The sequence below is a fragment of the Hyperoodon ampullatus genome (genome assembly GCF_949752795.1).
Source record: "Hyperoodon ampullatus genome assembly, chromosome: 1".
NCBI classification, from domain to species: Eukaryota; Metazoa; Chordata; class Mammalia; order Artiodactyla; family Ziphiidae; genus Hyperoodon; species Hyperoodon ampullatus.
The window spans coordinates 105,512,125-105,630,780 of NC_136914.1; the positions used below are offsets into that span (position 1 = coordinate 105,512,125).

Here is a 118,656-nt window from a genome sequence, read left to right on the forward strand (position 1 = left end):
CATATGAAACCACAAAAGTCCCCAAGTACCTAAAACAATCTGGAAAAAGATGATCAAATCTGGAGGCATCATACTTCCTGATTTTAAACTGTCTTACAAAGATGTACTAATCAAAACAGTATGGTATTGGCATAAAATAGACACATAATCCAATACAACAGAATAGAGAGCCATGCATATACACTAAACTAATCTTTAACAAGGACCCCAAAAATGCATAATGGGAAAAAAAGTAGTCTGCTCAATAAAGGGTGTTGGGAAAGCTGGATATCCATATGCAGAAGAATGAAGTTGGAACCTTATCTTACACCATACACAAACATTAACTCAAAATGAATTAAAGACTTAAGTGTAAGACCTGAAACTCTAAACTTTTAGAAGAAACATAGGGGAAAAGCTCCTTGACATTGGTTTTAGTAATGATTTTTTTGGATTTGACAGCAAAAGCACAGGCAAAAAAGCAAAAATAATTAAGTGTGATTACACCAACCTAAAAAGCTTCTGCACCATAGAAAAAAACTTCAACAAAATAAAAAGGTAACCTATGGAAAGGGAAAAAATAAGTCTTATACTTGAAAAGAGATTTATGTCCAAAATATATAAAGCACTCATACAATTCAATAGCAAAACAAAAAAGAAGAAAAGAAAATTTAAATTAAAAAATAACCCAATTAAGAAATGGGCAAAGCACCACAATGGACATCTTTCCAAGGAAGACATACAAATGGCCAACAGATATATGAAAATGTTTTCAACATCACTAATCATCTGGGAAATGCAAATCAAAACCACAATGAGTTATTACCTCACATCTGTTAGGAGAGCTATTATCAAAATGATAAAAGGTAACAAGTGTTTGCAAGGGTGTGGAGAAAAGGCAATCCTTGTGCACTGTTGGTGGAAATGTGAAGAGGTATGGCCTTTATGGAAAACAGAATGGAGCGTTCAAAAAATTAAAAATAGAATTACCATATGATCCAGCAATCCCTCTTCTGAGTATATATCCAGAGGAAATGAAATCAGGATCTCAAAGTGAAATCTGCACTCTGATGGTCATTGCAGCATATTTCCTAATAACCAAGATAAGAACCTAAGGATCCTTGCTGGATTAATGGACAAAAAAATTATAAATTGAGAAATAAATATATATATGTGTGTATGTATATATATGTGTGTGTGTGTGTATATATATATAATATATATATATATATATATATATATATAGGAATATTATTCAGCCATAACAAAGAAGAAAATCCTGCTATCTGTAACAACATGAATGAACCTGGTGGACATTATGCTAAGAGAAATAAACCAGACACAGAAAGACAAATACTGTATGATCTCAGTTACATGTTGAATCTTTAAATAAAAAAAAAAGTTAAATGCATAGAACTATAGAATGGTGGTTGCCAGGAGCTGGGGGTGGGGTAAAGAGGGAGATGATGGTCAAAGTGTTACAAACTGTCAGTAATAAGATGAGTAAATTCTGGGGATCTAATGTATAGCATGGTGATTATAGCTAATAATATGGTATTGTATACTTGAAATTTGCTAAGAGAGTAGATCTTCAGTGTTCTCACCACATACATGCAAAATATTAACTGTGTGAGGTAATGGGTATGTTAATTAACTTAATTGTGGTAATCATTTCACAATGTATGCTTACATTAAATTAGCATGTTGTATACCTTAAAAAATAAAATAGTTTGCTTGACAGTGGAAGCATGATCTATAAAGAAAAAAATCCATAAAACAGACTTTATCAAGATTTAAAACTGTGCTCTTCAAAAGACCCTGTTAGATGATGAAAAAGCATGCCACAGACTAGGAGAAAATATTTGCAAACTATATATCCAAAAATGATTCATATCCAAAATATATTTTTTATTCTTTTCCAGTTTTATTGATATAATTGACATATAACATTGTATTAGTTATAGGTGGATATATTTTTTAAATAATCAAAATTCAACATTTAAAAAAATCCAAATAGAAAATGGTCAAAAGACAGGAAGAGACATTTCACTGAAAAGGATACATGGGTGGCAAATAAGCATATGAAAAGATTTTCAACATCACTAGTGAAATGCAAATAAAGATTATGATGAGATATCCCTACTTATCTATTAGAACAGCTGAAAAAAACCTAACAATAGCAAATGCTGGTAAGGATGCCAAGAAATGGATATTTCATATGTCGATTGTGGGAATGTAAAACAGTACAACCAATCTAGAAAACAGCTTAGCAGATTGACGTGGTAGAAATACCTATGTATTTCTGTGCATTTACCCCAGAGAAATGAAAACCTACACTTACAGAACAACCTATACACAATGTTCATATTATCTTTATTTGTGGTACATCCATACCAAGGAATACTACTAAGCAATAAAAAGAAATAAGCTAATGATATACACAACTTGAATGGATTTCAAGGGCATTATGCTGAGTAAGAAAAAGCCAAAGGTCATATACTATATGATTCCATTGATATAACGGTCTCTAAGTGACAAAATTGTAGAGATGGAGAATAAAGTAGTGTTTGCAGGAGGTTAAGACTAGGGGAGTGAAGGGAAGGGGAATCTATGTGATTATAAAGAGGCAGCATGCAGGAAAGCTTTGTGGTGATAGTTCTATACCTTGACTGCAGTGGTGTTTACACAAATTTACACATGATAAAATGACATGCAACCACACACATACACATTATACCCAGGCAAATTTCCTATTTTGGGCATTGTACTATAGTTTCATAATATGTAACCATTAAGGGAAACTGGATGAAAGGTACATCCATTCATCATGTAAATGGATAAAACTTGGAATACTATTTGACAATTAAAATGAACTATTACAAGCATCATGAAACTTTTGTGGGTGATTGCCATGATGGATGTCTATTGAATTTGCTCTCCCTCACCAACTATAAACTAGCAAAATATAAAAAGTAACTATGTGTGGGCCTTGGAGAACAGTGCAGGGCTGTGATTCTTGAAAGGCATAAGTTCAGCTCCAAAGTCACCTAGTTTTATGTGCTTTTCAAAACTGGATACAGGATAGAGTTCAAACAGAGCAGAAGTCTCACTGGGCAGAAGAAACATTATAATTTGGGGCTGTTGAGACAGCTGGAATTGTGGAGCAGGATATCAGAGAAGAGAAAACTGTATTGAAAACAGAGCTCCAGAAATATGCATGGGGTACCCAAGAGCAATGCTGTGCAATAGAACTTTCTGCAATGATGGAAATATATATATCTGTGCTGTCCACTATGGTAGCCACCAGCACTGTGTGGCTATTGAGCCATTGTAATGTGGCAAGTGCAACTAAGGAACTAAATATTTTATTTTGTTTAAATTTAAATGTCTACAGCATGTGGTTTCTGGCTATTGTATTAGCCATCACAGACCCAGAGTTTGGATGAGTAACTGGCTGCAAATGTGCAGAGCAAAATTCTGTGAGGCCTTTCTGTGCCTGGCTTATTTTACTTAGAATAATATAGTCCAGGTTCACCTATATTATCACAAATGGCAGGATCTTCTTTTTAAAGACTGAGTAATATTCTATGGTATATACTGTATAGGACATTTCTTTGTCAGAAGAGATCTGATTAATATGTCCATTCATTAAAAAATCTTTTCTAAATATTAGAGTCACTAATCAAAATAATTCAACAGAGAACTATGGTAAAAGGTACATCTATATTACTTTCCTTGGTCTATGGTAACAAAATAGTACAAACTAAGTGGCTTAAAACAAGAAAAATTTATTGTCTCACAATTCTGGAGGCTAACAGTCTGCAGTCAAAGTGTAGGCAGGGCCATGCCCTCTCTGAAGCCTGTAGGTTTCACAGTAACGCTTCTGCTTAGAACCCATCATTCTTAAAAGGAGAGTCAGTGTGATATATCATTAGAGAATAACTAAGGCTTTCTTCTTAATGTTACCAGGTGTACTAAAAATATGTAGAAAACTAAAGAGTTTTAGGGGAGAAAATAGTTAAATGTCAGAAATGAACTGCTAGCAGCTATTCCTGAAGTTATTTAAAATATCCTCATATGAACCAGAAAATCTTCATTCCATTTGTCAGAATTATAATTCAACAGTGTGCTTTAAATTTTGCTCTTATTTTAAAAATCAGTGCAAATGTATTACTTTTCATGTGAAACTTGCTAGGCCATTTTCCACTATATTCCTCAATGTCTCCAAAAGAAGTTATAGAGTTTGGTATATGAATAATTTTTTTAATCATTAGAGAAACTGGTATACTTACTTTCCCAAGTTAAGAGTTATATGACTGGATGTATTTCCATCTTAGACTGGCCAGAATTTTGCTCAGTCATCTGCAATGGCTTAATTTTTTTTAAGTGAAGCATTTATTTTATTGATATAATTTACAGTCAAATGCATAAGTACAGTTCAATGAGTTTTTGACAAGTACATCTTACACCTAAGTAACCCACAAAATTTTTGTCACTTCTATTCTGTTCAAGTCTTTTCCTGTCAACCCCACTTCCACCCCTTGGGCCACTATTCTATTTATCGCTGTAGATAGGTTTTATTTGTTCTAGAACTTTATACATATGGACTCATAAAATCTTTCACTCAGCACAATGGCTAATATTCATGCACCATGGTATGTCTATCAGTTGTTCATTCATGTTTTATTGCTGAGTGGTATTCCATATGAACATATCACTTTATTTTCCTCTGGATGGACATTTGGGTTGTTTTCTGTTTTGAGCTATTATGAATAGCTGCTATGAATATTCTTGTCAGGGTTATAAATGGACATATGCTTTTGTTTCTCTTGGGTTGATACCTATGACGGAATTGCTAGGTTAAAGTATATGGTTAATGTTATGATAAACTGCCACTTTTCCAAAGTCATTTTTATCATTTTACACTCCCAAATTCTGTGCAAATTATGTGAATTGCATTTGCTTCACACCCTTGTTGACATTTGGTGTTATCAGTCTTTAATTTTAGCTATTCCAAGTAGGTTTGAAATATCTGTTTATGAAGATAAGCTTTATTTTATATTATGTTTAGCTCTTATGTTTTATGTTATATGATCCATCTTGAATTAGTTTCTTTTGTATAGTGTCAGGTTGGGGTCAAGATCAATTTTTATCCTATATGGACATCCAGTTGTCTTTATTAAAAAGACTCTGTGAGTCTTCTAATTTTGTTCAAGATTTTCAAGACTGTTTTGTTAATTGTATTGTAGGTTCTTTGAATTTGCATATAAATTTTAGAATTAGCTTCTCAATATCTACTATATAAATAGACTGCTGGGATGTTGATTGGGATTGCATTGATCTTTAGGTCAATTTGGGAAGAATTCTCATCTAAACCAGCATTATGTACACTTCAGTGAACATGATATCTCTTCATTTATTTAGGTCTTATATTTCTCTTGGTCTTATTTTATAATTTCAAAATAGAGATGTTGTTCATCTTTTGTTAAATTTATTGGTAAGCACTGCATGTTTTTTGATGCTATGGTAAATTATATTATTTCTCTAATTTCATTTTTCAAGGTTTTTTTTTGCTGATATCTAGAAGTACAAGTGATTTTTATGTATTTAACTTTTATTCTATGACCTTGCTAAATTCACTAGTTATCACTTTTTTAATATTGCTTAAGATTTTCTATGAATGTATTCTATATATACCATCACACCTGTGAATATAGACATTTTGACTTTTTCTTTCAATCTTTATGCTTTATATTTCTTTTTCTTGACTTATTGTACTGGCTAGGACATCCAGCAAAGTATTGAATAGAAACAGTGAGACTAGCCATCCTGCTTTGTGGCCAACGTTAATGGCATTCATTTCACCTTAAAGTACAATGTTGGCTGTAAGCTTTAAAAAAATTCCTTTATTAGACTGAGGAAGTTCTTTGCATTTCTAGTTTGCTGAGTTCTCTTTTTAAAATCAAGAATCTATTTACCTGTGTCTATTAAAATGATCATATGGTTTTCTCATTTATAATTCACCACTTGGTGAAGTACATTTTTTTCAAATTTTGATCTCCCTTGCATTTCTGGAATAAAGCCCACTTTGTCATGATGTACTATTCTATTTATATATTGCTGTATTCAATCTCTTGATATTTTAAGGATTTTTTGTGTATCTAGGTCCCTGAGGGAATATTTATCTGTGGGTTTCTTTTTTTATTACAACATTGTCAAGTGGTGGTATCACGGTATACAGGCCTTATAAAATGAGTTAGAAACTATCCATTCTTCTGGTAATCTCTGGAAGAGTTTATAAAAGATTGATAGTACTTCCTTCTCAAATGGTAGAAAGACATACCAGTAACATCATCCAGGCCTGGAGTTTGTTTTATGGGAAGATTTTTAATTATGGTTTTAACTTCTTTAATAAGTATCACAGTATTCAGATTTCTTATCTCTTTAGTTTTGATAAATTTAGTTTTGAATTTACCTATATCTAAATGTTCAACTTGATTTGCATAAAGTTTATAATATTTTCTCCAACAATTTTCTTGAGATTTGACATAAAACATGCTTAAGTTAATACAAAAATAGTTAGTACAGTATCTGGAGTGCAAATTATGCTATACAATTATTTTTATTTTTTTCTTGTTCATTCTTGCTAAGCTTTTATCAGTTTTGTTGTTCTTTCAAAATGATTAACTTTTGGCTTCACTTATTTTTCTCTATTGTCTTTTTGTTTCTAATATTTCACTGATTTTTGATCTGGTCTTTATAATTTACTGTGTTCTGCATACTTTGGTGTTATTTGCTCTTCTTTATCTAGCTTCTTAAGCTGGATGCTTAGATTATTGTAAAATTTCTTCCTTTCTAATTCAACCATTTAAAGCTGCACCTTAATAAGCCATTTTTGTTTTTGCTTAATTTAAGCCATTTTCTAATGCCTTAAATTAAATAACCCATTGGTTATTTTGAAGTGTCTCATAAACTCCAACTATTTGAGAGTTCCCCAAATTTGTTTCTCTGTGTTGATGACTAATTCAGAGATTTGCTAAGTTTTTCCACAATTTTAGTCCTTGACAGCCATGTGGTTTCTATTGCAACTTCTCAGTTCTGCTGTTGAAACATGAAAGCAGCCATAGACAATAGGTAAATGAATAAGTGTGGTTATGTTTCAGTAAAACTTTATATACAAAATGCAGTGAGCTGGATTCAGCCTGTAGGTGTTATTTGTCATCCCCTGATGTGGACACTTTGTACACTTCAATACTTTAACATTTATCTAGATTGTTTGATAATCCACAGTATGATCTTGGAGAATGTTCCATGTGTATTAGAAACAAATATGTTGTCTGTTGTTGGGTAGAATATTCTGTATCTATTAGAAAGAGTTGGTTGACTGTATTGTTTTAGTCTTCTATATTCTTACTGATGTTCTGTGTTTTTCTTTCCATTATTGATAGAAATATTGATAACTCATTCTGTTGAATATCTACTTCTTTTTTAAATCTGCCAATTTTGACTTCACATATTTTGAGACTGTATTGTTAGGTTCATATTAATTTATTGTTGTTTATTTTATTGCTGTATTGACCCTTTTATCATTATGAAATATCACTTTGTAATATTTTCATATTAATGTCTATTTCTCTGATATTACTATAGCCACTTAAGCTGTCTTTTTTTTTTTTTAGTCATTTTTTTTTTTTTTGCGGTACGCGGGCCTCTCACTGTTGTGGCCTCTCCCATTGCAGAGCACAGGCTCCGGACATGCAGGTTCAGCAGCCATGGCTCACGGGCTTAGACACTCCACAGCATGTGGGATCTTCCCGGACCGGGGCACGAACCTGTGTCCCCTACATCGGCAGGCGGACTCTTAACAACTGCGCCACCAGGGAAGCCCTTAAGCTGTCTTTTATTTACTGTTTGTCTGGTACAGGCATACCTCAGAGATATGGTAAGTTCAGTTCCAGACCACCACAATGAAGCAAATTTACAATAAAGCAAAAATGTAAGTCACATGAAATTTTTGGTTTCCCAGTGCATATAAAAGTCATGTTTTCACCATACTATAGTATATTAAGTGTGTAATAGCATTATGTTTTTTAAAAATGTACATACCTTAGTTTAAAAACAACCCTGTTGGGAAAATAATGCTGATAGACTTACTCAACAAAAGGTTGTCATGAACCTTCAATTTGTAAAAAAATGTAACATGCAAAGCACAGTAAAGTGAAGTGCAATGAAACGTGGTACACCAGATCGTTTTCTGTCATGTTACATCCAACCTACTGTGTCTTTGAATTAAAAATGGCTCTTATATGAACTTGGATCTTGAATTTTAAAAATCCAGTCTAACAATCATTGCCTTTTGATTGTTTAATCCATTCATATTTAATGTAAATATTGGTAAGATTGGATTCCTATCTCCCATTTTCCTTTTTCTTTTCTATATGTCTCATGGGGTTTTGTTGTTATTCCTTTATTCTTCCCTGCCTTATTTTGGGTTACACAATCTTTTTAGTGTACCATTTTAAGTATTCTGAATTTGTATCTTTTTTTTTTCCTGTTACATCATTTTTTTAATTTTAAGAAATATTATAAAAAACATTAATAATAGGTTTATTCCAAGGTTTCTTAATATCTTCTGTGACATCCCACTCAGAAGGCAGAAAACCACAAAGTTCTTCACTAAGAAACGGTGCAAATGGAGTGTAATATTGTATTACTGCACTGTCTAGAATACAAACTGAAGACAAGGAAACTCAATTCTTTCATTCCTTCCCAGATCACTTTTGCTGAAGAACTGCTCACTTAACATCCTAGGTGTTCTTTTGTTGAGATCTGCTCCTATTATCTTGGAGCAATGAACCTTCTCAGGGAGCATAATGAACGTGCCATGCCTAGACCTGTCCTGTGGGAGAGCTGAAAGGACAAGCCCTCAGCATCACACATCAGTCCACTAGAGAAATCATGCACAAAACTATTTTTCTGCAAGATTCTCCAACTTAACAATTTTAAAAACAGCTACAATATAATTGAGATCACATGGGCACCACACCTAGTAGAGCTATACACAAACATTCCCTGTTCACACACATTCAGCTTCAGAGCAACAACACCCTGGACAGTCAAAGGCACAATCACATTTTTAAAAATTAAGAATGAGAAGTAAGCACAACAGGCATATGCACAATGGCAGAGAATCCTGTTCTTGGTAGGATATTTGAAGGAACCATAGCTATCCCAACAATCTAACATTTTACATTAGTAGTTTCCCATACAACAGTTAAAAAAAAAAAAAAAACCCTACCAAAAAACAATCCAAACATTATTTCTTTTTTCTTTAATTAACCATAGTACTCTAAGTTTGGTTGGTGATATCATGAGACTTTGTAGCTTATGTTCTTGAGAAATTTTTCTAGTTGCAAGATGCCTCACTATGGAGTCATTAATTAGTAAGCTCAAAGCAAACCCTGAAATGGATATCAAAATTTGTGAAACAATCACATAGTTCCCAAAATTTGAAAAACAGGAGATTTAAGGCAGATGGTAACACCAAAAAGAGCCAGTCAAGTATTAAAAGGCACTCTGGAAATGGTTCATAGCAAAACCTAATTTTCTATTGGTTTTCATCATATGGGTGAAACTATTCAGTCAGTAGGCAACAGATGGGGTGCAGCATGATTAGGCCTCACCAAGGCAATTCCTCTGTGATGTGGCCACAGAAGGAAAATGACTTCTGGTGCCATGTGGCTTGTACTCATCCACAGCAAGACAGACTAGTCCCTCAAACCACTTGTGTACCTGGGAAAAGATAGTAACAGTACTTCCATAGAAGGTAAAGACTAACAGGAATCTATAAGCTCACTCTGGAAAGATGGGAAAATGTAATGGAAAAGGAGCACCATATGCTGATTTTTACTAGAGGAATTTATTGGTCATGTACACACCATAGGAAAATTACACTATCCCAAAGGTAATGCAAAAAATTAAATTCATAAGTATACATTCGAAGTAGGCAAAAATATGGCACGTTTTAAAAACAGAAAATACAAAAATAATTTCACTATGAAATATGCTTTGATTTGCATGTGACTTGGTACTTATGTCATATTTACCAGGTCCAACTGCTCTAATAAATCTCTATTATACATATTTTAGAATACTTATTTTTTAAAAATATCTTTTTAAGCCAAAACATAAAATCTACATTTGTGCATCCATGTTATCCTCCTTAGTATCTTCATAGATCCAAGATGCTAAAAGATTAATAACATTTTTTTTTAAAATTTCAAGCCACAGATTAACAAATATACTTCAAGTTTTCTGGATTACACTACTAAAAGCAACTTGTATTAATGTACACTGGATTTTCAGATATAAATACCAGTCAATGGTTGGTTGGTCATTACACGACAAGTATAATTATTCTTAGAACTGGGTCATAATATACAGAATGCCTTAACTTTTCTTAGTTCAAACCCTGTAATTTGACCCTAAAATTCATAAAAATAACCCTTTCTGTGCTTTAAGCTGACACACTGACTTTGTAGTCTACACTTTGTAAGACAGCAGCTAACTCTAGCACAGAAGAAACTATATAATGTGGCATGGGGGATGACTTCAATGGCTCCATTCCATTTTTATCTTTCCAGACTGTTGCCTTCAGCCCTGCATTGAGGCCTTTTGAATATCGGTTTCTAGTGTGTCACCAAACATGACACAGTCCCCAGGCTGTACTCCGAGGAGATCACAGGAGTAATAAAATTTTGAAGGTGCTGGTTTCTCCACTTTCTGCTCTCCATCTACAACAACAGCATCAAAATAAGCCAGACAGGCACAAGCCTTGATCTGCCTCTGGGTCTGTCTTTCTCCATTTGTTAATAAAAGTAGGTAGACATCCTTTTGAAGTTCAGTAAACATGGCTTTGACATCTGCCAGTGTCAAATGCTGTAAATATGTAGATTTCCACAGAAAATAACATCCTTCAGTCAGTTTCCTATTGGCTGCACCACCTTTGGTTTCCTGGATTGCTTCTTCCCAGTGTAAAGTTCTGAGGTCAGTAATGCATGTATTAGAAGGATGAAAACATTCCTTGCTGAGTTTAATTTGAACTTTGTCACAGATGACTTCGGCCTCTTCTTTGAAATGGTATTTTGATTGTAAGAGCTTTATCACCTCCAACATGCCCTTCCGACTCAACCTGGGCACGTTGAAGAGTATGCTGTCCAGGTCGAAGAAGACAGCTTACACCTGGCTCAGCCCCATGCCACCATTGCCTGCATGGCGCACCAACTCCTGAATTTGTATCTTTTGAGTTATTACTTTAATGGCTGCTGTAGATATTTCTATATTCATGTTAAATTTATCCTAGTCTCTGTCAGGTCACCGCTAACTTCATTTTGGTAAAAATATAGCAACTTTGCATCTATGTAGCTTCTTTTCCCCTTTTAATCTGTGCTATCATTGTTGTGTAGATTATAATATGCATATATTTGATTGTGTATTTATATATCCCAACAAGTTGGTGTTACAATTATTGCTTTGAATTATCTTCTTTTCAATTAAGAGAAAACATATAACCAATCTTTTATATTTAATACCTTTGGTACTCGTCATTCCGCCCTGTGTATCTAACTTATCATCGGGTGTGTTTCTTTTAAGCCTTAAGAACTTCAGTATTTCTTACAGGTTAGGTCTATTAGCAACAAATTTTCTCAATTTTTTTTATACCTGAGAATATTTTCCTTTTGACTTCATTTCTGAATGAATGTTCCACTTGATATACAATTCTGGGTGTTTTCTTTTGTTCCAGCACTTTGTGTCATTCCATTATCTTCTATCCTCCATCATTTCTGATAAGAAGTCCATTGTTAAACATATTATTGTTCCATTCTATGTGATGAGTCATTTTCTCTGGCTCCTTTGAGGAGTTGTCTTTTATCATTTTGACTATGTTGTTTCTAGTTATGGTGCTCTTTTTACTTACCCTACTGTTGATTTGGTGAGCTATTTGCATCTAAATGTTAATGTTTTTAATCAACTTTCGAAAGTTTGGAGCTATTCAAAAATTTTGTCTCCTCTTCTCTTTCTCTCCTCTCCTTCGCCAACTCCCTTTATACATGTTGGAATGCTTGTCATTGTATCACAGGTCTTTAGGGTTCTTCTGTTCATTTTTTCAATCTTTTAAAATTCTTTGTATACTTTCTATTGATATATCTTCAAATAAATGATCTCTGCTACCTCAAATTTGCTGTTGAGTCCATCTAATAATTTTTTTTAATTCAGTCATGCTTTTTAACTCTAGAATTCAAATTTGGTTATTTTTTATAGTTTATATTTCTCTATAGATTATATATATAATTTATATATATTTTTTCTGTTGACTCATTTCTAACATTTTAACCTTTAATTCTTTGAGCTTGTCTATTAATTCCTGAAGTCTTTGCTAATCTAACATCTAGGCCCATACAGACTCAGTTTCCATTAGCTGCTGATTTTTTCCCTTAGTACGTTTCACACTTTTCTATTTCTTTGCATGTCTAATAATTTTTGGCTGAAAACTAGACATTTTAGGTAATTTATTATAGCAAATCTAGACTGTGTTTTACATCTAAGGAGTGTTTTTTATTTTATCATCTTGCCTGTACTCAAACTGTGGAATCTATTGGCCTGTGATGTGGAGCTATTGGCTGTCTCTGCTCATTTTTTCAAATTCTTTATTTCAATTTTCATCCTGGCTCCCCAGGGGTAGCCTCTGTCTCTGAATAGCTTAACAGTCAGCTAATGATTTGGACAGAAGTTAACATCACACACTTGAGTCTATAAGCCTTCTACCCTCTGCTAACTGTTCTCTGTGTGAGATGGGAGATATATTCAACATTGCAGCCAGTTCTCAAGTCCCCCTTGGCTTTCATTTTTTGCCATGCTCTCTCAAGTCCACCCTGTGCATGCATCATTTCTGAGTTAGACTGGGATGCTTGGTGTACAGCATGTTTTGATATACTTAGTGAAATGATTACTACAAACTAATTAGCATACCCATCTCCTCACAGTTTTCCGTGTGTGTATGTTGTATGTGGTGCGACCACTTGAAATCTACTCTTAGCGAATTTCCAGTATACAATAGAGTATTAACTATAGTCATCATGTTGTACATTAGGACTCTAGAACTTACTCATTCTACATAACTACATCTTTCTACCCTCTGAGCAACCATCTGTCCATTTTCTCCACCCCACCCCCCTCGCCCCTGGTAACCACTGCTCTGTTCTCTGCTTCTATGAGTGTGATTTTAGACTTCATATATAACTGAGATCATTTTCCAAAAAAGACATACAAAGGGCCAGCAGGTAATGAAAAGATGCTCATCATCACTAATCATCAGGGAAATGCAAATCAAAACCACAATGGCTTATCACCTCAAATCTGTTAGAAAGGCTAGTATCAAAAGGGTAAAAGATAACAAGTGCTAGTGAAGATGTGAAGAAATGGAAACTCTTTTACACTGTTGGTGGAAATATAAAGTGGTACAGCCTTAATAGAAAACAGTATGGAAGTTCCTCAAAAAATTAAAAATAGAACTACCATACAATTCAGTAATCCCTCTTTTGCATATATATCCAAAGGAAATGAAATCAGTACCTAGAAGAGATATCTGCACTCCTATGTTCATTACAGCATAACTCACAAGAGTCGAGATAAGAAAAATTCTTGAAGGAAATTAAAAGTGCTACTCTAGTGAATATATGAATGATAAGAAAGTGAAAGAGCCTTATTGACATGGAAAAAGTTTTAGTGTTCTGGACGGAAGATCAAACCAGCCACAGCATCCTCTTAAGACAAAGCCTAGACCAGAGCAAGGCTCTAACACTCTTCAATTCTATGAAGGCTGAGAGAGGTAAGGAAGCTGCAGAAGTCTGAAGCCAGCAGAGGTTGGTTCATGAAGTTTAAGGAAAGAAACTGCCTCCATAATATAAAAGTGCAAGGTGAAGCAAGTACTGATGTAGAAGCTGCAGCAAGTTATCCAGAAGATCTAGCTAAGATAATTCATGAAGGTGGCTACAATAAGCCAACAGATTTTCAGGGTAGGCAAAAGAGACTTATATTGGGAAAAATGACATCTAAGACTCACAGCTAGAGAGGAGAAGTCAATGCCTAGTTTTAGTTTCAGAGGACAGGCTGTCTCTCTTTAGGGGGAAAGACAGCTGGTGACTTTAAGTTGAAGCCAATGCTCATTTACCATTTCAAAAATCCTAGGGCCCTTAAGAATTATGCTAAATTTACTCTGCTTGTACTCTATAAATAAATGGAACAAAGCCTGGATGACAGCACATCTCTTTACAACATGGTTTTCTGAGTATTTTAAGCCCACTGTTGAGGACTACTGCTCAGAAAAAAATGATTCCTTTCAAAATATCACAGCTCACTGACAACGCACCTGGTCACCCAAGAGCTCTACTGGACATGCACAATGAGATTAATGTTGTTTTCATGCCTCCTAACACAACATCCATTCTGAAACCCATGGATCAAGGAGTAATTTTGACTTTCAAGTCTATTAGTTAAGAAATATAGTTCAGGAGGCTATAGCTGCCATAGATATGATTCCTCTGATGGATCTGAGGAAAGTAATTCAAAAACCTGCTGGGAAGGATTCAACATTCTAGATGCCATTAAGAACATTCATGATTCGTGGGAAGAGGTCAAAATACGACATGAATACAGGAGTCTGGAAGAAGTTGATTACAACCCTAATGGATGACTTTGAGTGGTTCAAGACTACAGTGGAAGAAGGAACATAAGATGTGGTGTAAATAATGAGAACTAGAATCAGAAGTGGAGTCTGAAGATGTGACAATTGCTACAATACCCTAATAAAACTTTTAACAGATCAGGCGTTGCTTCTTAAGGATGAACAAAGAAAGCTGTTTCTTGAAATGGAATTTATCCCTGGTGAAGATGTTGGAATGACTGTAGAAATGACAAGACTGTTGAAACGATGACAAAGGATTTAGAATTTTATAGCTGATAAAGCAGCAGCAGGGTTTGAGAGGGCTGACTCCAATTTTGAAAGAAGTTCTACTGTACTTAAAATGCTATCAAACAGCACTGCATGCTACAGAGAAATCATTTGTGAAAGGAAGTCAATAGATGCAGCAATTGATCTTTTTTTTTTTAATGGTGGCAGTATGGTTTATTAAGCTGTACCTTAGTATAGGTGCTGGGGCTTGCCCATGGTGCTCTTAATGTACAAAAACTGTACGTTCTGCCAATTTTTCTTGAGCAATGACACCAAGAAGATAACAGCTAAGTGGATGTTGTACACAAGCTCATCATCTGTCATCTTCACGTGGGCAACAGCCTCTGTCAGATACAGCACCTCCTTCATCTGGAACTTGATCATGGACTTCACCTCATCAACTTTGGCCACCATGTTCTCATTGGGGGTCAGCAAGGGAACTTGCCAGCATTATTCAGGCCTGGGCCCAGGATTCATGGGATCTGCTTGATCACAGACTCTGGAGCCAAAAAGGCATCATACTTCTTGGCCATCTTCTTGACAAGTTTCTTATTCTTGTTGAGTTTCTTCAACACCTCAATGCCCATGTGGGAGATTATCCACAGCCTTGGCCTCATCACAATGCTGCTGGTCCCCCAAAACACATATGGAGAACTTGGGGCAGAGAGTGGACTTAAGCCTGACAGTGCCGAGAAGGGTTTGTCCTTCTGAGGTCATAGTTCCTCAGGCTGATCTTTAGCTCCACCATCTCCAAAACCTTCTGGCGCTTGCACTGGTTCCCGTGTAGGACTTTCCGCACTGCCTTGTACAGGGTGTCACGGGAGACTCTGCTGCTCATGGTGCCTCACGCCACAATAACCGAAAAAAGCTATTGTCTTATTTTTTTAAATTGCCATAGCCACCCCAACCTTCAGCAACCTCCACCCTGATCAGTCAGCAGCCATCAACCTCAAGGCAAGACCCTCCACCAGTAAAAAGATTATGACTCACTGAAGGTATCAATGATGGTTAGCATTTTTAGCAATAAAGTATTTCTTAAATGAAGCTATATGCATTAATTTTTAGACATAAAGCTACTGCACACCTAACAGATGACAGTATAGTGTAAATGTAACTTTTATACGCACTGGGAAATCAAAAAAATTGTGACTCACTTTATTGCAATATTCACTTTATTGTGGTGGTCTGGAATCAAGCCCACAACCTTTCCAAGGTATGCCTGTATATCACTGGGAGCAGTGATTTTGGTGTTCCTTTCATGTTATTAAAATACTATGAACATGGTTATCACTACAGGCTATGTGTATATTCGTGGAAAAATTAGAAGATACATATGGAAGTTTGTAATGTTTATTGAAACAAGTACACAACACTGAATATTTTAAAACATTACGAATAATTACAACATCTCAACTACACAATGTGTTTTATATGTATGTATGTAAATATATATATACACACATATTTAAACTTTGCTTCATCTTTCAACTTTTTATCTGTGTAAAAAGAAGAACACTTTCCTCATTCAGGAGATTTTTGATGTTGTAATAATTACCTAGAAATAAAGTGATAAGAAAATTAAAAATTATTTCCATAGGAATCATTCCCTTTTGATTAAATGTTTAGTCATCACTAAGACCTATTACAGTATATAGTGTCAAATTAAAAAAAATCATCTAACATCAAATAACTCTAATTCCATGAACTGAAAAATCCAAGGACCATCTGTGATCCAGATAAAGCTTAAAACGATGTAAATTTCACATCATTTTGATAATGAATGCAAAAAGAGATTAGACAAGGGTGCAGATAGGAAAAAAAATCTCCCTCTGAATCCAATCATGTTTTGGGGTGTTTTTTTTGTTTTTTTAAATTGAAGTATAGGTGCTTTACAATGTTATATTAGTTTCAGGTATACAACAGTGATTCAATTATTTTTATAGTTTATACTCAATTTAAAGTTATTATAAAATATTTTCTATATTCCCTGTGCTATACATTACATCCTTGTATCTTATTTATTGTATACTTTGTAGTTTGTACCTCTATTCCTCTTCCCCTATCTTGCCCCTTCACTCTACCCCTCTCCCCACTGGTAACCACTAGTTTGCTCTCTGTATCTATGAGTCTGATTCTGTTTTGTTATATTCATTTGTTTGTGTTCACAACAGTGTTGGCACATACAAAGGACTACATAAATATAGCTATTATTATTGTTTCCTTTCATTAGAATGTAAGCTCCATGAGGGCAGGGATTTTTTTTATGTATCCCACACTCTTAGAGCAATACTTGGTAGACTCTCAATCACATTTGTTGAATGAATGAACAAATTAAAATTCCTATCTCCAAAGACTTGTGCTCCAATAGCTTATGAAGCACACTATTCTGTATGTTTAAAATAACCAACTAAAAATTGTTTGACTACATAATGTCTTTGAGATAACATAGGGGAAAAATTTTCTTTCTACTCTGGATACAACATATCTTCTATTTTTATATTCAGCAATTAGCAACTCATTCAGTTTTCATGTACCAAAACACTGATATACTTATCTAATAAAAAAAAATTAAAAGAAAATATGCACCAAACTTCTTTGGCATCAGTCACATCATGCTTCATTTTGACCACTGTGGCTTCCATTTTCATGGTGCTCATGAGCAACTACATAAGTATTCAACTATGCAAAAGAAAAGGTTTTTAATTATTCTTACCTGAAGGAACATAGAATGAATCCCCAGTTGTTATTACATAAGGTGTTTCGTGTAAGGTACATAAAAGGTCACCAAAGTTAACATAAAAAATCTGTAAAATTAAAAATTAAAATCTCATTTCAAATTTAACACCACAACAACTACACTCCAAAGAAACTTAAAAGTAAATGTGGTAGGCAGAATAAGGGCCCTCCAAAGATATCCATGCTCTAATCTCCAGAATTTGTTAGTCACATGGCAAAGGAGACCTCGAGATGGTGAGATTATCCTGGATTATCTAAATGGGCCCAATCTAATTACATAAACCTTACTTGAAAGTGGACAATTTTCCTACTGGAAGCAGACGAGAGATGAAGCAGAGGAGAAGTCAGAGAAATTTGAAGCATGAAAAGGGCTTTCACTGTTGCTGGCACTGAAGATAAGAGAGCCATAAGCCAAGGAGTATAGACTATTTCTAGACACCCCAGCCAACAGCCAGTGAGGAAACAGGAACCTCAGCCCTACAACCACGTGAAACTGAATTCTGCCAACAACCTGAATGAATTTGAAACAGATTCATTCTAAAAGCCTTCAGAGAGGAATACAGATCTCACAACACCTTGATTCCAGCCTAGTGATACTCTAAACAGAGTACTCAGCCAAGCCCACCTGATTTCTAACCTACATATCTGTGAGATAATAAATGAGAGTTGTTTAAATTTGTGGTAATTTGTTAAAGCAGTAATAGAAAACTAGTATAGGAAAACATTTCTTTTGTTCTTCCTTATTATTTACCAGTTTATGAAAATTCAGAACCATTGTAAAGAATATCACTTAGCTATATTAGAAAAATAGCTAGGTTTTATGTACACCTCTTTAAAGGTTACATGCTTGGTATATGTAACTTAATCTGACCAATGAATCAAAGAGAACAAAAAGCAAAAAAAAAAAAAAAAGTACATTTAAACAAGCATCAACATTAAGAAAGTAAAAGAGGATAAATATAGTGCTCAGTCATACAGGCTTCCATATTCAAACACAGCAAATTTTACATTTTATATATAGATAGCACCTGTCAATGACCTTTTTTTTTGACAACTAAATACAAAATGTAGGGCCTTCAAACTCTGAGATTCAAATTCTGAGATTCAGCCATCAGGAATATTTTGCCTCAGAGAATTATGCCTTCTTCTCCTTTTTTTCTTACCACTTTTGTAAAATGAGCCTAAAATACCAGAAAAATGAGAGCAGCTAGCACTTATCCAGCACTTACCCCATGCCAGCCACTGTTCTAAGCACTTCATTTTTACTCATTTAATGTATAAATCTATCAATGAGACAGTACTATTTTAATAGCTTTTCACAGATGAAGCAAATGAGGCACAGAGAAGTGTAACTTTCCAAGGTCACAATGTAAATGGAACAGCTGGAATTTGAACTCAGGTACTTTGATTCCAGAATCCATGTTCTTAACCACTACAATATACTCTCTCAATGGAAAAAAAGTTCTTAAAGTGGTTCTAAAGGTATTTTTTATAATTTAATAAAAGAAATATATTTATTACATCCAAAGTTATTTGCCTAAAAAAAGGAACACACACACTACCCAGAAAGTCAAGCATGTATTTATAGATGTTTTTTCCTTATCTATTCAGATTGGCTCTCTATGCACACCTCTCCCCACTTCTGCAAACATTTTACTAAGAATGCTTTTGAAATACACAAAAATAGAATGATGAACTCCCACAAATAAATATTGAACCCTGATACCCTGCTCTTTTCAAAGTCTGATTCCCCCATTCCATATTATTTTGAAATAAATGCCCAGCATCATAAACCATCTGTAAATATTTCAATGTGTACTGAAAGACCAAAGTCCTTTTTTAAAACATGACAACACTGTTGTCACACATAAAAATAAATGAATATTTAGTGTTAAACACCCAGTCAATATTCAAATTTCCAGTTGGCTCTTCAATGTCTTACTTTTAAGGGTTTGTTTGAATTGGGATCCAAGTAAGAGTCACATATGGTCAGTGCTTGATCTATCTTTTAAAGCAATCTATTGAGTGGTTATCAATTTGGGGGTGATTCTGTCCCTCAGGGGACAATTGGCAATGTCTGGGAACATTTTTAATTCTCACAACTAGAGGGGTACTACTGGAATCTAGTGCGTAGAGGCCAGGGTTGCTTCTAAACCTCTTACAATGCATAGGATAGCCTCCCTACAACAAAGAATTATTGAGTCCAAAATGTCAATAGTGCCACGGTTGAGGACCCTGATCTCTATACATTCCACGTGGTTTTCTTTTTTATTCCTTGCACCTTATTTATTAAAGAAATCAAGCAGCAAAATTTGTTTTAAAAATCTTCACATAACTGGATTTTGCTTATTACAATGCGAGGTTGTCATCTGAAAAGTCTGCCATTCTTTATTTCCTGTAAATTGGTGGTTAGATCTAAGGACTTAACTTCAGGTGGTTGTGTGTGGGTTTTGTTTTGTTTTTTTTTAAAGAAGGTGGGGAAGGCAAGACTACTTCATAGACAGTGTTGTATTCTTCCATCAGGAGACACATAATGTCTGGTTGTGTTCTTTTTAGATGTTAGTAGACAATGATGCTAGAACCAATGGTTTATTGGGTGTTGTAAAATGGTAATAGTCCATTCTGACATTCATTCTTCATTTATTAATTGGACTATTTCTAAAAAGGATAAACTTCCCCTCACCTATATTTGATTACCTAGTAGTACAGTTTATATGAGAACAGCAGAATAAATGTTTAATTATTTTCCTTTACTTACCATATTTGTCAAAGTGAGTTGGCTTCCTAGAATTCTCCGACAGTGCTGAATTAAGTTTTTCTTTTTGTAGTAGCCTTACAAATTCATGGGTTTAGATATAATTGATGCGTATCAATCCAATGAAGTTATTCTTATTGATACTCAAGTTTTCATATCTTTGTCCAGAGAGAGCATCTTCCAGTTGGATCCTGAGACCTTATGACCCAATCCTAACTGTATTTGATAGTCTGCTATCAGGTATGATAAATATTCCAAGCTCAGCCCCAGGCCTGGAATCAGACATTTCTCTAAGGAACTCTGGTTCCTTTAAGTGTATTGTTATCACTTTTTTGATTTTTTACCTCTGGAACAATTATTGTCTAGTTTTTCATATATTTCTACCTTTTGATCTGTTTGGGTTTTTTCTCTCTTCTGGTTTTTGACTGGTCTTCCACATCACTTAACTTTAATATTTTCCATTTCTTTTTTTTTTAAACATTAATTAATTAATTAATTAATTTGGCTGCATTGGGTCTTAGTTACAGCATGTGGGATCCTTCACTGCAGTGCGCAGGCTCTTCGTTGCAATGTGCGGGCTTCTCTCTAGCTGTGGCGCACGGGCTTAGTTGCCGCGCCGCATGTGGGATCTTAGTTCCCCAACCAGGGATCGAACATGCATCTGCTGCATTGGAATGCAGATTCTTAACCACTGGACCACCAGGGAAGTCCCAATATTTCCCATTTCTTAATACCCTTTTGTTTTCTAGGAGAGCTCCACAACAAACTCCCATAGTTAATTTGTTCATTCTTCTGTGGTTTGAATTTAACAGATCTAACACTGCTACTTTCCCTCTTACTCATTATCTAGACCTGAGTTTGAAAGAAAGAGTTAATGGCTTATGCTGGTTCTCCATCTTGCCCTTTTGCTTCTCAAAAGCATATATTTAAAAGTGTGCTTCATTTTTTTAAAATGTAAAAATACTCCCCTTGTTATTAAAAAAAAAACCTTTAAGTCTAGTTTTCATTATAAAAACTTAAAGGCAATATTTAGAAAAAACAAAAATAAACTATAATCACCTACTGACATGTTATTTTCTATAGTTCCTTCAAGGTTCTGTCATTTTCATTTTTTTTTTTTTTTTTTTTTTTTTGAGGTATGTGGGCCTCTCACTGTTGTGGCCTCTCCCATTGCGGAGCACAGGCTCCGGACGCGCAGGCTCAACGGCCATGGCTCACGGGCCCAGCCGCTCCGCGGCATGTGGGATCTTCCCGGACCGGAGCACGAACCCGTGTCCCCTGCATCGGCAGGCGGACTCTCAACCACTGCGCCACCAGGGAAGCCCTGTCATTTTCATTTTTAATTTTTACTCAGAAAAAAAATAAAAAGAATTTTCTACTTTGCAGTTTCCTTAAATATTTATCCTAAAGGTGTTCCTATATGGCTATTCTGCAAAATAATATACTTAAATTAATATTAAAATGTTTAGTATAGCACCTGGAACATGTAAGTGCTATATAGCTGATTATCATATATAATGGTTTATCTCATTACTAAGTCAAAATATAAATATAACCATTTTTTCCTGCAGCACACATTTCAGTGGTTTCCAATTTTTGCAATTACTGTCTATGTTAAAATAAAGAGCTACATATGTTCAAACACTTCCAAACATTTACTATTCAATATTCCTTTTTTAAAGGAATAAAGGCATTATAGCTTAATGGGTAACTACAGTTAGTTCAATGATGACATTTCATAATGCTTATTTTCATTATTAATTGATCCTTAAAATGATTACACAGGGATTATCTATTACTTTAGTTAGTTTAATATGTTATATTTACTCTTTTAATACCACCTGGAGATCTACAACATTTTAAGATTGGATTAAAGAATATTTTTAAATACTTTAGATCTGGATTCTACATACTATACTGATGTAGCAATAAATTATTCTTTTACTCTTCTGTGTATCTTCTCCTTTCCCTGCCTTGATTTGCCCTTCTTAGTTAATATAAACTGAAGGGTCCTGATGCTCTTTCTGTTTCTCCTTTGTGGGCTTACTTTCATTTTATCAGTAAAAAGAACTGTTGTGAACCATGATTTCATAGGTTCCTGAAATGTTACTTACTGAAAGATGTACCTCAGATGTAACATGTTTTAAATGCTGGTATAATATTAAATATTCTTTAAATCTGGTGATTTTCAAAATCTTTCATTTTCAAATTCAAAATGCAAAAATTATCTGATATAAATACAATGTTATGGGGTGTGTGTCTCCAATGAGAAAGAGACAGAGAGACAGACTCAGAGAAGAGAGACTCACCTTGAGTCTCATTATAACTTCAGCCAATAATACTGCTATATACAGTAATATATTCTTTAGTACTTACTGAAGCAACTAGCTTCCAGTCCTCAATCTGCTGTTACACTTAATCTCAATAATCTCCTCCAGCTCTAAAATTCTAATGATTTGTTTGCAAACCTAATTTCAAGGATTCTTTTAAGTAAAGACCATTCCCTAAACTTCTGAATCTCAAGCCTACACTGCTATGCACAGAACAAGTACTTTTAAAGAGACACTGGTTGACTGACTTTAAACAGATGAAAAAAACTAAAAAATTATCTGTGCACTATAGTAATCATATATCATTTCTGAGGAAATAGTATTTTTAACACTTCATCAAGTCCAACAAATCAGAGTTGTGCCAAGAGCAAAACATAAATATATGGAAAAATACACTCACCAATGTGTCTAGGCCTACATGCTGCTTTCCCTTTTCTTGATGTGGTCCTAATACCAATTTTCCAGTAGAAAAAAATGGTGTGTCCAATGTTTTATATACTTTCAACTCACCATGTTCAACACAAAATTGGTATGTATCTCGTGGCCTTACAAGATCTAAGGGAAAAAATTTAATATAAGTACAAAGTAATAGCAATTACATTTCTCTAATACAGCATATACACACATAAACCTGCCTTAGAAAGATAGATGTGATTAATATCACTGACTCTGGAGCTAGAATGCCACAGGTCAGATCCTATCTCTGTCTTACAAGCTGTGTGAACTTAGCCAAGTTGCTTATCCTCTCTATTTGTGCCTACATTTTCTTTTCTATAAAATGGGATAATAATACTTCATCTATGTTAGAGTTGTGAATATCAAATGACTTAAAGTGTGTAAAGTATTTAAAATACTGGCACAAAGTAAGCATTAGGTAAGTCTTGGCTATTAATAATAACAATGGTAGTATTACTATTTTTCCCATAATAGCTCAGACAGAAAACAAAATCAGCTAAGAGACAAGAAAGGATCCTATCTTTAAAAAGTTTAACATAGCCACAATACAAATGTATCAGCACCATGTCAGTAAATTCCTTTGTGCTTGCTTGACTGATTATTAAATAACAAGATTTTTATTTATTTATCAGGTAAAGCCTCTAAGTAACCGGAGTTCTAAATGTAGCTCACAAATTACTATATCACTTTTTTTTTTTTTTTTTGCGGTACGCGGGCCTCTCACTCTTGTGGCCTCTCCCGTTGCGGAGCACAGGCTCTGGACGCGCAGGCTCAGCAGCCATGGCTCACGGGCCCAGCCGCTCCGCGGCATGTGGGATCTTCTCTGACCGGGGCACAAACCCGTGTCCCCTGCATCGGCAGGCGGACTCTCAACCACTGCACCACCAGGGAAGCCCTACTATATCACTTTTTAATTTCCCTTTTACTTACAACCTTTTCCAGACCTATAATTAATACATTTTTCTATCATCAGCTTCTGACTGTACTCCCACAGACTACAGGATAAAGAAAATACATAGGCTCAAGAAACAAAAAGTGATGAATTCTTGACAACACACAACTTTTTTAACCTGATACAGTATAGCAATGTTTTTAGTTAAGACACTTCACTAAACAAAATTCTCTGTGCTTCTACCTCTGTTGCCAAATAAACAATCTGGAATATAGAAATAACTTTGCTACTTAAGATATCAAATGGAACCTATGCCACAGCCAAAATTTTAAGTGTAAATACTGCCTCTCTGGTTTGAGATATCTGTCCTCTGACTTGGGATAAATAGTCCCAAGCACTCACTGGTACAGTCATAACAGTTGTTAAAATATTTAAATATTTCCTGTATGTATATATTCCCTGGTTGGTAAACAGCTGAGTGTCCCCTACTTAACCCCACCACTCTATAGCCCATCCCTTGGGACCTCCCATGTTGTCCTAGACACTAAATGTTTAATGCCTATTAAGTATAGGAGGAGGCTTCTAGGACCCTGTACCAGCCTTAAGGTTCAGCATGGCATTTGTTTGGCTGACAGATGCCCTTGCTAGTCTTCTCCAGAAAGGTTTTATGCCCCAGATACCAATATTGGCATCTCACAGCACCAAAGGCTGTCTAAATCCTGCCACAATCTCCATCTGGTCTCACAGTAAGAGTGTATCCGGGAGTCTACCAGTTAACTTGCTACAGTTCCCTATGAACAGCCCCTGTCCACTTGTGTCCTCCTGGTCAAAGAAGGCCTGGACCCTACTGGCGGAGGCAACACTCCTGATGGTAGCACTTGTATCACAGAGGACAATTGCATGGTGCTATGTGTACCCTGGAGGTTGTCTGCCATCAATTCCCCTAGTGTAGTCCTCATACAGGCTGCTTATTTGAATTAGACTCTCTACTAGACTTTGGCTCTGAAAGATCTGGGGAGAGAAAGGGAAAGCAGACAAGCCAGACTTCAGTTTGTCCTTACTAGTTGTTAAATTAAGTATTCTCAATATCAACCCTGATCTTACCCATAAGAATAATCTCTCGTGTTTCTGGGTCCTTTACCCTCGTTGGCTGCAAAGGATCTCCCAGAGGTATATTCATATTTACCACGAATTTATTCTCTGCAAAAGAAATATCACTGAAATACTAACTACTTACTTAAAATTCTTTTCCATTAAAAAAAATCTAGTATGAAAATAGAGTTATGGACAAGTTTTAAAGGAAAATTGCCAGAGGCATATCTTTTTCCTGTTTATCAATGACCACTTTGATAAACAAAAATTCAAAAATCAGTGATTTACCACAGAAGCAAACATCCTAAACTTCTTATTTTCTTACAACTTTTGAACTCTTGCATCATCAAGAAGTTAAATGGTGTTTTGCATATTCTCTAAGAGAGCTGAAGTACACAAAACACTTTAAAAAGAATTCTTTAAAATGTTTATTTTAACCATAATTCGAGCATGGAAAAGATAAGCTTCATTTGACAGGGCAATTTACTCAGGTGGAAATGTTTTACACTCTGCTATTAATGATTTTTTTAAAAGAATAAAATTAGTTTACTTTCAAAATCTGAAAGAAATGTGGACATTAAAAAGATAATTTACCCTGAAGTAGTAGTATATCTGAAGCTTTTAGAGATTATTTCAAAATTTGCAAAGAGCTACTTCTCAAAGCACTGTTATTTAAAATAAGGAATAAGTTCATACTTCTTTCATCATTATCAAGACAGATCCTTTTCCTATTAACTATTGTATTGACTCTTCCCAAGTTTCCTTTTGCTTTCCTTTTAGATGATACTTTGTCTGGGGAGAGTATTCCACCAATCACAAATCCTCCTGAAATTTAACCAAAAAAAAAAAAAAAAGGTAAATTATCATACCTGGCAAAGTGAAAATCTTGAAACAAAACTCATTAAATTAATACAGCACATTTCCTTTCAAAGTACCAAAGAATACATTAGTTTTACCACACTCTACAGTTAAAAATTCAAACAACACAAATAGCAACCAATTTCACTTGTCTCTCACTATCCTAAATCTAGAAGCACTGATGAAACATGACTGAATGATCTCTGTTGCTTGAAATCAAGTCATCAGTGGAAGTGTAAAAAAACAAAGATCAGCAATGAACTATTTATAGTAATTCACATGTCAGTTTAGTCCTTTGACTCAGAAATATACATCAAAAGAAAGGAAATAACTTTAAGATAACACTCACTATACTTTCTTTCCCACCCTCTACAATTTTTGTAGAAAAATATAAGAAAATAGAATGAGAATAATAATGGGGAATACTTAATCTTTGACAGTTATAATTTTCTCATGTTCTGATCTAATGCTTCATTTTATGCAATTAAAAACCTTCCTAGGTAGTATAAAAATAAAAACACTCTATCAAGCCACATGCTCACCTCAAACTGCTACCAAAAAGAAAACAAATCAGCATCTCTATAGTAATCAGAGAAATCTGGACTTGAATCTATTCTTGTCACATTTTTGGAGGATGATGATTAAATAAGGTAATGTATATAAATACATAAGACAGTACTTGGCACGTAATGTACCTAAATAAATTGTAGCAATTATCATTATTATTATTTTGGGACACTAAAGCATAAATTTTACCAGATGGCCTTCCTTGATACTCTATTCGCTCCCCTCGCCAGTATTCCAAAGGTTTTGATCGTGTTCTCATGGTCCTGCGAACATTTGGTGTGTTGGAGGGCAATACTGTAAAAAGACATCAGACAAAAAATGCACATATATGTTTAGTTGGATGATACTCTGCAGTGAAAAGATTGATATTACTTTCTAGAACACAAATGCTTCTAGACAGAACACTAGAAAAATAAATTTTAAGACATATTTGTGCTATTAAAGAAATGCCAAGCTACTAGATCGGAAAAGATTTAAAAACATGGTAACGAACATTCACGGTTAATGATGTTAAAGGTACACCGGAATTCTCATATATTGTAGGTGGAAATGTAAACTGATTGATGACAATTTGACAATACCTATAATTGTAATACTGTTTGATGTAGAAATTTCATTTTTAGAAAATGAGTTTGCAAAATATTCACAAAAATGGGCAAAGATATAGGTGTTAAGAACATTCATGGTAGTACTGTTCATAATAGAAACAGAAAAGAAAAGGCAAAAAGCAAACTGAAAACCACCTAAATGCTCCACAATAGGAATTTATAAATCAGGGGTAGTTATGTATACATGTGTTTGTGTGTATACACACATATTTACTTGTTTTATCTGAATAATGCAAAGTTCTATATACTAAGTTTGTTGGCTACATAATCAACTTCCTATGTTCTTACTTACTTCTGGTTTGCTGGAGTTGTCCAATTCTGAAAGTGGTTTAACAGAATCTCCCAGTCTAACTGTATTGTTTAAATTAAAATCTCCTTGCTTTTTCTTAGCTTTTTTCCTTTACACATTTTAGTTGCTAGGTTGTTTGGTACATAGTAGTTTATGATTTTTCTATCTTCTTCATAAAGTGCTAATTTTATTATTACAAGTCCTTCATCCTGTTCAGCACTTTTAACCTTAAATTTCAATTCACCTAATATTAAAAATACACTACTTTCTTTCTGTTTGTATTAGCCTACTTAATTCTTTGATAATCTTCTATTTTAAAACCTGTTTTAAGTGTTTCTTATAAACACATAGGTAAGTTTGTTTAACCAAATCTGATAGTCTCTATCTTACTAGAGGAATTCAATCCATTCACACTTATTTAGTACAACAAGTAATATACATCTATTTATTTCTTCCATTTTACTTTATATTTACAGGTTATTTTACATCAGTGATTCTTTTTTCCCCTCATTCTCACTGGTTTGGTCAGAATACCATTTCTTCCCCCATACCCCAAACCTTGGTCATTTCAAAGTTTACTGTGCTTTTTCACTCTAATATTGGTTACCTTCCCATTCCTGACACTCAACAGTCATACTCATTTCTCCATCATTATATTAACAACTATATCCCCTACCAAGATGTTATCTTCTCCTTTTTCTCATTTAGTAAAATGAAACTTTTAGACTACTTTTATTACCCCTCTTCCACTCCTACTCTCCTCCCCACCACACCAAGTTTTGTTAAGATAGTGTGGATTTCAAGCTACCACTGCAAAAATCCTTACTTAGTACTTATAAATCCCCAATCATATTAGCATTAAGTAGTAGACACATCCTAAGGTGTGAGCAATGAGACACACCTTTATATAATCCCCTTCCCTAGGATACATGTGGAACCTATGACACACTCAACAGAATATGGCAAAAGCAATGGGAAGTCACTTCTGTGATTACATCATGATCATACATATAAGACACTAGCAGAAGGAGAGAAAAATTCTTCCTTGCTCACTTTGGAGAAGCAAGCTGCCATACTGTGAAGGGTCTATGAAAAGGGTCATGCGACAAGGAACTGCAGGTGACCCCTAGATCGAGAGTAGTGGCCCATGGCTCACAGCCACCAAGGAAACATGTACCTCAGTCCTACAATTCCAAGAAACTGAATTCTGCTAACAACTACATGAGCTTGTGGTGGTTAACAGGACCTCGAGCCTCAGATAAGACCATGTCCCAGGCTGAGACGTTGGACTGCAGCCTGTGAAACCCTTGAACAGAGGACCCAGCTAATTTGTGCCTGAGCTCCTGACCCATGGAAACCAAGGGATAATAATATGTGTTGTCTAAACAACTAAATCTGTAGTAATTTGGTACACAGCAACAGAAAACAAATATACATTGCTTAAATTTAACCACATATATTGAGAATCATTCCTCAGCACTGTTTCCTCTCCTTGAACTCATTTTTGACTTATATGATACTTGGTTAGATTACCTTACATGGATATTTTACATAGAGGAAGCTAAACTTAATCTTGCGTTATCTGCAAAATAAATTCAGTTATCAGAAAGAAAGATATCTTGGCTAGTTGTAACAAAGGATTGTAATATATTTCTTTTTTTTACCATCTTTATTGGAATATAATTGCTTTACAATGTTGTGTTAGTACCTACTGTATAACAAGGTGAATAAGCTATATGTATACATATATCCCGATATCCCCTCCCTCTTGCACCTCCCTCCCACCATCCCTATCCCACCCATTGAGGTGGTCACAAAGCACTTAGCTGATCTCCCTGTGCTATGCAGGTGCTTCCCACTAGCTATCTATTTTACATTTCGTAGTGTAGTATGTATGTCAATGTTACTCTCTCACTTCGTCCCAGCTTACCCTTCTCCCTCCCCGTGACCTCAAGTCCATTCTCTAAGTCTGCGTCATTATTCCTGTCCTGCCCCTAGGTTCGTCAGACTCATTTTTTTTTTTTAGATTCCATATATGTGTGTTAGCATACAGTATTTGTTTTTCTCTTTCTGACTTACTTCACTCTGTATGACACACTCTAAGTCCATCCACCTCATACAAGTAACTCAATTTCATTTCTTTTTATGTCTGAGTAATATTCCATTGTATATATGTGCCACATCTTCTTTATCCATTCATCTGCTGATGGACACAGGTTGCTTCCATGTCCTGGCTATTGTAAATAGTGCAGCAAAGAACACTGTGGTACATGATCTTTTTGAATTGTGGTTTTCTCAGGGTATATGCCCAGAAGTGGGATTGCTGGGTTATATGGTAGTTCTATTTGTAGTTTTTTCAGGAACCTCCATACTGTTCCTCCATAGTGGCTGTGTCAATTTACATTCCCACCAACAGTGCAAGAGGGTTCTCTTTTCTCCACACCCTCTCCAGCATTTATTGTTTGTAGATTTTGTGATGACCATTCTGACTGGTGTGAAGTGATACCTCACTGTAGTTTTGATTTGCATTTCTCTAATGATTAGTGATGTTGGGCATATTTCCATGTGTTTGTTGGCAATCTGTATATCTTATTTGGAGAAATATCCATTTAGGTTTTCTGCTCATTTTTGGATTGGGTTTTTTGTTGACATTGAGCTGCATGAGCTGCTTGTATATTTTGGAGATTAATCCTTTGTCAGTTGCTTCGTTTGCACATATTTTCTCCCATTCTTAGGATTGTTTTTTCATCTGGTTTATGGTTTCCTTTGCTGTGCAAAAAGCTTTTAAGTTTCATTAGGTCCAGTGGTTTATTTTTGTTTTCATTCCCTTTACTCTAGGAGGTGGGTCAAAAAGGATCTTACTGTGATTTATCTCATGGAGTGTTCTGCCTATGTTTTCCTCTAAGAGTTTTATAGTGTCTGGCCTTACATTTAGGCCTTTAATCCATTTTATTTTTGGGTATGGTGTTAGGAAGTGTTCTAATGTCATTCTTTTAGATGTAGCTGTCCAGTTTTCCCAGCACCACTTATTGAAGAGGCTCTCTTTTCTCCATTGTATATTCTTGCCTCCTTTATCAAGGATAAGGTGACCATATGTGCATGGCTTTATCTCTGGGCTTTCTATCCTGTTCCATTGATCCATATTTCTGTTTTTTTTTTGCCAATACCATACTGCCTTGATTACTGTAGCTTTGTAGTACAGTCTGAAATCCGGGAGCCTGATTCCTCCAGCTCTGTTTTTCTTTCTCAAGATTGCTTTGGTTATTCGGGGTCTTTTGTGTTTCCATACAAATTGTGAAATATTTTGTTCTGGTTCTGTGAAAAATGCCATTGGTAGTTTCACACGGATTGGACTGAATCTGTAGATTGCTTTGGGTAGTATAGTCATTTTCACAATGTTGATTCTTCCAACCCAAGAACATGATATATCTCTCCATCTGTTTGTATCATCTTTAATTTCTTTCATTAGCGTCTAATATTTTTCGGCATACAGGTCTTTTGTATCCTTAGGTAGGTTTATTCCTAGGTATTTTATTCTTCTTGTTGCAATGGTAAATTGGAGTGTTTCCTTAACTTCTCTTTCAGATTTTTCATCATTAGTGTTTAGGAATACAGGAGATTTCTGTGCATTAATTTTGTATCTTGCTACTCTATCAAATTCACTGATTAGCTCTAGTAGTTTTCTGGTAGCATCTTTAGGATTCTCTATATATAGTATCATGTCATCTGCAAACACTGACAGTTTTACTACTTCTTTTCTGCTTTGGATCCCTTTTCTTTTTCTTGTCTGATGGCTGTGGCTAAGGCTTCCAAAACCATGTTGAATAATAGTGGTGAGAGTGCGCAACCTTGTCTTGTTCCTGATCTTAGAGGACATGTTTTCAGTTTTTCACCATTGAGAACGATGTTGACTGTGGATTTATCATATATATATTTTATTATGTTGAGGTAGGTTCCCTCTATGCCTACTTTCTAGAGAGTTTTTTCATAAATGGGTGTTGAATTTTGTCAAAAGCTTTTTCTGCATTTATTGAGATTATCATATGGTTTTTAATCCCTCAATTTGTTAATATGGTGTATCATATTAATTGATTTGCGTATACTGAAGAATCCTTGCATTCCTGGGGCAAACCCCACTTGATCATGGAGTATGATCCTTTTAATGTGCTGTTGGATTCTGTTTGCTAGTATTTTTTTGAGGATTTTTGCATCTATGTTCATCAGAGATACTGGCCTGTAGTTTTCTTTTTTTGTGACATCTTTGTCTGGTTTTGGCATCAGGGTGATGGTAGCTTTGTAGAATGAGTTTGGGAGTATTCCTCCTTCTGCTATATTTTGGAAGAGTTTGAGAAGGATGGGTGTTAGCTCTTATCTAAATGTTTGATAGAATTTACCAGTGAATCCATCTGGTCCTGGGCTGTTTATTGGAAGATTGCTAATCACAGTTTCAATTTCAGTGCTTGTGACTGGTCTGTTTATATTTTCTATTTTTCCTGGTTCAGTCTCAGAAGGTTGTACTTTTCTAAGAATGTGTCCATTTCTTCCAGGTTGTCCATTTTATTGGCATAGAGTTGCTTTTAGTAATCTCCCATGATCCTTTGTATTTCTGCACTGTCAGTTGTTACTTCTCCGTTTTCATTCCTAATTCTGTTGATTTGAGTCTTCTCCCTTTTTTCTTCATAAGTCTGGCTAATGGTTTATCAATTTTGTTTATCTTCTCAAAGAACCAGCTTTTAGTTTTACTGATCTTTGCTATTGTTTCCTTGATTTCTTTTCTACTTATTTCTGATCTGATCTTTATGAATTCTTTCCTTCTGGTAACTTTGGGTTTTCTTGTCCTTCTTTCTCTAATTGCTTTAGGTGTAAGGTTAGGTTGTTTATTTGCAATTTTTCTTGTTTCTTGAGGTAGGATTGTATTGCTATAAACTTCCCTCGTAGAACTGCTTTTACTGCATCCCACAGGTTTTCGGTCGTCATGTTTCCATTGTCATTTGTTTCTAGGTATTTTTTGATTTCCTCTTTGATTTCTTCAGTGACCTCTTGGTTATTAAGTAGTGTATTGTTTAGCCTCTATGTGGTTGTATATTTTACAGTTTTTTTCCTGTAAATGATATCTAGTCTCATAGCGTTGTGATCAGAAAAGATACTTCATACAATTTCAATTTTCTTAAAATTTACCAAGGCTTGATTTGTGACCCAGCATATGGTCTCTCCTGCAGAATGTTGCATGAGCACTTGAGAAGAAAGTGTATTCTGTTGTTTTTGGATGGAATGTTCTATAAATATCAATTAAGTCCATCTTGTTTAATGTGTCATTTAAAGCTTGTGTTTCCTTATTTATTTTCATTTTGGATGATCTGTTTATTGGTGAAAGTGGGGTGTTAAAAGTCCCATACTATGATTGTGTTACTGTCAGTTTCCCCTTTTATGGCTGTTAGCATTTGCCTTATGTATTGAGGTGCTCCTATGTTGGGTGCATATATTGTTACAATTGTATATTCTTCTTGGATTGATCCCTTGATCATTCTGTAGTGTCCTTCTTTCTCTCCTGTAATAGTCTTTATTTTGAAGTCTATTTTGTCTGATATGAGAATTGCTACTCCAGCTTTCATTTGATTTCCATTTGCATGGAATTTCTTTTTCCATCCACTCACTTTCAGTCTGTATGTATCCCTAGGTCTGAAGTGGGTCCCTTGTAGACAGCATATATACGGGTCTTGTTTTTATATCCATTCAGCCAGTCTGTGTCTTTTGGTGGGAGCATTTAATCCATTTACATTTAAGATAATTATCAATATGCATGTTCCTATGACCATTTTCTTAATTGTTGTGGGTTTTTGTAGTTCTTTCCTTCTCTTGTCTTTCCTGCCTAGAGAAGTTCCTTTAGCATTTGTTGTAAAGCTGGTTTGGTGGTGCTGAATTCTCGTAACTTTTGCTTATCTGTAAAGGTTTTAGTTTCTCCATCGAATCTGAATTAGATCCTTGCTGGGTAGAGTAATCTTGGTTGTAGGTTTTTCCCTTTCATCACTTTAAGTATGTCCTGCCACTCCCTTCTGGCTTGCAGTTTCTGCTGAAAGATCAGCTGTTAACTTTATGGGGATTCCCTTGTATGTTATTTGTCGCTTTTCCCTTGCTGCTTTTAATACTTTTTCTTTGTATTTAATTTTTGATAGTTTGATTAATATGTGTCTTGGTGTGTTTCTCTTTGGCTTTATCCTGTATGGTACTCTCTGTGCTTCCTGGACTTGATTGATGATTTCCTTTCCATGTTAGGGAAGTTTTCGACTATAATCTCTTCAAATATTTTCTCAGACCCTTTTTCTTTCTCTCCTTCTTCTGGAACCCCTATAATTTGAATGTTGGTGCGTTTAATGTCGTCCCAGAGGTCTCTGACTGTCCTCAAGTCTTTTCATTCTTTTTTCTTTGTTATGCTCCCTGACAGTTATTTCCACCATTTTATTTTCTAGCTCACTTGTCTGTTCTTCTGCCTCAGTTATTCTGCTATTGATTCCTTCTACAGTATTTTTAATTTCAGTAATTGTGTTATTCATCACTGTTTGTTTGCTCTTTAGTTCCTCTAGATCCTTGTTAAATGTTTCTTGTATTTTCTCCATTCTGTTTCCAAGATTTTGGATCATCTTTACTATCATTACTCTGAATTCTTCTTCAGGTAGACTGCCTATTTCCTCTTCATTTGCTTGGTTTGGTGGGTTTTTACCTTGCTCCTTCATCTGTAACATACTTTTTTGTCCTTTTTTTTTCTTTGATGGGTGGTGCTATATTCCTGTCTTACTGGTTGTTTGGCCTGAGACGTCCAGCACTGGAGTTTGCAGACAGTTGGATAGAGCTGGGTCTTGGTGCTGAGATGAGGACCTCCAGGAGGTCTTACTCCGATTGATATTCCATAGGGGCTGAGTTTCTCTGTTAGTCCAGCGATTTGGACTTGCAGCTCCCACCACAGGAGCTTGGGCACAACCTCTGGCCTGATGACCAAGATCCCACAAGATTCGTGGCTCATAAAAAAATAAAAAAGAAAGAAAGAAAAAAGGAGTACAATATCTAAGAATAAAAAACAAAATAGGGCTTCCCTGGTGGCGTAGTGGTTGAGAGTCCGCCTGCCGATGCAGGGGACACGGGTTCATGCCCCGGTCCGGGAAGATCCCACATGCCACGGAGCGGCTGGGCCCGTGAGCCATGGCCACTGGGCCTGTGCATCTGGAGCCTGTGCTCCGCAACGGGAGAGGCCACAAGAGTGAGAGGCCCACGTACCGCAACAAAAAAAAAAATCAAAATAAAATTAGAAAGATAAAAAATATATCAGGAAAAATAAAAGTATAATCAAAACAACCAGTCACTGGGGGTTCATCTTGTCCCCTTAGGTGTCCGTGGTCCCCCACTGGTGCCTGGTAGGTGCCCTAGTTGTGAGGAGACATGAATTCCACATGCTCCTAGTATGCCATCTTGACCACGCCTGCCTCTGTAATACATTTCTGAAAGTAGGCTATATATATTATTTTATTCTTCCAGAGTTGCATACATGAGTTATGGTAGTCAGGTTTTGTTGGGGAGTTTTTTTCTCCTTCACATGTAACTTTTCTGTCTGGAAGCTTTCTTCTATCCTTGAAATTCAGGAATTTTATTCACTTATGTCTAGAGGTGTATCTTTTTCATTAATTCTCTCTGGCAGTTGGTAAACTTCCTCAAATTGCAGATCAAGACTATCTTTACTCCAGGGAAGTTTTAACTAGTACTTTCTTTAACTGTTTTAACTGTTTCTTTAACTGTTTTCATTCCTCCATCTGTTTCTTTTTTCTGGAAATCCTGTTATTTGCATGTTTTATCTGCTGTCTCCATGTTATTTCCACTGCATATGTTTTTCTTCATCATTTCCATCTTTTTTTACATTTCTGTTCTGATGAATTTCTTCAGTGTCAATACCAGCTACTATTTCAGCTCTCAACAGAAAATATCTTTACTTTCAGTTCACATACTGACTTTTTAAACTGAAAAATTATGTTTTAGCAACCAGAAAGCCTTCTATGATATAACTAGATCTCTGACAGTACTCATATTTCCTTCCTTGTTAAAATTGTTATCCATCTACTACAATGGTTCTAGCACACCAGAAGCTGCCTACTGTTGCTAGGCATAATTCTTGATTTTCCTCTCTTGGGTTGCTGGAGCCCCTGTTCAGGGACACTTTTATTTCTCTTTGACTACTCTGACTCTAGGCATATTCCACTCCAAGACAAGCATTAAGCACAGAGAAGTATAGCAGCCTCTCTTCACATGGGCCTACAAAATACTAACTGACAAGATGTGAGGTTCTGGTTGAAGCAATTAGGAAAAGGTTCATTCCTATAGGTTCTCTTCAGGTACAAGTGTAGAAGCCTCAAGTATAGGGAGAGAAATAAAAAGCCACTCCAGTTCCACAAAGGTGAGAGGTCCCATGAATCCTGACCAGCAAATATCTCTTTGAAAACCATAGTTTTAATCCTCATGTGAGCCTCTCCATGGATTCCTTAGCTCCCAGCTTACTTATCCTAGTTAACTGCTTTGTTTAGGTGTGAACTGGAAAAAACGGGAGAATTTGTCAGGGATGCCATCTACCTAGCAGTTACATTTTATAGAATTCTCCACCCTAGCTTCTTAGTTTATCAGCTCCCTACTATAGAACAATGAGTGAGAGGATTACAGGCTTCATAAATGGCCAATAAAGAAACTCAGTGGCCTGTGATGATTTACCATGAAATTCATGAAAACTAAATACAAGTTTTACTTTCTCTGACAATTAATCCAAATAATATTTTCCCCCTGCCTGAGAAAAAATTAAGTTATATTTAGAAATAAAGGTTTTATAATATGAAAATATTAAGAGAAAAGTAATCTTACCTAATTTGTGATGCACCTTGTTCTCTGGTGTTGAGTTAGACCTTTTTACTCTTGAATCATCTGCAAATTGCAGAAGCAATATCATGAGCAATGGACACTAATTTCATGTTGAGTTAAAGTGGGTTATTCGGTCAACTTCAGTATATTTTAAAATAAAATTCAACCTGAAAATACATTTTTTTTCTTAGAAAATAACAGTTCTTTACTTGGATGCATACTCTTTTTTTAATAACATCTTTATCGGAGTATAATTTCTTTACAATGTTGTGTTAGTTTCTGGTATATAACGAAGTGAATCAGCGATATGCATACATATATCCCCATAACCCCTCCCACCCTCCTTATCCCACCCCTCTAAGTGGTCAAAAAGCACTGAGCTGATCTCCCTGTGCTACGCAGCTGCTTCCCACTAGCTATCTATTTTACATTTTGTAGTGTATATATGTCAGTGTTACTCTCTCACTTCATCCCAGCTTACCCTTCTCCCTCCCCGTGTTCTCAAGTCCATTCTCTATGTCTGTGTCTTTATTCCTGTCCTGCCCCTAGGTTTATCAGAACCTTTTTTTTTTTTTTTTTAGATTCCATGTATATGTGTTAGCATACAGTATTTATTTCTCTCTTTCTGACTTACTTCACTCTGTATGACAGACTCTAGGTCCATCCACCTCACTACAAATAACTCAATTTCGTTTCTTTTTATGGCTGAGTAATATTCCATTGTATACATGTGCCACATCTTCTTTATCCATTCATCTGTCAACCTGACAATACATTTTATTACTCCCTTTGCTTTTCACTGCTGAGAAATGAAGGCTAGTGAAAAACAGTATAATATGTCTCTAGATTTTGCTACAGTGAATATATCTTAAGACGATAACAGTTACAAGTAACAAAAAACAAACAGGTTTTCTATTGCTTGTGGACTTTAAGTGAAATAAGCCACTGGGTGGATAAAAATGCAAGGTGTGATAATGAATAATTACTGTGTTAATAAAGTAATCTATGATTGTTAAAGTTGTAAATAGTGCAACCGTACTGAATTTACTTAGCAGTGTGACAATTAGGTCAAGAGGTCTCAACTTTAGTGTAATAAATAGCATCTAAACATAACAACCATCAACTCTTTCCCTTCCTATGCACAAACGCTGTTCTTTATCAAGAGGCAAAGTTTAATTGCCTTCTCCTTGAATCATCACTGGCCTTAGTGAGTTGCCTGACTAATGGAATGCACAGAAATGACATTCTGGGACTTTGAAAGCTAATTCCTCAGAAGACATGCAGGTGCCACCTGGATCTCTTGGAACTTCAGTCTGAGGAAAGACAGCCATCATTATGAAGACTGATTACCCCAAGACTGCCATGCTGTGAGGAAACCCAAGATAACCAAGTGGAAAGGATGCTTGGCCAGCCCCCAATTATTTCAGCCACCCTGGCAGGGTACCAAATATATAAGTAAATAAGTCACCGTGGATTTCCAGTCCAGCTGATATTTCAAATGACTCCAGCCCCAGCAGCTTGCATCTAACTACAAATGCATGAGAGAGCCAAAATGAGAATTGCCCAGCTAATAAGCTAAGTCAACCCACAGAACCATAAGAGATAAATCGACTGCTGTATTAAGCCACTAAGTTTGGGATGGTAAGTTATGCAGCAATATGAAACTAGAATACTTAATATCCATGAACCATCTTAGATTTCTGATACAATATTGTGTGTAATATACATTTCCTGAAAAGCAGGTCTAAGTTTTAAGTACGTTCTCAGCTAAAGAGTAGAAGGTTTCTTTTTTGGGATCATGAAAGTGTTCTAAAATTTACTGTGGTGATAATTATAAACTACTGAATTATATACTATAAATGGGTTAATTGTATGGTATGTGAAGTACATCCCAATAAAGTTATTCCAAAAAATAAATAAATAAATACAATTTCCCTTGTACTTCCCAGTATAACAAGTAGAGGGCTAGTCATTCTTGGAAATTTTCCTATAGCAGTGGGCTCTGGAGGCAACTGTTGGAGCCAAGAGAAGGAACAAAGCAAATGAATAAATATACTGAGGATAATGGGAGCCAGACTTCTCACTCTCCTTGAGAAAGGGCTTATTAAAATGGAAAAGGGAAAGTCAAACATGTTGGAATGGAGTTGGAGGTACCGATGTGAACTCATGGTTTCTAAATACAGAAACACCTCAGAGATATTGAGAGTTTGGTTCCAGACCACTGCAATAAAACAAATTTGGCAATAAAGCAAGTCACATGAATATTTTTGTTTCCCAATACATATAAAAGTTGTTTACACTATAATGTAGTCTATTAAGTGTGCAAAAGCATTATGCCTAAAAATCAATGTATCTTAAATACTTTATTGCTAAAAAATGCTACATATCATCTGTGCCTTCTGCAAGTCGTAATTTTTTTTTACAATAGTAACAAAGATCACTGATCACAGATTACCATAATATAATAATGAAATATTGTGTTAATTACCAAAATGTGACACCGAGATACTAAGTGAGCAAATGACATTGGAAAATGGTGCCAATTGATTTGTTTGATCAGGGCTGCCTGCCACAAAACTTCAATTTGTAAAAAATGCAAAATCTGTGACATACATTAAAGCAAAGAGCAATAAAGCAAGGGATGCCTGAATAAGTACAGAAAGAAGATACAGATGCTTGTGTATGTACAGTGCACATATATATGTATGTGTGTGTTTATCTATTTCCTATCTCAGTCCACTGAGAGAACCTAAAAGCAGTGATATCCCAGTAACAATGAGTACACCAAGCACCCGGATCTAAGTTTCTAAATGTCATCCCTCCACTAGGTTCCTTTGGAGAAATAACTGATTCCAGACTAGAGGCAGGGGAAGAAGCCTGGAACATCTTCTGCCAAAAAATAAGACAGTATTCAAAAAATGACAGAAACATGACAAAAGGTCTCAGGAACCAGTTGAAAGGATGTCTCCTCCTGGCCAAATTTGGCACAATTTGAGTACCAGAATAAATGATAAAGATTATAACCCACTGAATAAAACAGGAACCCAGTAGTAGTCCATAATAATATAAATAAATGAATAATGAATAAATAAATGGGGAAGGAGTAAGTAAAACTATTTCTTATAGAATGCCAACTAATTAATAGAGAAGAAATTAGGGAAATAGAAAATAGTAATTTGGTACCACCATTAGTGGATTCAGGTGGGAATATTCAAAAGATGCTAACATTGGTGCAGAGGTTTGAAAAGGGACAAGTTACTAAAATAGGATATCATTCCACAAAATACTTATCAATTACCAAAGAGAAAAACCCTGAGTGGAGAAACCTGGCAGACAATAACTTGAACAGGTGATGAAGATTAAAATCACTAGTAGAGGGGCTTCCCTGGTGACATAGTGGTTAAGAATCCACCTGCCAATGCAGGGGACACCAGTTCGAGCCCTGGTCTGGGAAGATCCCATATGCCACGGGGCAACTAAGCCCGTGTGCCACAACTACTAAAGCCTGCACACCTAGAGCCTGTGCTCTGCAACAAGAGAAGTCACTGCAATGAGAAGCCTGCACACCACAATGAAGAGTAGCTTCCACTTGCTGCAACTAGAGAAAGCTAGCACGCAGCAACGAAGACCCAACACAGCCAAAAATAAATAAATAAAATAAATAAATTTATTTTAAAATTAAATAAATAAATAAAATCACTAGTAGAAGATGAGTCAGCACTGTGTGCCTCCTAATGTGATGCACAAAGAACACAGCATCATTTCTGTAGTATTTCTGTCAAATATGCATGGCTCACATCTGATCATGAGGAAATATTAGAGACACCCAGGTTGAAGGTCATTCTAAAGAATGAAAAGCTTGTACTCTTTGAAAAAGTGTCAAGGTCAGGAAAGTTAGAAGAAGACTAAAGAACTATTCCTTATTGAAGGAAACTGAAGGGACATGAGACCCAAACACAGTCCATGACCCTAGATTGGATCCTGAACCCGAGAGAAAAAGGAACAGTTGGAACTGCTGGTGAAATCTGCATGGAGTCAGTGAAGGAAGACTAGTGTTATACTAATGCTGATTTCCTGACGTGGATGGATGAAGAGTGAATTATGTTCTTGTCTTGCATCATGTCTGCACATACTCACACGTAATAATATGTATGCGACTTGCACTCGAACAGTCAGTCCCAAAAGAAGACTAATAAACATGTATAAACATTTATGTAGAGACGGCAGGGAGGTAAATGAAACAAATATTGTAAAATGTTGGCAATTATGGAAACTGGATGAAGGGGGTATGGTATTTGAGTAAATTAAAAATTATTTCCCAGAAGAGTATAAAACAAAACAAAGCAAAACACAGAGACAACTCCAGAATTTCAAAGACTAACAAAGCCTAATAAGCATGATGTAAGACACAGGTTATTTACAAAGGAAAAAAGAAGTAAGGCTGTCTTACAATATCTACTCATAAGCATTAGCTATCATGAGATAAAAGAGCAATAGCCAAATAGTTTAAAGGACAAAAAGATTGTGACTCAAAAGACTTTTACTATTTGACTAGTTGTTCATTGTGATACAAAAGAAAGTTCCTGAGTCCTTGCTAGCATATGTGAGACTTATCTACCAACTTTACAAAGAAGTAACAAAGCATATCTGTTAAACATTTATTAAAGGAAAAAAATACTGACAGAGCAAGTCAAAAATAAAAATTCAATCATGCTGTTTGAAGCCACTCTGCTTTAGTTTGGTAAAAAAAAGGTTAAGTAAAAGGAAGAAAAGAAATATAAGAAACAAAAACAAACCAAAAGAAAGCAGGGAGTCACAATGTTAATATTAGACAAAAAAAGACTACAAAGTAAAAGCATTGTAACATGATCAAGAAGGTAAATTTGACCAAAACAGGTACATTCCATATGCAAACTTACGTGCTCAGTAAGAGCGCTGAAATGTACATAGTAAAGACTGCAGCAAATAGGAGAGACAGACCACTGCAAAGCAAACATTTTACTTCAACTCTGGCAGTCCTTAACAGACCTCACAAATGGTAAGGATACAAAGGATAAGAATAATATGAAACACAGAATGTCCAAATCTAAGATCCTGTTCTTTTTCCCCAAATCTGCCCTTCTTTAGTAGTCTCCAAATCAAGAAATGACAATGCCATTCTTCCAGGTGCTCATGCCAAAAACTTTAAAGTCCATTATCTTTGACACTTCACTTTCTTTTACACCTTACATCCCATCCATCAGGAAATAATGTTGACTCTACCATCAAAAACACCTAAAATCCTACTACTGCTCTCCACCTTCTGCTGCTAACCCCCTAGTCCAAGCTACCACCGCACAAAGGGATTACTAATGTCTTGCCAACTAGTCTCCCTGCTTCCAACCTTACACTTGCCCCCTTCAAACTTATCAGTCCACCCCTAATGTGTATTCTACAGCAGCCGCAATGATTCTGTTTATAGGTTAGTCATGTCTCTCCTTGCTCAAAATCCTCCAATGGCTTCCCATCTCTCTCAGTAAAGCCCGAAATCCTTATAGTAGCCTTTAACATCCTATATGATCTTTCATTCTTGTTAGCTCTGTGACATCATCTCCTACTACCCTCTCCCTCTCTTCCTCAACTCCAGCCTTCCCAGCCTCCTTGGTGTTTCTTGATCAAAACCTTTGCCCTTATCTTCCCTCTGCATGAGGCACTATTTCTCCATACAGCTGCATGATTTGATTTCTCACCTTTCTCATATCTTTGCTCAAATTATCACTTCTTCAGTAAGACCTTTTCTGCCCATCTACCTAAAAATGTAACTCGCATTTCCCACCCTAAAAATACCTGCTTTATCTTTCTACTCTCAACATCCAACAAATCACAAGTTTTGATATCTTTTTCCCTTAGAAGAATGCATAGTAAGTATTCCATAATATTCCATAAATATTTAAGAATTTCATAAATATTCAAAGTATATTAAAGATATATACCCACTTACATTAACAAAATTTTTAATACATATCTGTACACAAAAAGTAATATTCTCTTTTTCAAGCATCCATGGAAGAATTATAAAATTCTTCCATGAATTTTATGTGTTCTAAGCATACTCTAGAACACAAAGAAAATTCAAAGAATTAATAATACAGGGCAAAGTTATCAAGAACAATGAAATGAAACTATAATTTATTAACAAAAGAACAAAACAAAACACAGCTTCTTAGGATTACAGCCAACACTGCATAATGAACATATACCAGGTATTAAAACTAAGCAAAGAATGTGTACTCATCTTTGCATCAATCTATGCAATTAGAATTGATATCGCCAGTTTACAAATAAGGAAGTTGAAGCTAAGAACACTGAAATTTCTTACTCAAGATAACATAGCTAATAAGTGGTAAAGCTAGATTCAATCCCAGGTTCCTGACTCTGGAGACCAAACTCTTGACTAATGTACTCTTTTAAATAACACCTGGGTCAAAGAAAAATCACCACTATAATTCAGAGTGTACAACAATAAGAACACTCTATTGAAAAAAGAAAACCTTTAATTTTAAACTAAAACTATACTCCAGAAAATTTAGCTTATTCTTTACCAAATAAAAAGCAGAAAAATAAATATAAAAAGCATTCCACTTAGAGAAAAATAATAAAGTAAATCTAAACAAAAGGGGAAGAAACAATTTAAATGGAAAAATAATTAGTGAATTAGGAAAGAAAAAACAGTATAAGAGATTATATTTCAAGCACATTCTTCAGGGACATAAAAAATTATAAAACTCTCTATTAAGAGGCATTTTAAAAACTTCAACACTTAACTTCAGTAATCATCAATATCTATCTAATCTTCCTTCATTTATACCCTTATCAGCTTTAAAATACTGCAGTATATGTCTTAAGTGCCAATTATATTATTATGTCCTACTTCAAAGAAAGGACTGTCATTCATCTCTCTCATTATTTCTCCCTCTCTCTCTTCTCCCTCCCTCCCTCTCTCACCCAGGTATAAGGTCTTAGAAATCTCTAACCATAAAGTAAGGCTCTTAAGGGTAGGTACTCAATACACATTTGTCACAAAAATGTCACTGGTGATAATTTAAATAAAACATAGCACACCTTACTCCACATGCATAACACTATAAAAATCAAGACAGTAGAAAATAAATCATAACTTACTCGAACTTTCCTGAACTTCATTATCATCCACATCTGAATTATTCATTCCAGATGTTAAATAATTCTTGAGCCTAGAAGGTCCACTTAAGAAAAAAAGGTAAACCACAAAATTTGTGCATTTATATCTATCTAATATATCTACCTTAATGGTCATTTTTATCCTAAAACAGCCAAAGGTTTTTTCCTTATAAAATATTAATAGTATACTTATTTGCTGCATAAAACAAAAAAATCTACAATTTAATCCCACATTTGACTTGTCAAACATGATAACACTGAATTTTATAACCTTTTAAACTAACTCATGAATCAGAGTTACAAATTTAAGTCAACTCAAATAACACTGATAAAAATCAAATCATAAGAAATAAAATTAGAAATAAATCAGCTTATTTTAATTTTTTTTTAAACTACAGGCAAAAACAAGCAATTTAAAATATAGTTCAGAAGTTGTTCAGAGATGATTCAGTTTATCCCAGTCCTAGATCCTCTTCCTCCTATTATGAGTCCAAGACAGGCCTAATGGTCACAGGCTCCCAAAGAGTAAAGAAATCTAAGCCATCCCTTCAAAGTCTGAGAATCTGCTATAATTTACCATTCTTTCATTTTGTAAAAGGGTGTATGACTTCAGATATTAGGAGACTAGGTTAATTTGGTTTGCTCACTGAGTATGCTCTCTTTAAACTTATATCCACAAATTCTTAGATGATGCCCCTTTCAAAAGGTACAGCCTAATTCTAACTCCCCTCTTCTGAGTGTGGTATGGACTTAGTGACTTGTTTCTAGTGAACAGAATAAAGTGGAAGACTTCAAAGACTAGGTCATCAAAAGACACTATGGCCTCCATCATAGTCACACTTTCTGTTGGCACACCTGCTTTGTGGGAAGCCAGCTAGCTACCATACTGAATACCCCTATGGAGAGAGCCACATGACAAGAAACTGTGGCCTCTAGCTACCTTATAAGTGGATCCTCCAAGTTCTAGTCAAGCCTTCAAAGGACTGCAAACCAGATAGATATCTTGACTGCTATACCTTATGAGATTCCCTGAGCCAGAACTAGCCAGCTAATTCTCTCCCAGATTTCTACCCACAGAAACTGTGAAATAATGTTTGCAAGGCACTAACAAAATTATTAAGCTTTGAGAGCAATTTGTTACACAGCAATTGGTAACAAATACAGTGAGTAAATCCTATTATCCTTAGAACACATGCATACCTTCCTTCCAAAACTGAAGTCCCAGGCTCTCTAGAATCCAAGTTTGACTCTGCTCGTGTCTTGCATGTATATCCACTGATCTGAGACTTTTGATGAACATTTTGTGCAGCCATACTATCTTGATTCTTTGAGCTTCCTGTACCTCTATGAAAATGAAAAGTTTGTAATTGTTTACATTTCTTCAAAAAATATTTCTTCTAGAACATCACACAAGGTGGGTAGACAATATAACATTGGCTATAACAAATATCAGATAACCTTGTTCAGGTCCTAAAACTTACAACTAGTCCAGAAAGGAAATTTGACTTTAGAACCTATCAAGAGTTCTAATTTGAAAAATTCTGATAAAAGAAATGGTACAGACCTGGCCTAACTAAGATAGACATGATGATAGGAGGACACTGGGAGACATTAACTACAGGCAGCTTATGATGTATACTACACAGTTAAATCTATCACAGTTTTTGTTGAAAATCCACAAACAACTGAAATTGTTTTATATGATACCTCTACTCAGCCTACTAAGGAACAGCAGAGTGCTCAGAGGGACCTAAATATATGCAAACCCCAAATATATGCAAACAAGATACATTATTCCTAGACTGCATAATTCTCTCTCCACTCTCACGTCTTACAAGTCCTATGTTTTAAATTTGTTTCCTGACTCAGTCTACCAGCCTATTCTTATCATTTGTGAAAAAAAATCTTTAGTTATGTTTGCAACATAACTAAAGAGCATCCAAACTTCTGAGTATTCTTTGATAGTTTATTTCTGGAGTTTCTAGTCTCCCTCTAGGTCCTACCATCAGAGTCAAAAGAAAAAAAAAAAAGGATTATTAGAGAATACTATAAACAACTGTATGCCAACAAATTAGATAACCTAGATGGAATGGACAAATTCCTAGAAACACACAAATTACCAAAACTGATTCAAGAGAAAAATAAACAATTTCAAAAGACTTATAACAAGAGAATAAATCAGTAATCAAAAAACTACCCAGAAAGAAAAGCCCAGGCCCAGATGGTTTCACCACTGAATTCTACCGTCATTCAAAGACTTAACAGGAATTCTTCACAAACTCCTCCAAAAAAGAAAAGAGCACTTCCCAACTCATTTTATGAAGTCAGTGTTACCTTGATAACAAAACTAGACAAACACATCACAAGAAAACTCCAGCCAAAAAAAAAAAAAACCCAAAACAAAACAAAAAACCCTCAAAAAAAACTAGCAACATTTTATCAACAAAAAAAAGTATCACATGATCACCTCAGTAGATGCAAAAAAAAAAAAAAAAAGCATTTGACAAAATGCATCTTTTCACTACAAAAACACTCAACAAAGTAGGAATAAAAAGGAACTTCCTCAACCTGATAAAAGGACATCTATGAAAAACCCACAGCTAATAACATACTGAATGGTGAAAGACTCGATGCTTTCCCCCTAAAATTAAGGACAAGATAAGGAAATCTGCTATTGTCACTTCTACTTAGCATAGTACTAAGGATTTCAGCCAGGACAATAGTGCAAGAAAAAGAAAGAAAAAGCATCCAGATTGGAAAGGGAGAAATAAAACTATCACTATTCACAAATGACATGATCTTGTACTTAGAAAGTCCTACAAAATCTACTAAAGAGCTCTCAGAACTAATACATGAATTCAACAAGATTGCAGGATAAAGATCAAAATACAAAGATCAATTGTATGTCTATTCATTTGCAATGATCAATCCAAAAATAAAATTTAAAAAGCAATTCCATTCACAACAGCATCAAAAGGGATACTTAGGAATGAACTTAACAAAAGAAGTGTAAAACATATTCTGAAAATACTGTTGAGAGAAATTAAAGATCTAAATAATAGGACAAACACCCCAGTTCAAGGATCAATAGACACTGTTAAGATGGAAATATTCCTCAAACCAATAGATTCAACGCAATCCATTTCAGAATTCTAACTGACATCTTGGCAGAAATTGACATACTGATTCTAAAACTTATATGGAATTGCAAGGGACTTAGAATAGCCAAAATATTCCTGAAAAAGAAAAATCACACTTCCTGAATTCAAAACTTACTTCTAAGCAATGGTAATCAAGACAGTGTGGTTCTAGAACAACAACTGATATATAGACAACAATAAAATTGAGAATCCAGAAATAAGCCTATACATCTATGGTCAGCTGATTTTCAAAAATGGTGCTAAGACCATTCGACAAACAGTTATGGGAAAACTGGATAGTCACATGCAAAAGAATGAAGTTGGACTTTTCACAGCATATACAAAAATTAACTCAAAATGGATCAAAGAATTAAATTTAAGAGCTAAAACTACAAAACTCTTAGGAAAAAAACATGGGAGTAAATCTTCATGAACTTGGACTGGGCAAAGGATTCTTAGATATGACACCAAAAGTACAAGCAACAATGGACAAAACAGATCAATGGGACTTTATCAAAATTAAAAACTTTTGTGCTTCAAAGGACACCATCAAGAAAGTGAGACAATCCAAAGAATAAGAGAGAAGATTATCAAATATCATTTATTTGATGAGACTTGTATCTAGAATATATTAAAACCTCATACAATTCAATTTAAAAAAAAGACAATTCCAAAAAAATCAGGCAAAGGATCTGAGTAAATCTTTCTCTAAAGATTGGCAAATGGCCAATAAGCACATGAAAAGATGCTCAACATCATTAGTCTTCACAGAAATGAAAATCAAAACCACAATGAGATGCCATTTCATACCAACTAGGATGGCTAGAATAAAAAAATCAGATAATAACAAATGTTGGCAAGGATGTGGAGACACTGGAAGCCTTAAACACTGCTGGTAGGAATATAAAATGGTGCAGATGCTTTGGAAAACAGTCTTGGAGCTCCTCAAAGGATTAATGTAAAGTTACCATATGACTCAGCAATTTCATTTGTACACAAATGTTTATACCAGCATTATTCATAATAGCCAAAAGGTGGAAACAACCCAAATGTCCAGCAATGGATGAATAATAAACAAAACATAATGTAACAAAATGAAATAGCACTCAATCATAAAAAGGGATGAATTACTGATACATGGTACAACATAGATAAAACTTGAAAATACACAAACTGAAAGAAGTCAATGCAAACAAACTCGTACTATATGATTTCACTCATATGAAAGTCCAGGATAGAGAAATCTGTAGACAGAAAGTAGGTTAGTGGTTCCATAGAGTTGCTGGGGAGGGGAATAGGGAGATGATAGCTAAAGGACCCTAATGATGAAAATGTTCTAAAATTGACTATTTTGACGGTTTGCACTATCAGTGAATACAATAAAAACCAATGAATTCTACACGTCATGAGTGAACTATATATAAGTTATACCTCAATAAAGCTGTTAAAAAACCTAATGTAGTAAACCTCTGTTCCAAATGGCTTATAGAAATAATATAAAAATTAAGTGCTTATACAAATTTAAAATGAGAGAAATTCAAAGATTTCTAGAGGGTAATTGCTTCTTATACTTTAAATGCACTAGCTCTTTAATATTTTTTTTTCTAAATGCTTTAAGAGGGGAATAAGGGTGTTAGCTTGTAGTTTAATTAATGACCATGGTTACTAGGTTATAAGAAGCAAAAAATATCACTTTAGACAAGTTAAAATTTTAATATCTGTTACTTGTATAAAGGAGAAGTTCACGTAATATTTTTTTCCATGTAATATTTCTAATCAAGAAGACTCCTTAGACAAATTAGACATATTCATATTTTAATGTAATAATGTCTCTTTTTTTGCTTTTCCTAAATACAGAACAATAATACTGTTAACATGCTTTTTAAATCTAAATTATCTTTGAGGTTTCCATGAGAGCCACTGAGTAACCACAAAGATTTATCTTCCCACCTTATGGTAAGTAGAATACCAAAATAATTACATATTTGATCTTTTATTTATAGTAAGTAGCTTAATGACTATACAGGTTAACTAAACAAATGTCTCAAAGATCTTCCTTTCTATGAATCCAGATACCCAACAGACTTTCTTAAGCAAATACTGTAGCAACTATCAACTCTGGATATTTCTCATTAGACTAACTCCTTCTCACTGTGCATAAGATAAGATTTGTTTTAGGGGTACTAGCTCAAATTCAGAAACTTAACATAAAAACTCAATTTTTATACCTTAGTATTTCTCTCAACCCATAGCTAAGGCTTATCTGCTTTGTTTAATAAAACAGTGATTTATTATTATTAATACATTCAAGTAAAATCAGTTGGACTAATAGAAGACCTACATATCCAATGACACACTATTTATTTAACCTAAGTGTACCTTCCTCATATGTAAAAATAGAGCTAACACCTGTCCTATCGACCTCTTAAGATTCTTAATGAAAATCAAATGATATTAAGGAACAAGATAATATAAATATGGGGCTTCCCTGGTGGCGCAGTGGTTGAGAGTCCGCCTGCCAATGCAGGGGACACGGGTTCGTGCCCCGGTCTGGGAGGATCCCACATGCCGCGGAGCGGCTGGGCCCGTGAGCCATGGCCGCTGAGCCTGCGCGTCCGGAGCCTGTGCTCCGCAATGGGAGAGGCCACAACAGTGAGAGGCCCGCGTACCGCAAAAAAAAAAAAAAAAAAAAGATAATATAAATATGGAAGTCTGATATAAGACAGAGAGGGCATTACAAATCAGTGGGGGGAAATTCACTACTCAATGAACTGTTCAGATAGTATGCACTATAATGACATACACTAATGTATTTTAGAGCACTCTATCATTTATTTCAATACATCCCCACCACCTGCAGTTTGTCACACATAATATGTATTAAGTATTTTTTTAATGAATGAATGAGTGAATGCTCTATCAAAAAGCAAAAATGCATAAGAACAATACTTACCTCAGTAGGTTGTCAGGACTGATGAGAATTTATTGAAAGCATCTAGTGAATACTTGATACACAGTAAGCACTAAAATATGTTAACTATTATCATCTTATGGGGAAAAGAATTAAGATGTATTCCTGATTATTGTAATTACATTAACCTCATTTAAAAGAAAGCAACTCAAACGATACACTTAAAAGTGATTAAGATGATAAATTTTATGTTATACGTTTTTATCACAATTTTTAAAAAGGGATTGTTAGGTGACAATAATGCTTACCTTATTAAATTTATCACTCACACCCCATGTGCTATACATTATTCCCCATTTTAATATGAGGAAACATTCAGAGTACTATTTTGCCTGAGGTGTCACACAGCTAATGGCAGACCGTGGATTTACTAGCAGGTCTGTCAGACTGCAGACTCCTTTATGCTAACATTGCCTCTATATAAATGATTAAATAACATAGGCACATTATTAAATGCCAAACAAAAATAACTGCATTGTACACATAAGAGACATTATTACCTAGAAGGATTAAGGTTTTTCTTCTCAGCTGGGTCTGCCTCACCACTTTCCAATGACTCATTCTGGGAACAACCAGAACCTTTAGCATTTAAAACCTTCTGTGTTCTTGAGCTGCCTTCATTAGTTCTCTTCTGCCTTTTAAATGGAATAGTTTTTTTCCCAGTATTCTTAGATGATTGGTTTGTTTTTTCAGCAGGTTTTTGTTTACTGTTATGATACAATGACAATTCACTTCTTACTGAAGAATTGCTAGAAAAAGGACCTGAAGGATTAAATGATAACCTAAAGTTAGTATAATGTTTGATTATTTGGCTCACTAAAATACCAACATGATTTATATTTTACATGTAAACATATACACACCCCAATCTCATAGGCTATATTTGTTTTCTTTTTTTTTAAGATTTTTTTTGATGTGGACCATTTTTAAAGTCTTTATTGAATTTGTTACAATATTGCTTCTGTTTTATGTTTTGGTTTTTTTGGCCCCGAGGTATGTGGGATCTTACCTTCCCGACCAGGGATCGAACCCGCACCCCCTACACTGGAAGGCAAAGTCTCAACCACTGGACTGCCAGGGAAGTCCCTCATAGGCTATATTTGTTTTCAAGTTAAATTCATAAACTACACAGCTCTTCAATTTATAGATACATGTACCAAACCTTTTAAATTTATCACGAGTTTCCAAAACCATCCTCTCTGGCTCTGCCCACTACTCTTCTAGTCATCCCTAAGATCCTGTTATTTCCCCAAGGTCCCAGCTTCATCTTCTCACTCTATGTACCTTCTCTGAGGGACCTATCAACCCATAACTTTAATTACTATCTACATGCTGATATCTATAATATTCAGCTACCACTCTCTCCCAAATCTGCCACTCTGGTTTTATTTCCTATCTTAATGAAAAGTATAACTAACTACCCAGATGCCTAAATCAGAAATCTGAGTCATCCAAGACTCCTGTCCCTATCCACAAGCAATCCCTAAATCCTGTCATTATACTTCTTTTTTGTTTGTTTGTTTGTTTGTTTTTTCCATACTTCTTTTTTAATGTCTCTCAAATCCTCTTCTTTTAAGCTCTGCTACCTGTCACTAGCAGGGACTTTTATCATTCTTATCTGGATCATTAAAACAGCCTCTTAACTGATCTCCTTTCTCTAGCCTTGCCATTCTTCAATCCATCCTTCACACTGCTTCAAGAATCATCCTTGGAAAACACAAACTGAATCATTACAATCCTGGTTAAAATCTTTTTGTGATTACCTATAGCTTAAGGATCAAGTCTAAATATTTTCAATTCTAATTTATTACTACATCTAGAGTGCTTATTTCATTAATCGTAACTCTCAGCACTCTCCTCCAAACAGACAAATCAAAAAAAAAGGCAGTAGGGGCTTCCCTGGTGGCGCAGTGGTTGAGTCCGCCTGCCGATGCAGGGACACCGGTTTGTGCCCCGGTCCGGGAGGATCCCACATGCCGCGGAGCGGCTGGGCCCGTGGGCCATGGCCGTTGGGCCTGCGCATCCGGAGCCTGTGCTCCGCAACGGGAGAGGCCACAACAGTGAGAGGCCCGCGTACCGCAAAAAAAAAAAAGGCAGCAGTACTGAACTATTTGCATTTCTCCAAAGCACTGATCTTAAAGAGTCCCTAGACCAGCAGATCAGCATCACTTGGGAATTTGTTTGAAATGCAAATTCTCAGGCCTTACCTCAGACCTACTAACTCAAAACTTTCAGAGTAGGGTCCTATAATTTGTGTTGTAACAACTCCTCCAGATAATTCTAATGAAACAACTTAAAAGATCAAGCTCTCAGCTCCAGATCTCTACACGTGCTACTTTTGCTTGAAACATTCCATCCTTTTTCCTCACCACACCCAATCACTTAGCTGACTCCTAATCCAATCTTCAGGAAGCCTTCTCTAATTCCCTAGGCTAAATTAGGTAGCTTTCTCTCAGTCCTTTGACAATGTTTATCATACATCTGATTGTTTACTTATCACTCTCTTCCAGCAGACTGGCAATCCTTAAGATCAAGATTGATATTTCACCTATCTTTATATTCCTCATGCCTAATAGCAAGGGCAGGATTATGGTGAAGCAAGAGTAGCCTAGGGTAGAAAAAAAATTTTTCCCAGTTTTACTGGGAAAAAATTGACATATTAACACTGTACAAGTTTAAGGTACAGAATACAATAACTAATATATGTATATATTGCAGAATGATTATCAGAGAGTATATCTTTAAAGTTCTCATAAGGAAAAAATAAAAATTCTAACTAGCGTAGAAAATTTAAAAAGGTGTTTACTCCAAGTCACTCACACAACCCTAAGACCAAGTGTCTCCTTAAATTTCCCATTTTAGGTTGCTCATTTGCCTCATCTAGACCTGGCCCAGCCTAACACCATTCCTGCCTCACAGTGGAAACTCAATAAATGCTTCTCGACATATATGAAAAAGCAGGAGGGTCACATGTACACTACAGGCAGTAGATCAAGAGTCAAGAAATCTGGGTTCCATTATTTTCCAATTCTAGCACAAAGGTCTATAACCTTAGGGGGAATTTATGTTGCTTTTCTATGCTTCAGACTTAGTTTCTTCTTCCATCAGATGAAGGAGTTTGGTGATCTGTAAGCATTCCTCCACTTTTGTGACTCCCTACTTGATCAGCAACCCAACATGTCTCAGGACTGATATGTTTCAGGTCTTTTTTGGTAAATTTTGGAGTTCCAGAATGCTTATCCAAGCTCTGTAAGATTTTTATTAATCCATATATTTACATGTTCACTGACTATAGTAGTTTCCAGCAACGTGGGGCAAAAAGATGAGTTCTCCATAAGAGTAACAGTAGTAGTTAACATTTTAATACTAAGTATATGCCATTTAATACTTATAACAACTTAATGAGGTGGAAGTATTGGTAATCACATTTTACAGAGTGAGAAACTGAAAAAAGTAATCTCCTCAAAGAGGAGGAATCATAATTTGAACTCAGATCTAACTCAAAAATCCAAGAAGAGCTGCAATAGAATAAACATTTCTTACTGGATTACAATTCAATAATTCGTAGCAACAAGACCTCACAGATACAGTGCCACATATGCACTAGTCTCTCACTTACTGACTTAAATGCCCCAGTCGACAGTATCTACATATGTAAATGTTACCTTACCATATACCAATCTTTCCATGATCATCTCCTTTAAAAAATTCTACCAAAACAATAAATGTTTCATATTATACAGAAAAGAGCTGGCATAGCAGGCTTAAGAATGCTATCCTTTGAAAGGCCTGCTTGCAAAGTTAGCCCTTAGCCCTTGGGTAGCATATAGGCACTTGAATTTCAGGAGGGTTCCCATCATTTCATAACTGGTAAATGTGGTTTAGTGTGCCTAAAATGCTTGTGCAAAAAATATGGTTTATGACAAATACTTGCTTTTCCTTCAGGGAGCCTGGAATTTTAGGACACGCTAGGCAGAGGGTGCCTAGGTGACCATTGTCAATAAAAATCTTGGGCACTAAATCTCTAATGAGCTTCCTTGATAAACAACATTTTACAAACTTGTCAAAACTAGCTAGAGGAACTAAGTGCCTCCTGTATGAACGCACTGGTAGAAGACTCTTGGAAGCTTGCACACAATTTCCTTCAGACTTTGTGTAACTTTTCTCTGCGGATTTTGCTTTGTATCCTATCACTACAAGGTAACTTCAGACATCCATTATCACCTTTCCCACTTCACTTTTACCTGATGACCCTGCTTACTATTCCACTGAGAAAACAAAAATGTTCTGAAGAGTACATCTTCACTGAACTACACTGACTCCATTTTGTCAGTTCCTTCTTAGTCCCACAGTCCCACCCCCTTCCCCTCAGTGTGACTGAGCTTTAGCCTCCTCAAAAGGAATGTGCCCAAGCCAGACATGTTCCCTATCAACTTTTATCCTTGCCTTAATCTGATATGAAAACTGGAAGAATGCTTTTACTGACTCAGATGGTTAAATGAGACCCTCGGAGGGGAGGAAAAGCCCTGGTTCCTATCTGTGCAGATGTGCTTCTCACTAGTAGTCAGAATCTATTTTTAGCTCTGGCCCCTTTAAAACCCCCTGTACCCCTTTTGGCTGTGCGGAGTGCAGCTGCAAATGCCTCTGGATCATCGACCACCTGATCCTTCCTTTACAACCAAAATAAACTTCATAATTGTACTTTATGGAGTTACCTGGTTTTTCAGTCTCAAAGTTCCTTCTCAGTTCGGAGGATATTATTCAATGTCTCCACTGCCCAACATTTACCTTTGCACCATCAACTCTACCAACCTATTTCTAAGTGTCGCCATATACCCTGCCTTTCTTCTTTTATATGATATACTGTCCTTGCTCCTATCTAGAGCTAACCCTTTTACTATGGACTGGACCACACCCTACTCCTTGCCTACACAAGGACTGTGATCCTATATTTATCCTCTACCTTTCTACAAGGTCGTTTTAATGAGCAGATAAGCTGATGTAGTATCTTGCATATTAAAAGAGAGAGAGACACCTTCCCTTGACCCCACATCTGCTATGTCCCTTTATCTTACTGTCTTTCCTACCTCACTTCCTACACTCCCTTGAACCCCACCTCCAATCAGGCTTTTGGTCTCATCATTCTACAGAAACAATTTTTATGAAGGTGACCAACAACCTCCATGTTGCCAAAACCATATTGTCAATTCTTAGCTCTCATCTAATTCAGGCCATGAGCACTATTTAAAATAGTTCATCACCCAATACTTAAAATGCTTTCATTACTTCACTTCCATAACCCTAAGTTCTCCTCATTTTCCTTTAATCTCACTAACTGCTCCTTTTCAGTCCTTTTGATGGATCTTCCTTTCTCTTCCCTACTCCTAACATTGGAGTCTCCCAGGACTCAATTATTGGCTTTCTTTCTTCTCCAAGTATAGTCTATTACTAGATGATTTCAAGTAGTCCTGAAGTTTTAACGATCACCTCTATATTGATAACTCCCCAATTATATGTCCTCCCAGATCTTTCCCCCCAACTTTAGATTCATTTTATCAAGCTATCTCCTCAATATATCTACTTCAATATCTAATTAACATATTCAACCTAAAATCTTGATATCCTTCCCAAATCTGCTTCTCTCATATCTTTCCTCATCTCAGTAAACCATTCCCCACCTCAGCAAACAGTAGATCCATTCTTCTGCTTGTCCAGGCAGAAAAATCTGAATCATCCTTGAAGCCAGCTCTCACTCCAATTCATCAGTACTTTCTGTGACTTACCTTCAAAAATATCCTGAATCCAACCATTTCCATTCTCTTCCCTCCAACCACCTCCTAACTACTCTCCATGCTTCCATTTTTGCCCAGTCCTAGTTCCCTCCCTACATTGCAGTAAAAATAATCCTTTTAAAAGATAAGTCAATCAGGTCACTTTATTGCTTAAAATTGTCCAGTAGCTTCCCAATACACTTTGTCTAAACTCATTATCACAGCCTGCTTCTCTGACTTCATCTGCCCTGGCTTACTCTCTTCTTCAGCCATACTGACTTTTTGACATTCCTCAAGCTTTTCCAGCAAGGCCCATCAGTACTTTTATTATACTAATACTGTTCCCTTGGTCTGGAATGCTCCACACCAAATCATTTACATGGCTCCCTCCTTCACTTTATTCATATATGTGCTCTGAAAGATCCTAATCAACTCTTACTGCTACCTTTTACAAAAACAATATTCTGCTCCATTCTCCTATCTACTCCCAGCTCTGCCATTTACTTCCCAACTCTAATCTTTATGTGCCTTGTTTTTCTCAATTACCTATCACTGAATGAATTATGTATCTATATTGTTGATCTTCCTCCAGCAGAATGTAAGTCCTATAAGAGCAGCAATTTTTCATTTTTGGTTTTATTCTTCCACAGCTGTATCCCTATATCTAGAATACTGTATATAATAAAGCCTCATAAATATCCTTATAATTAACTGATTTAATATTTCTATTGATGATCCAATTTAAATTTTTCCTCATGAGATTCTTCTCAAGAGAATGGGAGTATAAATCAAACATAGAGGCTCTTATAGAATGAACATAATTTAAATAAAAATACTTACTCTGCTCTGATTTTACCACCCACCAATTAGATGGATGTCTGGAAATTCTCTGACTTCTTGTGACAGTTGAAGTCAATTCTTCAGGTACAATTTTGTTCTTCTTGGACCCATCTGAAAAACCCTTCTTTTTGTATTCCTTATCTTTTTTCTGATTCTCTGCATGAGGAACATTGGTGCTACCTTTCTTGCTTCCTAAAATAAAGAATAAAAACAATTCAAAATCTACTGCACCAAAGAATATTCAGAAAACCAGAGGAGATTATAAAAAAAAAAACCTCTCAATTATAGGAACTTCTTAAATTTATTCTGTGGGCTTCTTTGCATCTCTATTTTTTAAAAGTCACATGTTCTCAATAAAATCTACAACTTTCTGTCAGTTAAATGCAAACTTTTCACATTGCTTGATAACTAACATATACTCCTGAATCAAAAAAAAAAGGTATACTCTGAAAAGGAAAAATGAAATATGAGACTCCTTCCACTACTAAAGTCCCATGTAAAAAAAGGTTAACTACTGCTTTTCTTTTTTAAAATAATTCATGATTTTTGTCAATCTAATTTATGGAAGAGAATATTTTAAGGAAGTTTTCAATAAAGAGATCTTTCCTATATGAAGGAAAAAAGATTGTTTCTTTAAACAGAATTTAAAAAGAATTTTTAAAACAATGAATATGGCAAGCAACAAAAAGCTAATGAAAAGGTTTGGCATCAACAGTAACTTCATTTTGCTACAAAAGCAGGTAGATAAGAAAAGATCTAAGAAAAGGGACAGATAAATTCTAGTTTTGTTTTTGAGACTGACACCAGGAAGAAGGGGAAATCAGAGAAATAGAAGCTATTTTAATATAAATATTGCATCTAAAAGATGTACAACCACCAAAATGAGTTTAAAAATGGGAATTTTCAGAAGATTTAAAACATTAGATGTTGTTAGTAGATGTAATGAAAAATTTTCTTGACCAATGAGTAAATCAAGAAACCAGCATTTTTAAGTTTCTGACACAAAGATTTCTCTGAGATCCAAAGAAGGAGTTAAAATCATAGCAAGCAGGAAACTCATAGAGTAAGTGAACTGCATAAAAGTATATAAGACCAGGGGCAGTGGCCAAGATGGTGGAGTAGAAAGACCCTGAGCTCACCTCCTCCCACAGGCACACTAAAATTACAACTATTTACAGAGTAACTATTGATGAGAACAATGTGAAGGCTAGCAGAAAAGACCTTCCACAACAAAAGATATAAAGAAGGAACCACAATAAGACAGGTAGAGATAAGGCAGAGTCAAGACCCACGGTGGGCAACCTACAAACAGGAGGATAATTACAATTGCATGGTTCTTTCCAAGCAGCCACAGGTCTGAGCCCCACACTGGGCTCCCCTGACTAGGGTTCCTGTACCAGAAAGACAAGCCCCTCCAAATGTTTGGCTTTGAAGGCCAGTGAGGCTTACTTTCACAAGAACCTGAGGGCTACAGGAAATACATACTCCACTCTTAACAGGCAAAGGCACTGTAATTAAAATGGCAAAATCTCAAATACTCCAAGGCCCAGGGTAGAAGCAGTAATTTGAAAGAAGCCTGTGTCAGAACCACCCGCTGATCTTGGAGACCCTCCCAAAGAGGCAGGAGGCAACTGGAGCTCACTCTGGGGACAAAGACACTGGTTGCAGTCATTTTGGGGAGCTTGTTCTATCACAAGGACACTGCCGTCGGCAAGCACAATTCTGGAATCCTCTCTCTAGCTTATTAGTGCCAGAACCCAGATCCTCCCACCCGCTGGTTGGCGCCAGTCCTGGGACGCCCGAGGCCAAGAAGCTAGCCTAGTGGTGACCCAGCCTTACTCACCAGTGAGCCAGCACTATCCCTTGGGCCCCTGGGACCCCACAGCCAACCACCAGGATTCAGCGCTACCCACCATCAGGCTGACACCAGCTCCAGGAATCCCAGGGCTCTACAGCCAAAAATCCAAGGACCCAGCTCTGCTCACCAGTGAATGTACACCAGCTCCAGGACACCGTGGGCCTCACAGCCACCCATGTCAGGAACAGGTTCTGCCCACCAGCAGACAACATCAACCCCAGGAACCACCTCCCCAGGCCACAGCCCCACACACCAGCAGGCCAACACTAGCTCCAAGACCGCCAGCACCACATCCAGCCACCCCAGGACCTGGCTCCGCCCACCAGCAGCCAGCAGCCTCCACATTATGCAGGGCCAGAAAACCCACCAGATGGGGGCAAGCCTGTCTACCAGTGCATCCACAGTAATCAACCTGCCACAACTGAAGGGCCAACTCAGCCCACACAGGGCACCCCTAGAGCATATAGCTTTGATGACCAGAGGGCAGGTCACTGCTGGACACCCACTGGACATCTCATAAGGAAGGCCACTTCCCCAAGATTGGAACTGTAACCAACCTACTAAACACATAGAAATAAAAAGAGAATTAGGCAAAATGAGGTGACAGAGGAATATGTTCCAAACAAAGGAACAAGATAAAGCCCTAGAAGAACTAAATGAAATGAAGTTAACCCATTTACCCAATTAAAAGTTCAAGATAATGATCTTAATAAAGATGATCAAAGAACTAGGGAGAATGATGAACACAGTGAGAAATTAGAAGTTTCTAACAAAGACTTAGAAATTATAAAGAAGAACCAAACAGAGCTGAAGAAATACAATAACTGAAACTAAAAATACACTGGAAGGAATCAACAGCAGATTAGATGCTACAGAGGTATGGATCAGTGAACTGGAAGACAGAGTAGTGGAAATCATTCAAGCTGAAGAGAAAAAGAAAAAATAAAAAGAAATGAGGACAGTTTAAGAGATATGTGGAAAAACAACATCAAGTGTACTACCACTCACATTATAAAGGTCGCAGAAAAAGAGAGAGAAAAGGGTCGGAGAACATATTTGAAGACATAATAACTGAAAAGTTCCCTAATGAGATAAAAGAAACAAACGGTCAGGTTCAGGAAGCACAGAGAGTCCCAAACAAGATCAACCCAAAGAGGACCACAGTAACACACAATGAAATTAAAATGGCATATGACCCAGCAATCCCACTCCTGGGCATATACCCAAACAATTATAGTTTAATTAGAAAAGATACATGAACCCCTATGTTCATAGCAGCACTATTTACAATAGCCAAGGCATGGAAACAACCTAAATGTTCACTGAAAGGTGAATGGATAAAGAAGATGTTATATATATACAGAATAGAATATTAGTCATAAAAAAGAATGAAATAATGCCATCTACAGCAACATGGATGGACCTAGAGATTATCATACTAAGTGAAGTCAGAAAGAGAAAGACAAATACCATATGATATCACTTCTATGTGAATCTAAAATACAACACAAATGAACATATCTGTGAAACAGAAATAGACTCACAGACATAGAGAACAGACTTGTGGCTGCCAAGAGGGAGGGGGAGTGGGGGAGGGGAGGACTGGGAGCTTGGGATTAGCAGATGCAAACTATTACACATAGGATGGATAAACAAGGTCCTACTGTATAGCACAGGGAACTATATTCAATATCCTGTGATAAACCATAATAGAAAAGAATATGAAAAGAATGTAGATATGCATAACTGAGTCACTTTGCTGTACAGCAATTAACACAACACTGTAAATCAACTATACCTCAATAATTTTTTTAAAAAAAATAAGTTAAAATGGCAAAAAAAAAAAAAAAGATTAAAAAGAGAATATTAAGAGCAGCAAGGGAGGGCTTCCGTGGTGGCGCAGTGGTTGAGAGTCCGCCTGCCGATGCAGGGGACACTGGGTTCGTGCCCCGGTCCGGGAAGATCCCACATACCACGGAGCGGCTGCGCCCATGAGCCATGGCCGCTGAACCTGCGCATCCCGAGCCTGTGCTCCGCAATGGGAGAGGCCACAACAGTGAGAGGCCCGCGTACCACAAAAAAAAAAAAAAAAAAAAGAGCAGCAAGGGAAAAGCAACTAGTTACATACAAGGGCACTTCCGTAATGCTACTGGCTGACTTTTCAGCAGAAATTCTGCAGGCCAGAAGGGAGTAGCACAATATATTTAAAGTGACAAAAGGGAAAAAACCTACAAACAAGACTATCCGGCAAGGCTATCATTCAGATTTGAAAGAGATCAAAAGTTTTATCGACAAGCAAAATCTAAAAGAGTTCAGCACCATGAAACCAGGTTTATAAAAAGTGTTAAAGGGACTTTAAGTAGAAAAGGCCACAACTAGGAATATAAAAATCATGAAAGGAAAAATCTCATTGGTAAAGGCAAATATACAGGAAAGGTAGTAGATCAACCACTTATAAACTTAGTAGAAAGGTTAAAGGACAAAAGTAGTAAGTCGTCTATATCTGTTAGCAGTTAAGGGATAAATAAAACATGATGTATATATGATGTCAAAAAATTTTAAGCATGGTAAATAGGGGATAAAATGCAGGGTTGTTAAAATGCGTTCAAACTTAAGAAATCAGCAACTTAAAATAATCATGTAATACATATAGATTGCTATATATAAACTCCATGTTAACCACAAGCCAAAAAGCCATAACAGACATACACACGAAAAGGAAAAAAGAATCCAAACATAACACTAAAGGTAGACATCAAATCACAAGGGAAGAGAGCAAAAGAAGGAACAAAAAATAACTACAAAACTATCAACAAAATGGCAATAAATACCTATTAATAATTACTTTAAATGTAAACAGACTAAATGCTCCAATCAAAGAAATAAGAGTGACTGAAAAATAAGACCCATATAGATGCTACCTACAAGAGACTCACTTCAGATCTAAAGACACACACAGACTGAAAGTAAGGGAATGGAAAAAGGTATTCCATGCAAATCAAAAGGAAGCTGGGGTAGCAATACTTATTTCAGACAAAACAGACTTTAAAACAAAAACTCTAACAAGAAACAAAGAAGGACATTATATAATGATTAAGGGATCAATCCAAGGAGAAGATATAACAATTGTAAATGTATATGCATCCAACATTGGAGCACTTAAATATATAAAGCAAATACTAACAGATATAAAGGGAGAAACTGATAGTAAAAATAATAGTAGGGAACTGTAAACCCCACTTACATCAATGGACAGATCATCCAGACAGAAAACCAACAAGAAAACACTGGCCTTAAATGACATATTAAATCAGATGGAATTAAAAGATACACAGAGAACATTCCATCCAAATTTTGCGGGCCCATGGAACATTCTGCAGGATGGATCGCACGGTAGGCCACAAAACAAGTCTCAGTAAACATAAGAAGACTGCAATCATATTAAGCAACATTTCTGACCACGGTGCTATGAGACTAGAAAACAAGTATAAAAACACAAACATGTGGAGGGGATATGGAAGAAAAGAAATAGGGGAGGGAAATTAAGAGGTACAAACTTCCAGCTGCAAACAAATGAGTCATGGGCATGAAACATACGGTGTTAGAATATAATCAATAACTATGTAACATCTTTATATGGTGACAGATCTTAACTAGATGTGTCATGGCAATCAGCTTGAAATGTATAGAAATTCTGAATCACTATGTTGTGTGACAAGAACTAACACAGTGTTGTAGTCAATTATACTTCAAAAACAAATAATCTCATAGAAAAATAGATCAGATCTGTGGTTATCAGAGTTGCGAGGGTGGAAGGAGAATTGTATGAAGGCAATCAAAAGGTACAAACTTCCAATTATAACAGAAATAATTACTAGGAATGTAATGTACAACATGATAAATATAATTAATACTGCTGTACGTTATGTATGACAGTTGTTAAGAGAGTAAATCCAAAGAGTTCTCATCACAAGGAAAATAATGTTTTCCTACTTCCTTAATTCTGTATCTGTATGAAATGACAGATGTTCACTAAACTTATTGTGGTAATCATTTCATGATGTATGTAAGTGAAATCATTATGCTGCATACTTTAAACTTACATAGTGTTGTATATCAATGATGTCTCAAGAAAACTGGAAGAAAAAAACAAACAGAAAATAGTATATAAGGCCAACAGAGCAGGCATTATATATAACCACATAATTAAGTATTAAATTATACAGAATAAAAAGAAGGACAGCATAATAGGGGTTGAAATCTGGACATACAAGACTAGAGCTATCACTAAGAAGGTAAATTTGGGGAACTAATTCAGAGTTGATATCTAATGCAAAGAAAAAATGTTCTCAAAGTATGAATGTAAAGGAAAAAGAGAAGGAAAACTATTAAACTTGGGAAATATAGAGACCGTCATCAAAATTTATAGATGAAATGAGAAAAAGTAATCAATAAAAAGACACAGAAGGAAATCTAACAAAGAACATGGAGAACCAGAATAATACAGTATCAGAAGTTAGCTGGTGCTTAATTAGGCTAGAATGAAAACTACATCTTAGTCATCTTTATTACCTATAACATATAACATTATGTTTGGTACCCAGGCTCTCAATAAATAGGCATCAAAATAATGAATTCAGGTTGAAGCCTATATTTCACTAAGCAGTGATACTGGCAAAACTGCTACCCAGCATGAGCTATTTTAGATACTATCTAAATTTTGATACTCAAAATGTGGTTCACAAACCAGCTATACCAGCATCACCTGGAATAGACTGTTTAGAAATACAGAATCTTGGGTCCCACCCCAGACCTACTAAATCAGTTTATTAATCAGTATTTTAACAAGACCCTCAGTGAATTCAAATGCACATGCAAATATGAAAAGCACTGTTCTAGGTGCTTTAGTCATTTCCCCAGTTAAATTTGATTGGGGAGTAGAGGGATAAAGGATAAAATGAGCCAAATTCTGTCATGAAGCCTCACAGCAGTATCACTCTCTGATTCTACTTTAAGAATAAGTTACAGGATTTGGCAATACTTTAAATTTGGGATAAAATGCTGATAAAAGAGAACTGATTCATGCTTATAAGGTATATACCCCTTAATTATACTGAACCAGGCACAAAAATTTTAATTAAAAAAAGAAAATAATCTATTTTACCAATATTATGCTTAATAGTATCAACCAATACTTTTGAAGTGATGATAATAGAAGACATTAGAAGAGTTACCACAAAGTAAACCTTGTCAGTAAATAAGACCTTTTAGGAAGTAGATATAGAAAACAATAAAGGGTCAATTTCCAAAACACTAAAGCAAGAATGGGAACTTTCAACATGGTTGACAGTGATTAGTAGTTTCAAGAATTATTTGTAAAACAGCAAGAATCCTCACTGATGAGCATCATTTTCCAGCCCCTCTCCAATCTCATCTCTCTTCTCCAACTTTTTTTCTTCTATTTCTTCCCTCCTTGTTCTTCCCTTACACTTCTCAAAAATATCCTCAGGAACTGCTCTAACAAATGAGAGGTGCTTATGATGACAGAGATTATTGTCCATGTCCATGAATTGACTCAAACACTAATGTGAATAATGATTTAAAGCAAAAGAATGTGAGGGGGAAAATGCTACCATCAAAGATTTATTCAGACAGTGATATAGGAAAAAAAAATCATACAAAGTAAAAAACAAACCAATTGGGGCTTCCCTGGTGGCGCAGTGGTTGAGAGTCCGCCTGCCAATGCAGGGGACATGGGTTCGTGCCCCAGTCCGGGAAGATCCCACATGCCACGAAGCAGCTAGGCCCGTGAGCCATGGCTGCTGAGCCTGTGTGTCCGGAGCCTGTGCTCCGCAACGGTAGAGGCCAGAACAGTGAGAGGCCCGCGTACCGCAAAAACAAACAAACAAACAAACACCAAAAAAAAAACAATTAAGAACATCATTTCAGAATCCAGTTCCAGATCAGGAAAGGTTAAAAACTGAATGACAACAAATTTAGAAAACTAATAAAAAAAGAACATATATAGAAAATAAAGCTGATATATGAAACAGCTGGTAATGTGAAGAGAGGTGACTTAGAACTGAGGAGACATATGTCATAAGCAGGGAAACAACCAGAAAAGAGGTGACTACTGTAGAAAATTTTGCATATTTACATGTACAGGAATAGGATGCTGAAGGTGGGCATTTTTAAATAAACACCGCAAAAGTATTCATTCAAAATAGAGTAATACTTCTGTCACCGTTGATAATATATTCCAGTGACCCACAGAAATGCTAAGGCTATGATATGGGGGCTATTTTAGGAATAGGACAGATATAGTCCCTGTTCTCATGGAGCTTTCAGTCCAGACTCTAGAGTACAAGACAAATTCAGCAAGTAATTATATGTCTGAAAATGAAGAGTGCTATTAGAGCAAATATAGGAACATACCAGGTTGAGGGGTAATTATCAAGTAAAGTGATATTTAAACTGAGTACAAAGCTTGGTAAGGAACCCAGAGTATATTTAGGAAAATTTTTCTAAGTAAAAGGAAGAGGGCTTCCCTGGTGGCGCAGTGGTTAAGAATCCGCCTGCCAATGCAGGGGACACGGGTTCGAGCCCTGGTCCGGGAAGATCCCACATGCCACGGAGCAACTAAGCCCATGCACCAGGACTACTGAGCCTGCGCTCTAGACCCTGCGAGCCACAACTACTGGAGCCCATGCTCCGCAACAAGAAGCCACAGCAGTGAGAAGCCCATGCACCGCAAAAAAGAGAAGCCCCCACTCATCGCAACTAGAGAAAGTGCGTGCACAGCAACGAAGACCCAGTGCAGCCAAAAATAAATTAATTAATTAATTTAAAAAAAAAAAAAAGGAAGAGCATATTTAAAGGTCCACTTGTGAAAGTGGTCTGTTGATGGAACTGGAAAAATTTCATTATAAAGCAACCCAGGAGATGAATCTGGAGAGGAAGAGAAAAGTGAGAAGGTATATGCATAAACTGCTACAATACTCTAAGAAATAAATTACTCTAGTTTCGCTAAGGGGAGTAGCAGGAGGAATGGAGAGAAATAACAGATGTGAAAGCTACTTAGGAAGAAGTCAAAAGACTTACTGACTTTATATGGTTTTCTAGGTAAAGAAAACAGGAGCTAAAGATGAATCAGATTTCTTTCTTGAGCTAATAGATTCACTATGGCTCCACTTATGAAGATACTGAAAATGAGAGGAGGAAGAAGTTTGGAAGAATTTAGTTCCCAGCATGTTCAGCTTGAGAAGCCTATGAGACAACAAAAGTAGAAAAGTTAATTTGCTCAATCCAGGTCATCAGTTTAGGCATTACGAGAGTATGTCAAGTGCTTGTGAACTAAAGGAAAATTATCTTCAGAGTAAAATATCTTTGGAATTAAATTATCTCGATATTTTTAGTCTTTGAAAACTGATATGGTTGGCAGAATAAAAGCCTCCTAAAGAGGCACCCACTCTAATCACAAAATCTGTGAAAATATTATCTTACGTGGCAAGAGACTTTAGAGATATGATTAAGGTTATAAACCTTAAAATGGTGAGATTATCCTGGATTATCCAGGTTGGCCGAATCTAATGACATGTGTCCCTAAAAGCTGTGGTAAGAGGGAGAGAGATGGGATGATGGAAGAGAGGCAAGAGAAATTTGAAACAATAAAAAGGCTGGCATTGCGGGTTTTGAGGATGTAAAAGGGGAGCCATGATTTAAGGAACATAGGCAATTTCAAGAAGGTAGAAAAAGCAAGGAAACAGATCCTCTCCTAGAACCACCAAAAAGGAACAAAAAACCTTGTCAACACCTGGATTTTGCCCCAGTAAAATCCATTTCAGACTCCTGACTCACAGAACGGTAAGATAATAAATGTGTGTTGTTTTAAGCCACTAAGTATGTAGTAAGTTGTTATGAGAGCAAAAGAAAATTAATACAGAATGCTATATTCACTAATGAACCTAGATAAGAAAAATTTAATATACATGAAAATTAGTGTACAATATATAGCAAGTACTCAATAAGTCTTTTAACATTTATAATTTCAGAGAGTATCTTTCAAGTACACTTTCTTGATGTAATGTTTTTTCCTAAGAAATTACAGATAAATCAAAATCTTGTATCTTCAAATTCTGTGAATTCATATTCTACTTAAAGAACTAGTAAGAAAAATGCTTTCTTGTAATGTTAACTACCACCTTCAGTTTAGTCAAGATTCTCCATGTTGTATTTCCTTAAAATAAACAACTGCTAACAAGAAACTGAAATAAGCAAAAAAATAAAGAATAATTCCAATAAAAAAGATGTGGTACATGTCTGACATTTATAAGAGGGCCACAAAATAGGTCACTTTTCCTTCTATTCTAAGCAGAATTTTTCAAATATGCAAAGGCACATACAGGCAAAAATTGAAGTCTGACAACTATTATTTCAGGTGATATAAAGTCTATGTTATAGACTATACAAAAAGAAAGCTAAAATAACTGAGTGGTAACTATATTAAAGTGGAATTTTTTTAATTAAAAACTAGCTTAAATATTGTGCTTTAATATACTCTCTCTTCCCTCTATATCCACAATCGAGTATAGTATATTTAGAACCTTCAGGTGCAAAAACATTTTTGGTCAAGAAAATTTCCCCATTAAATAACAGGTTTTCCATTTGAACATCAAAAACATTTTCACTTATTTCAAAACTTCTTGATACAGCTGAGAAAATATGGGCTCTATGTTGGGACAGACCCTGGACCAATATTTAACTTCTTTTGAGTGTTATCTCCTACCATATAGGATTGTCGAGAAGGATTAAATTATATTATGCACACATGAAGTGCAATTACATTTGGTAAGTGTTTTCTATTCCATTAACTATTCTGGAGAAAATTCTTTCTGTAAGAAATAACTTTTCTATTACTTAAAAAGTGATATACTTCAACACACATTTATGATAAAAACTCTCCAGAAAGTGGGCATAGAGGGAACATTCCTCAATATAACAAAGGCCATATATGACAAACCCACAGCCAACATCATACTCAACAGTGAAAAGCTGAAAGCACTTCCTCTAAAATCAGGAACGAGACAAGGATGCCAATTCTCACCACTTTTATTCAACATAGTTTTGGAAGTCTTAGCCACAGCAATCAGGAAACAAAAAGAAATAAAAGGAATCCAAGTTGGAAAGAAAGAAAGAAAACTGTCACTGTCTGCAGATGACATGATACTATATATAGAAAATCCTAAAGATGCTACCAGAAAACTACTAGAGCTCATCAATGAATTCAGTAAAGTTGCAGAATACAAAATTAAAACACAAATCTGTTGCATTTCTATACATTAACAAAAGTTCAGAAAGAGAAATTAAGGAAACTATCCCATTTACCATTGCATCAAAAAGAATAAAATACCTAGGAATAAACCACCTAAGGAGGCAGAAGACCTGTACTCCAAAAACTATAAGATGCTGACGAAAGAAATCGAAGATGACAAAACAGATGGAAAGATATACCATGTTTTTGGATTGGAAGAATCAGTATCGTCAAAATGACTATCTAACCCAAGGCAATCTACAGAGTCAATGCAATCCCTATCAAATTACCAATGGCATTTTTCACAGAACCAGAACAAAAAATTTTACAATTTGTATGGAAACACAGAAGACCCCGAATAGCCAAAGCAATCTTCAGAAAGAAAAACAGAGCTGGAGGAATCAGGCTCCTGGACTTCAGACTATACTACAAAGCTACAGTAATCAAAACAGTATGATACTGGAACAAAAACAGACATACAGATCAATGGAACAAGACAAAAATCCCAGAAATAAACCCACGCACCTATGGCCAATTAATTTTACAAAGGAGGCTAGGGGGCTTCCCTGGTGGCGCAGTGGTTGAGAGTCCGCCTGCCGATGCAGGGGACATGGTTTCGTACCCCGGTCCAGGAAGATCTCACATGCCGCAGAGCGGCTAGGCCCGTGAGCCATGGCCGCTGAGCCTGCGCGTCTGGAGCCTGTGCTCCGCAACAGGAGAGGCCAGAGCAGTGAGAAGCCCGCGTACTGCAAAACAATACAAAGGAGGCAAGAATACACAATAGAGAAAAGACAATCTCTTCAATAAGTGGTGCTGGGAAAACTTGTCAGCCACAGATAGAGAATGTTCTAATTTCATTCTTTAACACTATACACAAAAATAAACTCAAATGGATTACAGACCTAAATTTAAGACTGGATACTATGAAACTCCTAGAGGAAAACATAGGCAGGACACTCTTTGACATAAATCACAGCAATATCTTTTTGGATCCACCTCCTAGAGTAATGAAAATAAAAACAAAAATAAACAAATAGGACCTAATTAAACTTAAAAGCTTTTGCACAGTAAAGGAAACCATAAACAAAACAAAAAGACAACCCAAAAATGGGAGAAAATATTTCCGCATTGGAAATATTTGGTTGGAAACTAAGCAACCAACAAGAGATTAATCTCCAAAATATACAAACACTTCATGAAGCTCAGTATCAAAAAAACAAACAATTTCAATCAAAAAATGGGCAGAAGATCTAAACAGACGTTTCTCCAAGGAAGACATACAGATGGCCAAGAGGCACATGAAAAGATGTTCAACACTGTAAATTATTAGAGAAATGCAAATCAAAACTACGAGGTATCACCTCGCACCAGTCTGAATGGCCATCATCAAAAAGTCTACAAATAGCAAATGCTGGAGAGGGTGTGGAGGAAAAGGAACCCTCCCTACCCTGTTGGTGGGAATGTAAATTGGTGCAGCCACTGTGGAGTACAGTATGGAAGTTCCTTAAAAAACTAAAGACAGCAATTATACTCCAATAAAGATGTTAAAAAAAAAACTAAAGATAGCGTTACCATATGATCTGCAATCCCACTCTTGGACATATATCCAGAGAAAACCGTAATTGGAAAAGATACATGCACCCCAATGTTCACTACAGCACTATTTACTATAGCCAAGACATGGAAGCAACCTAAATGTCCATCCACAGATGAATGGATAAAGAAGGTGTAATGTATAATATATGTGTGTATGTATGTGTGTATACACACACACACACACACACACACACATACATACACACATACACTATGGAGTATTACTCAGCCATAAAAAAGAATGAAACAATGCCATTTGCAGCAACATGGATGGACCTAGAGATTATCATACTAAGCAAAGTAAGCCAGACAAATATCATATACCATCCCTTATATGTGGATCTACCAAAAAAAAAAAAAAAGAACTTATTTTCAAAACAGAAATAGACTCACAGACATACAAAACAAACTTATGGTTACCAAAGGGGAAAGGTGGGGGGAACGGCAGATAAATTAGGAGTTTGGAATTAACATATACACACTATTATATATGAAATAGATAACCAACAAGTACCTATTATATAGCACAGGGAACTATACTCAAAATTTTGTAATAACCTATAAGGGAAAAGAACATGAAAAAGAATATGTGTGTGTGTGTGTGTGTGCGCGTGTATAACTGATTCACTTTGCTGTACATCTGAAACACAACTATACTTCAATAAAAAAAAGTGATACAAAAAGTACAAATCGATCTTTTCTTCATGATAGTGTCACCATTACAAATCTCAATCACTATACAGTGATGACATAAGAAGAGTGGCCATATTTTGGTTTGACATATTTGGTTTGACAGGACAATCCCAGTTTATGCTTACTGTCCTGACATCCTCTCCCATTCTCAAATGTCCCAGTTTGGATAATAAATAAATAATGAGTAAATAATGGAATAGAAGAGTATTAATTTTTATCTACAAGAACTAGCCCCACTAGCTTAATTTTTTCCCAATTTATATTTTAATAAACCTCAAGAATATATGATGCTGTCTTATTTGTGTTATGGTAACCACCTGGTTTACTAAGCCTTTACCTTTTACTTTTCCCTTTATATATGCTGCCGTTTTAGAAGCTACACAAAAGTCAAGTGACCTGGAGTTGACCTGGAGTTGAATTATATGTAAAATAAAGAGATTCTAGAAAAGAGTTTGTAGGCTTTTGAGGCTCTGTATAGATTTAAGTTTACTTTGCCTACTTCCCAAAGCTAAATAGGAGTATCACAAAAACACAAAGTGGTAGAATAATATTCTACCACTTTATATTACATATAAATGCTCACGTTATAAGTATTTATACATATAAATACTTACCCAGAGGTAGCAACTGTTTTTTGGAAGTGTGAACACTTATCTCTTCACCCTCGTCCATATTTCGGTCTGAATTTCTTTGTAACCTGTCTTGGGCAATATGTGATATATTTATATTTCTACCTTTAGATTGTTCCATGTCAACTTGTTCTTCAACTACACTGGCCTTAAATTTTGTTCCCCGTTTTTGTTTTATAGTCCTTTTGTTTCCAGATGATTTTTTTGCATTCTCAGAATACATTTCATATTTTGAAGATTTACAACTATTTCCCATTTCATCTGTCAAAGCACAACTCCCACCGAGTATTTTTTGTTCAGAAGACTGAGATTTCTCTACTGGGTGAGCTTTACCAGGATGTTTGCCACTTTTCAAACCTGTAGATGATACACTGTCATGTTTTTCTCTTGACTTCTTCCTTTGAAGGAGTACAGTGCTCTCAGCAGGAGATACTGTGCATTGTTTCAGAGGCCCAGTCTTTCTTGGTATAGTAATCCATGGTTGATTGGCAAAACTTTTATCTGATTCATCAATTATAAATTCATCTTCTAATAACTTCATATTATTTGCAGGAGATAACTGAGGTGGAGCAGTTGCTATATGCCTAACAACAGAACTAAAACAGAATGTTACAATAAATAATAGCTCAAAAAGTAAAGCTTTTACCTTTGCTTTAAAGAGCAGTTCACATGTCTCCTCAATTTTTCCTTCCCCATTAAAATCCTTCCTGGGACTTCCCTGGTGGTCCAGTGCTTAAGGATCCGCCTTTCAACGCAGGGGATGTGGGTTCGATCCCTGGTCAGGAAACTAAGATCTCACATGCCATGGGGCAACTAAGCCTGTACGCCACAACTACTGAGGCCATGTGCTGCAACTACTGAGCCCGCACGCCACAACTAGAGAGAAGCCCATGCACCACAATGAGCCCACGCGCCACAACGAAAGACTCTGTGTGCCGCAACTAAGACCCAACGCAGCCAAATATAAATAAGTAAATAAATAGTTTTTTTTAAAAACTCTTCCCTCCTTTTACATTTCTATAATATCTGAGCATACTCATTTATTACCCTAATGGGATCACAGAAATTTAGAGCTGGAAGGAATCTCTACTGCATCAACTAATTTGGCATTCTTCCATTCATTACATACATTAAACAGATAAAACCCAGAGATGTATAAATATAGCCCAGATACATTGACTTATAGTACAAAAATGCATGCCATTATTATATATAATGTTATATTAAATTTTGTTTATATAGATGTCTCTTGGGGCCTGAATCCCTTAACATCCAAAACAAGATTATTTCTGAGATACCTTCTAGTCTAATAGTCTAAGAAAACACAACAAAATTACAGACTAAATTATATTATGTAAAAATTCACTCCAAGTTGGATAATTCACACATTTTCATATGTGTTTTAATACTGTAATCAGAGTATAGAAATAAATGAAGTGTATCTAGAAAGGTAAGCACACTGGGATTACACAGCATCTCTTCCAATTAGTTGGAAAAGTTTTCTAAAGAAGGATGGAATTATTCAAAAGATGGTAATCTGATGGAGTCATTTTGCACTTCCCTCCTTTTTATGACAACAGCCTTGAGCAAACCACATATTGGAGTGAATATGCAAAAATAAACACCTAGGGTAAACATCCAAATTCCAAAGCCAGCATATACACTCCTGTTTCTGCCTTTTTCACTTGAGTAAGGATGCTTAACTATTTTTATACACAGTAGAAGAAAAGGAAGAATGGAAGAACTGGATTATCATGTCTAGTTTTTTTTTTCTCATTTTTAAGATATAAAAAAAGATTATAAAATGAAAATGCCTTCTCTACTTCTCTAATCTCAAACCCCTGATAAATCTTATAATGTAAAAAATTGGGCTTCCCTGGTGGCGCAGTGGTTGAGAGTCCACCTGCCGATGCAGGGGACACGGGTTCGTGCCCCGGTCCGGGAAGATCCCACATGCCGCAGAGTGGCTGGGCCCGTGAGCCATGGCTGCTGGGCCTGCGCGTCCGGAGTCTGTGCTCCGCAACGGGAGAGGCCACAACAATGAGAGGCCCACGTACCACCAAAAAAAAAAAAATGTATACACATATATGCTAAGAAATATACTGTCTTCTAATAGGTAGACTCTTACAAGTTTATATAATTAGAAAACTCTAGAAAATCTAATAAAAAAGCAAAGTCACTATAAATAGACCACATAATATATAAATAGAAGACCATGTTTAAATAGAAATATTATTTTTCAGCACTTAAAGAAAAAGCCACTCTGATATAAATGTTTAATTTGCTTTATTTTATGTTATCTGTAATATCTATTAATTCTATATATTAAAGAAGTAATGCTAAGTATTTAAAAATAAAGCCTTCCCAAACCAGCCAACAAGAACTCTCTAAATCCACTCCTCTATTCAAGAGACTTCCATAACTTCAAGGTTATTCAAACCAAAGATATCCTTAGGAAACAACTTTGACACTTACTATAGATCAAATGTTTACACCCTTCAAAAATTCATAAATTGAAACCTAATCCCCAGGATGATGGTATTTGAGGGTGGGGACTTTAGGAAGTGATTAGGTCATTAGGGTGGAATGGCTCATAAATGAATTAGTATCTTTATAAAAGAGACCCCAGAAAGCCCCCTCACTACCTTCTACCATTTGAGGTTATAGCAATAAGACAGACATCCATGAACCAGGAAGCAAGCCTCACCAGACAGTGAATCTACCTGAGCCTTGATCTTGGACTTCCCAGCCTCCAGCACTGTGAAATGTAAATTTCTGTTGTTTGTAAGCCACCCAGACTGTGATGGTCTGTTTAGCAGCTCAAATGGACTAGACAACACTATTAAAATTGAGAATAGAGAAAGATGACTTCTGGCTAGGTGGAAAAAATCAAGAAAGACTCTGTGGCATTTGAGTTGGATCTTGAAGAATGGATATGATTTGGTCATGAGGAAATACAAGAAAGACCATCATAAGGAAGAGCATAAGCACAGAAAAGGAGCAGGAAAGCACAAGTAATAGTGAGTAGTTACATCTGGCTACAGCAATTAAACATACACTTTACTCACTAGTTTATTAAAAAAAAAACCCAGCACATTAAAAAATACTTAATTACTTTTTTGGACATAGATATAATTAGCCTCTAAGTATAACGTATTTCTATCAGATTATGGGGCAACATCCATACAAGGGATAAAAGAGGCCACATATATACATATGTATATATATATACTGTATATATGTATATATATATATACTGTATATATATACACACACACAAAGGCAGGGAGAGAGGGAGGAAGACTGGAGGGGTGGGGGGAGGGAGGAGTCAACTATGGAACACAGACTGAACCAAAGAGGAATTTCATTCATTCAATATGTTTTTTATAAAACCTTCCTAATATATTCACTAGCATTCTGATAGATCTCACAGAAAACACAAAAGAAACTAAACTCCTGGAAAGAAGGGCTTATGTCTTAACCTACTAAGAAAGATATATAAAATAGCTAAACTATAATACAAGGCAAGAACTATTTTAAAAAACACTGGAGTGGGACTTGGAAAAAATCAGAAGCCTACCATGGACCTTAGAATAAAATATAAATTGGCATACGACAAGGGGAAAAGGCATGCCAAAGCCAGGACAACTGCAAATATGTATGACAAGTTGGTAGAAACAGTTCACTAGTGACAGTGAAAGCCTTAAATACCAGCTGACAGATCTCAAGTTTATTCTATAGACCAGTGGTTCTCAACCCTAGCTGCTATTAATTCTAATTAACTGTAATGTGCAGCCAGTTAAGAATCACTGTATGGATATTGTAGAACCACCAAAGGTTTTTAAGTAGGCAAAAACAGATTAAAACTTATTTTAGGACTATCCTTTTACTAACACAATCAAAAGAAACAGAAAGAGGGAAGGGATGGGGGAACAGATGTATACGTATGACTGATTCACTTTGTTATAAAGCAGAAACTAAAAAAAAAAAAAAAAAAAAAAAGAAATAGAAAAAATATTTAAAACACTTAACAGTGGAATACAGGCACCCTGACATAATTTTATTTCTAAATACTGTCTTTATTCTTTGATCTCATACATACTAGAAAGTGCTGATGAACAGAAGCAATGAAAGCTGAATAAACTTTTCTTTCACATCTAATTTAATATCCCTTAAATGATGGCTTTGGGATTAATTTACTGGTAAGAAACTACTCTCTCCTTATGGGTTAGACATAATTTCAATTAAAAATTGTGTCAATTAAGATTAACTTCTAGTTAAATATCACTAAGAATCCTTAGATACTGTTCAAAGAATGTGAAAGAAAAATGTGGACCATTTCTTAATAACTCACCTGGATTCACTTTTTCTTTTTACAGTTTCTAAAAACAATGTTGAAAAACTCTTTCTAGCTTGTGGTTGATCTTCACATTCTGAATCTTGTATTCTTTTTTGAGATGTTCCTAACTGTTTCTTCTCTTGTGGTCCTTCTGATACTTTATCCTCTATTTCTGATACTTTATTCGTTACTTCTACTTTATTCAAATCATCTTTATCTTCAAAGTTTAACCTAAAAGGTTAAAAGGAAGACATGATGAATGTTCCCACCATTTGTTGAGTTATAAGTATTCCTGAACTCCCTTACAGTGACAATACAACTGCTTACAAAATTTTCCAGTGGGCCTTTATTTAAAAATTATAAATGCTGATGTGTTTCTCTTACACAACATACACAAGGCAAATTGCTCAGAAAAATTAAATTTTGTATTTGTTGATAGAAAAAAATAAGAGAGAAAAAGAATGGCTAAATCATATAACAAGGAAATGTGTAGCTTAGAACACTAGTTCTCAAACATTTAATATGAATTTGAACCATCTGGAGAATCTTATTAAAATGTAGATTCTGATTCAGTAGGTCTAGCATAGGGTTTGAGATTCTATATTTCTAACAGGCTTCCAGATAATGCCACTGCCCTCGATCCTGAGCTGCAGATCACACTGTGAATAGCAAAATCTTAGAATGTACTTAACTCCTCAGCTCCAAGAATCACACAAGACCCTAGAAAGATATTACACTCATGGCAGAGGTTCCCAATAGCAAAGGACCTTGAACAATCTATTTTGCTTCTTAAAGGTCAAAGGGAAAGCCCCAAGAAATGGATGTGGGTTTACCGCAACTCATCCTCAACAAAACTTACTCTTTGCTACCCTCAGATGACCTGATATATACCTACCCTTATAATTAGAAATAACATAGAGAAAATACAAATTGTTTCTCTTAGGAAGTTATAGAAAACTTATTATAAGGAAAAAAAACACATCCTGTGATAAACAATAAAGGAAAAGAATATGAAAAAGAATGTATATATATGTATAACTGAGTCACTATGCTGTACAGCAGTAATTAATGCAACATTGTATTCAACTATACTTCAATAAAAAACATTTTTTTTAAAAAGAGAAAGATCTGAATATAACAAAATATTCACATATGTCAAATCTGAATATGTGAGTGCCTATTGTGTTATCTTCTGTATGTCTACAGTATTTTAAAATAAAAATCTTAAAGAAAAGAAAAAAGAAAAAAACATGCTTTTCCATAGACCATAGAAAAGTTTACCCCCAAACTTCTCTGAAGAACACTTTAAGGCCTTCCATATTAAATATAAACTGAATATATACTGAATGTATGTTATGTTTTTCTCAAAACATGTTAATATTCCTCAATACTTACTATAAAATACCTAAAAGACTAAATTACCCACTTTTTAACATAAAAGATAAAATACAGTAAGATTAATATCATTTAAATAAACAAAAATTCACCTTTTTTTGGTTTTATGAGAAATCTCTGTACTTGAAGGCAGCATATTTACTGAATTTTCAGAAGTATAGGTCTCTCTCTTTTGGGCAACAGATGGAATAGTCTTTTTCAATAAAGATGCTTTTGCATCCAGATCAGAAGGTAAGCCAATAGATAAGTAAAATTCCTCATCAGCTTCATTGTGATGATCTTTTAGTTTTTTACTTGACATTTTTCTCGAGTCAGATGTATTGTTAGAATGAACATCAGTTTCCAAAATTTCCTGATGAAACTCATGGGCCTGAACTAGAAGAAAATTACATGAAGGTATTAAAAACTCTTTAAATAATAATACTAGAACAAAATGTGCTTTTTAAAATACAGCAACAATTTAATTAGAAAGTTTCCAGAAGACTCACAGGTCATTAAGTTTATAATCAAAGATCAAGGATTAAAATACACAAGTACTTTAAGAGTTCTAATTTATGAAATTAATAAACTGAAAGGTGTATTTGGTCCATGCTCCACAGTTCTAAAATGAATAAAATCCTCAAACATAGAAAATTCACAGTTTTATTGATATAGTAAATTTATTCAAGATTTGAATATAGTCAAACTCAGAGAAGGAGAGATTTGAATAATGGTTGCCAGGAACTGGGAGAAGGGAGAAATTCGGAGTTGTTAATTAACAGGTGTAAAGTTTCAGTTATACAAGATAAATAAGTTTTAGAGATCTAAAGTACATTGTGCCTATACATAACAATACTCTACTGTACACTTAAAAATCTGTTGAGAGGGAAGATCTCATGTAAAAATGTTCTTACTGGGACTTCCCAGGTGGTGCAGTGGTTAAGAGTCCACCTGCCAATGCAGGGAACACGGGTTCGAGCCTTGGTCTAGGAAGATCCCACATGCCTCAGAGCAACTAAGCCCATGCGCCACAACTACTGAGCCTGCACTCTAGAGCCCACGAGCCACAACTACTGAGGCCGTGTGCCACAACTCCTGAGCCTGCGTGCCGCAACTACTGAAGCCTGTGCACTCTAGGGCCCATGCACCACAACTACTGAACCAATGTGCTGCAACTACTGAAGCCCACGTGCCTAGAGCCCATGCTCTGCAACAAGAGAAGCCACCGCAATGAGCACACTGCAATGAAGAGTAGCCCCCACCTGCCGCAACTAGAGAAAGCCCATGCGCAGCAACAAAGACCCAATGCAGCCAAAAATAAATAAAATTTTAAAAAAAATAATAAAATGTTCTTACCACAATAAAATAAAAATTCTTTTAAAGATTTAAATAAATCTTTACATAGCTAAAATAAGTAACAGGTAATCCTAGAAAAATTATGAGATTCAATCTTTAGGTTAAGAGTTGGGTAAACTAGGGTAGCTAGATGAGCACATTTTTATACATATACATACACATATACATATAGAACAGATACATATATAGATATATAAAATATATCTTATATGTATATATAAGAAGAATATTTATATACACATACATCTTGATACCTATACAAAGAGAATATATATTAGACATATATATCTTTATAGCTATATAAAGAGAAATATATATTCTCTTAACCCTTAACCTTCAAATATCAAAGAAAAAGTAGAATGGCTGGGTAGTACTCATACTGATTCATACTCTCAAAAAGAAAAGATTAAAAATTTAAAATAAGCCAAAATGGCTTTTGGTTCTGGAACAAAATTACATAGACTCACTTTTCCCTGCTTCTCCCTTTAAGTACAACTTAAACAAACAATAATAACAGAACTCTGAAAGCTGGAAGAAGGTATATTTGCTAGGAACCTCAAGCCTTAAGCAACAACGGATAATGTGGTGAATCCCCTGTAGCATCAGAAAATGAAACAAACCAAAATACCACTGCTAGAACTCTAAACACTTAAACGTCATTGGAAATAAACTCCACAAAAATAGGCAAGAGCCTTCACATTAAACCAAAACAGGGCAACTATAACAAATGACTGAAATACAATGAAGAGTCCCTTAACATAATAACCAAAATGTTGAGGATACAATCAAAATGATTCATCATGATAAAAATTTAAAAAAAAAGAAAAAACACAATCTGAAGAAGAAAATACGATCAATGGATGCAAATGGACAAGATGAATCAGATGCTGGAATTATTTAACAAGAATTTATTTAAAGCAACCACCATAAAAATGTCTTAACGGGGCTTCCCTGGTGGCGCAGTGGTTGAGAGTCCGACTGCCGATGCAGGGGACGCGGGATCGTGTCCCGGTCCGGGAGGATCCCACATGCCGCGGAGCGGCTGGGCCCGTGAGCCATGGCCGCTGAGCCTGCGTGGCCAGAGCCTGTGCTCCGCAACGGGAGAGGCCACAACAGTGAGAGGCCCACGTACAGCAAAAAAAAAAAAAAAAAAAAAAAATGTCTTAACATTCAATTATAAATTCTCTTGAAACAAATGAAAAGACAGAAACTCTCAAATAAATAGGAGTTACAAAAGAGACCCAGCTTTTGGATCTTAGCCATTATAGTTGTGTAGTGGTATCTAACTGTTGTTTTAATTTAAAATTCCCTAATGACGATAATGATGAACAAATCAAAACCACAATGCGATACTACTTCACACCCATTAGGATGGGGAGGGAGGGAGGGAGGGAGAAAATAACAAGTTAACAAGTGTTGGTGAGGATATAGAAAAACTGGAACCCTTGTGCACAGCTGGTGGGAATGTAAAATGATGCAGCCACTATGGAAGATAGCTTGGTCGTTCCTCAAGAAATTAAAAATGCAATTACCATATGATCTAGTAATTCCTTTTTTGCCTATATATCCAAAAAGATTGAAAGCAGGGGCTGCAAGAGGTACTTGTACATCTGTGCTCACAGCAACGTTATTCACAAAACACAAAAGGTGGAAACCACCTAAATGTCCATCAATGAATAAATGGACAGAACAAAATATGGTATACATACGGTGAAATATTATTCAGTCTTATAAAGGAAATCCTGACACATGCTACAACCTGGCTGACACTTGAGGACATTATGCTAAGTGAAATAAGCCAGCTGCAAAAGGACAAAAACTGCACAATTCCACTCATATGAGGTATTTAGAGTAGTCAAATTCAAAAACAGAATGTAGAAGCGTGGTTACCAGAGGCTGGGGGGTAGGGGGAGATTGTTTAATGGGTTCAGTTTTGCAAGATGAATAAGTTCTGTGGATGGATGGTGGTGACAGTTGGACAACCTGACTGTCCTTAATGCCAAAGAACTGTACACTTAAAAATGTTTAAAATGGTAAATTTTGTTATATTATTTTACCGTAATTTTTTAAAATCATTTTTTAAAAAGGAATAAAGAGCACAAACAGTGATGTATGTGTAAATATAAACACTGACTGATTAAAACAAAAATAAAGTCTTATAGAGATAAAAGATATCAAAATACATAGCAGAATTAAAATAGAGGATAACAGAAATAAAATATATGACAACAGTATGTCAGTTGGGAATTAGGGAGTTGTTCTAGTTACTCTGTCTGCATAATAAGTAACTCCATGCCTTGGCTGCATAAAACAACCATATATTATGTTCACTTATTCTGTGGGGCCAGAATTTGGCAGGGCACAGCAGGGATGACTTGTCTCTACTCCATGAAGTCTGGGGCCTGGAACAATTTGAAAGCTTGCTTACTCACATGTCTAACATCTGAGGCTGGCTGCAGGCCGAAGGAATATTGCTGTCTATGTATGTCTGCAAGTAGGCTAGTTTGGGCTTCCTCACAGCATGATGTCTGGGTTATAAGGTAGAGTGTATCCTAAGAGGGCAATAAGGAGAAAGGGAAGGAGCCAAGCAGAAGCCTTTTACGTCCTAACCTTGGAAGTCACACAGTATTACATATACCACATTCTATATCATATGATATGATATGATATATGATATGATATGATACATACAACCTCACTTACGGGGTGAGGAAAAATGCTGACCTAAGTAAGGTTAGAAATGAATAGTCTGTAAAACTAAAAGCTAAAGAAATTGTACATAACATTGTCATACTAAGTGAATTAAGTCAGACAGACAAAGACAAATATTATATGATATCACTTATACGTGAAATCTGAAAAATAAAACAAAACAGAAACAGACTCACAGACACAGAATACAAACTTCTGGTTACCAAAGAGGAAGGAGGGAGAGGGATAAATTAGGAGTACGGGATTAACAGATACACATTACCATATATAAAATAGATAAACTACAAGGATTTATTGTGTAGCACAGGGACTATATTCAATATCTTATAATAACCTATAATGGAAAAGAATCAAGAAAAAAGTATATGTATGTGTACATATATACATATATATATAACCAAATCACTTTGCTGTATACCTAAAACTAACACAATATTGTAAATTAAGTACAATAAAGAAATTGTACATAAGCACTGTACTCCAGTAGATAAAATGGTTTGCCATGGGTTTAAGTCAACAATTCTGATACTGTTATACATGTATATAGGAATAAAAAGTTAAGTAGGTGGATGGTGAGTGGTAAGTGCCAAGTTTCTTACACACAGAGTGGACGTTTACAGATAAGCAAGGCAAAGAAGCAAGAATAATAATCCATGTGGTAATAAATTACAGTTGGAAACATCAATATGAATTCATGTTTAACTTAATACAGATACAGTTACACAGAAAAATATTTATAGATATGTTTATATATACCGGTTACCATACACACATATATTTCCTTGCTCTGTCAGTTGAGGCAGTCTTGAAGCATTACACCCCAGGAGAAACAGCACACCTAGCACCCAGATCTTGGTTCCTAATACCATTCTCCAGTAAAAGGAACCACTGGCTCCTTGGAGAAATGGCTGATTCTAGGGTAAGTTGAGCCTGGAGCATCCTGTAATTCCAGAAGGTAAGGAAGTGTTCAAAAACAACAGCAATAACAACAAAAATGGGGTCCATCAAAGGGGTATAGGAGCCAGTGAAAGAGCTTTCTAATGGCCAAAGCTGGAACACTTTGAGTAACAAATTTAATAAAATAGTACTGGATTATAAACCAAAGTATAAAATAAAGTTTCTACCTCAAAAACTAAAAAAACAGAGCAAAATAAACCCAAACCAAGGACAAGAATGGAAAAAATAAGAGCAGAACTCAATGAAACTAAAAACAGGAAAACATAAAAACTTACTGAAACAAGAAGCTAGTTCTTTTAAAACAGTGAATAAAAATGATAATCCTGTAACAAAATTAACAAAGGCAAAAAGACACATATCAACAATATCCAGAATAAAATGGTATATCACAACAGATCCTGCAGCCATTAAAAGGATAACAAAGTAATACTATGTACAACGTTACGCTGATAAACTCAACAACTTAGAAGAAATGGACCAATTCTTCAAAAATCATAAACTATCAAAAATGTGCCAAGATAAAATAAATAACCTAAATAGTCCTATAACTATTAAAGAACTGAATTTGTAACTTAAAAGCTCTTGAAAAAGAAATGCCACAGACCAGATGATATCACTGGAGAATATTATACCAAAAAATCAGAGAATTAAAATCAATTTTACATAATCCCTTCTAGGAATTAGAAGGGGGAATAATTTCCAACTCATTTTATAAGGTTGGTGAGCATTACCTTGATACCAAAACCATACAAATACAGCATAAAAAAGAAAACTACAGACCACTATCTCTCATTAACTTAGATGCAAAAAATTCTCAAAATTTTAGCAAACTGCATCAAACAATGTATAAAAATTAGTAATACAACATAATTGACATTTATGGTCAACTGCACTCAACAACAGAATACTTGTTTTTCAAGTGCCCATGAAGCATTCATAAAGGCAGACAATATCTTGGGTCATAAAACAAATAAAACAAATCTTTACAAATTTAAAAGAACTAAAATGACATAGTGTATATATGCTATGCCATAAAGAAATCAAGACTAGAAATCACTAAGGGAAAGACAACAGGAAAGTCCAGAAGTATATTCATTTAGCATAATGTTTCTAAGGTTCTTCCATGTTGTAGCATGCATCAGAACTTCATTCTTTTTTATGGTTGAATAATATTCCACTCTACACATGTACCACATGTTGTTTGTCCATTCACTCGTTCATGGGACACTTTGGTTGTTTCCACCTTTTGGGTATTATGAATCATACTGCTATGAACACTGGGGTATAAGTATCTGTTTGAGTCCCTGTTTTCAATTCTTTTGAATATAAACCTAGATGTAGAAATGCTACTTAATATCTAATTTTTTGAGGAACCACCAAACTGTTTTCCACTGGCTGCATAATGCATGTGGGTTTCTATAAATTCCACATCCTCAACATCTTTTATTTTATTTAAAAAGTAATAATATCCATCCTAATATGTATAAAGTGGTATCTCTGTGGGGTTTTGATTTGCATATCCCTAATGACTAACAATGTTGAACAACTTTTCATGTAGTTGTTATCAGCTTGCCAGATGCATAGCAAACCAAAACACTGAGACAACAAGGTTTTGTAGTAAAGAGAGGGTTTATTTGCAAGGCAGCCAAACAAGATGATCTGAGGCGCGGGGAGCTTGGGGAAAGGTGACTGAAAAAAAGTTGCAATAATCATCACTCTGCACAGGCCTCTGCACGGTCAAAAGGCTACTGGAGTGGACCCTTAAGCATAACCAGTTGAAGGGTGATCCTATTCAGTCTTAACCAGCTCAGCACAAACTAGATGCAGCTGACTTGAAGTTCCCAGAAAACAACTCAGGCAAATATCTTGTTCAGGTTACAAGCCACTTGAAAGACATGCAAGTCTGAAAGCAAACTCGATTAGTGAAGGCAGGAAAAACACATTCATTGGCCAACTGGACAAATGTCTATTCAAGTCCTCTTTTCAGCTGGGATGTTTATTTTTGTTGTTGTTGAGTTACAGGAAGTCTTTATGTATTCTTGATATAAATCCCTTATTACATGGGTCCCCAACCCCCAGGCCACGGACCAGTACCGGTCCATGGCCTGTTAGGAACAGGGCCACACAGCAGGAGGTGAGCAGTAGGTGAGCGAGCAAAGCTTCACCTGTATTTACAGCCACTCCCCATCGCTCGCATTATCACCTGAGCCCCACCTCCTGTCAGATCATCGGTGGCATTAGATTCTCATCAGAGCACGAACCCTACTGTGAACTGCACATGCAAAGGATCTAGCTTGCATGCTCCTTATGAGAATCTAATGTGAGGTAGAACTGGGGAGCAGGTGCAAATACAGATTATCATTAGCAAAGAGTTCTGACTGCACAGAGACCATAATAAATCAATTGCTTGCAGACTCATATCAAAACCCTATCAGTGACTGGCAAGTGAAAACAAGCTCAGGGCTCCCACTGATGCCGCATTATGGTGAGTTGTATAATTCTTTCATTAGATCTTACAACGTAATAATAATAGAAATAAAGTGCACAATAAATGTAATGTGCTTGAATCATACCAAAACCACCCGCCCCCCCCACCCCCAGTCCATGGAAAAATTGTCTTCCACAAAACCGCTCCATGGTGCCAAAAAGGTTAGAGACCACTGCCTTATGAGATATACTATATGCAATTATTTTCCCCCATTTTGTGGGTTATCCTTTCATGCTACTGATAGTACCCTTCACACACTTTTGAAGGACATAAATATATAAGACATATTTGTTCTTAAGTAGAAAACCTAAATGATGCAAAAATATGAATTTTCACAAAATTACTATACAAATTAAATGCAACTTTAGTTAAAATCACAACAAAATTTTACTGGAAACTGAATAAACAAAATTCATAGAAATTTAAAAGGTCTAAGAATGGCAGAATAGTGGCATGTATCAGAACTAGATATATAAACAGATACCTTTATATCAGCATATGCTATAAAACTACAATTAGTAAAACAGTATTGTGTTGACATTAAGAATAAACAAATGGACCAAAATTCAAAAGTATATTGAGGGCTTCCCTGGTGGCGCAGTGGTTGAGAGTCTGCCTGCCGATGCAGGGAACACGGGTTCGTGCCCCGGTCTGGGAAGATCCCACATGCCACGGAGCGGCTGGGCCCGTGAGCCATGGCCGCTGAGCCTGCGCGTCCGGAGCCTGTGCTCCGCAACGGGAGAGGCCACAACAGTGAGAGGCCCGCGTACCACAAAAAAAAAAAAAAAAAAAAGTATATTGAATGATATATGAGATTTAAGACATGATAAAAGTAGCACATTCATATGAGAATGGATTATGTAATTAATAAAAGGAACTAGCAAAACTGACCATAACTCAAAAGCTATTGAAAAAAAAACCCACACACTTCACATTTGACAATTAAAATAAAAAATGTCATCCATCATATAAGATACTATAACCAAAATCTGTAATAGTCTAGGGATCATTTGGAAAAATATCTGATAAATAACAGATAAATTATACAAATTACAGATAAACAGTTACAGACACTCAATTTAAAGATCTCTCATAAATTAGAAAAAACAAATGGCCAAAGGATATGAAAAGATAAAAAGGTATTTCAAATAGCCAGTAAACTTATGAAAAGGTGTTCAAACTCAGTGGTAATCACTAAAGTAACACTGAGATCATTTAATACTGATCAAATTGGCAAAAATTTCAATAGAATAGTAAATACTCTATCAGGTGAAAGGTACTTTCTTACATTGCTGGTATAAAAGGAAATTGTAAAAGCCTCTTCTGAAAGCATGCGTGCACACACACACACGTTTATATATGTGTTCATTCAGGAGCACCAATGAAGATATGGAAGGATTTAAGGCTACCTCAGCAGGATGAGGGGAGTAATGATTAGTAGCTTTTTCTTTTAAATCTTTGACTCACCTCAAATGAAGGACTTTTCTAATTTGAAAGATGCAAATAAAACTTTAAAAACTGGCAGCACATATAAATGACTGAAGGAAATGCAACAAAATGCAACAAAGAGAAAAAGAACACTGACCACATATATTCAAATATCAAATCATTATGTTGTATTCCTGAAACTAGTATTATGTAAATTATACCTTAGTTAAAAAAAAAATGCTCAAGGAGTCCATGGAGAGGCCCACATGGGAGGAAATTAAGGCTTCCTGCCAGCAAACAGACCCACATAAGTGTCATCTTGGAAATACATCCTTAGCCCCAGTCAAGCCTTCAGATGACTGCAACCCTGGCCATCATCTTGACTACCACCTCATGAGATTACAAGCCAGCACCACCTAACTAAGTTGCTTCTGAATTCCTGACCCACAGAAACTGTATGAGATCATAAATATTTTTTTTAAAAAAAGAAGAAAGAAAAGAAAAGAAAAATCTATTTGAAAACTCTTAAAGCTATGGTCCCTATAATAATTCTTAGTTAATGTCTCTTACGACATCCTATTAACAACGCTCCTATCACTAAAACAAAAAACCACATAATAATCAGATAAAACTTATTATTCTGCAAATCAAAACAACAATGAGGTACCACCTCACACTGGTCGGAATGGCCATCATTAAAAAGTCTACAAATAATAAATGCTGGAGAGGGTGAGGAGAAAAGGGAACCCTCTTACACTGTTGGTAAGAATGTAAATTGGTGCAGCCACTATAGAAAACAGTATGAAGGTTCCTCAAAAAACTAAAAATAGGGTTTTCCTGGTGGCGCAGTGGTTGAGAGTACACCTGCCAATGCAGGGGACACAGGTTTGTGCCCTGGTCCGGGAGGATCCCACATGCCGCGGGGCAGCTGGGCCCATGAGCCATGGCCGCTGAGCCTGCGTGTCTGGAGCCTGTGCTCCACAACAGGAGAGGCCACAACAGTGAGAGGCCCGCGTACCACAAAAAAAAAAAAAAAAAAAAAAAAAACTAAAAGTTGCCAAATGATCCAGCGATCCCACTCCTGGTCATATACCCAGACAAAACGATAATTCGAAAAGATACATGCAACCCTATGTTCATAGCAGCACTATTTACAATAGCCAAGACATGGAAACAACCTAAATGTCCACTGTTGGATGAATGGATAAAGATGTGGCACATATATACAATGGAATATTACTCAGCCATTAAAAAGAAAGAAGTAATGCCACTTGCAGCAACATGGATAGACCTAGAGATTATCAGACTAAGTGAAGTAAGTCAGAAAGGCAAATAACATATATCACTTATATGTGGAATTGAAAATACAACACAAATGAACATATCTATGAAACAAAAATGAACTCACAGATATAAAGAACACACTTGTGGTTGCCGAGGGGGAGTGGGGAGGGAAGGATTGAGAGCTTGGGATTAGCAGATGCAAACTATTATATATAGGATGGATAAACAACAAGGTCCTACTATATAGCACAGGGAACTATATTCAATATCCTATGATAAACCATAATGGAAAAGAATATATATGTATAACTGAGTCACTCTGCTGTGCAGCAGAAATTAAACACAACATTGTAAATCAACTATATTTCAATAAAATTAAAAAAAAACTTACTCATGTTTTTTGTTTTTGTTTTTTTTTAAATACACTGACAGTGGACTTGAGAGGGACTCAGAAACAACTTCATCCATTTCACAATTCTGCCTAGGCTGACCCTGACCTTGTCACTCAAGCTGACATATGTGCTACCTTCAGCATTTCTAACTTTTCTTTTTTTTTTTTTTTTTTTTTTTTTGCAGTACGCAGGCCTCTCACTGTTGTGGCCTCTTGCGTTGTGTAGCACAGGCTCCAGATGCGCAGGCTCAGTGGCCATGGCTCACTGGCCCAGCCACTCCGCAGCATGTGGGATCTTCCCGGACCGGGGCACGAACCCGTGTCCCCTGTATCAGCAGGCGGACTCTCAACCACTGCGCCACCAGGGAAGCCCCTAACTCTTTAAATATATCTAGGCAAGTATCACCCATGGGGATGCTACCAACCTGATTTGTTGACAGCTTCACTTGATTCCACAACTAACTGCAGAGGGGCTTCTTTCTTCCTTGAAGAAACTGTACCTGACTTTGGATGTGATTTCTGGCACTGAGTCTAAAAGAGATACAACATTAGATCTATTCTATTAAATTACCAATTTTGATTAAACACATTTGTTCTTAAATTGAAAAAAAAGTATTTTTAAAAACAATAAACCAGCTGGTAAAGTTGCATACTTAAATCCTTAGAAACCAATTTCGTATTATCTAGAAAAGCTGAAATTTCATATAACCTATCACAGAAACAATGTTGCTCTGAACAGCTTTTAAAAACCTATTCTGCCAGAAGATTGGATAAATAAATTACCGTATAGTCATATATCACAATATCACAAATACAACAGTGAAAGGAATAAACTACAGCATATATGATTATGTTAAACAAAAAAAGCAAGTCACACAAGTATATAATCTCATTTACGTTAAGTTCAGAATAGATGCAAAAACATGTAAAACACTAAATATATATAGTATTTAGAGATTCACTCTATGCAGGAAAGAGTTAATGCACCAGGCCTGATCACTTAAAAACCTGCTTACAGGACTAGCCCTTGGCTGGCACACAGAGTCTTGGCTTTCAGAATGTCTCCTCCATTACCAACTGGAACCTGCTATGCCAGCCTGCCTAGACTGTTTGTATAAACAATGTGATTTATGGTGAACACCTTCCTTCTTTCCTTCAGAGAATACAGAATTTTGGTGGGCAGAGCGTACCAATATAACCAGCTCCCAATAAAAACAGGCTAAATCTCAAAAGGCTTCCCAGGGCAGAAAGACTGTACATGTTTTATAGCATTTTACTGCTGGATGCAAAGAGTGCACTCTGTGTGGCCCCTTTGGAGAGCCTGACATGGATTCCACCATACTCTGCCTGATAACGTACTTTTCTCTTACTGATCTGGCTGTGTATCCTGACTATATGCCTATAACAAATCTCAGTCATGAGTACAACTAACTACAAGTGGAGTCTCATGAGTTCTATCTAGTGAAGCACCCAGCATGTGAATGGTAGTAGGACCTGTCTCAAGTAGTGAAAGAAATATTGACACAAATGTCAGCACACACCCACGTGTGGTAAAGCTATAAAGCAAAAGATGGGAATGATGAACATGAAATTCAAAACAGTGGTTACCGCTGTGCAGGGAGGAGAGGCAAAAGAGTAAGATCACAAAGGGGCACACAGGTGCTTCAAAGGTACTGGTATTTCTGACATTGAGAAATGGGCACGTGGATGTTCATTTATGTTATTTTTAATACCTTATGTACATAACATGCTTTCTTTTGAAAATTTGAAATATATCAAGTTGTAAATTTTTTAATTCTAGAAAAGAGAAATCTCATTCACATATTACAGGTGGGAAAGTAAACTAATAGACCATTCTGAAGAAAAAATTGACAATACTTAACAATTTCGTTTCAAAAGTACATATCCTAGAGAAATTCAGTTTACAAATGCAAACAAGGAGGCATAGACAAAGGTGTTCACTACATCATTATTATAATGAATAGAGGGAAAAAAAATCTAAAAATCTACCAATAGGGAAATATGTAAATAAGGGAGCCACTACATTGCTAGTTCAGCGGATACACTATGGAACTCAATTACATAAAGTAACAAAAGCAAGTTTTCATTATATTCTACTCCCTTTTGAAACCTCACCAAGGATTTTTTTAATGCATTCTTTTTTTTTTTTTATTTATTTTATTTATTTATTTATTTTTGTCTGCATTGGGTCTTTGTTGCTGTGCGCAGGCTTTCTCTAGTTGTGGTGAGCGGGGGCTACTCTTCATTGCAGAGTGCAGGCTTCTCATTGAAGTGGTTCTCCTGTTGCGGAGCACGGGCTCTAGGCACACAGGCTTCAGTAGTTGTGGCACATGGGCTCAGTAGTTGTGGCTCGTGGGATCTAGAGTGCAGGTTCAGTAGCTGTGGCACACAGGCTTAGTTGCTCCACGGCATGTGGGATCTTCCCAGACCAGGGATCAAACTCGTGTCCCCTGCATTGGCAGGTACATTCTTAAGCAATGCATCACCAGGGAAGTCCCACTAAGGATTGTTTTAAATGTATAAACCCAGAAGGATGAAGAGAAAGAGAAGGGAGTAGATGAGAGACATCAATAAACTTCTTTAGGTTGGAAAGCAGATCAGTACCAACTAAGCAGCCCAGAAAGACCAGAAACATGCTAACAATGAAGTAAGCCCAGAAGCAGACAGATTTATGTTTAAGGAGAAACCCATAAGTTCAATTTTTCAAGGTACAATGCACCTCTAAAAGAGGGGCTCCAGGTAGGGCCTGCAAACAGAAGAGTTGTTAAAGGATGTATGGGGGGGAGCAGAGTCAAGATGGTAGAGTAGGAGGACATGGAATTCATGTCTCCACATAGCTAGAGCACCTACAAGGCACTAGTGGGGGACCTCAGACACCTATGGGGACAGGAAGAACCCCCAAGTGACCCGGTAGGACATGCGGGAGGGAAAGTAGAGGCTGGTTGGGACCAGTGCCCTGAGGGGTGGCTGGGGGAAGGGAGGAGTTCCCATGCTCAGGAGGGGCCCACCCATGGTGAAGGGTTTGGCGGGACAGGGAGAGACCTTCAGGGGATTGGAGAATCAGAGGGGAATGTGGCCAGAGTTTCCCCCAACCTCTCGGCCCCTAGATAGTCTGCTGGGGTCCCAGGCCAAAACCCCTACACTTAAGGTCCCCTCAGGGACTGTTTCTTTTTTTCTTTTGCGGTACGTGGGCCTCTCACTGTTGTGGCCTCTCCCGTTGCAGAGCACAGGCTCTGGACGCGCAGGCTCAGCAGCCATGGCTCACGGGCCTAGCCACTCCACGGCATGTGGGATCTTCCCAGACCGGGGCACAAACCCGTGTCCCCTGCATCAGCAGGCAGACTCTCAACCACTGTGCCACCAGGGAAGCCCCCCTCAGGGACTTTTCCAGCCACATGGGTCCTGAACCTAGGTCCTGCCACCCCACAGCAAAGGTCTTCTCTGGTTTGTTTGGGTTTTTTTCTTTTTTTTTTCCTTCCTGTTCTGGTTCTGTTTTACCTTGTTGTTGTTTCATTTATATATAATTTTTCTAAAAAATTTTTTACTTTTCTAATTTTATTTTATTTTTTATTCTTTGTTATACTTTTGCCTTTTGTGTTTTTTTGTTTTGTTTTTCTGCCACACCATGCAGCTTGCAGGATCTTGGCTCCCAAGCTGGGGGTCAGGCATGAGCTCCTGTAGTGGGAATGCTGAGTCCAAACTGCTAGACTAACAGAGAACCTCATACCCCAGGGAATATTAATCACAGTGAGGTTTCCCAGAGTTCCTCATCTTGGCACCCAGCTCTACCCAACTGCTTGCAAGCTCCAGTGCTGGATGCCTCAGGCCAAACAACCTGTAAGACAGGAACACAGCCCCACCCACCAAAAACAATAAAAAGATGAGACAACAAAAAAATGTTACAGATGAAGAAGCAAGGTAAAAACCTACAAGACCAAATAAATGAAGAAGAAATAGGCAACCAACCTGACAAAGAATTCAGAGTAATTATGGTAAAGATGTTCCAAAATCTCAGAAATAGAATGGAGGCATGGATCGAGAAAATACAAGAAATATATAACAAAGACCTAGAAGAACTAAAAAACAAACAGTGATGAACAACATAATAACTAGAATGAAAAATACTCTAGAAGGAATCAATAGCAGAATAGTTGAGGCGAAAGAACAAATAAGTAAGCTGAAAGATAGAACGGTGGAAATGGGCTTCCCTGGTGGCGCAGTGGTTGAGAGTCCGCCAGCCGATGCAGGGGACACCGGTTCGTGCCCCGGTCTGGGAAGATCCCACATGCCGCGAAGCAGCTGGGCCCGTGAGCCATGGCCGCTGAGCCTGCGCGTCCGGAGCCTGTGCTCCGCAACGGGAGAGGCCACAACAGTGAGAGGCCCGCGTACCGCAAAAAAAAAAAAAAAAAAAAAAAAGAACGGTGGAAATAACTGCTGAAGAGCAGAATAAAGAAAAAAGAGAGAAGATAATTGAGAAGGGTCTCAGAGACCTCTGGGGCAACATTAAATGCACCAACATCTGAATTATAGGGGTCCCAGAAGAAAAAAAGAAAGAGAAAGGATCAGAAAAAATATTTGAAGAGATTATAGTTAAAAACTTCCCTAACATGGGAAAGGAAATAGCCACCCAAGTCCAGGAAGCACAGAGAGTCCTATATAGGAGAAACACACCAAGACACATACTAATCAAACTAACAAAAATTAAATTCAAAGAAAAAATACTAAAAGCAGCAAGGGTAAAGCAACAAATAACATACAAAGGAATTCCCATACAGTTATCAGCTTATTTTTCAGCAGAAACTCTGCAGGCCAGAAGGGAGTGGCAGGATATATTTCAAATGATAAAAGGGAAAAGCTACAACCAAGATCACTCTACCCAGCAAGGATCTCATTCAGACTTGATGGACAAATCAAAATGTTTACAGATAAGCAAAAGTTAAGAGAATTCAACACCACCAAACCAGCTTTATGACAAACGTGAAAGGAACTTCTCTAAGCAGAAAAGGAAAAGACCCACAGAAACAAACCAAGACAATTAAGAAAATGGTAATAGGAACATAGGTATCAATAATTACCTTGAATGTAAATGAATTAAATGCTCCAACCAAAATACACAGACTGGCTGAATGGATACAAAAACAAGACCCATATATATGCTGCCTACAAGAAACCCACTTCAGACCTAGGGACACATACAGACTGAAAGTGAGGGGATGAAAAAAGACATTCCATGAAGATGGAAGTCAAAAGAAAGCTGGAGTAGCAATACTCATATAAGACAAAACAGACTTTAAAATGAAGACTGTTACAAGAGATAAGGAAGGACACTACATAATGATCAAGGGATCAATACAAAAAGAAGATATAACAATTATAAATATTTATGTACCCAACACAGGAGTACCTCAAAACATAAGGCAAATGCTAAGAGCCATAAAAAGGGAAAACAACAGTAACAAAATAATAGTGGGGGACTTAAAACACCCCACTCACACCAGAGAACAGATCATCCAGACAGAAAGTAAGTAATGAAATACCAGCTTTAAATGACACAATAGACCAGACAGATTTAATTGATATTTATAGGACATTCTACCCAAAAGCAGCAGAATACACTTTCTTCTCAAGTGCACATGGAATATTCTCCAGGATAGATCACATCTTGGGTCACAAATCAAGCCTCGGATTATTTAAGAAAACTGAAATCGTATCAAGCATCTTTTCCGACCACAACGCTATGAGATTAGAAATCAATTACAGGAAAGAAACTGCAAAAAAAAAAAAAAACACCACATATGGAAGCTAAACAGTGTGCTGCTAAATAACCAAGGGATCACTGAAGAAATCAAAGAGGAAATAAAAAATACATAGAAACAAATGACAATGAAAACACAACGGCCCCAAACCTATGGGACGCAGCAAAAGCAGTTCCAAGAAGGAAGTTTATACCAATTCAATGTCACCTCAAGAAACAAAAAAACTCTCAAATAAATGATCTAATCTTACACCTAAAGCAACAAGAGAAAGAAGAACAAAGAAAACCCAAAATTAGTAGAAGGAAAGAAGCCATAAAGATCAGACCAGAAATAAATGAAATAGAAATAAAGAAAATAATAGCAAAGATCAATAAAACTAAAAGTTGGTTCTTTGAGAAGATAAACAAAATTGATAAACCTTTAGCCAGGACATCAGAAAAAAAGGGAGAGAACTCAAATCGGTAAAATTAAAAATGACAGACTTCCCTGGTGGCACAGTGGTTAAGAATCATGCCTGCCAACGCAGGGGACATGGGTACAAGCCCTGGTCCAGGAAGATCCCACATGCCGCGGAGCAACTAAGCCCGTGCGCCACAACTACTGAGCCTGCACTCCAGAGCCCGTGAGCCACAACTACTGAGCCCATGAATCACAACTACTGAAGCCACTCACTCTAGGGCCTGTGCTTCGCAACAAAAGAAGCCATCGCAATAAGAAGCATGCACAGCACAACGAAGAGTAGCCCCCGCACACCAAAACTAGAGAAAGCCCACGTGCAGCAACGAAGATCCAACGCAGACAAAAATAATTAAATAAATTTGTAAAAAAAAAATTAGAAATGAAAAAGGAGCAATTACAACTGACATCACAGAAATACAAAGAATCATAAGACACTACAACAAGCAACTATATGCCAATAAAATAGAAAACCCAGAAGAAATGGACAAATTCTTAGACAGGTGCAAACTTCCAAGACTGAACCAGGGAGAAATAGAAAATATAAACAGACCAATCATAAGTAATGAAATCTAAACTGTAATTAAAAATTTTCCAACAAACAAAAGTCCAGGACCAGATGGCTTCACAGTTGAATTCTCCAACACCTATCATTCTCAAACTCTTCCAAAAAATTGCAGAGATGAACACTCCCAAACTCATTCTGTGAGGCCACCATCATCCTGATACCAAATCCAGACAAAGATATCACAAAAAAAGAAAATTACAGACCAATATCACTGCTGAACATAGACACAAAAATCCTCAACAAAATACCAGCAAACAGAATCTAACAACACATTAAAAGAATCATACACCATGATCAAGTGGGATTTATCCCAGGGATGCAAGGATTCTTCAACATACGCAAATCAATCAATGTGATACACCACATTAACAAACTGAAGAATAAAAACCATATGGTCATCTCAATAGATGAAGAAAAAGCTTCTGACAAAATTCAACACCCATTTATGATAAAAACTCTCCAGAAAGTTGGCTTAGAGGGAACCTACCTCTACATAATAAAGGCCATATACAACAAACCCACAGCAAACATCCTTCTCAGTGGTGAAAAACTGAAAGCATTTCCTCTAAGATCAGGAACAAGACCAGGATGTCCACTCTCACCACTATTATTCAACATAGTTTTGGAAGTCCTAGCCACAGCAATAAGAGAAGAAGAATAAATCAAAGGAATCCAAATTGGAAAAGAAGAAGTAAAACTGCCACTGTTTGCAGATGACATGATACTATACATAGAGAATCCTAAAGATGCCACGAGAAAACTACTAGAGCTAATCAATGTATTTGGTAAAATAGCAGGATACAAAATTAATTCACAGAAATCTCTTGCATTCCTATACACTAACAACGAAAGATCAGAAAGAGAAATTAAGGAAACAATCCCATTCAGCATTGCAACAAAAAGAATAAAATAAAAATAACTAGGAATAAACCTCCCTAAGGAGGCAAAAGACCTGTACACAGAAAACTGTAAAACAGTGATGAAAGAAATCAACTGTAAAACACTGATGAAAGAAATCAAAGATGACACAAACAGATGGAGAGATATACCATGTTCTTGGATGGGAAGAATCAATACTGTGAAAATGACTATACTACACAAAGCAATCTACAGATTCAATGCAATCCCTATCAAATTACCGATGGCATTTTTCACAGAACTAGAACAAAAATTTTTTTAATTTGTATCGAAGCACAAAAGACCCCAAACAGCCAAAGCAATATTGAGAAAGAAAGATGGAGATGGAGGAATCAGGCTCCCTGACTTCAGACTGTACTACAGCTAGAGTCATCAAGACAGTATGGTACTGGCACAAAAACAGAAATATAGATCAATGGTACATGATAGAAAACCCAGAGATAAACCCACACACTTATGGTCAACTAATTTATGACAAAGGAGGCAAGAATATACAATGGAGAAAAGACAGCCTCTTCAATAAGTGGTGTTGGGAAAACTGGACAGCTACATATAAAAGAATGAAATTAGAACACTCCCTAACACCATACACAAAAATAAACTCAAAATGGATTACAGACCTAAACATAAGGCCAGACACTATAAAACTCTTAGAGGAAAACATAGGATGAACACTCGATGACATAAATCACAGCAAGGTCCTTTTTGACCCACCTCCTAGAGTAATGAAAATAAAAACAAAAATAAACAAATGGGACCTAATTAAACTTAAAAGCTTTTACACAGCAAAGGAAACCATAAACAAGATGAATAGACAACCCTCAGAATGGGAGAAAATATTTGCAAATGAAACGACAAAGGATTGATCTCCAAAATATACAAACAGCTCAGGCAGCTCAGTATCAAAAAAAACCAACCCAATCAAAAAATGAGCGGAAGACCTAAACAGACATTTCTCAGAAGAAGATATACAGATAGCCAACAAACATATGAAAAGATGCTCAACATCACTAATCATTAGAGAAATGCACATCAAAACTATAATGAGGTATCATCTCACACCGGTCAGAATGGCCATCATCAAAAAATCTACAAACAATAAATGCTGGAAAGGGTGAGGAGAAAACGGAAGCCTCCTGCACTGCTGGTGGGAATGTAAATTGATACAGCCACTGTGGAGAACAGTATGGAGGTTCCTTAAAAAACTAAAAATAGAACTACCATATGACCCAGCAATCCCACTACCAGGCATATACCCTGAGAAACTGTAATTCAAAAAGACACATGTACCCCAATGTTCACTGCAGCACTATTTACAATATAGCCAGGTCATGGAAACAACCTAAATGTCCACTGAGAGATGAATGGATAAAAGAAGATGTGGTACATATATAAATACAATGGAATATTACTCAGCCATAAAAAGGAATGAAATTGGGTCATTTGTGGAAATGTGGATGGACCTAGAGTCTGTCATACAGAGTGAAGTAAGTCAGAAAGAGAAAAACAAATTTCATATATTAATGCATATATGTGGAATCTAGAAAAATAGTACAGATAAACCTATTTCCAGGGTAGGAATAGAGATGCAGATGTAGAGGATGGGCGTGTGAACATAGAGGCGGAAGGGGAGGGTGGGATGAACTGGGAGATTAGGTTTGATATAAAAACACTACCACATGTAAAATAGATAGCTAGTGGGAACCTGCAGTATAGCACAGGGAGGACAGCTTGGTGCTCTGTGATGACCTAGAAGGGCGGGATGGTGGGGCATGCGAGGGAGGTCCAAAAGGCAGGGGATATATGTACACATATAGTTGATTCGCTTTGTTTTACAGCAGAAACTAACACAACATTGTAAAGCAATTATACTCCAAAAGGAACTTGCCTGGTGGCACAGTGGTTAAGAATCCGCCTGCCAATGCAGGGGACACGGGTTCAAGCCCTGGTCCGGGAAAATCCCACATGCCGCAAAGCAACTAAGCCCGTGCACCACAACTACTGAGCCTGAGCTCTAGAGCCTGCGAGCCACAACTACTGAAGCCCACGCACCTAGAGCCCATGCTCTGCAACAAGAAAAGCCACCGCAATGAGAAGCCTGCACACCGCAACAAAGAGTAGCCCCAGCTCGCCACAACTAGAGAAAGCCCGTGCACAGCAACAAAGACCCAACGCAGCCAAAAATAAAAATAAAATAAAATAAATAAAAATTTAAAAAATTATACTCCAATAAAAAAATTTCTGTAATAAAAATTTTTTAAAAATTTTAAATGTAAGTATACGAAGCAGTCAGTCACTGAGTCCCTCCTCTTCCTACCCAAACAGAAGATTAGATGTTTTCTCCCTTGAGTTTTGAATCAGAGAGACTGTGAGCTCAAAGACATGAAATATAACTGAAGGTAAGAGTAACACATTGAAAACAGAAATATTAAGTGCAAGTATTCAAATTGCACCTTTCCCCTTACCCACCGGGCTGAGAACACTCACAGTTAGAATCAGACCCCTAAGCAGGAAAGAAGAATTCTTTGTCAGAAAAACTTATCAAGTCAAGAGAAAAAAACCTGCAGATATTAACAACTGGACATCCACAATAATGTGGCCCAGACAAATCATACCATGGTGAAATCTACCAATGTACAACTCTAACTCTGCAAATACAGCTTCCAATCACCATTTTAGTTTTTCATCCTTAAAAGTGAGACCGATAAGGATCACTGGACCACTGGACATTTGACAAAAAGCTCTAGTGTAAAAGGTAATGAGCAAAGTAAGCGAAAAAGGTACTTGTATGAAACAGAAACTCTTAAGAAGAAATCTTAATTAAAAGAATTAGAAGGGCTTCCCTGGTGGCGCAGTGGTTGAGAGTCCGCCTGCCGATGCAGGGGACACGGGTTCATGCCCCAGTCCGGGAGGATCCCACATGCTGCGGAGCGGCTGGGCCCGTGAGCCATGGCCGCTGGGCCTGCGTGTCCGGAGCCTGTGCTCCACAGCAGGAGAGGCCACAGCGGTGAGAGGCCCACATACCGCAAAAAAAAAAAAAAAAAGAATTAGAAGAACCTAACATCGAGGAATATCATGAAATTTCAAATCAATAAAGACAGATGACAAGATTCTAAAAGCTTGTAAACATGAAAAAATAGTGGCTCACAAAGGATCAATCAGAGCAATATTCTCAACAACACAAGAAGCTTTAAAAAAAAATAGAGCATGTCTTTAGAAGTCTGAAAGAGAATCATTTCCAGCCTAGAATTCTATACACATAATTACCCATCATGAGGCTAAAGTCATGGTATTTTCAAACATTTAAGGTCTTAAGTTCTCAGGACGCTACTAAAGGATGAGCCCCACCAAAAAAAAAAAAAAAAAAAAAAGAAAGAGGGCAAGAAATATGAGCTACAGAACAGGACAAAAGAGAAGGGACTTCCCTGGATGATAAAGGGAAATCACATTGCCAACACTTACGTGACAGGCCTAAAGATGGACAGGAACAAAAAATAGAGAAGAGAGATCTAGGAAGGATAGCTCCAGAAAAAAACTGAAAATGATAAATTACTTGATGTGTCTACATACACTGAGAAAACATTTATAACTCTGTCACAGAAACTGGTTCTAAATTAGTCAGAGGTGCACAGAATATCAACAAATTTAAAAACCAAGACAAGTAAATCAAGAGAAAACTAAGAGATAAGCAAATGGCTAAGCAAACTGTGGTATATCCATACCATGAAATACCACTCAGCAATATTCCAAAAAGTTATATACTATATGATTCCATTTAAACAACATTCTTGAAATGACAAAACTGTAAAAATAAAGAACAGATTCGGGGTTTCAGGAGTTGAGGGAGTAAGGGTGAGAGAGAAGTAACTTGTTATAAAAGGATAAGAGGGATCCTATAGTGATGGAATTTTTCTGTATCCTGTCTGTATCAATGTCAATATCCTGGTTGTAATGTTGTACTACAGTTTTGCAAGATGTTACTTTTAGAGGAAACTAGGTAAATCATACACAGTCCTGAATTCTACTATTTGTTACAGCTGCTATAAATCTACAATTATCTCAAAACAAAAGGCTTAAAAAAAAAAAAGTAGAAGCTCCCAGTAATATCTCTCTATAGAGAAGGTTATTTTTTTCTCCTTTTAAACAGATTGGATTGAAATGATTAGATCCTCACTCTCAAGGACTGAGCTGGGTCTGATATGACATTTTAGTAAGACTCAGTCCACTCGTAACCTGCCCTGTTCTTCAGAATGCCCCCTCCTGGGTTACTGAGAGCCTAGTGAGCCTGTTTAACCCTTAAAGATTGTGAGATATTCAGTCCAGCCCTTTAGAGGTTTTTGCTCAACTTTTTAGCCTCTGGCCTCAAATTGTTCAAAATGTGTCAAATGCCTATTTGTGGTGGGCCACTTTCCTGCAGTAGGACTTTACCTTCTTAGCACAGCAAGACTACATGTTTCACTCCTCCATTCTGGCCTAAGGTTCTTCACTACCTCAGAACTTACAAATGTTCTTTAAGGAAAAGTGGCTATCCATTTGAGGCACCTCCAGAATTCCAATTTGTCATGCCATCCCTGCACAAGTGACAAAATCTCTGCTTTCCCTCAGTGGACTCACACTGTCTGGACCAACCTAAAATCCTCAGCTTTTGCCCCAAATTAACATACTCTCAGGGAAGAAAATGACCAACAATCATCAACTCATATTCTAAGGATTCCACTGTCTTTGAAATTTTAGTTCATCTAGTCCTTGTCGCTTCCACAGCTCCACGGCTCTAAAAACATGATTTGTTTGCATTTTATTATTTTTTTTAACCAGCTCTTCAGCAGGAGTGTTGACTTACTGCAATCTGTTACATCCTTCCTAAAAGTGGAACCTCTATCATAACCTTGATACCAAAGCCCAACAAGAACATTTTGAGAAAAGAAAAAAAAAAAGACAATATTGTTCATGAACACAGATGCAAACATCTTAAATACTGGGAAACCAAATCAAAACAGGTTAATACTTTATGACCAAGTCAAGTTTATCCCAGGAAACTTAGTTGATTTAACTTTCAAAAATCAATATAATTGGGCTTCCCTGGTGGCGCAGTGGTTGAGAGTCTGCCTGCCAATGCAGGGGACACGGGTTTGTGCCCCGGTCCAGGAAGATCCCACATGCCGCGGAGCAGCTGGGCCCATGAGCCATGGCCGCTGAGCCTGAGCGTCCGGAGCCTGTGCTCCGCAACGGGAAAGGCCACAACAGTGAGAGGTCCGCGTACCGCCAAAAAAAAGAAAAAAAAAATCTATATAATTTATCACATTAAAGAAGGTCTCTCAATTCTGACAGAATTGGATGTCTTCATTTCTTGGAACCAAAAGGCTATATGTGTTTATTTGTTTATTCAAGTTTCTAGTGAATGTTATTTCTATAACTACAGGTATTCCTCAGAGATATTGCAGGGTCAGTTCCACACCACACCAATAAAGCAAGTACTGCAATAAAGCAAGTCACATGAATTTTTTGATTTCCCAGTGCATATAAAAGTTATGTTTACACTATACTGTAGTATATTAAGTGTGCAATAGCATTATGTCTAAAAAAAAGTACATACCTTAATTAAAAAATGTTTAATGTTAACCATCATCTGAGCCTTCTGGAAGTCATAATTTTTTTGCAATGGTAACATCAAAGATCTCTGATCACAGATCATAACAAATATAATTATAATGAAAATGTCTGAAATATTGTAAGAATTACCAAAATATGACATAGAGACATGAAGCGAGCAAATGCTGTCTGAATAATGGCACTGGCAGACTTGCTTGACACAGGGTTGCCACAAACCTTCAATTTGTAAAAAATGCACTGTCTGTGAAAGGCAATAAAGCAAAGCACAATAAAACAAGGTATGTCTATATACAATTCTTCTAATTAGTATTGTGCTTTTGAATAATTTGTCTTTAATCATTAGCTTCAAAAACTCTATTCCAAAGTCTGCTTTTTTGTAGAGTTAGGTCAACCTATCCTCTTAAGATATATAATCAAGAAAAGATTGATTCCCCTGTTTAGCAAATTGCCTTCAGTTTTAAAAAAATAACCAAACTTGCCAACCTGGATTAAGAACTTCAGTAGTTGCCCACTTTCCTAAAAACCTAATTTAGGCATCATTTAAGTAAGAGTGAAAAATAATTGTGTTAAAAATTGATAATTCTAATTCCCAGACCTCCAATTTCAAACACAGGAAATGTCAGACCAAAATTTTCACAAAATACCTCCAAATTTTATATAAACTCAATGGGAATATAGGGTTCCTTTTTAAGAATAAGACTTACAAACAACTAAAATGTATCTAACTATATATTGTGTATTGTTCACTCACTAAACTATTAAATTTGTACCAGTTCTCCTTTTTGACTTACCTCTTTACTTGGTGACTGAACACAAATGTCTTTTATTTTAGGTGTTGAATAAAGCACTGATTTTGTGGAATTTGTACTAAAATCATTGGCAAGACCTAAAAAAAGTTAAAACAAAACATGTATAAAATTTTTTGGTTACAATTAAAAAAGGCCTACATGATATGTGAAGAAGTCTTTTGACTCTTTTAAGCGCAATTAGTTTAACTTAAGTACAGACATCAGTTCAATATTCAATTGTTCCTAGAAGGCATCAGGACTGAAAAAGACAAACAAGATTCCTGAAGAAATATGTGCCAGTTCTTCTTTCAGAACTTGTAAAGAGAAGATACTTTTCCACTATCTGTGTTTTTCTTTGGTTGGCCTATTCTTTTATTCCAATACCTTCTGACACCAACCAGCACTAGGAAAAGTTTTTGCCATTATACTCTTTTCTTTAGAAAGGGGTGCAAATCACCAAACATTATCTCAAGCTCTCCAGTGATCCCAAGGATTCTGCACATTTATTTCCATTAATGAAATACTTTCTCTTGTGTATGATAATTATTTATGGAATTCCAGACTATAGGAATCTAGTGTGAACTAAAGTGAATAACAAATTATTCTCATTTTTGCCAGTATTATCTTCAGTATACCGGAAGGTACATGAAGGACTGCACATGTACTCAAAATTCCTGGGAAAATATTTTATATATTGAAATGCTAGAACATATTTGCTGAATTTGGTATTAAAGGACAAATTTACATTTTCATCCATCCCAACCCTCAAAGTCCATCTATAAATGAAACCTTACTTTTTTCTTCAAAACAGTCTAGTAAGATTTCCAGTATATTCTGGCCTTTCTCCGTATTAATGTCAGGTGCCCTAATAAGAAGGAAAGAAGGGAAAATGTTAACATATCATCTCCAAAAGATATTTGCTACTTATTAACATCTACCTTGAAAATTCCGTATCTCCTTATTATAAAATCTTAATTTTTACTTAATGGGAAAAATATCACCTTTACTATCTGAGGACAAAACAAGTATTTGACAGTCCAAGAGTTCCCAGAAAAGTATGTGAAGTAGTATGTCATTGTCTACATTAACAATTATATACCCTGACTGAATAGCCACATCTAAAGTTGTTTTAGACTACTGCTCTATCTAAACAATAACATAAACTTTTTTGAACATATTCAATCAATCCTGAAATGCTTCTTTAATAAAGACTCTATGGTCACAAGTCCTATCAGCTCCAAGTAACACAATCTTCCCTACAAGATCTCAAATGCATTTCTGATTCAATACCTTTAATCTTAAGGAGCTAATGAATCAGTATAAATTTTTTAATTAAAATTTGTATTGAGACAATTGTAGATTGACATGCAGTTGTAAGAAATAATATAGAAGAGATCCCTTGTTCACTTTATCCAGTTTCCTGCAATGGTAACATTTCACAAAGCCATAGAGTATACTATCACAACCAGGATACTGATGTTGACAGAATCCACCAATCTTATTCAGATTTCTCCAGTTCTACATGTACTCATTTGCGTGTTTATGTTTGTGTATATAGTTAGTTCTATACACTTTATTACATTTGAAGGTTCAGATATGACCACCATAGTCAAAATACTGAACAGTTCCATCACCACAAAGATCCTTCTATTGCCCTTTTAGAACTACATCCACCTTTTCTTTTAGCCCCATGGAATAAACTGCATCTTTCTATTATTTCCATTCAGTCCACTCTAGAGTGCTTTCCCCATAGTTGTCATTTAGTCAGAATTGAAACTGCCTCTTCCTGGTCCATCATTTATCAGGCGAATTTCTTTTCTCACCTCCATTAAGTCATTGAACTGCCTGCATTAATATTTCTCTGTTAATATAAAATAACTAAGATGACTGTACTTAACCAGTGGGTATATAAATCATTATTTTAGTCAGAGGTAATAGTTCTTCCTTTCTTCATTTAAAAATTCCACTTTCAAGATGCAAATAAAAATCATCTTAAAAGTTTAAGTACACAAATCACCTGGATGGTCGGCAAAATCTTCTTCTATAGTCATTTTTGAGATGATCCTGAAAGAAAAGTAAATCATCAATTTGGTGAAAGTTTAAGTTCTTTATTCACTCATTCAGCAAGTATTTGCTGACTGCCTATTATATACTATAAAGAGGAATATCTTCTGGATCAAGTGAAAAAGAACTTGTCTCATATCCACTGTTTCCAAATGTTTGTTTATACTATTTCCTTACTCTGGATTTATTCCATCTTCTTCCTCCTCTTCCTCCTCTTCCTCTTCTTCTTCCTCCTCCTCCACCTCCCCCCATACCTCTTCCATCATCAAAATCATACTATCTGGGCTTCCAATAATTCAAGTTGGTTGACCAACAATATCTATTTATCTCCTTTTCCTGCAAGGAGATCCCTCTGAAGTAACAGTAAAGGACTAAACTGGCATAAAATGACAATGAAAAAAGAGAATGGAAGAAAGGGCCATCTGTGGACAAACAAATATAACAGATTTCTGGAAGATGGAAAACAAATGAAACATGATAATTGATGAAACAGAAGAAAAGCAGCAGCCTAAAGTAAGCTCAGAGGATACTGTTCTGGATGAGGAGTGAATGGCCAGCATAAGGTAAATACCTAGGAAGTTAAGAATAAAATATCAGAAAAACTGAGGATAAAAAGACGTTAGAATGTTTCCAGAAAGAGAAAAGAGGTAACCCCAACAAAGAAGCAGCCCCAATAAATGGAAGCAACAGGAAAAATAAAACACACAGACATGCTGAAATTGGATGTGGAGAGCATATTTGTGAGACTTTGGGTCCTATCTTTTAATTGTAAAATCTATAAAGTTAAATTTTCTAGTTGAAAATTTGGTGGTAATAGGAAGAACAGTATGCTTTTTAAAATAAATAAATTACTACCAATACAAAATGTTTAGTAAGCTGCACTCTTTTTTTTTTTTTTTTTTGCGTTACGGGGGCCTCTCACTGTTGTGGCCTCTCCCGTTGCGGAGCACAGGCTCCGGACGCGCAGGCTCAGCGGCCATGGCTCACGGGCCCAGCCGCTCCGCGGCATGTGGGATCTTCCCAGACCGGGGCACAAACCCGCGTCCCCTGCATTGGCAGGCGGACTCTCAACCACTGCGCCACCAGGGAAGCCCCGTAAGCTGCACTCTTCCTTGGCCCAATGGGATATAAATGACCCCACCCCATGTGAACACTCTCTTTACCCCACTCATGCTCTGACATCCTGAGCTGAGCCTCACTCCTGACTCTACTAAGGCTCCTACACACAACTTTGGACCACTGTAGTTTCCTACCCACGGGGACTGCTGCCACCTTGCTTCACTTTTGGATTGAATTATTCAGAAAGATGAAGACCTCTATTAGATTTTAAGAAACTTGAGAGCAGAAACTTTGTTTTAAGCCAGCTTATATTCTTCCCAGAGCCTTGCCTAGTGCATTGTATACCACACAAACACCATTTTTTGTTATCTTTTTGACGTGCCAAATAAATAAGACCAAAAATTTATGAGATAAAAGTGTCTTTCTTTAAAGAAGGTGACAGTGTTTCACATAGCCTGTTATCTTCAGGAGGTAAGTAAGGAGCAAAAGATTAAATCTATTTTATAGATAGCAAACTAAGGAACAAAGACATCTAACAAATCTGCATTTTATCACAAGTCATTTGATGGAAAATTAACTCAAGCACTAAGGTCTCTCATCAGTACTCAGCATTCTGAAACACTTAAGTAAACCCCTGAGAATGTTAGTTAACTCCCTTCCAAGGCCTCATTTAAGGTCACTCTTCTCCTAATTTAATACAATAAAATGATAGAGTCGTCATATTTGCACACTAAATGTTTTTGAACATTAAATAACACCTGTAAAGTACTCTGTTCCTCTTTTAAATAGAAAAATTTTAAGGTTAAGACAGTTCTTTCCCTCAGCAAATATGAAATCGAGCACCTACTACAAGGCCAAATGCTATTTAGGCACGCTAGAAAACAAGTGGTGAATAAGACAAAAAAGGTCTCTTAATTCTAAATTAAAAGTTAGAACACAAAATTTTTTGATTTTCAAAATAAATACACATTCAAAAACTTGCAATTTCAACTCATTTTTCACTCAATTTCAATTTTAGTTTTTTCCATTTACTGTGAGATTATTTTTCTCAAAGAAAATAATATACAATACAGCAGGGTTTCTCAGCCCTAGCACTAATGACATTTTGGGGTGACTCTCTTTGTTGTGAGGGCCTGTCCTGTGCATTGGGAGGATGCTTGCAGCATCCCTGGCCTCCACCTAGATGCCCTTAGCACCCCCTCATCCATGCTTTCTCAGGACAACCAGAAATTTTTCCAGACAACACCAAACGTCTCCTACAGGGCAAAATCACACCCAGTTAGAAACCACTTAAGTACAGGAATGACTGAGGATAATCTTTCAACTCCTTTCTCCCGTTGTCTTTTAAATGAGTTATGATGCAAAGTCAGATGTTAGAACTAAAAGGCTCAAAACAATTCTAAGGTTATGATAGGCATTTTAAAAGTGAACTGTGGAAATTTGCTCCTAGCCATGTCTTCTCACCAGACTTTAAGGATCAAGTGATTCCTGGCCAAGGAACAAAAGCAGAATCGTCCCATTCCCCAATGGATCTGAATGAAAACTGGTAATAAAATCAGATACAACTCTAAGAGAAAACACCGGAGAAGAACCAAGCTGGGTCTATAAGGAGCCCTGCACATAAGGTGGCACACATATTTATGCTGTGTCAAGGGCACTTGCATCTTACCATATCACTCTGAAGAATCACTACTATCTGAACAGCTGGATGTGTTTTATCGGGAAAATGATTTTTCTCTTTGTGTCAGTGTGTCTGCACTAGTGCTCTGGTGAGACCTTTTGTTGTAAAATAAAAGTGAACTGTGGTCAGACCAGCAGCTGCTCTTCCAGCTTCAGTTTTGTCCATCTCTCTCCTCCTCAGTCTGAGAAGCCAAGTGCAATACCCCGGGAGAAGGAAAGAGAACTTTGAAATAAGGAGACACAAGGGCAATGATTACAGAAGGTTGACTGGAGGCATGAAAAGCAAGAAAAGCAGTCAATGTGAGAACTAAGACAAGCTTCAACCAGTCTAAGCTTCCCATATTCTGAAGGGCATCATCTTAAAGATAGGAGAAATTCATAACAGAAAGGCAGAGATCTCAGTGAGAAAACAAGTTGTTTATTAATAATATCATTAATATTATTATTACTAATCATAGATTTTAAACACATACCAACACTGATACAAATAAAACACAGATCATAGTTTAAAAAAAGAGAGAGAAAGATAAAGAATGAGAAGACAAGCCACAGACCAGGAGAAGATAGTTGCAAAAGGCACATCTGATAAGGACTGTTATCCAAAATATAAAAGAACACTTAAAACTCAACAAAAAGAAAACCCAATTAAAAAATAAATGGTTCAGGGGCTTCCCTGGTGGCGCAGTGGTTGAGAGTCCGCCTGCCGATGCAGGGGACACGGGTTCGTGCCCTGGTCCGGGAGGATCCCACATGCCGCGGAGCGGCTGGGCCCGTGAGCCATGGCCGCTGAGCCTGCGCGTCCGGAGCCTGTGCTCCGCAACGAGAGAGGCCACAACAGTGAGAGGCCCGCGTAGCGCAAAAAAAAAAAAAAAAAGGTTCAAAGACCTTAACAGACACCTCACTTAAGAAGATATACAGATGACAAATAAGCATAAGAAAAGATGCTCCATATCATATGTCAAGCAGTAATGCAAGTTAAAACCAGATACCACTACCCATCTGGTTGTGTGACCAAACTCTGGAACAATGACAACTCTAAATGTGGAACAACGGGAACTCTCATTTTGGAAGGCAAAACGGTACAGCCACTTTGGAGGACAGCTTGGTGGTTTCTTACAAAAGTAAACATACTCTTACCACATGACCCAGCAATCATGCATTTTCTTTAGTCAACAGTATGAAAGGGTGGTATAGGAGTACTTTTTACTATGAGCACCTGCATTGTTTACATTATATATAACTGTCAACTGAAAAAAAATGGGCAACTTAAAATTTGCGAGTTAAGTTTTATTCGGGGACCTTACTGAGGACTACAGCCCCGTAGACAGGCTCTCAGCGAGCTCTGAGAAACAGCTCCAAAGAGGTAAGGGGGGGACCGGGATATATAGGAGTTTGGGATGGGAAAAAAAAGGTAGTCAAACAACAAAATCAGACACCTCAAGTTAATGATTTTTAGTGCTTCTCTATAAATGGGAAGATGCAAGAGTCTGGGCTCATTGAAGTTATTCCTTATGTAAGTCTCATAACTATCTAGGGCCAGTGTCCTGTTTTTCTCCATCCTGAATTCCCCTTAGGCACACCCTGCAGGCAGCTGCAGTTGCTGGTGGCTTGAAGGTGGGTAACATTCGTTGTTTACTGAAATGGCAGGTAACAGTTTTTCTCCACAATACATCTTTTTATACATACAAGCATACATATATAACTTTATTATAAATGGGAAGATCTTATTCATCCATGCTGAAGATCTTAAAAGGGGAGATAAAGTAGAAAACACAAGTTTAGGATAGGGGCTGCTATGGGTTGTATAAGGTATAGTAACCATAAGCGAAGTCTGAAATATAGAACAGTGAATACCACGGGAGCCCAGAAATAGGCCAACAAAAAAATGAGTTCCCGCCCCCTTCAGCCATTCACAGCTGGCACTTTTAACTAGTAGCTGCCTCTCAGAAAACTTTCTGTCAATAACAGACGCCTCTCTACACTAGCAACTCTGAAGCAAAGGCACACTTTCAAGGCGTTTCAATACTTCTAAGGACAGAAAATTATTTGGAGGACTAGGAACTGGAGTTAGGCTAACAAGTAGAAATCGCAAGATTCTCTGAAGAGAAAGACGCCGTCACGCCCGGGGATTACAAAAAGCCTTGAGGAAACACAAGTAAATTAACTCTAGCTATCGGCACCCAATCACTCCCGAGGTCAAAAAACTCGCGCGGCTTCCCCACTGAAAACCCCCAGAAGCCACAACACCTGCCCAACGCTTCACTCTCCCCGCCTCGCTGGGTCCGCGGCCTGCACTTACCAGCCCCCACGCGGCCATGTTCCGGCCCGGCTCAGCCCGCGCAGGGTTTGGGGGCGGAAGTCCACACGGGACGCAGCTCCAGGCAGCCCAGCGAGGACGGAGTCACCCGAAGAGCAGCCAGGCGGAAATCCAGTAGCACCTTAAGCGAAAGACGGCGGTAGGTGGCAGGAACGAAAGAGCCGCGACCCAGCGAGCGCGCGCGAGTGCGCGCCCACCCGCGCGCATCCGCCTACGCAATTTAAAACGGGCTGCACATGCGCAGAATGGGCCCTTCGACTCCGAAGGAAGAAAGCCGTTAGGGGCCTGCCCCCTCACTGGTACTCTCCCACAGTCCAGCCTTCCTCCTCCCAAGAGCCCCGCCCCATCACGTCGTAGCCCTTCCCCATCTCATGTGTCCCCTAGTCCCTTACTCCCACAGCTTCATAGTCTCTCTCTCTCCCCCTTTCCCTCCTTACCTCCCTCCCTCCCTCCCTCCCTCTCTCTCTCTCTCCCTCCCTCAACTTCATTCTTTCTCTCTCTCTCTCTCTCTCTCTCTCTCTCTCTCTCTCTCTCTCTCTCTCTCTCTCTCTCTCTCCTCTCTTCCTCTCTCTCTCTCCCTGTCTCTCTCTCTCCTTCCCACGCAGAGAAGGTGTAAAACTTCCTGACGGTTCTCTTATAAAGTAATACTTGTAAGGATAAGAGGCAGAAATTGCAGAAGACGTTTGAAGAGTAATGTTTTACTGTGTAGGCTCATCACCCACACCCCAGCCCGTTTATGCATCATCTCTGAAAGCAATAATGTTATAGTAAAAATGGTGATGGATGATGTATTCTTTTTTCCAAATATGTGGGTAATATTTTTGTGAGGCATTGCCAACAAAATGATCTGTGTAAGTATATATCATTTAAGTATGACGTCCTGAAAGGAGTCCTAAATCAGGAGCTTTGAAACCTGCTCAGTGGACTAGCTATGTCATGTAGGACAAGCTCTGGCACCGTTCTAGCAGTTTCCTTAATTACATAATAGGAAAGTTAAGTTAGATGCTCTGAAGACTAGACCTGACCATTTTATGATTCTAAGAAACTCTGACCTATTTTTATGATTTAATAAAAATTTGCAAGGGAATTTTCATCAGAAAATGAGTTACTTTCTCCTCAGGCAAGGGAGACAAAAATAAATAAATGGGACCACGTCAAGCTAAAAACCTTTGCACAGCGAAGGAAATTATAAACTAAATGAAAAGGCCACCTACTGATTGGGAGAAGATATTTACAAGTGATATATGCAGTAAGGGGTAAATATCCAAAATGTACAAAGAACTCATACAACTCAACATCAAAGAAACAACCCAATTAAAAAATGAGCCGAGGAATTGAATACACATTTTTCCAAAGAAGCCATACAGATGGCTAATAGGCACATTAAAAGATGCTCAACATGACTAATCATCAGGGAAGTGCAAATCAAAACCGTAAGGAGATATCACTTCAAGATATCACTTGCAGACAAACTGCAAGCACATGTCAGAATGGCTATTATCAAAAAGACAACAAAAATCATGTGTTGGCAAAGATGTGGAGAAAAGGGAACTCTTGTGCACTGTTGGTGGGACTGTAAATTGGTACAGCCACTATGGAAAACAGAATGGATATTCCTCAAAAAATTAAAAATAGAACTATCAGAGGATCCAGCAATTCCACTCCTGGGTATTTAATCCAAGGAAAACAATTTAGAAAGATTTATGCATCTCAATAGTCATAGCAGCATTGTTTACAATAGCCAAGATATGGAAGCTGCCTAAGTGCCCATCGACAGATGAATGAATGAAGAAGATGGCATATATATATATATATTTATGTATATTTATATACGTATATAAATAATGGAATACTACTGGACCATAAAAAGGAATGAAATTTTACCATTTCCAACAACAGGGATGGACATAGAGGGTATTATGCTATATGAAGTAAGTCAGACAAGAGAAAGACAAATGCTGTATGATTTCACTTATATGTGGAATCTAAGAAACAAAACAAGTGAGCAAACTTAAGACATAAAAGGTTATAGATACAGAGAACAAAGAGGTGGTTGCCAGAGGGGAGGGGTGTGGGAGGAGGAGAGAAATAGGTGACGAAGATTAAGAGGTACAAACTTCCAGTTGCAAAGTAAATGTCACAGGTATGAAATGTACAGTGTAGGGATATATAGTCAATAACTAGGTAATAAAAATGCATTACTTATTGAATAAATTCATTAACCAAGAATTGAGCAAATAATTTTTTTTAAACTTGTAATGCTTTAACAAATGTTATCACCTGCTAACACCTTTTTTCTTTTTTCTTTTTTCTTTTTTTTTTTTTTTGTAGGAAAGAGAGATCGAGAACTAACTCTGAAATCGGACAAGCCCTAGTTCCACACTCCTCCACTAATTCTGCCATAATGGGCAAGTTAATTAAACTATAAGTTGCTCAACTCTCTTGTCCGTAAAATGGGAACAATGTTAAAGTTGTTCAGATTGGATTAATTCCTTTTAAGATCTAGTTGAAATGCCTAGAACATAGTGAGAATTCAATAAATAATGCTATTGGTGTTATCAATATTATGGAGATTTTTATACTTGGTCTAGGAGAAGTTTTGCCAACCAGACTACTTATTTAATTTGGTCTCACATTTGGAATAGTTAATAATATACACTATCATTTATTGAGTGCATACTGTATGGTAAGTTCTGTCATAAATGCTCTCCATGAAGTAACTTATTTAATTCTGAGAACATTCCTATGAGAAAAGACGACTAATATCCACATCTTACAGACAACAGAACTGGGACAGTCTTTAAGTAACTTGCCCAAGATCACACTACCATTAAACAGCAGAGCTGGGGATGAACCCCAGCATTCTGACTCCAGAACCGAGCACTTAATCACTATACTCTCAGTGAGAAATTTTAGCAAGCATAATCATAGATGTAAAGTTCCACGTGTAAAATTATAGCCCCCAGCTTCCACTGGAAACAGTAACTCTCAGAGGTATTTTGAGAAACTTGAAATGAAATGACATACTGGTATAGAATGCAGGGGGGTGTAGGTAATGAACTGGTCTGTTCTAGAGAGAAATTGGAGCTGCACCCTAATGAAAACAAAAAGTTATGCAGACTCCACAGTTCCCAAACTCTTCAGTTCCCTCTGCATCTGTCCTAGTATTTACTAGCCCCTCCATAATTTTAGCATCCTAAAATAGGGTTGCTAGTTGATGGAGTAATGTTTATAAAACCCAGATTTGTCATTACAGACCCCTCCCCTCCAAAAAAAAATTAAGATCAATCCCTATGAATTGCCATGACAGCTGACTAAAATCTTGAAGTTTTCCATCACAACTACTTATCTATGTAAGGGGTGTGTGTGTGTATGTGTGTGTTTATGTATCCATGGAACTATGTGTATTAGATGTGTATATGGAGAAAAAGGTATACAGAAATTTTGCTTGAAAGAGAAGTAGAAACTTTTAGTTACTTATGATTTTATGTTGCAGATAATTTCAAATTTGTAATTGTTAAAATTGTATTAAAGAATAGACCTTAAAAATGACACTCCAAAAATCAATTTGTTCTAGAAATTATATCATAGTTGCAATTACAACTTAAAATTTTCTTTATTCATAATGGACCCAAACTGGCAACGTGCCCATCAACTGGTGAATGAATAAATAAATTGCAATGCATCCATACTGTGGAATACTCCTCAGCAGTAAAAACAAACTACTGAGGCGCACAACAACACAGATGAATCTCAGTACTTACTGAGGGACTTCCTTGGTGGTCCAGAGGTTAAGACTGTGAGCTCCCAATGATAAAGAAGATGTGGTACATATATACAATGGAATATTACTCAGCCATAAAAAGGAACAAAATTGGGTCATTTGTAGAGATGTGAATGGATCTAGAGACTGTCATACAGAGTGAAGTAAGTCAGAAAGAGAAAAACAAATATCGTATATTAACGCACATATGTGGAACCTAGAAAAATGGTACAGATGAACCAGTTTTCAGGGCAGAAATAGAGACACAGATGTAGAGAACAAACGTATGGACACCAAGGGGGGAAAGCGGCGGGTGGGGGTGGGGGTGTGATGAATTGGGAGATTGGGATTGACATGTATACACTGATGTGTATAAAATTGATAACTAATAAGAACCTGCTGTATAAAAAAATAAATAAAATTCAAAAATTCAAAAAAAAAAAAAGACTGCTCTCCTAATGCAGGGGGCCCGGGTTTGATCCCTGGTCAGGGAACTAGATCCCACATGCCACAACCAAGAGCACGCATGCCACAACTGAGACCCAGCACAGCCAAAAAAAAAAAAAAAATCATGCTAAGTGAAAGAAGCCAGACATCAAAGGCCATCTGCTGTATGAGTCCCTGTACATGACTATATAAAACTATATGAACAGAAATGAGATCACTGGTTACCAGAGGATGATGTCATGGCGGAAGAAGACCCTGACTGCAAAGAGCCAGAAGGGAACTTTCTGCAGTGATGGAAATAACTTATGTCTTGATTATGGTGGTGGTTATCTGACTATATGTATTTGTCAAAACTCTTAGAACTGTGCTCCTCAAAAAATGGTAATTTTGCTGTAAATTATACCTCAATTAACTTGACTTGAAAAATTAAGAACATGAGAGAGAGACAGACAAAGAAAAACATAGCAACCAAATGCAATGTGTGAGTTTTGATCAGAGTCTTGTTCAGATCAAAGAAGCTATACAGAGCTTTAAGCAACAGTGGAAAACTAAAATATTGATTATCGCATGACAGGGAATTGTAAATTTTCTTAGATATTATAATGCTATTGTTGATGTAAGAGAATGTCCTTACTCTTCATGTTCTTACTCCAACTGTTAAGTACAATCACTTTAGTAGCCCTTTCTGACAAAATTATTCTCGGATTCAAAGGTTCTACTGGACTGTAATTGCCAAGTTAATAAAGTATGCTTGCAATATGCAGATAGGTGGCAGCAACGTTCACACAAAAACAAACAAACAAAACAAAAAACAATGTTATGCACAGGGTCTTAAAGGTCTGCATTGAGTTGGTAATTTTAAAGTGCTGTATAAACTGACCAGCATTAAGTTTCCTAAGTTACCTTGGCACCAACCATTTGATTCTTAGTTGCAATTATACTTTATTATATATACATTGTTTCTCTTAACAGGAACACTGGGAACAACAAATCTCTATTCTTTAGGTCTCCATTCTGTAGCCTCTAGTTTACTTCTAGTCAATGTAATTCTTATCTCATAAAAAGGAGCTTTTGTAATTTAAAACATACTTACATTTTCAAAAGTTTAATATAGTTCTGCATTATAATTTTAACCTTGCAAAGATGTAAAATTACTTTGATAGTACTGGGCAAAAATTTAAATAATGTACCTTCATACTTATTGACCTGGAAATGTGCTCTGGATACATTATTTGAAAAATGCAGTTTATCAAGTATCATTACAGTATTTACTTGATTACATAAATAAATACAAATAGAGAAAAAGTGCCAAAAAAGTGATTGGTACCCACCCAAACAGTGCTAACGGTATGGATGGTGAAATAACATGTGATTTTCATTGTTTCTCTATTTTGTCTGAGACGTATATAAGTTTTCCACTTATAATTAGAAAAAAATAAGAAATTATTTTAAGCTAAGTATGCATAGGAAATGATATATATTTGTAAATTCAAGTGCCTATAGAAATTTGTAAACAATAAAATGCCAAAACTGTAGCTTGCTGGCAATACCTAACAGAAAGAGATTTACAAGATGAAAGAAATAGGAAGACAAACTGCAAGCAAAGATGTGAGGCAGAAATGATGTGCTGTTGACACAGAGAAAATTTGTGAGATATTGAAAAGGTGCTTATGTTTGCAAAATGGAACTAGATTATGGAGCACCTCCAATGTTAGGATAACTTTTCACCTCTTCCTATAGACATTGGAAAACTGTATTAATCTGGGGTAAGTTACATAAATTCATATAGCTAATTTAGGCATTTATCTGCTTGCATAATTGTTGGGAAGGATGGAGAAATAATGTGTTGGGGGCTTTCAGGAATGATTCCCAAAGATACACAGCAAAACTGACCCACCAAGAGCCAGCTGCATGAAGCAAACTGAAAACTGGGAAGTTGGTCCTAATGCTGGAGTCTGCAGAACCATATTGACATGGCATAAACAGAAAGCCACCATAATTACAAAACTGCCATGTCAAGAAAGCCACCACAGATAAGAAGCCTCCTGAGCAAGAAGCCTCCTTACTGCTTTTGGCTTCAGGAGCACACTGTACTTCACACAGATCATTATCAGAAAACCATTGTTCCATGCCTTGACTATCAACACCCATGAAACTAGTGATCAGATACTGGGACTTCTTATAACATTGCCACAGAAAAATCTGATGCCTACAGACCATGATCACCTATAGAAAAACCAAAGGCTGGGAAAGAATGAATTCTGTCTCTCCTCCGCCTTGCCAACATTGAATGCATGCCCTCTCTAGCTGCAAAGAAGTCTGGAAAATGTAGTTTTTAGCTTTTCAGTCTTTGCGGTAAAGAATGGCACACTAGAAGGAGTTGGAGTCGAGGTAAGGCACCAACCTACAGTTAATAAGATTAGCGAGTTAAACCACTCTGACAGCTACTAATGTCACTTCGCTAGCAGTGATTCTTTACCTTTTTATTTTCTGTCCCAAAAGACCTAGCAGAAACATTTTCTGAGTAATAATGACTCACTATGGCACAAAGTTTTCACATAATCGTTAAAATTAAAGCTGTGTTTTCACTTATGGATTGTAAACATAAATGTATACAGTTCACATATCTTCAAAATTTACTGCAATGAATTGTGATGCAAATGGCAATAAATCATCAATAAACATTAAATAAAGCAAAGGTCAGAAATTTAAAAGTACTGGAAAGGGATTGGAGGCTCCTATTCATGTTTACTGATTGAATCAAATGGATAGTAAAGTATTTTAGAGATCCTTAAATATTATAAAAAATGTGCATTCATTCACTTTAATTGTAGTATAACATAGATGGCTCAAAAGAGCACTGAGTTTTTGACTTTATATGAGTTAATCCATTATACTTCACTCAAAGTTTTCAGTTATATTTTTCATGTATCCTGATGTATAGCAAATTCCTGTGACACAGATGCTTATGATGGCTATAATAGTTGGATTTTGGTGTATTTTCAAGAATTTGATAATAACATGATTGTTATACATGGCAACAAAAGAATCATATGTCAACCAATGTTCACAACATATCAGAAAAAAGAAACTCCTGTCACAGTGGAGGCTAAGAACACTCCAAATTAGAATCATAAAACTTTTCAGCTGGAAGTTATTCATTTAATAGATGGTTACTGCAATCTACTTCTTATCAACCTTGACTTCAACACAACCCCTGTATTTGAAAAACTCCGTTTCCTATTGATGCAGAGTCTATACCAATAACTAAAATACAATGGGGCAACACTGTAATAAAAAATGCATAAAATGCTATGGGAATGCAGGGTAAGAGTGATAAACATTCCTCTTGGGATTGGGGAAGGCTTCAGGAAATCTTCATAGACAAGGATATATTCAATCTGGGTCTTCAAGGATAAGTAGGGAGTTGTATTAACAAGAAGAAGGAAGGGTACTGAAGCAAGGTGTACAGTGATTGGAAAGGTATGAGGTGATGGGAAAGACCATGAGGTATTAAGACAACTGGGAGTAACCAAATTTACTAGAAGAGAGTATTTTTAAGGAGTCTCGATTTAAAAGGGCCCTATTACAAATGACCTTGTGATGCTTGAGCACATTGTTAGTGCTCAATAAATATTTAGTGCTGATGAAAAAATAAAAGAATGAATCTGAAAGCACTGAGAATTCATTAAAATGTTTGAAACTGGGGAATAACTTGATTACACTACATTTTAAATGAATCAGAAAAAGAGTGGAAAGTAAGAGGCTGCTTGGAAAGAAGCCTATTGCAGCTCTTCAGACAAGAAGTGAAGAAGCTGTTGTCCCAGAGAAGTTAACTGGTTTGTTCAAGGTCTAGAGATGGTTACTAGCAAAATTGGCTTCTCTCCCTCTGCCCAAACACTTTTTCTACTACATTTTCTTACCTATAAATTCATTATTCACTACCTAAAACTTGAGATCTCTATAAGAGGATTTCTATTGTAATGGTGCAATGGTACAATGATGTGGGAAGTTGTGGATAGGTCTAACTGGATAATAATATTTCAGCAGGATTTTTGCCATTTTATAGGTTTGGGGCTGGGGGGGAGACATAATTTGAACATTGGTATATTAAGGATTAATTGACTTGCAAATTGACAAACCAAAGCAACTTACAGTGGCTGTTGAACTGGTTTTCCGTTAATTTGGTTTATTTATTTGTATTTGTATTTATTTTTTATTTTTTGGCCATGCCACGTAGCTTACCAGATCCTAGTTCCCTGACCAGGGATTGAACGCATGCCCTCAGCAGTGAAAGCATGGAGTCCTAACCATTGGACGGCCAGGGAATTCCCTAATTTGATTTATTTTTTTAAAAGTTAAGAAAGACATAATTAACTATATGATTATTTCTCAAATATATTCCTATCTTTACATTTTTCTAGAGACATTCTTTTCTCCCATGAAACTCTGTGGCCATAAAGCCAATGACTACTTTTTTCCTATTCCAACCACTGATGATTCGCAGCATCCTGACTCCTGCCCCCCTTGTTTTCATTTCTCAGTTCTCATCCCTCCTTTCACTTTCCCCCTGTGTTAACGCCAGCTACCAGCTGTCAAGCAGGTGGATTAGGCCATTTATCAAATCAGGAGGTTTTCCTTTTTCATTCAAATCACTTTCTTAGTACACTGAGACTAGGAATTAATTAAGGATTTGTCTCAAAAAATTAACTTGGACTTATATTTTATCATTTAAAGTTTGGGGTAGCAGGGAACAGGTCTCAACTTAATATAAAGGCAAGGCAGTAATTCTGAATCTTCTTCTCCCAATTTCAGTTTCAAACAGTTTTCATTTTGATAATGTACCTGAACACTCTTCTCTAGTTTACTAATCATCAGTCTGTATTGTTCTACCTGAGCAGAATTTACTTGAAATTCTATGCAATTGCAATGAGGTTCTCTATAGGACCACTACATGTCACAATGATTAATTCTCTGACATTTCCACTAGGTTCTCAGTCACCTGAGAAGACCTTGTGGCCAGAAGGAACAAATGTCCCTTGTTCTTTTTTTTTAAATAAATTTATTTATTTGTTTATTTATTTTTGGCTGTGTTGGGTCTTCGTTGCTGTGACGGGCTTTCTCTAGTTGCAGCAAGCAGGGGCTACTCTTCGTTGCGGTGCGCGGGCTTCTCATTGCGGTGGTTTCTTTTGTTGCAGGGCACTGGTTCTAGGTGCGTGGGCTTCAGTAGCTGTAGCATGTGGGCTTCAGTAGCTGTGGCTCGTGGGCTCTAGAGCAAGAGTTGAATAATTCAGTCTCTCATTTCACTAGCAAAAGTTTCATTCAGACCATATATCAACTTGTTTGAGTTTTTTTTTTTTTTTTCCAACTTAAACCGAATTTAACAAAAACCGAACCACCCATGTTACCCTGGGCCTCCTGCCCAGATTCCCATAGGTCCTTGCCTAGGAAATGTACCAGTACCCCTTAAGACTCCAAGTCTTAAGTAAAACCAGCTCAAATAAAATTTTTAGGCTCATCACTTAAAAGCAGTGAGATTCAGATATCAGGAGAACTCAATGGAACACCTGAGGAGTATCAAGAAGCCAGTGGGGCTTGATGGGCTCATACTAGTGCAGAATGCTGGTCAGGGAAGAATTCAGGTGTCCTCTAGTGGGTTATCTCTTATATCTTGCCAATTACACATGCATGTGGATGAAAAAAATTAATCAACAGTCTAAGAAAGAAATGGAAAATTTTATTTGAGCCAACCTGAGGATAATAACCTGGGAGACAGTCTTTCAGAAAGTTCTGAGGACTGTTCTGCCTATTAGAGATCAAAGCACAGTTATATAAGTTTTTGAGACAAAGATTTTTAGGTCAAATGATGTTGACAGTTTACACAAGCCAGATCTGAATGCACAAAGCTAGTAGTGGGTCATCATGTCCCCTTACAAGATTAATAAGGAAGGTTATCTCCTAAGGAGGTCTTGTTAACGCAGATGCACAATACACACTAAAGGGGAGGGAAGAGGCCCAAATGGGCAGAGAAAATTTTTATGTTTAAATTTTTCTCGTCTTGCTATAAAATATGAATTTTATTCATCATACCTCACTTTGTAGACAATTTGATTCCTCACATCTACAGCTGCAGATCCAATAGAACCAAACTGGTGGGGAAAACCACATGGCCTTTCCATTAAGAAAGGAGGATCAGACTGGAGATTCATGGCTTGCTTTGACTGATGAGAATATGCTAGTCTAACAGGGGAGAATGCTCAGGCCTGGGTCATAGACCTAGAGTAATTCTGAAATCTTAAGTGTGAAATAGCAAATGATAGAACCTCTCAGGACCCCTGCAGAACAAATCAGAATTCCTTCCAATGTTCCCTTCCCCCATCATTCTTTGCACAGTTCTGCACCAAATCCAGTCTTTCAAGGACCATTTCCCAC

General features: G+C 36.5%; 1 protein-coding gene and 2 pseudogenes across 3 annotated transcripts; all 3 read right to left on the reverse strand.

Annotated features, from left to right (window-relative positions):
* Positions 1-10,495: 10,495 nt before the first annotated feature.
* LOC307056952 (N-acylneuraminate-9-phosphatase-like) lies at positions 10,496-11,235 on the reverse strand (annotated as a pseudogene). The gene has a single exon. The product of its transcript is annotated as an N-acylneuraminate-9-phosphatase-like (transcript).
* Positions 11,236-15,178: 3,943 nt separating this feature from the next.
* Positions 15,179-15,827, reverse strand: LOC307055967 (large ribosomal subunit protein uL1-like; annotated as a pseudogene). Its single transcript has one exon. The product of its transcript is annotated as a large ribosomal subunit protein uL1-like (transcript).
* Positions 15,828-16,325: 498 nt separating this feature from the next.
* On the reverse strand, positions 16,326-108,014 carry CENPC (centromere protein C; the record flags this gene model as incomplete). Its single annotated transcript, XM_079716564.1, has 19 exons — positions 16,326-16,544; positions 17,703-17,793; positions 23,211-23,365; positions 25,263-25,358; positions 25,947-26,075; positions 26,865-26,969; positions 36,465-36,524; positions 43,623-43,705; positions 44,841-44,984; positions 50,252-50,513; positions 56,363-56,554; positions 70,434-71,044; positions 74,803-75,018; positions 76,275-76,557; positions 87,203-87,308; positions 100,898-100,992; positions 101,689-101,759; positions 102,912-102,958; positions 107,997-108,014. The coding sequence occupies 19 exons, from the start codon at positions 108,012-108,014 to the stop codon at positions 16,474-16,476; spliced, it is 2,835 nt and encodes a 944-aa protein (XP_079572690.1). The 3' UTR covers positions 16,326-16,473.
* Positions 108,015-118,656: the final 10,642 nt, after the last annotated feature.